The sequence below is a fragment of the Ranitomeya imitator genome, chromosome 3 (genome assembly GCF_032444005.1).
Source record: "Ranitomeya imitator isolate aRanImi1 chromosome 3, aRanImi1.pri, whole genome shotgun sequence".
Classification (NCBI taxonomy): domain Eukaryota; kingdom Metazoa; phylum Chordata; class Amphibia; order Anura; family Dendrobatidae; genus Ranitomeya; species Ranitomeya imitator.
The window spans coordinates 352004118-352148296 of record NC_091284.1 but is presented as its reverse complement, the minus strand read 5'-3'; the positions used below and the strand labels follow the sequence as shown (position 1 = coordinate 352148296).

Here is a 144179-nt window from a genome sequence, read left to right as displayed (position 1 = left end):
GCACTGGGCAGCATATCTGCAGGTTAACAGTTATTTCTGGTGACAGGTTTCCTTTAATATCTGAAATGAGCAGGCAGAACTAATCATGATGTTTTGCTTGTATTTCTTTTTTACAGTTGTACTCCTTTTGTAACTCAAAGGGTTTTTTCCATGACCATTTTGTCACTACACAGCTGTCGAGTGATCTGGGACCAGGACTCCTTTCTTGGCCCTAACACTAGGGGGTGACCTAGCTTGCCCTGTTCCCCGGGAAACTTTACATGAAGATGCCGGGGCCTCTGCCCGTACCCTATCTCATAAGTTAGCCCTTCGTCTGTTCCCTTGCCTCACCCAGGGAAGAGGGGGTGCTACTGTGTACCTCAGTACACCCACCCGACAAACGGGGCAACTGAAAACTTCACACACAAAATATTCACTCACATATAACAGGAATCCACCAGGGTGTGCAGGAAGGGGAAGAAAGCAAAATAGGGAAGGATAAGGGATTATCAAGTGTACAAACCAAGCAACAGTCGCTTATAACTCCTCCAGCTCTCCTCATACCAACTCCTTTCCCTCTGTTAGCCATGCAGCAAGTGCTAACTCTGAGGAGGAGGACTAGGTAATAGAGCCCAGATTTTATAGGGAAAAGCAGTGGCTAACCGAGCACAGCTGAATACTGGGATTTCCAACATGGCTGATGAACCCCTGTTCTGCTGGAAGAAACGCGTTTAATACCCTGGAGAAGTGCTACGTCTCAGCGGCAGAGCATGAGCCTCCAGTTGCTTATTATTTAACCATGTGGTAAAGAATAAATGTATGATGGGTGGTGATTCAATTGGGAGGACATCCTACCAATCACATCAGAAGACAGTGGACCACTTTGTAAATGGAGCAACACTGCATGCAAAACTACCACTATTCTCGGTTTATAGAATTGCTGGAGATTACAGAGCTTATCTCTCACTTGCATATATACGTGAAAGGGTATGGTCCCTCTGGAATGAGTAGCTCTGACATCTATTACATGGTTGCCTACTTATATTGGGTTCAGTCTGCCACTTTTAATGCGTGGACAGCTGCAACTCATTGACATTTTATTCAAGTAAATGAGAGATAAGCAATATGTGGCTGCTGCAAAAGCAGATCTCATCTGAACGTGGGGTGTCAGGTGTCAGACCCCCAATAATTTAATATTGATAGGTGACGTAGGTCCTAAGTCATCAGTATGCAAGTCCAATACAACCCTCTTAAGGTTGTTCTTAACTTGTGTTGAGTATTATACAAGACAACCAGGTGTTCAGGCACGCAGAGTTAATATTTTAGCAGTTAAATTATTCAGAACTGTATTCATCTTAAATAGGAGACATAGAACAGGTAGCACTCACTAACAATGGCTGCCGAGAAGAGAGGACACACATCAAGGCCAGCACAATATATTTTAGCTGAGAACAGGAACAAGGGCGAAAGTCCAAGTCTAATTGTGCTCCCTTACCAGCATACAACTGCTATGCCTTGTTTAACCAGCCTGGAACAACGCTTACCTAATCATCAAAGAAAACCTTCATGTCATAATAGTGACAATTACAGGTCAGCAATGAAGGGAAATTATTCATGTGCTTTCTTTATTATATTGGTACATTTTTATTTACCGTATCTTTTCATTAACATTCTCTTTCACTAATATTTTCTACTTCTACTAGTTTGCAGATGTTGTAAGGTTTGGTGCATTGCTGTAAAGTATCATAGTACTGTACTACAAAACTGGAAAAAGGCATTTAGAGATAACATTTTAATTGTCCAAAATGCAAGGCAACGTGGTTACATGGTTATTCTGGTTTTAGCAAATAAATGTTATTTTCCAATATACACTAAATGAACTTCATAACTTAGAAAACCTCCACTGGTTGTCGATTAGTAGTAGCCTTCAATGTATTTGTCAGTAGACAACATATGTTGCAATCATGGGATGGACTGCTTAAAGTATTTGGATCAGGACTATGCCTCGTAACAAATTGAGCTGTGGATCTATAGGGACTTTTGTGTTCGTATGTACAGGGTTTCTGCAAGTAGATTTGCTGTGCACATAAAAGTATCTTAACTTTCATTAGAATTTTATAAAGCTCAAAATACATAAAATTAACCAAACATTGTCTTTCATTATTATTTCAAAAGGACATGGCGTGCAGTTCAAAAGTAAAAGATTTCTCATAATATAAACCATTTTCCATGAAGAACTCCATTGTACAAAATATAGTTCTAGGTATCTATGTGACAAAGTCTACAATACCTATAAAATTGGTGCCGGTGCATATAATTAATACAATGTTAAACTTTATATATACTTAACATTTTCATTTTTCTTTCTATGGTCATGCTTTAGGTGTAATTCAGGAGTTTTGAATTTGGATAGAAGGACTCATATGCAACGTTCTTCATTGACAGAATTGCGCAGAAATACACCTTCATCTGTAAATAGTCGTAATGTTTCAAGTGCATCTAGAGGACTTGTTACTTACTTGCAGCTGTGCAGGCCAATTATTCCTAGAGAAAGAGCAAATTCATCTGGACTCAGGTCACATAACCAATATATTCACAGTTCTAGTGTTCATGATACCTTAAAGCACATTAACTTAAACCCAAGTCTGGCTGTATATGGTGTCCCACTTGGTCAAGTACAACCATGTTCACAAAATGTTCCACAGGGAGTGGAGAAAGTACAAATCCATGTCTATCTTCCATATGAGCAGCATCAGTCTGCAGAAGAGGTCAGCTCCAAGTTGAACTCACTGAGCCTTGAAGAGTGCAAAAACCCAGAAGATGACAAGATGGCTACTATGCAAAATTTGGCATAGAATACAATGGCATAGGATTAGTATAAGAAACCAGGAATGTTGGTACTATGATTTAGTGAATGAGAGGTTACACATTTTGATTGTAACGTTTTCAATAAAAATAAGGATGGGAAATTTATCAAACAAAATTTGCACATTACCATTTTGTGCCCAATATTTTATGCAAATATAATTGCATGACTACTGGTCAATATATCAAAAAAAGTTTATGGTTTTAGTTTATTTATCTGAAGGGTGTATTCCCATAAATGCATTGAACTCACATTCTTTTTGATGGGGTACTGATGCTCAAAACTGCCAGTGGAAAGATGGTTTGAAATCCAGCACTGAAAGACCAGCTGCTGGGGGAAAATGAACTTTAATCCTCGGTTTTTCAGTCACAAAGGCTCGGCTTCAATCAAAGTTCTTAGTGAGCAGCGGCTGTAACAATGCCCTGGGAGTGACTGACAGTTGTCAGAGTAGTGCATCACTGAAACCTTTCTGGCCACGCCACTATGACTGAAAGCTCGAGGCTGCAGTGAGGAATAAAGTCAATTTCCTCATGGCAGCTGGGTGTTTTTTTTGTACGATAGGAACCCTTTAATGAATCCTTCATATTGATTATTAATAGCAAATTCAGCTAATGGAAGATGTTCCAACCAGACTGGCCATCAGACATATAACACTGAAGATATGTGCATCTGATTAATATGTTCTCTCTGACCATTGGTCTCTTGGTGGTAGGCATAAGAAAAATACAACTCAATATTGATCTTTACAGAATGTCCTCCAATTATATATATATATATATATATATAATATTTTCTGGAATACTATTTAAAGTCACAATTGCCCTAATTCGTCAATTATGTTTTTTTAAGTCACTGTCCTTTTTTATCTTGTGCGATTTGTGGTCATTTGTATGGCCCCAAATTCATCAAAATGGCGTGCACGATTCAAGAATTTGGTGCAAAATAAAAAAATATTTTTTTATGGTGGGGTAGTGTCAGGGGCTAAATCTTGCGATCTATGACTCTACTATAAGATCTAGAGAGACAGAAGACACAAGCTAGAATAGGTTCAGATCCTCAGAATGAGTTGGACTGAAACTTTTTATGTCGGCTTTTACGTTTTAGTACCAGATCTAAATGTTACAACAAAATCAAATCTAGAAGAGAACAAAGGTTGCCTATTTTGCCTAAGATTGCGTCTTTTAGCAAATTCTAAATAAGTAAGATTTTTGGGATCTGTAAAAAAATTTGATCTGTGAGTTTATATTGGGCACCTTTGAGAAAGTGACGTCATTCCTCAAAGGCACACTTAATTGCCAAAAATTCTCGCTTCCAATGTATTAATTTACTTTGGAAGGTGAAAACTTGTGAAAAGAATGCGGATGGCTGAAATTTAGTGAGAGAAGTGAGAGATGGGTAACTTGTGAGAGCACTGCTCCAACCTCAGAAGTGTTGACCTAAACAATAAAGACCAGGCACAATTAATACAAGACCAGACAAAAAAAACATTCTCTTAATTCAGGGAAGGCACAGATTGCCTTGTGCTTTCCATTAGCAAATCTGCCCCTTTCTTGGCAAAGTCGAGTTCTTTGGCAATCTTTGAAACCGTTTTAATACAGTTTGCAAACCAAGAAAACACTGCAAGGCCAAGTTGGACTGCAGTCACTCCTTAATAGCTTTGACGGGTCCATTCAAAAACCTTTAGTGGACCAGATATACTTCACAAAGGTTACTTAGTGAACTAGGAAACCCATTCATGTTTAGTAAATATAGAATTGGTTTGAGTATTTGCAGTACAAAACATACATGTCAGATCTGTGACACAATATCAGGTGAATAACCAAGCTGTCATCTTGATAGACCACAACCAGAGGCGTAGCTGGGGGTTTGGTTCAGGGCGGGGTAAAACATCTTAGTGGGCCCCAAACCATGTAACCCTGATTACAAATATAGTGGTGCAGGGGAACTCTAAGGCCGCCGTCACACATGCGAGTTTTACGGACGTAAGAGCGCAGAATCTACGTCCGTAAAACTCGCAAAAAATACGGCACAATTATTCTCTATGCCCCTGCTCCTATTTGCCGTATTTTACTGATCAGTATTATACGGCTTTCTACGGCCGTACAAAATCGCAGCATGCTGCGTTTGTCACCGTACTGCGCAAGAAATACGCCAATGAAAGTCTATGGAAGCGTGAAAAATACGGATTACACACGGACAAGCAGTGTGACTTGCGAGAAATACGCAGCGCTGTTAGAGAGAAAAGCCGGTAATTCAGTGCGGTGTACAGTAAAATCACACTGACAGCTTACAGTAGAATAGGTAGAATAAATGTGTACACATAGAATAGGTATATATATATATATATATATATATATATATATGTCAGTGAGACACATATATGTATATATATTAATATTTATTCCAGCGCTATACAGCTTGAAAGCCGGTAATTCAATTACCGGCTTTTTCCTTCTCCTTCCTAAAACCCGACATGATTTGAGACATGGTTTACATACAGTAAACCATGTCTTCTCTCCATTTTTTTTGCAGATTCCACACTACTAATGTCAGTAGTGTGTATCTGCAAAATTTGGCCGTTCTAGCTCTTAAAATAAAGGGTTAAATGGCGGAAAAAATTGGCGTGGGCTCCCGCGCAATTTTCTCCGCCAGAGTAGTAAAGCCAGTGACTGAGGGCAGATATTAATAGCCTGGAGAGGGTCCACGGTTATTGGCCCCCCCCCTGGCTAAAAATATCTGCCCCCAGCCACCCCAGAAAAGGCACATCTGGAAGATGCGCCTATTCTGGCACTTGGCCACTCTCTTCCCATTCCCGTGTAGCGGTGGGATATGGGGTAATGAAGGGTTAATGCCACCTTGCTATTGTAAGGCGACATTAAGCCTAATTAATAATGGAGAGGCGTCAATTATGACACCTATCCATTATTAATCCAATACTAGTAAAGGGTTAAATAAAACACAAACACATTTTTTAAAATTATTTTAATGAAATAAAAACAATGGGTGTTGCAGTATTTTATTCAACGCCCAATCCAGTCACTGAAGACCCTCGTTCTGTGAGTAAAAAAACATAATAAACCAACAATATACTTACCCTCCGCAGATCTGTAACGTCCAACGATGTAAATCCTTCTGAAGGGGTTAAAACATTTTGCAGCAAGGAGCTGTGCTAATGCAGGCTGCTCCTCGCTGCAAAACCCCAGGGAATGAGGCTAAAAATAGATCAATGATCTATATTTAGCTTCATTTGCGGTGAGACGCCCTCTGCTGGCTGTTCATAGATCGTGGGAAATTACCTAGAAAGCTCCCTGGCTTTATATATATATATATATATATATATATATATATATATATTTTCTTTTCTTTTTGGGACACATGGATCACTTCTATAGCGGTATGTTGGTTTTGCTAGCCTGCGAGAAAACCACGCAGTACGGATGCCATACGGATTACATACGGAGGATGCCATGCGCAAAAAACGCTGACACACCCTGCCTACGGAGGAGCTACGGACCACTTTTTTCGGGACTTTTCAGCGTATTACGGCCGTAATATACGGACCGTATTGTTTTACGCTGTGTGTGACGCCGGCCTAATAGTGGATGTAGGAGAGCCTCAGCAGATTACAGAGCTGTTACTAAAAGAAATATCTCTATACAAACACCAAAATTAATATTGCTGCCATATGGTGACATTTAGTGTATATACAGTGCAGACCAAAAGTTTGGAAACACCTCATTTAAAGATTTTTCTGTATTTTCATGACTATGAAAATTGTACATTCACACTGAAGGCATAAAAACTATGAATTAACACATGTGGAATTATATACTTAACAAAAAAGTGTGAAACAACTGAAATTATGTCTTACATTCTAGGTTCTTCAAAGTAGCCACCTTTAGCTTTGATGACTGATTTGCACACTCTTGGCATTCTCTTGATGAGCTTCAAGAGGTAGTCACCGGGAATGGTTTTCACGTCACAGGTGTGTCCTGTCAGGTTTAATGAGTGGGATTTCTTGCCTTATAAATGGGGTTGGGACCATAAGTTCTGTTGTGCAGAAGTCTGGTGGATACACAGCTGATAGTCCTACTGAATAGACTTAGAATTTGTATTATGACAAGAAAAAAGCAGCTAAGTAAAGAAAAACGAGTGGCCATCATTACTTTAAGAAATGAAGGTCAGTCAGTCTGAAAAATTGGGAAAAGTTTGAAAGTGTCCACAAGTGCAGTGGCAAAAACCATCAAGCGCTACAAAGAAACTGGCTCACATGAGGACCGCCCCAGGAAATAAAGACCAAGAGTCACCTCTGCTTCTGAGGATAAGTTTATCTGAGTCACCAGCCTCAGAAATCGCAGGTTAACAGCAGCTCAGATTAGAGACCAGGTCAATGCCACACAGAGTTCTAGCAGCAGACACATCTCTACAACAACTGTTAAGAGGAGACTTTGTGCAGCAGGCCTTCATGGTAAAATAGCTGCTAGGAAACCACTGCTAAGGACAGGCAACAAGCAGAAGAGACTTGTTTGGGCTAAAGAACACAAGGAACGGACATTAGACCAGTAGAAATCTGTGCTTTGGTCTGTTGAGTCCAAATTTGAGATCTTTAGTTCCAACCACCGTGTCTTTGTGCGAAGCAGAAAAGGTGAACGGATGGACTCTACATGCCTGGTTCCCACCGTGAAGCATGGAGGAGAAGGTGTGATGGTGTGGGGGTGCTTTGCTGGTGACACTGTTATGGATTTATTTAAAATTGAAGGCATACTGAACCAGCATGGCTACCACAGCATCTTGCAGCGGCATTCTATTCCATCCGGTTTGCGTTTAGTTGCACCATCATTTATTTTTCAACAGGACAATGACCCCAAACACACCCCCAGGCTGTGTAAGGGCTATTTGACCAAGAAGGAGAGTAATGGGGTGCTACGCCAGATGACCTGGCCTCCACAGTCACAGACCTGAACCCAATCGAGATGGTGTGGGGTGAGCTGGACCACAGAGTGAAGGCAAAAGGGCCAACAAGTGCTAAGCATCTCTGGGAACTCCTTCAAGATTGTTGGAAGACCATTCCCGGTGACTACCTCTTGAAGCTCATCAAGAGTGTGCAAAGCAGTCATCAAAGCAAAAGGTGGCTACTTTGGCCGGGTCAAGTGTGGAAGCGCTAGCAGGTGCAAAACGGGTGTCGTCAAGTTTCCGCCCACTCCCGCCCTCACTTCCCCGGCCAACATGCTTTTTTATTGCCAATAAAGAGCGGAATTTCTACTAAAGACAGGTGAGTGCTATCTGCTTTTTTTCTGGAAGGTATATATATATATATATATATATATATATATATATATATATATATATATATATATATATATACCCCAGTCCTGCAGAACAAATAAGAGATCACAGTACAGTTACTGATAGTGACTTACAGGTGACGATCTTTCTGATGGAGTCTTTCACTTTTCCCATCTTTTCCATCTGGCCCAGACCGACATGGCAACTTCTTCCAGCCAGTACTCGGCTGCAGTGATTACAACAATGATACATCTGACTTCTCAGATTTGAGGCACCGTACTCATCTATTCCCAACCTGCACAAACTCCTTATCCTGCTGATCCATCAATGCACCAAATAGCCTGTACAGCATAATGTAACCCACACAGTATAATGCACTCCATAGCCAATACAGTATAATGCAGCCAATAGCCAATACAGTATTATGCACCCAATAGCCCATTCAATATAATGCACTACATAGCCCATGCCGTATAATGCACCCCATAGTCAGTACAGAATAATGCACCAAATAGCCCGTACAGCATAATGTAGCCCATACAGTATAATGCACCCCATACCCCATTCAATATATTGCATTCCATAGCCCATACAGTATGATGCAGCCCATAGCCAATACAGTATTATGCACCCAATAGCCCATTCAATATAATGCACTACATAGCCCATGCCGTATAATGCACCCCATAGTCAGTACAGAATAATGCACCAAATAGCCCGTACAGCATAATGTAGCCCATACAGTATAATGCACCCCATACCCCATTCAATATAATGCAATACATAGCCCATACAGTATAATGCACCTCATAGCCAATACAGTATAATGCACCCCATAGTCAGTACAGAATAATGCATCAAATAGCCCTTACAGCATAATGTTGCCCAATACAGTATAATGCACCCCATAGCCCATACAGTATAATGCACTCCATAGCCCATACAGTATAATGCACCTCATAACTCATACGGAATAAGGCAGCCCATAACTCATACAGTATAATGCACCCCATAGCCCATTCAATATAATGCATTCCATAGCCCATACAGTATAATGCACCTCACAGCCCATGTAGTATAATGGACCCCATAGTTCTCAATACAGTTTTATGGCCACCACAATGTTCTTAAAAAATAATAAAATACAATACTACCTCTCCTCCTTGTTCTTCCACTGCTCCGGTCTCCGCGGCTTGTCTTCTGAAGCATCACACATCTCAGCGTAGAGAACGCCATGTAGTGACATCATCATACTGAGACAAAAGTGCAGAACCTGGGAGACAAAAGAGCGCGAATAGGGTCTTAGCTGGTAACAACGTTAAAATACAGGAAAAAAGGGGATCTGCTTACCTGACGTAGTTGCACCTAAGCAACATGCAAATCACATAAATCAGCTGCTGCAAGACACGAGTCCGAAAGGTCTTAGGTAAAAAACAAATCCGGGTGAAGTGTCACTTGAAGCGCTGCTGATGAGAACTGACAACCAGATTGTTCACTTGAGAACATTATTTTAACAGGTTTATGAAGTCAACGCGCTTCGAGGTCAATGCAGGACCTCTTCATCAGGACAGAAACCGAACAGCAACGTGTCAGAAATTATTTTCTTAAGTGCAGTCTTTATATTAAAAAAAAAAAAAACCCCGACAAACAGGGCACATGATAATGTCAAAGTTCGCCACACAATAATCCCATTAAAAACAGCAGAAAAACCATTTATAATCATCTAAGATGTTTAAATACATAAAAACATGAGAATAATTTGCAGGTATGAAGGAAAACAAAAGGAACAAACCAAACATTGACAAATCAAAAAACAGTTCATCCAATCATACAGTGTTCATATGCCTGAGAAAAACCTTGGATTAGGATCCAAACTAGTATACACTTGGTCTCTAGAATGACCGGGTTGTAAGCCACTGGAGTTGTTCCTATATATAGATATTTAATAAATGAAAAAAAAGATAGAAAAACCTCTATTGATGTTATCATAAAACTCGCCAATTACAGCAGAGAAGGAACGCAAACATCAAGAGGAGGGGTTCCTCAACAATCTTGAAACGCCCCTATTGGATTGATAATTAACAGCTCAAGTACTAAGTGCCCACAAATAATGAAAGACAGTTTATATCACCAAATATAAATGAAATAATATGATTTTATATAACAACTATATGGCAATATATAGTCACTAGCTATTCAACCCGTTCTACTCCCGGGTGGCGAGCATTTTTATTGGTACATTTCCTGCGCCATTTTTTTTAAGACACTGTGTCTGCAAATTCGCATATACAGTGTCTTCAATGAAACGGCATCGAATAGCACGGTATTGTACAATGTACAAATATATGAGAGGACAATTAAAGAGTTCTTTCTAATGACCTATTTACACCTAGGCCTGAAACGGGTAAAAGGGGGCATCCTGTACGTCTAAAGCACACATGCCAAACTCTGGTCTGTGGCCCAAATCTGACCTCCAGGGTGATTATATTTGTCCAGCGACATTGCCACACTCCACCCCCTTCATTTGCACTTTCAACAGTATCGACATCCTGGATGAAAGAAATTATTGAAAAGGGAGCTGGCACTCCCTTTGAAATTATTCTCCCTCTTCATCTAACATCTCAGTGCAGCAGTCACGATGTGCCGAGCAGTGCAAAGCGCTCACTGCCGAGACCAGAGCAGCAGGAGAATGAGGAGAGGTGAGTATTTATTTTTTTAACATAGGGCCCATTATACCGTATGGAGGACTGTGTGGGGCTTATTATTCTGTATGGAGGACTACAGTCATGGCCAAAAGTATTGACACCCCTGCAATTCTGCAATCCCATTTATTTGTGCATCCAGTTCAAAAATTATTTAAACGTTTTCGGTCGCAGCCCCCGGGACTACTCCACATAGCGCGACGGATCGGACGTCTATGAGCGCCAAATGCAGCGGCGGATACATGCCCTCCTTCTCCCTTCAGGATCCATGAGACGTTCCAGGTGCGCTTTCCATCCCGGGTTGCCTAGGCTCATATACCCCATTGTCCTATGCTTCCAGTTTTGTTAAAGATATTTCTGATGAAGGTCTTGTGATTCGACCGAAAACGTTTAAATAATCTTTGAACTGGATGCACAAATAAATGGGATGTTCACTTTTTCATCTGAAAGAAACCATTTGAGTGCCAAGTGATTTATTACTATTGGATTGACGGGCTGGAAGCCTGACTTGGGCACCACACAGGATCCTTGAGTGCCGTGTGTTTTGTCTTTATCTTTGTTTGGATGTTAGTCGAGGTTCTTTATCCAACATCCGCACAATCTTGCGTTGAAATCTCTTGTCAATTTTTCTTTTCCGTCCACATCTAGGGAGCTTAGCCACAATGTTATGGGTTTTAAACTTCTTGATGTCACTGCGCACAGTAGACACAGGAACATTCAGGTCTTTGGAGATGGACTTGTAGCCTTGAGATTGCTCATGCTTCCTCACAATTTGGTTTCTCAAGTCCTCAGACAGTTCTTTGGTCTTCTTTCTTTTCTCCATGCTCAATGTGGTACACACAAGGACACAGGACAGCGGTTGAGTCAACTTTAATCCATGTCATCTGGCTGCAAGTGTGATTTAGTTATTGCCAACACCTGTAAGGTGCCACAGGTAAGTTACAGGTGCTGTTCATTACACAAATTAGAGAAGCATCACATGATTTTTCGAACAGTGCCAATACTTTTGTCCACCCCCTTTTTTATGTTTGGGGTGGAATTATATCTAATTTGGCTTTAGGACAATTCTTTTTGTGTTTTTTTCATTTAAGACAAATTAAATGAAGATAATAATACCAAATAATTTGTGTTTGCAATCATTTTCAGGAAGAAAATGAGTATTATCTGAAAGAAAGACAGGGATCGTCAAACGGTGTGCTGCCTACCTGGCGCTCGAGTCCGACACATCACTGATCGGGTGGACAGATTATTGGGAGGGGCTGGTGAGGACCCAGCGGTCATGGTGCACATTGGCACTAATGACAAAGTTAGAGGTAGGTGGAAGGTCCTTAAAGATGATTTCAGGGAATTAGGCTGCAAGCTGAAAGCAAGGACCTCCAACGTGGTATTTTCCGAAATACTGCCGGTACCACGTGCCACGCCAGAGAGGCAACGGGAGATTAGGGAGGTTAATAAGTGGCTCAAGAATTGGTGTAGGAAAGAGGGGTTTGGGTTCCTGCAGAACTGGGCCGACTTCTCAGTTGGCTACAGGCTCTACGCTAGGGACGGGCTGCACCTCAATGGGGAGGGTGCAGCTGTGCTGGGGGAGAGAATGGCTAGAAGGTTGGAGGAGTGTTTAAACTAGGAATTGGGGGGGAGGGTATTCATTTTATAGGAGGGGAAGATAGTGCAGACAGAGACCTGGGCACAAATAAGGAAGTTGGGGGTGGCGGTGGCATGGGGGGTGGGGTCAGAACAGTTAATAATTTAAGAAATAGAAGTACAGAGAGGAACATAAAGTGCATGTATACTAATGCCAGAAGCCTCGCCAACAAAATGGACGAATTAGAACTAATGTTGTTGGAGCATAATTATGACATGGTGGGGATATCTGAAACGTGGCTGGATGAGAGCCATGACTGGGCTGTTAACTTGCAGGGCTATAGCCTGTTCAGAAATGACCGTACAAATAAGCGAGGGGGAGGGGTGTGTCTATATGTAAAATCATCCTTAAAACCCATCCTGCGCGATAATATAGGTGAATTTAATGAAAATGTAGAATCCCTGTGGGTGGAGATAAGGGGAGGGGGAAAAAATAATAAATTACTGATAGGGGTTTGTTATAAATCTCCAAAAGTAATGGAAGCAATGGAGAATATCCTCGTAAAGCAAATAGATGAAGCTGCGACTCAAGGAGAAGTCATTATTATGGGGGACTTCAACTACCCTGAAATAGATTGGGGAACAGAAACCTGCAGTTCCAGCAAAGGTAATCGGTTTTTGACAATTATGAGAGACAATTACCTTTCACAACTGGTTCAGGACCCAACAAGAAGGGGGGCACTGCTAGACCTAATATTAACCAACAGGCCAGACCGCATATCAAATATAAGGGTTGGGGATCACTTGGGAAATAGCGATCACAAAATAATAAGTTTTCATGTATCCTTTAAAAAGATGTGTAGTAGAGGGGTTACAAGGACACTAAACTTCAGGAGGGCAAATTTCCAACGGATGAGAGAGGATCTTGGTGCAATTAACTGGGACGATATCCTGAGACACAAAAATACACAAAGAAAATGGGAGACGTTTATTAGCATCCTGGATAGGACCTGTGCACAGTATATACCGTATGGGAATAAACATACTAGAAATAGGAGGAAACCAATATGGCTAAATAGAGCTGTAAGGGGCGCAATAAGTGACAAAAAGAAAGCATTTAGAGAATTAAAGGAAGTAGGTAGTGATGAGGCATTAAATAAATACAAAAAATTAAATAAATTCTGTAAAAAGCAAATCAAGGCAGCAAAGATTGAGACAGAGAGACTCATTGCCAGAGAGAGTAAAAATAATCCTAAAATATTCTTTAACTACATAAATAGTAAGAAACTAAAAAATAATAGTGTTGGCCCCCTTAAAAATAGTCTGGGTGAGATGGTGGATGAGGATGAGGAAAAAGCCAATATGCTAAATGACTTTTTTTCATCAGTATTTACACAAGAAAATCCCATGGCAGACAAAATGTCTAGTGATAAAAATTCCCAATTAAATGTCACCTGCTTAACCCAGCAGGAAGTGCGGCGGCGTCTAAAAATCACTAAAATTGACAAATCTCCGGGCCCGGATGGGATACACCCTCGAGTACTGCAGGAATTAAGTACAGTCATTGATAGACCATTATTTTTAATCTTTAAAGACTCCATAATAACAGGGTCTGTGCCGCAGGACTGGCGTATAGCAAATGTGGTGCCAATATTCAAAAAGGGAACAAAAACTTAACTCGGAAATTATAGGCCAGTAAGCTTAACCTCTACTGTGGGTAAAATCCTGGAGGGCATTCTAAGGGACGCTATACTGGAGTATCTGAAGAGGAATAACCTCATGACCCAGTATCAGCACGGGTTTACTAGGGACCGTTCATGTCAGACTAATTTGATCAGTTTCTATGAAGAGGTAAGTTCCGGATTGGACCAAGGGAACCCAGTGGATGTAGTGTATATGGACTTTTCAAAAGCTTTTGATACGGTGCCACACAAAAGGTTGATACATAAAATGAGAATAATGGGGATAGGGGAAAATATGTGCAAGTGGGTTGAGAGCTGGCTCAGGGATAGGAAACAAAGGGTGGTTATTAATGGAGCACACTCGGACTGGGTAGCGGTTAGCAGTGGGGTACCACAGGGGTCAGTATTGGGCCCTCTACTTTTTAACATATTTATTAATGACCTTGTAGGGGGCATTCAGAGTAGAATTTCAATATTTGCAGATGACACTAAACTCTGCAGGGTAATCAATACAGAGGAGGACAATTTTATATTACAGGATGATTTATGTAAACTAGAAGCTTGGGCTGATAAATGGCAAATGAGCTTTAATGGGGATAAATGTAAGGTCATGCACTTGGGTAGAAGTAATAAGATGTATAATTATGTGCTTAATTCTAAAACTCTGGGCAAAACCGTCAATGAAAAAGACCTGGGTGTATGGGTGGATGACAAACTCATATTCAGTGGCCAGTGTCAGGCAGCTGCTACAAAGGCAAATAAAATAATGGGATGCATTAAAAGAGGCATAGATGCTCATGAGGAGAACATAATTTTACCTCTATACAAGTCACTAGTTCGACCACACTTAGAATACTGTGCACAGTTCTGGTCTCCGGTGTTTAAGAAAGACATAGCTGAACTGGAGCGGGTGCAGAGAAGAGCGACCAAGGTTATTAGAGGACTGGGGGGTCTTCAATACCAAGATAGGTTATTACACTTGGGGCTATTTAGTTTGGAAAAACGAAGACTAAGGGGTGATCTTATTTTAATGTATAAATATATGAGGGGACAGTACCAAGACCTTTCTGATGATCTTTTTAATCATAGACCTGAAACAGGGACAAGGGGGCATCCTCTGCGGTTGGAGGAAAAAAGGTTTAAGCATAATAACAGACGCGGATTCTTTACTGTAAGAGCAGTGAGACTATGGAACTCTCTGCCGTATGATGTTGTAATGAGTGATTCATTACTTAAATTTAAGAGGGGACTGGATACCTTTCTGGAAAAGTATAATGTTACAGGGTATATACACTAGATTCCTTGATAGGGCGTTGATCCAGGGAACCAGTCTGATTGCCGTATGTGGAGTCGGGAAGGAATTTTTTTTCCCCAATGTGGAGCTTACTCTTTGCCACATGGGTTTTTTTTGCCTTCCTCTGGATCAACATGTTAGGGCATGTTAGGTTAGGCTATGGGTTGAACTAGATGGACATATAGTCTTCCTTCAACCTTAATAACTATGTAAGAATTGCAGGGGTGTCAATACTTTTGGCCATGACTGTATGTGGGGCCTATTATACTGCATGGAGGACTATGTGGGGGCCTTTATACTGTATGGAGATCACAGTTGGGTCATCACACTGTGTTTGGTCATCATACTTTGCTGGGGTGTACAGTAGGGCCATCATTATGGAGAGTATTGTGGAAGAATTAATTCACTGTGGTGGTATCATACTATGTTTGGGAGGCATTTTTGTTGGCATCATACATTATGTGTTTTTATTAATTCAAGGATTTTTATACTTTGTTATTAATATTATTATTTAAATTAGGCCATTGGGTCATATGCTATTTACTGCTCTTATATAACATATTATATTATTCCAGTATGCCCCATTTGTGACTAAGTGTTTATTTTATTCTAATATCTATTATTTAACCACTTTGTGACAGAGCCAATTTTGATCTTAAAGGGAACCTGTCAACAGGATTGTACAGATAGTGTCAGGTTGGCGCCGTTATACTGATTAAAATTATATCTTGGTTGATGAAATCCGTCTTGTGGTTGTTGTATAATCTTTACTTTCAGTTTTGAGTCAATGATATGCTTGCACCCTGGGGCGGGCCAGTGGGGGGGGGGGGGTGTCTTTATGTGGTGCTCTGCTTAGCTGTTCATCTGTATGGCTTCTGACACGTCACTGATCCCTCAGTGACCTGCCCCCTATTTTACCTAATGGATATTATATATACATTTTTAAAAATCACCTTCTGCAGGCAGACGCCGATAGCCTAATTGCATCTATAATGTGTATTTAATTCTTTTAATTGACGGTGTACATAAATACATGACAAAAAAAAAATCAGTCTCAAAATGGCGCTGGTCGCGCCTGTGCAGCAGCAACTCTCAGCGATCTGATAGCTGCTACTGCACGGGCGTCGGTGGTGTCATTTTGATAGAGAAAAAGAAAATTGCCTCCTCCAAGATGGCGCTGCTGGCGTCTGTGCAGTAGCAGCTATCAGATCGTCGGCAGGCCTGTAATTAATTACTTTCAGTCAATTACCTGTCTTACTACCTTTACATTTTTATAACATTTGTGGCATACCAAGCAGATATTTGTGCCACCAGAGATCCCCAATAGTTGCTATTGCGCAGGCACGGCCGGCACCATTTTGAGACTGATTTTTTTTTAAGTCAGTGAGGGAATAGTAACCTGTCAGAAGCCATACAGAATAGCTAAGCAGAGCACCACATGAAGACCCCCACAGGCCGACCCAGAGAACGAGCATATCATTAACTCAACTACAAGACGGATTTCATCAACCAAGGTTTCATTTTAATCAGTATATTGGCGTCTACCTGACACTGTCTGTAGGTTACTCTGCACATTCCTGCTGACAGGTTCCCTCTAATGACCAGGCCAAATTTTTGAAATTTCATGCTGAAGTCTGCTAGCGCTGTTTGTGCACGAAACGCGTCCAGCGACTACATGGTAGCTTCCATCCAAATGATGTAATTTTTCGCTTGTCAGCAGTTTTCCAAATTTTAATATGTTCAAATAAATTTTTGATACTTTTTATTCCAGGAGCTGGATTTTTCTTTCCATGTGCACAAGTTTCAATGTCAGACAGAGATGTTTTTTCCTTGCTCGGACATTATATGTGGACTACAGACGAATGTTTCTACTGGCTGAGCTGAAAAGTTTTTCTTCACGGGAACTGACACAATGTAGAAGGAAAAAATGGACATTTAAAATAAAAACTTAAATTTTTCCCACAAAAATATTCTTTTAGCACTAATTTTTTTTCACAAGGGTAACGAGAAATTACACGTTAAAATTTGTAGTGCAATTTCTCCTGAGTACACCAATATTCCATATGTGGGGAATACTACTTTTGAGGCACAGTGCAAAGCTCAGAAGGGAAAAAGAACCATATTGTAGTTCAGATTTTGCTGGAATGGTTTGATGGTGCCATGTCACACTGGAAGAGCTCCTGAGGTGCCAGGACAGCAGAATCCCCCCATAAGTGATCTCATTTTACAAACTACACCTGTTTTACCCACATATTTTACATTTTCACATGGGGAAATGGGCAAAAATGGGGAAAAAATTGTCACACAATTTCTGCTTGAACATGGAAATACCCCATATGTGGCTGTACTGTACAGCACTGCTTAGCCACACGGTGAGACTTGGGAGGGACGGAGCAATATTTGCCTCCTGGAGTGCAGATTTTCCGAGAATACTTTGCAGACTTCATATATAGAACCCATAAGTGTTAGAAGAGCACAATATCCCCCTCACTTGACCCCATTCGGGAAACTATACCCCTTTGGTAATTTATCCACAAATGTAGTGATGATTTTGACTCCAGAAACAAGCAGCAGTGGATGTTGCTAAATAAAAGGTCAAAGAGCCCCGCATATGCGCTCTGCAGTACTTTGCTCTGCCCTCAACAGGTCAGAGAAGTATTTCCGCGCAGGAGCGCGATGCCAAGAAGACTGTGCGGATAACACAGGGACATGTCATCCACATTGAGCAAGAAGGATGACTGCAATCTTAAGAAGATGGGAGATGCCAGACCAAGAAGAGCAACACCCCTCTGACTGGACAGCCCCTCAGGGGAGTGTAATAAAAGTTATTTTTCTTCCCAGGTCCTGCAGGGAGGTCGCTTACAAGCGCCTGCTCAGAGCAGGCGCCTGTAAGCCTGGAGCAGTGCACGTCAGATCGCTGATCTGACACAGTGCTCTGCAAAGCGTCAGATCAGCGATCTGTCACTATATAGTGATGTCCCCCCCTGGGACAATGTGATAATGTAAAAAAAAAATATTTAGATGTGTAAAAAAATAATAAAAATAATAATTCCTAAATAAAGAAAAAATATATATTATTCCCATAAATGCATTTTTTTATCTAAAAATAAACCATAAAAGTACACATATTTAGTATCGTCGCATCCGTAATGACCAGACCTATAAAACTGCCCACTAGTTAACCCCTTCAGTGAACACCGTAAAAACAAAACCGAGGCAAAAAACAACGCTTTATTATCATACCGCTGAACAAAAAGTGAAATAACACGCGATCAAAAAGACGGATATAAATAACCATGGTACCGCTGAAAACGTCATCTTGTCCCACAAAAAAACGAGCAGCCATACAGCATCATCAGCAAAAAAATAAAAAAGTTATAGTCCTCAGAATAAAGCGATGCAAAAATAATAATTTTTTCTATAAAATAGTTTTTATCGTATAAAAGCGCCAAAACATAAAAAAATTAAAATGAGGTATCGCTGTAATCGTACTGACACAAAGAATAAAACTGCTTTATCAATTTTACCAAAAATAGAATGATATAAACGGCCTCCACAAAAGAAATTCATGAATAGCTGGTTTTTTTGTCATTCTGCCTCACAAAAATCGGAATAAAAAGTGATCAAAAAAGGTCACATGCCCGAAAATGATACCAATAAAAATGTCAGCTCGTCCCGCAAAAAACAAGACCTCACATGACTCTGTATACCAAAATATGGAAAAATTATAGCTCTCAAAATGTGGAGACGCAAAAACTATTTTTTGCAATAAAAAGCGCCTTTAAGTGTCTGACAGCTGCCAATCATAAAAATCCGCTAAAAAAAACACTATAAAAGTAAATCAAACCACCCTTCATGACTCCCTTAGTTAGGGAAAAATAATAAAATAAAAAAAATGTATTTATTTCCATTTTTTTCATTAGGGTTAGGGCTAGGCTTAGGGTTGGGACCAGGGTTAGGGCTAGGGTTAGGGCTAGGCTTAGGGTTAGGGCTAGGATTAGGGCTAGGGTTATGGCTAGGGCTAGCTTTAGGGTTGGGGTTAGGGTTGGGGCTAGGGTTAGGGCTACAGTTAGGGTTGGGGCTAAAGTTAGGGTTAGGGCTGGAGCTAAAGTTAGGGTTAGGGTTGCGGCTAAAGTTAGGGTTATGGTTGGGGCTAAAGTTAGGGTTAGGGCTACAGTTAGGGTTGGGCTAAAGTTAGGGTTGGGGCTAAAGTTAGGGTTGGGGCTAAAGTTAGTCTTAGGGTTGGGGCTAAAGTCAGAGTTGGCAATGAAAAAGAAAAAATAATCTCCAGCATGGATCTTCTAAAAAGTCAATTTATTGAAAACACTTTAAAATGCAAACATTTGCAAAGAAAAGATGGGGGTCCCAGGTGGTCAACGCCGACGCGTTTCGACCATCAGGTCTTAGTCATGGCATGATAATGGAACCACATATTAACAAAGTCAGAGTTGGGGCTAAAGTCAGGGCTAGGGCTACATTTAGGGTTGGGGCTAAAGTTAGGGTTAGGGTTTGGATTACATTTACAGTCGGGATTAGGGTTAAGGGTTTGTCAGGGTTAGGGGTGTGGTTAGGGTTATGGTTGTGGATTAGGGTTAGGGGTGTGTAGGAGTTAGGGGTGTGGTTAGGGTTGGGATTAGGGTAAGAGGTGTGTTGGGGTTAGGGGTGTGGTTGGGGTTAGGGGTGTGGTTGGAATTAGGGATAGGGGTGTGTTTGGGTTAAGGTTTCAGTTACAATTGGGGGTTTCCACTGTTTAGGCACATCAGGGCTCTCCAAATGCGACATGGCGTCCGAACTCAATTTCAGCCAATTATGCGTTGAAAAAGTAAAACAGTGCTCCGTCCCTTCCTAGCTCTTCCGTGCACCCAAACAGGGGTTTACCCCAACATATGGGGTATCAGCGTACTCAGCACAAATTGGACAACAACTCTTAACCCCTTCCCGACCCATGACGCCACGTAGGCGTCATGAAAGTCGGTGCCAATCCGACCCATGACGCCTATGTGGGTTAACTCCCATTTCACCCGATCTGCAGGGACAGGGGGAGTGGTAGTTTAGCCCAGGGGGGGTGGCTTCACCCCCCCGTGGCTACGATCGCTCTGATTGGCTGTTGAAAGTGAAACTGCCAATCAGAGCGATTTGTAATATTTCACCTAAAAAACTGGTGAAATATTACAATCCAGCCATGGCCGATGCTGCAATATCATCGGCCATGGCTGGAAACACTTATGTGCCCCCACCCCACCCCCCCGATCGCCCCCCCAGCCCCCCGATCTGTGGCCCGCTCCCCTCCGTCCTGTGCTCCGCTCCCCCGTCCTGCTGTCCGCTCCCCCCGTGCTCCAATCCAACCCCCCCGCACTCTGATCCCCCACCCCGCACAGCGATCTACCCCCCCGTGCTCCGATCCACCCCCCCGCACAGCGATCCCCCACCCCGTGCTCCAATCCACCCCCCCGTGTTCCGATCCACCCCACCATGCTCCGATCCACCCCCCCATGCTCCGATCCACCCCCCGTGCTCCGACGCCCCCCCGTGCCCTGATCTCCCCCCCCTTATACTTACCTGGCCTCTCGGGGTCCGTCCGTCTTCTTTCCTGGGTGCCGCCATCTTCCAAAATGGCGGGCGCATGTGCAGTGCGCCCGCCGAATCTGCCGGCCGGCAGATTCGTTCCAAAGTGAGTTTTGATCACTGAGATATAACCTATCTCAGTGATCAAAATAAAAAAAATAGTAAATGACATCCCCCCCCCCTTTGTCACCCCCATAGGTAGGGACAATAAAAAAAATAAAGAATTTTTTTTTTCCACTAAGGTTGGGGTAAGATAGAACTAGGGTTAGATTTAGGGGTAGGGTTAGGGTTCGGGATGTGCACACGTATTCTGGTCCTCTGCAGATTTTTCCGCAGAGGATTTGATAAATCCGCAGTGCTAAACCGCTGTGGATTTACCGCAGTTTTTCTGTGCATTTCACTGCGGTTTTACAAATGCGATTTTCTATTGGAGCAGTTGTAAAACCGCTGCGGAATCCGCAGAAAGAAGTGACATGCTGCGGAATGTAAACCGCTGCGTTTCCGTGCAGTTTTTCCGCAGCATGTCTACAGCGATTTTTGTTTCCCATACGTTTACATTGAACTGTAAACTCATGGGAAACTGCTGCGGATCCGCAGCGTTTTCCGCAGCGTGTGCACATACCTTTAGAATTAGGCTATGTGCACACGGTGCGGATTTGGCTGCGGATCCGCAGCAGAGTTCCATCAGGTTTACAGTACCATGTAAACATATGGAAAACCAAATCCGCTGTGCCCATGGTGCGGAAAATACCACGCGGAAACGCTGCGTTGTATTTTCCGCAGCATGTCAATTCTTTGTGCGGATTCCACAGCGTTTTACACCTGTTCCTCAATAGGAATCCACAGGTGAAATCCGCACAAAAAACACTGGCAATCCGCGGTAAATCCGCAGGTAAAGCGCAGTGCCTTTTACCCGCGGATTTTTCAAAAATGGTGCGGAAAAATCTCACACGAATCCGCAACGTGGGCACATAGCCTTAGGGTTAGGGTTGGAATTAGGGTTGTGGATAGGGTTAGGGGTGTGTTGGGGTTAGGGTTGTGGTTAGGGGTGTGTTGGGGTTAGGGTTGTGGTTAGGAGTGTGTTGGGGTTAGGGTTGTGATTAGGGTTACGGCTACAGTTGGGATAAGGGTTAGGGGTGTGTTGGAGTTAGAATTGAGGGGTTTCCACTGTTTAGGCACATCAGGAGGTCTCCAAACGCAACATGGCGCCACCATTGATTCCAGCCAATCTTGTATTCAAAAAGTCAAATGGTGCTCCCTCACTTCCGAGCCCCGACGTGTGCCCAAACAGTGGTTTACCCCCACATATGGGGTACCAGCGTACTCAGGACAAACTGCGCAACAATTACTGGGGTCTAATTTCTCCTGTTACCCTTGAGAAAATAAAAAATTGCTTGCTAAAACATCATTTTTGAGGAAAGAAAATTTTTTTTTTATTTTCACGGCTCTGCGTTGTAAACGTCTGTGAAGCACTTGGGGGTTCAAAGTGCTCACCACATATCGAGATAAGTTCCTTGGGGGGTCTAGTTTCCAAAATGGGGTCACTTGTGGGGGGTTTCTACTGTTTAGGCACACCAGGGGCTCTGCAAACGCAACATGACGTCCGCAGACCATTCCTTCAAAGTCTGCATTTCAAAAGTCACTACTTCCCTTCTGAGCCCCGACGTGTGCCCAAACAGTGGTTTACCCCCACACATGAGGTATCAGTGTACTCAGGAGAAACTGGACAACAACTTTTGGGGTCAAATTTCTCCTGTAACCCTTGGGAAAATAAAAAATTCTGGGCTAAAAATTATTTTTGAGGAAAGAAAACGTATTTATTATTTTCACGGCTCTGCGTTATAAACTTCTGTAAAGCACTTGGGGGTTGAAAGTGCTCACCACATATCTAGATAAGTTCTTTGGGGGTCTAGTTTCTAAAATGGGGTCACTTGTGGGGGGTTTCTACTGTTTAGGCACACCAGGGGCTCTGCAAACGCAACGTGACGCCCGCCGACCATTCCATCAAAGTCTGCATTTCAAAAGTCACTACTTCCTTTCTGAGCCCCGACGTGTGCCCAAACAGTGGTTTACCCCCACACATGGGGTATCAGCTTACTCAGGAGAAACTGGACAACAACTTTTGTGGTCCAATTTCTCCTGTAACCCTTGGGAAAATAAAAAATTCTGGGCTAAAATATTATTTTTGAGGAAAGAAAACGTATTTATTATTTTCACGGCTCTGCGTTATAAACTTCTGTGAAGCACTTGGGGGTTGAAAGTGCTCACCACATATCTAGATAATTTCATTTCGGGGTCTAGTTTCCGAAATGGGGTCACTTGTGGAGGGTTTCTACTGTTTAGTCACATCAGGGGCTCTGCAAACGCAACGTGACGCCCGTAGAGCATTCCATCAAAGTCTGTATTTCAAAACGTCACTACTTCACTTCCGAGCCCCGGCAAGTGCCCAAATAGTAGTTTACCCCCACATATGGGGTATCACCGTACTCAGGAGAAACTGGACAACAAATATTGGGGTCAAATTTCTCCTGTTACCCTTGGGAAAATTAAAAAATTCTGGGCTAAAAAATTATTTTTGAGGAAAGAAAACGTATTTATTATTTTCACTGCTCTGTGTTATGAACTTCTGTGAAGCACTTGGGGGTTCAAAGTGCTCACCTCACATCTAGATAAGTTCCTTTCAGGGTCTAGTTTCCAAAATGGGGTCACTTGTGGGGGGTTTCTACTGTTTAGCCACATCAGGGGCTCTGCAAACGTAACGTGACGCCCGCAGAGCATTCCATCAAAGTCTGCATTTCAAAACGTCACTACTTCACTTCCGAGCCCCAGCATGTGCCTAAACAGTGGTTTACCCCCACATATGGGGTATCAGCGTACTCAGGAGAAACTGGACAACAACTTTTGGGGTCAAATTTCTCCTGTTACCCTTGGGAAAATAAAAAATTGCGGGCTAAAAAATCATTTTTGAGAAAATAAATTTTTTATTTTATTTTCATGGCTCTGCGTTATAAACTTCTGTGAAGCACTTGAGGGTTCAAAGTGCTCACCACACATCTAGATTAGTTCCTTTGGGGGTCTAGTTTCCAAAATGGGGTCATTTGTGGGGGATCTCCAATGTTTAGGCACACAGGGGCTCTCCAAACGCGACATGGTGTACGCTAATGATTGGAGCTAATTTTCCATTTAAAAAGCCAAATGGCGTGCCTTCCCTTCTGAGCCCTGCCGTGCACCCAAACAGTGGTTTACCCCCACATATGGGGTATCTGCGTACTCAGGACAAACTGGACAATAACATTTGTGGTCCAATTTCTCCTATTACCATTGGCAAAATAGGAAATTCCAGGCTAAAAAATCATTTTTGAGAAAAGAAAAATTATTTTTTATTTTCATGGCTCTGCATTATAAACTTCTGTGAAGCACATGGGGGTTTAAAGTGCTCAGTATGCATCTAGATAAGTTCCTTGGGGGGTCTAGTTTCCAAAATGGGGTCACTTGTGGGGGAGCTCAAATGCATAGGTACACAGGGGCTCTCCAAACGCGACATGGTGTCCGCTAACAATTGGAGCTAATTTTCCATTCAAAAAGTCAAAAGGCGCGCCTTCCCTTCTGAGCCCTGCCGTGTGCCCAAACAGTGGTTTACCCCCACATATGAGGTATCGGCGTACTCGGGAGAAATTGCCCAACCAATTTTAGGATCCATTTTATCCTATTGCCCATGTGAAAATGAAAAAATTGAGGCGAAAATAATTTTTTTGTGAAAAAAAAGTACTTTTTCATTTTTACGGATCAATTTGTGAAGCACCTGAGGGTTTAAAGTGCTCACTAGGCATCTAGATAAGTTCCTTGGGGGGTCCAGTTTCCAAAATGGGGTCACTTGTGGGGGAGCTCCAATGTTTAGGCACACAGGGTCTCTCCAAACGCGACATGGTGTCCGCTAACGATGGAGATAATTTTTCATTCAAAAAGTCAAATGGCGCTCCTTCCCTTCCGAGCCTTACCATGTGCCCAAACAGTGGTTTACCCCCACATGTGAGGTATCGGTGTACTCAGGAGAAATTGCCCAACAAATTTTAGGATCCATTTTATCCTGTTGTCCATGTGAAAATGAAAAAATTGAGGCTAAAAATTTTTTTTTGTGAAAAAAAAGTACTTTTTCATTTTTACGGATCAATTTGTGAAGCACCTGGGGGTTTAAAGGGCTCACTATGCATCTAGATAAGTTCCTTGGGGCGTCTAGTTTCCAAAATGGGGTCACTTGTGGGGGAGCTCCAATTTTTAGGCACACGGGGGCTCTCCAAACGTGACATGGTGTCCGCTAAAGAGTGCAGCCAATTTTTCATTGAAAAAGTCAAATGGCGCTCCTTCCCTTCCAAGCCCTGCCGTGCACCCAAACAGTGGTTTACCCCCACATATGAGGTATCAGCGTACTCAGGACAAATTGCACAACAACTTTCGTTGTTCAGTTTCTCCTTTTACCATTGGGAAAATAAAAAAATTGTTGCTGAAAAATCATTTTTGTGACTAAAAAGTTAAATGTTCATTTTTTCCTTCCATGTTGCTTCTGCTGCTGTGAAGTACCTGAAGGGTTAATAAACTTCTTGAATGTGGTTTTGTGCACCTTGAGGGGTGCAGTTTTTAGAATGGTGTCACTTTTGGGTATTTTCAGCCATATAGACCCCTCAAACTGACTTCAAATGTGAGGTGGTCCCTAAAAAAAATGGTTTTGTAAATTTCGTTGTAAAAATGAGAAATCGCTGGTCAAATTTTAACCCTTATAACTTCCTAGCAAAAAAAAATTTTGTTTCCAAAATTGTGCTGATGTAAAGTAGACGTGTGGGAAATGTTATTTATTAACTATTTTGTGTCACATAGCTCTCTGGTTTAACAGAATAAAAATTCAAAATGTGAAAATTGCAAAATTTTCAAAATTTTCACCAAATTTCCGTTTTTATCACAAATAAACACAGAATTTATTGACCTAAATTTACCACTAACATGAAGCCCAATATGTCACGAAAAAGCAATCTCAGAACCGCTAGGATCCATTGAAGCGTTCCTGAGTTATTACCTCATAAAGGGACACTGGTCAGAATTGCAAAAAACGGCAAGGTCTTTTAGGTCAAAATAGGCTGGGTCATGAAGGGGTTAAGGTCCAATTTCTTCTGTTACCCTTGGGAAAATAAAAATTTTGGGGGCTAAAAAAACATTTTTGTGGGAAAAAATTATTTTTTTATTTTCACGGCTCTGCATTATAAACTGTAGTAAAACACTTGGGGGTTCAAAGTTCTCACAACACATCTAGATAAGTTCCTTGGGGGTCTAGTTTCCAATATGGGGTCACTTGTGGGGGGTTTCTACTGTTTAGGTACATCAGGGGCTCTGCAAATGCAACGTGATGCCTGCAGACCAATCCATCTACTGTAAGTCTGCATTCCAAATGGTGCTCCATCTCTTTCGAGCTCTGCCATGCATGGTGGATCCCCCCACAAATGGGGTATCGGCGTACTCGGGACAAATTGCACAACAAATTTTGGGGTCCAATTTCTTCTCTTACCCTTGGGAAAATAAAAAATTGGAGGCGAAAAAAATCATTTTTGTGAAAAAATGATTTTTTTATTTTTACGGCTCTGCATTATAAACTTCTGTAAAGCACTTGGTGGGTGCTCACCACACATCTTGATAAGTTCCTTAGGGGATCTACTTTCCAAAATGGTGTCACTTGTGGGGGTTTCAATGTTTAGGCACATCAGTGGCTCTCCAAACGCAACATGGCGTCCCATCTCAATTCCTGTCAATTTTGCATTGAAGAGTCAAATGGCGCTCCTTCCCTTCTGAGCTCTGCCATGTGCCCAAACAGTGGTTTACCCCCACACATCAGTTATCGGCGTACTCAGGACAAATTGTACAACAACTTTTGGGGGCCATGAACTCATCATCTTTCCTCCATCTCATAGATCTTTCTTACCTGACCTATCTATTGCGATTAACGACATTACGCTTTCTCTCGTACCGGAAGTCTCCTGCCTCGGAGTAACCCTCGACTCTGCCCTGTCCTTCAAACCGCACATCCAAGCTCTTTCAACCTCATGTCGCCTCCAACTCAAAAATATCTCCAGAATCTGTACTTTTCCCAACCATCAATCTACTACTGCTTGTGCATGCCCTCATCATCTCACGCCTTGACTATTGCAACATCCTTTTCTGTGGCCTCCCTGCTAACACCCTTGCACCTCTCCAGTCCATCCTTAGTTCTGGTGCCCGACTAATTCCTCTCCTCGCTACTCCTCCGCTTTCCCCCTCTGCAAATCTCTTCACTGGCTCCCATTCCCTCAGCGTATCCAGTTCAAATTACTAATACTAACCTACAAAGCCATCCATAACTTGTCTCCTCCATATATCTCTGAACTAATCTCCCGATATCTTCCCTCACGTAATCTCCGGTCCTCCCACGACCTCCTTCTCTCCTCCACACTTATTCGCTCCTCACCCAACTGCCTCCAAGACTTCTCCCGAATATCCCTCATCCTCTGGAATTCTGTTCCCCAACATGTCCGACTATCAACCACATTCGGATCCTTCAGACAGAACCTGAAAACCCACCTCTTCAGGAAAGCTTACAGCCTGCACTGACCCCACTGCCTCCTAACCACTACCAGAGCTACCGCCTCACCAATACCGGAGCTGCTGCAACCCTCAACCTATTGTCTCCTTCCCCACCATCCTGTAGAATGTAAGCCCACAAGGGGTCCTTTCCCCTCTGTATCAGTCTGTAATTGTTAGTTTGCTTACTGTAAGTGATATCTGTAATTTGTATGTAACCCCTTCTCATGTACAGCACCATGGAATCAATGATGATATATAAATAAATAATAATAATAATACTCACCTACCTGGGTGCCCTCAGTGCTGGCACTGCATCTTGTTCAGGCTGCCGGTGGCCCGGCGCCAGCCTGCAGCTCTTCCTCTGCTCAGCGGTCACGTGGTACAGTGTTGTGAATTCCGCTCTTGGGCTCCCTCCAGTGGTTGTAAGTGGCACTTTTGTGAGTTCTGCTCTTGGGCTCCCTCTTGTGGTTTCAAGTGGTATGGCTGCTCCTTGGAGTTAGCTGTCTTCAGCTGCTTCCACTGATCGTCTTTTCTGCTCGACTATTTATGCCTGGTTCTGTCCTTTAGCCAGTGCCACTTGTAAATGTTCCTGGTTGGATTCACATCTCTTTGGAGTTCCCTGTTTTCCTGACCAGTTCTGCAAAGCTAAGTTTTTGCTTGCTCTTTTCTGTTCACAGTTTGTGGACTTATCTGTTCTTTGCTTCTATGTTTGTCCAGCGTTATCGGTATGAATTAATTCTGTCTTGCTGGAAGCTCTGGGAAGCAGATTTACCCTCCACACCTTTAGTCAGGTGTGGAGATTTTTAGTAAACTCTGCGTGGATTTTTGTAGTGTTTTATACTGACCGCACAGTATTCCATCCTGTCCTATCTATCAAGCTAGACTGGCCTCCTGTGCTCATCCTGGTTTCATTCTGTGTATGTCTTTTCCCTCTCCACTCACAGTCATTATTTGTGGGGGGCTAATCTATCCTTTGGGGATTTTCTCTGAGGCAAGATAGTTTTCCTGCTTCTATCTTTAGGGGTAGTTAGCTCTTAGGCTGTGACGAGATGCCTAGGGAGAGTTAGGAGCATTCCACGGCTACTTCTAGTGTTGTGTTGAGCTTAGGGACTGCGGTCAGTACAGTTACCACTTCCTTCAGAGCTCGTTCCATGTTGCTCCTAAACCACCGTATCATAATAGGGTCCCTCGCATCGTTGATACTGGTTCTAAAGCTTTAATTGACTTGAACATTAATGTGATTGATACTTTGCACTACCTCATTAAAAGAGACTTGAATTTTGTTGGAACCCTTAAAGAGAATGTTTAATCATTGCACTTTGATAGAGTATATTAAAGAGTTAATATAGTTAATAGCCGATAGTGAGTAACGATCTGCACTTAAAGGAGAAAGCCGAAAAGTAACCGTTTTGCACTTAACAGATAGTATAGCCGTAGTGGGTAATGGCATTTCACAATAGTTAATTATTATACTGTTCTGCTAAATTGTTAGCGTGGGCCTACAATGTAAATATGTTTTGTAATGCAACGTTCAAGCATCCACACCTCCCATAAAGGGAAGCTCCAGTTTACATTAATTTGTTTTATTGCATTTCAAAAATCTGTATGTCTTTTGCTAACCTGTAACTGTTGTTTTTCTTTTCCCAATCCGGGAGTAGTACTGGATTTAACGGGGGGAGTGTGGCGCCCCAGGGTCCTGGTCGTCGCAGTGGTATTGCTTTCCTCTCGGGGAGAGTGATGCTACGTTTGGAGGCAGGGAAGGATAACTGCATCCAGGTATCACAAACATGCAACACATTCATACTCCAGGCCACCAGGGGGAGCTTCTGCTCCTATTTATTAAGTCACTCCCCATATATATATAACTGGTAGTCTGTAGGCAAAGTTAGTCAGTTCCTGACAGAGCTCTAGACAGGAGTTCAGTCAGTTCCAGACCAGAGTCTGAGGAGGACAGAGGGTCAAAGGAGCTGTGCCATGAATACAAATTTTATTCAATCCTTTAAAGACCTTTCTCCTTTTATTTGAGTGCTCAGGGCCACGGACCGGGTCGCAGCCACCGTGACATCCTCTTTAAGTGCGACCGGACGCGGTACCGAGTATCCCCACTGCCCTGGCGGGCGACTCACATGCATACAGGAACTGAACGGGGGAGGCATGTGCGGCGCCCCAGGGTCCTGGTCGTCGCAGTGGTATTGCTTTCCTCTCGGGGAGAGAGACGCTACGTTTTGAGGCAAGGAAGGATAACTGCATCCAGGTATCACAAACATGCAACACATTCATACTCCAGGCCACCAGGGGGAGCTTCTGCTCCTATTAATTAGGTCACTCCCCATATATATATAACTGGTAGTCTGTAGGCAAAGTTAGTCAGTTTCTGGCGGAGCTCTAGACAGGAGTTCAGTCAGTTCCAGACCAGAGTCTGAGGAGGACAGAGGGTCAAAGGAGCTGTGCATGCCCTCAGAGCTGCAGCTCCCAGAAAGAGACATCGAAAGGCAGAACTGTATTGCAGCGAGTGTGAAGGAAGTCGAAGCAAAGGAGAGGATACCAGAAGGGGACCAGCCCCACTTAAGCTGTCTCCTTCTGAGGCGCAAAATCCCGGTAGCCGGAACACCGAGGGAGTAAGGACCTCTACGCCTTATTTCAGAGACCGGCAGGACAGCTAATTGCAGGTTACCTGTCCGCACTTACACCCAGGAGGCACGGTGACACCTACAGAGCCGGGTTATCTAAGAGACCCTATAAACAGGCTCAAGTCACCAGTCATACGGGTATTGTCCTATCCTATATGGGGGACAGAGAGAGCGAAACATCGCATCTGTGAGACCCTTATGTGAAGCCATAGGCAGTAAGGGACTACACCACCGCAGTGCAAAGGAAGGCTACTGATTTCCACTCTGGACTTGCCTCCAAACCGTCCGGACTCTGCCTGCCCTGTGATCTTGTGCCCTGGACTGTGGATGCTGAAGTCATCAGTAAAGGTAAAGAGACTGCAACCCTGTGTCCTCATTCTTCACTGCACCATTCATCATTCACCATCTACACACCGGGAAGCCCTGGGGATACACTTCACCTGTGGGAAGGTATACCATCTAGCTGCCATAACATCACCCCAGCGGACCCCTTAAAGCAGCGTCGGTCACCCTGACCGAATAGCACAGGTGGCGTCACGAACATTCCCCTTAAAGACCTTTCCCTTTTACACGAACGTCCCAGCGAGACGGACCGGGTCAGCCACCGTGACATCCCCTTGTGAACCGAAGGACCCGGTACCAAGCACCCCACTGCCCTTGGGGGGCAATCCACATGCATATAGGGACTGAATGGGGGAGGAATGCATACAGGAACTGAACGGGGGAGGTATGCATACAGGGACTGAACTTCGGGGAAGCATGCAGACAGGGGCAGGGATGGGGAGGCATTCATTCCAGGACAGGGAAGAGGGAGGCATGCATACAGGGACAGTACGGGGGAGGCATTCATATCAGGACAGGGAAGGAGGCATGCATACAATGACAGGGACAGGGGAGGCATGCAGACAGGGATGGAGAGCAGTAGCGTAGCTACTGGGGGGGCAGAGTGTTGTGAATTCCGCTCTTGGGCTCCCTCCTGTGGTTGTAAGTGGCACTTTTGTGAGTTCTGCTCTTGGGCTCCCTCTTGTGGTTTCAAGTGGTATGGCTGCTCCTTGGATTTGGCTGTCTGCAGCTGCTTCTACTGATTGTCTTTTCTGCTCGGCTATTTATGCCTGGCTTTTTCCTTCAGCCAGTGCCACTTGTAAATGGTTCCTGGTTGGATTCACATCTCTTTGGATTTCCCTGTTATCCTGACCAGTTCAGCAAAGCTAAGTTCTTGCTTGCTCTTTTCTGTCCACAGATTGTGGACTTGTCCGTTCTGTGCTTTCTATGTTTGTCCAGCTTATCAGTATGAATTATCTCTGTGTTGCTGGAAGCTCTGGGAAGCAGATTTACCCTCCACACCTTTAGTCAGGTGTGGAGATTTTTGAAATCTCTGCGTGGATTTTTGTAGTGTTTTATACTGACCGCACAGTATTCCATCCTGTCCTATCTATCTAGCTAGACTTGCCTCCTGTGCTCATCCTGGTTTCATTCTGTGTATGTCTTTTCCCTCTCCACTCACAGTCATTATTTGTGGGGGGCTAATCTATCCTTTGGGGATTTTTTCTGAGGCAAGATAGTTTTCCTGCTTCTATCATTAGGGGTAGTTAGCTCTTAGGCTGTGACGAGATGCCTAGGGAGAGTTAGGAGCATTCCACGGCTACTTCTAGTGTTGTGTAGAGCTTAGGGACTGCGGTCAGTACAGATACCACTTCCTTCAGAGCTCGTTCCATGTTACTCCTAAACCACCAGATCATAACAGTACAAGTGGCCATAAATGAATTAGATGCATCTCAAAAAGAAGGAAAAAATTCTGAGCCATTTTTTTTTTTTGTGCTCTCTTTCTTTTTCCTCTTGACCTTTGGGTGGTGCAGGATTTGTGCTCTGGCATGGATGTTCAGGGTTTGTTTTCTCGTGTGGATCAACTTGCTGCAAGAGTACAGAGTATCCAAGATTATGTTGTCCAGACTCCGGCTTTGGAGCCTAAAATTCCTACTCCTGATTTGTTTTTTGGAGACAGATCCAAGTTTTTGAACTTTAAAAATAACTGCAAATTGTTTTTTGCTTTGAAACCCCGTTCTTCTGGCGATCCCATTCAGCAAGTAAAAATCATCATATCCTTGCTGCGTGGTGACCCTCAGGACTGGGCATTCTCCCTTGAATCAGGGGATCCGGCATTGCTGAATGTAGATGCATTTTTTCAAGCACTCGGATTATTGTATGACGAACCTAATTCTGTGGATCATGCAGAAAAAACCCTGTTGGCCTTGTGCCAAGGTCAGGAAGCGGCAGAATTATACTGCCAGAAATTTAGGAAATGGTCTGTGCTTACTAAATGGAATGAGGATGCTCTGGCTGCTATTTTCAGAAAGGGTCTTTCTGAAGCCCTTAAAGATGTTATGGTGGGCTTCCCTACGCCTACTGGTTTGAGCGAATCTATGTCTCTAGCCATTCAGATTGATCGGCTTTTGCACGAGCGCAAAGCTGTGCACCATATGGCAGTGTCCTCTGAGCAGAGTCCTGAATCTATGCAATGTGATAGGATTTTGACTAAAACAGGACGGCAGGAATTCAGACGTCAGATAGGCTGTGTTTTTACTGTGGTGATTCTGCTCATGTTATTTCTGATTGCCCTAAACGTACTAGGAGGGTCGCTAGGTCTGTTACCATTAGTACTGTACAGCCTAAATTTCTTTTATCTGTGACCTTGATTTGCTCATTGTCGTCCTTTTCTGTCATGGCATTTGTGGATTCAGGCGCTGCCCTGAACCTAATGGACTTAGAATTCGCCAGGCGCTGTGGTTTTTCCTTGCAGCCTTTACAGAGCCCTATTCCTTTGAGGGGCATTGATGCTACTCCATTGGCCAAGGATAAACCTCAGTACTGGACGCAGATGACCATGTACATGGCTCCTGCACATCAGGAAAATTGCCGTTTTCTGGTGTTGCATAACCTGCATGATGTTGTTGTACTGGGTTTTCCATGGTTACAGGAACATAATCTGGTGCTGGATTGGAAAACTATATCTGTGACTAGTTGGGGTTGTCAAGGGGTACATAGTGACGTTCCTTTGATGTCAATTTCCTCTTCCCCCTCTTCTGAGGTCCCTGAGTTTTTGTCGGATTTCCAGGATGTATTTGATGAGCCCAAGTCCAGTTCCCTTCCTCCACATAGGGACTGTGATTGTGCTATTAACTTGATTCCAGGTTGTAAGTTCCCTAAAGGCCGACTTTTCAATCTGTCTGTGCCAGAGCATGCCGCCATGCGGAGCTATGTTAAGGAATCTTTGGAGAAAGGGCATATTCGGCCGTCTTCGTCACCATTGGGAGCGGGTTTCTTTTTTGTTGCTAAGAAGGATGGCTCCTTGAGACCCTGTATAGATTATCGTCTTCTTAATAAGATCACGGTCAAATTCCAATACCCCTTGCCTTTGCTTACTGATTTGTTTGCTCAGATTAAGGGGGCTAGTTGGTTTACTAAGATTGACCTCCGAGGGGCATATAATCTTGTTCGTATTAAACAGGGTGACGAATGGAAAACTGCATTTAATACGCCCGAAGGCCATTTTGAATACCTTGTGATGCCATTTGGGCTCTCTAATGCTCCATCTGTGTTCCAGTCCTTCATGCATGATATTTTCCGCAACTATCTTGATAAATTCATGGTTGTATATTTGGATGATATTTTGATTTTTTCCGATGATTGGGAGTCTCATGTGAAGCAGGTCAGGATGGTGTTCTAGATCCTTCGTGATAATGCCTTGTTTGTGCAGGGGTCTAAGTGCCTATTCGGAGTTCAGGAGTTCTCTTTTTTGGGTTTTATTTTTTTCTCCCTCGTCTATAGAAATGGATCCTGTTAAAGTCCAAGCTATTCATGACTGGATTCAACCCACATCTGTGAAGGGCCTTCAAAAATTTTTGGGCTTTGCTAATTTCTATCGTCGTTTCATTGCCAACTTTTCCAGTGTGGTTAAGCCACTTACTGATTTGACGAAGAAAGGCGCTGATGTGACGAATTGGTCCTCTGCGGCTGTTGAGGCCTTTCAGGAGCTTAAACGCCGATTTACTTCTGCCCCTGTGTTGCGTCAGCCGGATGTTTCTCTTCCTTTTCAGGTGGAGGTCGACGCTTCTGAGATTGGGGCAGGGGCCGTTTTGTCTCAGAGGGAGTCTGATGGTTCTTTGATGAAACCATGTGCTTTTTTTTCCAGAAAGTTTTCGCCTGCGGAACGCAATTATGATGTCGGCAATCGGGAGTTGTTGGCTATGAAGTGGGCGTTTGAGGAGTGGCGACATTGGCTTGAGGGAGCTAAGCACCGCGTTGTGGTCCTGACTGATCATAAGAATCTGATTTACCTCGAGTCGGCCAAGCGGCTGAATCCTAGACAGGCTCGATGGTCTCTGTTTTTCTCCCGTTTTGATTTTGTGGTCTCGTATCTTCCATGATCTAAGAATGTTAAGGCTGATGCCCTCTCTAGGAGTTTTTCGCCTGATTCTCCTGGAGTCCTTGAGCCGGTTGGCATTCTTAAGGAAGGGGTGATTCTTTCTGCCATCTCCCCTGATTTGCGGCGGGTGCTTCAGGAATTTCAGGCTGATAGGCCTGACCGCTGTCCTGTGGGGAAGCTGTTTGTTCCTGATGGATGGACAAGTAAGGTGATTTCTGAGGTTCATTGTTCAGTGTTGGCTGGTCATCCTGGGATTTTTGGTACCAGAGATTTGGTTGCTAGGTCCTTTTGGTGGCCTTACTTGTCGTGCGATGTCCGTGCTTTTGTGCAGTCCTGTGGGACTTGCGCCCGAGCCAAGCCTTGTTGTTCCCGCGCTAGTGGGTTGCTTTTGCCTTTGCCGGTCCCTGAGAGGCCCTGGACGCATATTTCCATGGATTTTATTTCGGATCTTCCTGTTTCCCAGAAGATGTCTGTTATCTGGGTTGTTTGTGACCGGTTCTCTAAAATGGTCCATCTGGTACCTTTGCCTAAGTTGCCTTCCTCCTCAGATCTGGTTCCATTGTTTTTTCAGCATGTGGTTCGTTTGCATGGCATTCCGGAGAATATTGTGTCTGACAGAGGTTCTCAGTTTGTCTCTAGGTTTTGGCGGGCCTTTTGTGCTAGGATGGGCATTGATTTGTCTTTTTCTTCGGCGTTTCATCCTCAGACTAATGGCCAAACTGAGCGAACTAATCAGACCTTGGAGACCTATTTGAGATGCTTTGTGTCTGCTGATCAGGATGATTGGGTGTCTTTCTTGCCGTTGGCCGAGTTTGCCCTTAATAATCGGGCTAGTTCGGCTACTTTGGTTTAACCTTTTTTTTGTAATTTTGGTTTTCATCCTCGTTTTTCTTCTGGGCAGGTTGAGCCTTCTGATTGTCCTGGTGTTGATTCTGTGGTGGACAGGCTGCCGCAGATTTGGACTCATGTGGTGGACAATTTGACGTTGTCTCAGGAAAGGGCTCAACGTTTTGCTAACCGCCGTCGGTGTGTTGGCCCCCGGCTTCGTGTGGGGGATTTGGTTTGGTTGTCTTCTCGTCATGTTCCTATGAAGGTTTCTTCCCCTAAGTTTAAGCCTCTGTTTATTGGTCCTTATAAAATTTCTGAAATTATTAATCCGGTGTCTTTTCGTTTGGCTCTTCCAGCCTCTTTTGCCATTCATAATGTTTTCCATAGATCTTTGTTGCGGAGATATGTGGTGCTCGTTGTTCCCTCGGTTGACCCTCCTGCCCCGGTGTTGGTTGAGGGAGAGTTGGAATATGAGTTTGAGAAGATTTTGGATTCTCGTTTTTCGAGGCGGAAAGGAGGATAATTCTTGGGTTGTTGCCTCCGATGTCCATGCCACCGATTTGGTTCGTGCTTTTCACTTGGCTCGTCCTGATCGGCCTGGGGGCTCTGGTGAGGGTTCGGTGACCCCTCCTCAAGGGGGGGGTACTGTTGTGAATTCCGCTCTTGGGCTCCCTCCGGTGGTTGTAAGTGGCACTTTTGCGAGTTCTGCTCTTGGGCTCCCTCTTGTGGTTTCAAGTGGTATGGCTGCTCCTTGGATTTAGCTGTCTGCAGCTGCTTCTACTGATTGTCTTTTCTGCTCGGCTATTTATGCCTGGCTCTTTCCTTCAGCCAGTGCCACATGTAAATGGTTCCTGGTTGGATTCACATCTCTTTGGATTTCCCTGTTATCCTGACCAGTTCAGCAAAGCTAAGTTCTTGCTTGCTCTTTTCTGTCCACAGATTGTGGACTTGTCCGTTCTGTGCTTTCTATGTTTGTCCAGCTTATCAGTATGAATTATCTCTGTGTTGCTGGAAGCTCTGGGAAGCAGATTTACCCTCCACACCTTTAGTCTGGTGTGGAGATTTTTGTAATCTCTGCTTGGATTTTTGTAGTGTTTTATACTGACCGCACAGTATTCCATCCTGTCCTATCTATCTAGCTAGACTGGCCTCCTGTGCTCATCCTGGTTTCATTCTGTGTATGTCTTTCCCCTCTCCACTCACAGTCATTATTTGTGGGGGGCTAATCTATCCTTTTGGGATTTTCTCTGAGGCAAGATAGTTTTCCTGCTTCTTTCTTTAGGAGTAGTTAGCTCTTAGACTGTGACGAGATGCCTAGGGAGAGTTAGGAGCATTCCACGGCTACTTCTAGTGTTGTGTTGAGCTTAGGGACTGCCGTCAGTACAGATACCACTTCCTTCAGAGCTCGTTCCATGTTACTCCTAAACCACCAGATCATAACAGCAGAGGGGGTAAGAGGGGGCCATTGCCCTCGGCCACATCACCTGAAGGGGCCCACTGGGAGATCCACTGCCGCATCGGAGGTGTCAGGGAGAGAGCAGCACAATGCCGACTCCCCTGTCTGATAGACTCTGCACAGTGGCAGGCTGCAAGAGCCTCCGTCCCTGCAGTGTGCGATGTGATCTCACCCAAGGAATCTCTTCATGGCTGGGCTGTCCGCGCGATGTGATCTCACCCAAGGAATCTCTTCCTGGCTGGGCTGGCCGCAGCTATGGTTACTTTCTAGCTGTGCCCGCTTGGATTGGCTGAGGCACGCTGGGTCCTAGTGCCATCCTTGCATCTATCTAGACACTTCCTGGTCCCCCTCACTTCCTGAAAACTTCATCAGTCAGTAAGTGGGGATGGAATTTATTAGATTAATTCGATTTATGCATATCATGGTCACTGTGGGGTGAATTTGAGAGGATTGTGGTATTGTGGGGGCTGAAGTGGGGAGGGGGACAGGGCACCATACCTCCCAACTTTTGAGGAAGGGAAAGAGGGACAACAAAGTTAGCGGCGTGCGCAGCGCGCCATGGCAAATTTTAGGCCACACCTCTGACCACACCCATTTCACAACTAGTCACGCCCCAACTACACCCATTTAGCACTTCTGATCTCAATGTTTCGTAAACAATAATTATAAAAAAAAAATATGGCCACACAGTGCTCCATACTGTATAATGGCCACACATGATGCTCCATACTGTATAATGGCCCCACATGATGCTCCATACTGTATAATAACCCCAAATGATGATGCTTACAGTGTACTGGCCCCACGTGATGCTCCATACTGTATAATGGCCACACATGATGCTCCATACTGTATAATGCCCCCAAATGATGCTGCATACAGTGCACTGTCCCCACGTGATGCTCCATACTGTATAATGGCCACACATGACGCTCCATACTGTATAATGGCCCCAAATGATGCTGCGTACAGTGTACTGGCCCCACGTGATGCTCCATACAGTATAATGGGCCCACATGATGTTGCATACTGTATAATGGCCACACATGATGCTCCATACTGTATAATAGCCCCAAATGATGCGGCGTACAGTGTACTGGCCCCACGTGATGCTCCATACAGTATAAAGGGCTCACATGATGCTGCATACTGTATAATGGCCACACATGATGCTCCATACTGTATAATGGCCCCAAATGATGCTGCGTACAATGTACTGGCCCCACGTGATGCTCCATACTGTATAATGTCCACACATGAATCTCCATACTGTATAATGGCCACATTATGCTCCATACTGTATAATAGCCCCACATGATGCTTTGTACTGTATAATGGCCACACATGATGCTGCATACTGTATAATGGCCACACATGATGCTCCATACTGTATAATGGCCACACATGATGCTCCTTACTGTATAATGGCTCCACATGATGGAGCACATAATGCTCCATACTGTATAATGGCCACATTATGCTCCATACTGTATAATGACCCCACATGATGCTGCGTACAGTATACTTGCCCCACGTGATGGTTCATACAGTATAATGGCCCACATGATGCTTTGTACAGTATAATGGCCCCACATGATGCTGGGTACAGTATAATGGCCACACATGGTTACCCCCACCCCCATCATTGCCTGCTCCATCACTACACACACACACCTTTCAACGCGCACCCTCGCAGCAGCCGGCAGCTTCCACTCCCACGGCGTTGAATGGTGTCATCCCGCTGCGCCGCTGACTGCTCATGTCGCTGCAGCTGTGATACGCCACTGATAAAGACCTCTCCGTGTCTCTTGTGCCAGTCAGTGTCAGAGCGAGGAGCAATATCTGCTCCGTACACCTCGTACACACGCGACTCTGCTCCGTACACCTCGTACACACGCGACTCTGCTCCGTACACCTCGTAAACACGCGACTCCGCTCCGTACACACGCGACTCTGCTCCGTACACCTCGTACACACGCGACTCCGCTCCGTACACCTCGTACACACGCGACTCCGCTCCGTACACCTCGTACACACGCGACTCCGCTCCGTACACCTCGTACACACGCGACTCCGCTCCGTACACCTTGTACACACGCAACTCCGCTCCGTACACCTCGTACACACGCGACTCCGCTCCGTACACCTCGTACACACTGTTAAAAATGGTTATTTCGCACATTTATTTAATCAGGACTATTCACCAGGTGCTTACTCTTAAAGAAAAAATGGTATTCTCATAAAAAGTATAGTGGTTCATTGAATTGTCCATAGGAAAACCACATTGCAGCAATAACATAAAAGTAGATGAAATAGTTACGAACAGATTGTCCATGTGTAAATATCAGCGCTTGTCTTGTTACTCATCTTTCCCAAGGTCCTGAATGGTAAAACCGTCTGTCTGTGTGAAGTCTGAAATCATCATGGCATGGAGGAGGATCATGGCATGGCTAACAGCTGTTGTTCCTTGTGACTTGTCTCATATCCATGGAGAATGATGTGAAGGCAGGAGGTGGCAACCCCCACGTGACAAAAAGCCCCCCCACCCTCCTAAGAGACGTTTAATATATGCTTCCTACAGACCACGTGTCCTCTGTATGTGGTGTTAACTTATACTCTGAGCTACATACACAGAAATAGCTTTGCGAAGTGTTGCAAGAAGGTTTGCTGTGTCTGCCAGCGTAGTGTCCAGAAGCTGGAGGCGCTACCAGGAGACAGGCCAGTACACCAGGAGATGTGGAGGGGGCCGTAGGAGGGCAACAACCCAGCAGCAGGACCGCTACCTCAGCCTTTGTGCAAGGAGGCACAGGAGGACCACTGCCAGAGCTAAAATGACCTCGAGCAGGCCACAAATGTGCATGTGTCTGCACAAACAGTTAGAAACCGACTCCATGAGGATGGTCTGAGGGCCCGTCGTCCACAGATGGGGGTTGTGCTCACAGCCCAACACCGTGCAGGACGCTTTGCATTTTCCACAGAACACCAGGATTGGCAAATTCACCACTGGCGCCCTGTGCTCTTCACAGATGAAAGCAGGTTCACACTGAGCACATGTGACAGACATGACAGGGTCTGGAGACGCTATGGAGAGCGATCTGCTGCTTGCAACATCCTTAAGCATGACCGGTTTGGCAGTGGGTCAGTAATGCTGTGGGGTGGCATTTCTTTGAAAGGCCGCACAGCCCTCCATGTGCTCGCCAGAGGTAGCCTGACTGCCATTAGGTACCGAGATAAGATCCTCAGACCCCTTGTGAGACCATATGCTGGTGCGGTTGGCCCTGGGTTCCTCCTAATGCAGGACAATGCTGTGTTAGCAGTTCCTGCAAGATGAAGGCATTGAAGCTATGGACTGACCCGCCCCTTCCCCAGACCTGAATCCAACTGAACACATCTGAGACATCATGCCTCGCATCATCCATCAACATCACGTTGCACCACAGACTGTCCAGGAGTTGGCGGATGCTTTAGTCCAGGTCTGGGAGGAGATCCCTCAGGAGACCATCTGCTGCCTCATCAGGAGCATGCCCAGGCGTTGTAGGGAGGTCATACAGGCACGTAGAGGCCGCACACACACAATAGAACATTATTTCCTTGTCTTGAGGCATTTCCACTGAAGTTGGATCAGCCTGTAATTTGATTTTTCACTTTGATTTTGAGTATCATTCCAAATCCAGACCTCCGTGGGCTATTAATTTTGATTTACATTGATCATTTTTATGTTTTCTTGTTCTCAACACATTCCACTATGTAATGAATAAAGATTTGCAATTGGAATATTTAATTCAGTGATATCTAGGATGTGGGATTTTAGTGTTCCCTTTATTTTTTTGAGCAGTGTATATTCTATTCCAACCTGTCACTCTGATTTTACTGTATGCGGAACATGAATTGCCGGCTTTTCGTGGGACACCGCTGCGTAAAAATCGGACAGCACACGCATGGTCCGAGTGCTGTGCGAGCTTTTTTTCTGTCGCACCCATAGACTTGCATTGGCGATTTTACACGCACGCCGAATACGGCTGAGAAAATAAACGCAGATGTGAGCTGCCCCATAAATTAACACTGGAACGTTTTCTCACATAGGCCATATTCTACGGTACTGTGACTCCGGCTCAATAGAAACACATACATCAATTCTGAATTTTTACCCACTCCTGGTTTTGGCTTACAAATACAGAGGAAGAATACTTGCCAAATACTGATAGTGGGCCACAGTCTAAAACTAGCACACTAATTATGCTGTTAAAAATAATAAAAATATGCTAAAAATGTTTTTTTCCATCATATTGATACACAAAAATTGGAATAAAAAGCTATCAAAAAGTTTTATGTAATTTTTAAAAAAATATTATATAAATGACAACATGTATATGAGAATAAAAAATAGTGGCACTCACGGCTCCTGTGATATCCAATGTCTTTATTCAGAAAAACATGTTTAATTGAAAACTGTCTGCAGAGAGGGAAGGGTACGCAGAACGTAGGTGGAGCTGAAGGAAGAGGTGCGCAGTGGGCGGAGCTTAACGGAGGAAGAAGGCTTTCGTCCACAGCCCTGAGGAACGCTTGTGTGAAACCAGCATTAGTCACTATCTACTATATAATTGTCTAAGGGTCACTTCCGTCTTTCTGTCCTTCTGTCTGTCACGGATATTCATTGGTCGCGGCCTCTGTCATGGAACCCAAGTCGTTGATTGGTCTCGCCAGCTGCCTGTCATGGCTGCCGCGACCAATCAGCAACGTCCACAGTCCGATTAGTCCCTCCCCTGCAGTCAGCGCCCGACGCCCGCTCCATACTCCCCGCTCACACAGGGTTAATGCCAGTGGTAACGGACTGCGTTATGCCGTGGGTAACTCACTCCGTTACCACCGCTATTAACCCTGTGTGACCAAGTTTTTACTATTGATGCTGCCTATGCAGCTTCAATAGTAAAAACATCTAATGTTAAAGATGATTAAAAAAATCATTATATACTCACCTTTCGTGACCCTCCGGCAGGTTCCGGTGCCAAGGATTGTATGGGAGAAGGACCTGCCATGATGTCACGGTCATGTGACCGCGACGTCATCACAGGCCCTGCACGCCTGCGCGAGAAGGACCTGCTATGACGTCACGGTCATGTGACAGCGATGTCATGGCAGGTCCTTCTCGCGCAGGGCCTGTGATGACATCGCGGTCGCATGACCGTGACATCATGGCAGGTCCTTCTCGCGCAGGGCCTGTGATGATGTCGCGGTCATGTGACCGCACCGTCATCATAGGTCCTGCGCGAGAAGGACCTGCCATGACATCACGGTCATGTGACCGAACTACAAGGGGCCCTCGGAAGGTGAGTATATGTTTATTTTTTAACCTGTGGCACACGTGGCTGGGCAATATACTATGTAGCTGGGCAATATACTACATCACTGGGCAATATACTACGTGCCTGGGCAATATACTACGTGACTGGGCATTATACTACGTGGCTGGGCAATATACTACGTGACTGGGCAATATACTACGTGGCTGGGCAATATACTACGTGCCTGGGCAATATACGTCACTGGGCAATATACTACGTGGCTGGGCAATATACTACGTGCCTGGGCAATATACGTCACTGGGCAATATACTACGTGGCTGGGCAATATACTACGTGGCTGGGCAATATACTACGTGGGCTGTGCAATATACTACGTGGCTGGGCAATATACTACGTGGCTGGGCAATATACTACGTGACTGGGCAATATACTACGTGGCTGGGCAATATACTACGTGACTGGGCAATATACTACGTGACTGGGCAATATACTACGTGGCTGGGCAATATACTGCGTGGCTGGGCAATATACTACGTGCCTGGGCAATATACTACGTGGCTGGGCAATATACTACGTGGCTGGGCAATATACTACGTGCCTGGGCAATATACTACGTGACTGGGCAATATACTACGTGGCTGGGCAATATACTACGTGACTGGGCAATATACTACGTGACTGGGCAATATACTACGTGGCTGGGCAATATACTACGTGGCTGGGCAATATACTACGTGACTGGGCAATATACTACGTGACTGGGCAATATACTACGTGGCTGGGCAATATACTACGTGGCTGGGCAATATACTACGTGGCTGGGCAATATACTATGTGACTGGGCAATATACTGCGTGGCTGGGCAATATACTACGTGGCTGGGCAATATACTACGTGCCTGGGCAATATACTACGTGACTGGGAAATATACTACGTGCCTGGGCAATATACTACGTGACTGGGCAATATACTACGTGGCTGGGCAATATACTACGTGGCTGGGCAATATACTACGTGGGCTGTGCAATATACTACGTGGCTGGGCAATATACTACGTGGCTGGGCAATATACTACGTGACTGGGCAATATACTACGTGACTGGGCAATATACTACGTGGGCTGTGCAATATACTACGTGGCTGGGCAATATACGACGTGGGCTGTGCAATATACTACATGGCTGGGCAATATACTACGTGGCTGGGCAATATACTACGTGGGCTGTGCAATATACTACGTGGCTGGGCAATATACTACGTGGCTGGGCAATATACTACGTGACTGGGCAATATACTACGTGGCTGGGCAATATACTACGTGGGCTGTGCAATATACTACGTGGCTGGGCAATATACGACGTGGGCATGCATATTCTAGAATACCCGATGTGTTAGAATTGGCCACCATCTAGTGTCTTACATAATTTGGCAGGACTGGTATCTACCACTATGTCACCATGTGGCGGTATTATCAATGTTCGTCTTTGTATAGATTTTTTTTTAGTAACAGCGTGATCATCTCCTGAGGTTCATCCACTATTGGGTGCTCCACCATAAATGTAATCAGGGTTACTTGGTTAGTGGCCCACTCAGTTTGTACCCGCCCGTCTGCTGCCAGTGACGAGATCAGATTTGACCGCAGAATAAAAGCAGCAAAACGACCAATGTGTGAACAAAGCCGGTTCTAGACAAATGAACCGATGAGGCAGACGAGAATAAAATCCGGCAAACCCAAGAAAACTGCTTGGGCACAATATGCCAGGCACGCCTTGGTGGCAAGGGAAGCAGCGTGCTCTGAGGTAAGTACGGCCCAAATCTCTCGCTGAAGTTCAGTCAGAACCCGGAGCAATGTGCGTGTCTAGCGCATCTCTACAACTGGCGTGATAGGAAATTCGCGCCATTTTTAATAGCCTTGTGGTTTATGTATCCCCCAGCAAAGATGTCGGTGAGGTAACCGCATACTGTACAGTGTATACAGTCACTACAGGCCCTGAGTCTGCTCAGCCGCCCCCGCCTGCAGACACGGCGGAGTGGGCGCGTATCTCATTCCCACCCCGAAGACACAAGGGTGGAGAGTGCAACCAACGTCCCGCCAATGGAGAGCGGGGAGGCTCGGGTGGGAGAGGCGCCAGGGCTCGGACAACGCCTCCTCCGGTGCATCGCTCCCCTGATCAGGCGGAGGCCAGGACGCAGCAGCAGCCATGGCCATTGTTTTCACTGCCATTAGGGTCCTGTTGGGGCTCTTCTTTGCCATTGCCGGAGTAGTTAAACTAACAGATCAAGTGTCAGCTGAGGTGTACCAGCACATGGTAAGTGCCAGTCCTGAGCTATGCCCAGGGCATGCAGCGCGTGCCCCTCCTGCACCTACACGGCCAGTACAGCAGTAGCCTCAAGTGTTGGCACCTGCTGAACATCGGAGAGGGAGCCAGTGTGTGTGTGGCAAGAACGGGCGCCTGATCCTGGCTGGAGAGTCAGGCAGGGCGTGAGCGGGTGGGACTTTACCTTGGGGTGCAATAGCCCAGAACTACCTAGCCCAGCACTGCACTGCACAGCCCAGCCCTGCACTGCACTGCCCAGCACTACACTGCCCAGCACTACACTGCCCAGCACTGCACAGCCCAGCACTGCACTGCACAGCCCAGCACTACACTGCCCAGCACTGCACAGCCCAGCACTGCACTGCACTGCCCAGCACTACACTGCCCAGCACTACACTGCCCAGCACTGCACAGCCCAGCACTGCACTGCACTGCCCAGCACTACACTGCACAGCCCAGCACTACACTGCCCAGCACTGCACAGCCCAGCACTACGCTGCCCAGCACTACGCTGCCCAGCACTACGCTGCCCAGCACTACGCAGCCCAGCACTACGCAGCCCAGCACTGCCTAGCACTACACAGCCCAGCACTACACAGCCCAGCACTACACAGCCCAGCACTACACAGCCCAGCACTACACAGCCCAGCACTACACAGCCCAGCACTACACAGCCCAGCACTACACAGCCCAGCACTACACAGCCCAGCACTACACAGCCCAGCACTACACAGCCCAGCACTACACAGCCCAGCACTACACAGCCCAGAACTGCCCAGCACTACACTGCCCAGCACTACACTGCCCAGCACTACACTGCCCAGCACTAGCTCTCCCAGCACTAGCTCTCCCAGCACTAGCTCTCCCAGCACTAGCTCTCCCAGCACTAGCTCTCCCAGCACTAGCTCTCCCAGCACTAGCTCTCCCAGCACTAGCTCTCCCAGCACTAGCTCTCCCAGCACTAGCTCTCCCAGCACTAGCTCTCCCAGCACTAGCTCTCCCAGCACTAGCTCTCCCAGCACTAGCTCTCCCAGCACTACACTGCCCAGCACTAGCTCTCCCAGCACTAGCTCTCCCAGCACTACACTGCCCAGCACTAGCTCTCCCAGCACTAGCTCTCCCAGCACTAGCTCTCCCAGCACTAGCTCTCCCAGCACTAGCTCTCCCAGCACTAGCTCTCCCAGCACTAGCTCTCCCAGCACTAGCTCGCCCAGCACTAGCTCTCCCAGCACTAGCTCTCCCAGCACTAGCTCTCCCAGCACTAGCTCTCCCAGCACTAGCTCTCCCAGCACTAGCAACTGTGCGCATATTGCCGGAGCTTCGGTGGATCCGAGGGGTGAGTATATTACTATTTTTTATTTTAATTATTTTTTTTAACAGGGATGTGGTGCCCACACTGCTGTATACTACGTGGGCTGTGTTAGATACCGCGTGGCTGCTATATACTACATAGGCAGTGTTATATACTATGTGGGCTGTGTGATATACTGCGTGGGCTGTGCTATATATTACGAGGCCACTGTTATATACTGCGTGGGCAGTGGTTTATACTACGTGGCTGCTATATACTGCGTGGGCTGTGCTATATATTACGTGGTCAGTGTTATATACTGCGTGGGCTGTGTTATATACTATGTCGCCTGTGTTATATACTGCGTGGCTGCTATACTACGTGGGCTGTGTTATATAGTATGTGGCTGTGTTATATACTGCGTGGCCACTGTTATATATTGCGTGGCCTGTATTAACGCATCAGGTATTCTACAGTATGTATGTTTATAGCCGCCACATAGTATATAGCACAGGCCACGTAGTATTTGTCTGCTATATACTACATAGCTCCTTTATACTATGTGGCCTGTGCTATATACTATGTGGCTGCTATATACATACCGTATATACTCGAGTATAAGCCGAGATTTTCAGCCCACTTTTTTGGGCTGAAAGTTACCCCCTCGGCTTATACTCGAGTCATACCCAGGGGTCGGCAGGGGAGGGGGAGCGGGGGCTGTCTAGTTATACTCACCTACTCCTGGCGCGGTCCCTGCACGTCCCTGCTTCTTCCAGCGCTGCAGCTTCTTCCTGTAGTGAGCGGTCACATGGTACCGCTCATTACAGTAATAAATATGTGGCTCCACCCCCCCATAGAGATGGAGCCGCATATTCATTACTGTAATGAGCGGTAACTGTGATCGCTCACTACAGGAAGAAAATGCGGCGCCGGGGAACAGACGTGCAGCGACGGCGCCAGGAGCAGGTAAGTATGACGGGGGCAGTACGCGATACTCACCTGCTCCTCGTTCCACCGTCGGCGCCGCTGTGTCTTCCGCAGTGACGCTCAGGTCAGAGGGCGCGGTGACGTGATTAGTGCGCGCCGCCCTCTTCCTGAACGTTGGCGCAGAGGATGGGAAGACACAGCGGCGGTCAGCGGTGGAACGGGAAAGGTGAGTATAGCAAGTGCTGGGGGCCTGAGAGGTGAGTATGTAATTTTTTTATTTTTTTAATCGCAGCAACAGCATATGGGGCAAATATCTGTATGGAGCATCTTATGTGGCCATGTGCAGCATGATATGGGGGCAAATATCTGTATGGGGCATCTTATGGGGCCATGTGCAGCATTATATGGGGCAAATATCTGTATGGGGCATCTTATGGGGCCATAATCCACATTTGTGGAGCATTATACGGGGCAAATATCTGTATGGAGCATCTTATGTGGCCATGTGCAGCATTATATGGGGGCAAATGTCTGTATGGGGCATCTTATGGGGCCATAATCCACATTTGTGGAGCATTATACGGGGCAAATATCTGTATGGAGCATCTTATGTGGCCATGTGCAGCATTATATGGGGGCAAATGTCTGTATGGGGCATCTTATGGGGCCATAATCCACATTTGTGGAGCATTATACGGGGCAAGTGTCTGTATGGAGCATCTTATGGGGTCATAATCAACATTTGTGCAGCATTATATGGGGCATATTTTATTATGGAGCCCATTATAAACTGTATGGAGCATTATATGGGGCTCCTGATTCAATATGGATATTCAAAAACACTTAACCTACCGATGTCTCAATTAATTTTACTTTTATTGGTATCTATTTTTATCTTTTGAAATTTACCAGTAGCTGCTGCATTTTCCACCCTAGGCTTATACTCGAGTCATTAAGTTTTCCCAGTTATTTGTGGCAAAATTAGGTGGGTCGGCTTATACTCGGGTCGGCTTATACTCTAGTATATACGGTACATAAATACATATTCTAGAATACCCGATACGTTAGAATCGGGCCACCATCTAGTTTGCTATATCCTTGTCACTTAGCACTTTATCTCAATTTCATGAATTACACTAACTGCTGGTATCGGTTTATTGTTACATTCTTGTCACTTGGCACTTTATTTCTGCACTAGATGGTGGCCCAATTCTAACGCATCGGGTATTCTAGAATATGCATGTCCACGTAGTATATTGCCCAGCCACGTAATATATTGCCCAGCCACGTAGTATATTGCCCAGCACAGAGCCATGTAGTATAGAGAAAAAAATAAACATATACTCACCTATAGCCCGTTGAAGTCCTGCTATACTTACCATCCGCCGCTTTTCTCGCTCCTCGCCACGCTCCAGGGATCGCTCCATTGCAAGCGGCAGCTTGCGGTTCCAGGGCTGGTGTGAGCAGGACCTATGATGACGTCGTGGTCACATGACCGTGACGTCACGGCAGGTCCTTGTCGCACACCAGCCCTGGGACAGGACCGGAAGCTGCCGCTTGCAATGGAGCGGTCCGGGGAGCATCGCGAGGAACGGGAAAGGCGGCGGAGGGTGAGTATAGCAGGTTTTTTAAAATTATTTTTAACATGACATATTTTTACTATTGATGCCGCTTAGGCAGCATCAATAGTAAATAGTTGGGGACACACAGGGTTAATAGCGGTAACTGAGTGCGTTACACCGCGGTCCGTTACCGCTGCCATTAACCCTGTGTGATCGGTGAGTGGAGGGGATTACGGAGCGGGCGCCGGGCAGTGAGTGCAGGGGAGTAGGGGAGGACTAATCGGACTGTGGCCGTCGCTGATTGGTCGCGGCAGCCATGACAGGCAGCTGCCGAGACCAATCAGCGAATGAATAACCGTGACAGGACAGACAGACAGACGGAAGTGACCCTTAGACAATTATGTATATAGCTTATTTATGTCTGTATTATACAGCTTAAAGCACTATTTGTAGGGCATTATGCTACTAACGTGTGGTATAGATTCTATACTGAGTATTACAGATTTTTTGAGCATTTATATGTGACAGCATGTCACTAACTTAATTATCATTCAGTATTGTGCAGTATTATTGCCCTTTATAGATTCAGGGCAGCCTTGTATCTTTGTTTCTTGGCTTGGGTGAACTACCTTACTAATTAATGTGAATTATCTATTATTATTTCACCTAGCCTCGGAGCTATGCACTAGGTTGTATTAATGTTCTACATGTTTCCGATAATTTGATAGGGCTGAATAACTTTTATGATTGCATACAAATTCTGAATTGGTACTATCTATTGTCTGGAGTGCAATGCACTGTGTTAGCAGCTGTTTTGTATTGTATTTCTTGTATTGTACGTAGATGTTTAATAAAAAGACATTTTTAATCCTTTATTATGGCATTTACTTCCGTTGTGTTTGTAGGAGTAGTATAATTGGACGTGCCTTTCATTAGGCTAAAATATTTCTTGGTTGAACCTCAAATAAGGTGGAAGCGATCCAAAGATGGCCACAGCCCTTCTCAAAAAAGCAGGTCAGGGCATTTCTAGATATTTCGGGCTACTATCAAAGAATTGTCCCTAACGTTTCCCTGATCTTCTGAAAGGGAAGACGTCGGCTATGGCTAAGTGGTCCCTGGAAGCTGAGGCGGCCTCTCAGGAACTGAAACTGGTCCTTTGTAAAACAGCCAGTTTTGGTGGCGCCCAACTTTTCCAAAGAGTTTGTGTTTCAGACGGATGTATCGGATGTCGGGCTGGGAGCAGTTTTGTCCCAGGAGATTAACCGAGAGGAACACCCTGTAATATACTTCAGTTGGAAGCTGTCCATGTGATGTGAGAACTACTCCATAGTGGAAAAATAATGTGTGGGCGTTGGTCACTCTGAGGTATTACCTGAATAGGTAGAAGGTTCAAATTAGTGTCAGACCATGCCTCGCTAAGGTGGATGCGAGAGAAGGGGAAACAATGCCCGAGTAACTGGGTGGTTCCTAGCCCTTCAAGGCTTTAGTTTTCAGGTGGAGCATAGGTCTGGGAAACAACATGAGAATGCAGATACCCTATCAAGAATCCATTGTATGTTGGCAGAAGGTGCCAAGCCACCTGGCTTTGGGTAGAGGGGGGAGGTATGTAAAGTGGCATCTGGACAGGTCGTGGATGGGGAGGTGTGTGTCCTCAGGTGCCAAGCCTAGGTGATGTAGGACCCGGAGAAGCAGGCGCCAGCACATACTGCTGAGAGTTGTTTTAATGAGCCCGGATTATGGGTCTGGGTTATACGAGCAGCTGTAAGTGTTGGGTGGGATCGGCTGCTCACTTTCAGTCCAGGTCTTGGGAGGTCTGATTTAAGGCAGCTGGGGCTGTCTCACTGTGTCTGTGTATTTTGCAAGGTGAGGAAGCCTTGCATGCGCTGCTCAGACCCTGCTGGAGTCTGAGAGGAAAAGACTCACATTTAAACGGCTGAGCCTTTGTGTTATTTAGACTTATTTTCTACTTTGTTCTGTGATACCTTTTGTTTAGCCAGAAGAAGCTGTTTTACTTTGTCACCCTGACGGTTTAGGAATTTCTTTTAATAAGTCACACGTTGTTGGAAACAACGAACCTAGTCCCGGGTCAACCAGCGTCTACTGCAGAGCCATTCTTTCACAGCTCACAATATGTTTTTGTGGTGGAAGGAAACCCACAAAAACACGTGGAAAGCATGCAAACTCCTTGCAGATATACTTGGTGGGATTTGAATCCAGGATCCCAATACTGCAACCACTGATCCACCATGCTGAGCCATCAAACTGATGTGCATTTATTATTAAAGGGTTGTTTCATAACAATAATTGCAGAGCTTTTGTGTGAAAGTACAGGTACTTTTTTTTTTTTCTTTTAAAGGGATAGTCTAAACATAGACATTTGCAGGGTCGTACTGGCCCACCGGAGAACCGGAGGATTCTCCGTTGGGCCCAGGCACTGACACCTGCTGGCAGGTACGGACTGGGGCTGAAATTCAGCCCTGGCATTTGAAACCAAACAGGCTCATGTTGTCCCCGTTCCCTAGAACCAGATGGAATATATTACTAATATTATCCTGGATGGAGGAAAGAAAGATTTACTACAAGACCAATATGGGGTAAGTGACGGAGTCAGTGACCTTGTGCTTTGTCACAACTGTTAACAGTATGGGTGTCCTGAGAACATCGATTCTGTTAACAATGTAGCAGACAAGGCAGCCCACAACCAGACAGGCCCTTCTGGCATTTGCCAGAATTGCCCAATGGCCAGTCCGGCCCTGCCTGCTGGCATACAGGCCAGCAGCCATTGATATGAGGCCCCTGAGTCAAGGGGGCCCGCCCTGTGCCAGTGGAGCAGCAATGGGTGACAAGAAGCCATGCCTGTCCTTGTTGCTAAAGAGAAATGGATATTCACGCTTCTCCACGCCCCCATATACATTATATTCTATGACGGGGGCTACCCCAACCCCTGCTACATAATTAAGACGTGTACTACCTTATATTATACCCTGATATTAGAATGTTTTACCACACAATTGGTGGTCTTGTATTTATTTCTATGTAGCTACATAGTGGACCCCAAAAAACAAAATACCTTAGGACAGTATATCTTTATATAAATACCGGTGACTGCAGGCCTACCTATCCCAGCCACCATAGGCATTAGCCATGGAACCACTCCCCACAGGATTTTTAACAAAAAGAGAAACTGGTGTCCGGTCGGTCTGCACGTGGTGCTGCATCTGAGTCTTTGCTTCATTACAGCTGATGTCCTGTTTTTATGGTATTATATACTTTTTTACAGTGCCATATATGTAATCATTTATATAAATAAACTTTTTGGATCTTATCATTTTCTGGTGGATTTTGTCACTCCAGTTTCTCTTTTTGATAAAAAAATAGTGGACCCCAAGAATGATTTTCTCTGGTGGGCCCAAGGTGCTCCAGTCCGACGCTGGACATTTGTGATAAATATCTAATAGATGCGTGGCCTGTATCTATTCTCAGATTCCCCCCCATCCCGCCTACTGGTAGGCTGCAGTAAAAGGAGAGGTAGTCGCACATGTGCTAGCTCTCTCCATTCACCTTTGCGGGAGTTAAAAAACAAACTGCGAAGTAAATGTAACCACATCCTTTATCAGTGGTTGGCATCAGTTGGAATGGGGGATCAGGAGCCCCTTTTTCGGAAGATAGGTGTCAGACCCAAAACTATTAGACATTAACCCCTTCACGACTTGCACTGTACTAGTACTGCGCATGCGGTGTCTCCCCCTTTTGATGTGGTCTCCGGCACGGATCCCACATATTTTCTTGCACATGTCAGCTGTTTTGAACAGCTGACATGTGCCTGGAATAGCCGTGGGTTCAATTGTGATCCACCCTCGACTATTAACCCATCAATTGCTGACTGGCATTTAACTTCCGCTTCCGGCCATCAGGCGGGTCGTGGGTCACCGGTTCGTTTGGGATGACAACCAGAGGTCTCCTGGAGACTTCTATGGTTGTCACTGCTGGCTTGCTGTGGGCGCTGCCCCATGGTCAGTGCTCATAGCAAGTGAGTAATTCTACTACATAGAAGGGATCTGGTTGTGGCAGCTTCTAGTCTCCCATGGAGACTACTGAAGCATGCCAAAAGTAAAAAAAAAAAAAGTTTTTAACCCCTTTCTGACCTCGGACGGGATAGCTGTTTTGTACAGCTGACATGTGCGCGCAATGAGCGCGAGCGGAATCGCAATCCGCTCGCACCCATTAACTAGTTAAATTCCACCGTCAAGCGATGACAGCGGAATTTACAGTTAGGGCCAGAAATATTTGGACAGTGACACAAGTTTTGTTATTTTAGCTGTTTACAAAAACATGTTCAGAAATACAATTATATATATAATATGGGCTGAAAGTGCACACTCCCAGCTGCAATATGATAGTTTCCACATCCAAATCGGAGAAAGGGTTTAGGAATCATAGCTCTGTAATGCATAGCGTCCTCTTTTTCAAGGGACCAAAAGTAATTGGACAATGGACTCTAAGGGCTGCAATTAACTCTGAAGGCGTCTCCCTCGTTAACCTGTAATCAATGAAGTAGTTAAAAGGTCAGGGGTGGATTCCAGGTGTGTGGTTTTGCATTTGGAAGCTGTTGCTGTGAGCAGACAACATGCGGTCAAAGGAACTCTCAATTGAGGTGAAGCAGAACATCCTGAGGCTGAAAAAAAAGAAAAAATCCATCAGAGAGATAGCAGACATGCTTGGAGTAGCAAAATCAACAGTTGGGTACATTCTGACTGGTGAGCTTGGGAACTCAAAAAGGCCTGGGCGTCCACGGATGACAACAGTGGTGGATGATCGCCGCATACTTAATTTGGTGAAGAAGAACCCGTTCACAACATCAACTGAAGTCCAGAACACTCTCAGTGAAGTAGGTGTATCTGTCTCTAAGTCAACAGTAAAGAGAAGACTCCATGACAGTAAATACAAAGGGTTCACATCTAGATGCAAACCATTCATCAATACCAAAAATAGACAGGCCAGAGTTAAATTTGCAGAAAAACACCTCAGAAGCCAGCTCAGTTCTGGAAAAGTATTCTATGGACAGATGAGACAAAGATCAACCTGTACCAGAATGATGGGAAGAAAAAGTTTGGAGAAGAAAGGGAACGGCACATGATCCAAGGCACACCACATCCTCTGTAAAACATGGTGGAGGCAACGTGATGGCATGGGCATGCATGGCTTTCAATGGCACTGGGTCACTTGTGTTTATTGATGACATAAGAGCAGACAAGAGTAGCCGGATGAATTCTGAAGTGTACCGGGATATACTTTCAGCCCAGATTCAGCCAAATGCTGCAAAGTTGATTGGACGGCGCTTCATAGTACAGATGGACAATGACCCCAAGCATACAGCCAAAGCTACCCAGGAGTTCATGAGTGCCAAAAAGTGGAACATTCTGCAATGGCCAAGTCAATCTCCAGATCTAAACCCAATTGAGCATGCATTTCACTTGCTCAAATCCAGATTTAAGACGGAAAGACCCACAAACAAGCAAGACCTGAAGGCTGCGGCTGTAAAGGCCTGGCAAAGCATTAAGAAGGAGGAAACCCAGCGTTTGGTGATGTCCATGGGTTCCAGACTTAAGGCAGTGATTGCCTCCAAAGGATTTGCAACAAAATATTGAAAATAAACATAACCCAAACAAAATATTTTTATTTGTCCAATTACTTTTGACCTCCTAAAATGTGGAGTGTTTGTAAAGAAATGTGTACAATTCCTACATTTTCTATCAGATATTTTTGTTCAACCTTTCAAATTAAACATTACAATCTGCACTTGAATTCTGTTGTAGAGGTTTCATTTCAAATCCAATGTGGTGGCATGCAGAGCCCAACTCGCGAAAATTGTGTCACTGTCCAAATATTTCTGGCCCTAACTGTAACTAGCATGGCCGGATGTGCTCGGACCGCTGACCCCCGATCATGTGTGTGCATTGCCATAACAACCAGAGGTCTCCTTGAGACCTCTATGGTTGTTGATGGCCGATTGCTTTGATCGCCACCCTGTGGTCGGCGTTCAAAGTACACCTGCCTTTCTGCTACATAGAGGTGATCTGTACTTCACCTCTATGTAGCAGAGCCGATCGTGTAGTGCATGCTTCTAGCCTCCTATGGAGGCTATTGATGCATGCCCCCCCCCAAAAAAAAAGTGTTTAAAAATATTAAAAAAATAAATATATAAAAGTTCAAATCACCCCCCTTTCGCCCCAATCAAAATAAAACAATAAAAAAAAATCCAAAATACACATATTTGGTATCGCCGCGTTCAGAATCGCCCGATCTATCAATAAAAACAAAGGATTAACCTGATCGCTAAATGGCGTAGCGAAAAAAAAATCAAAACGCCAAAAAAACGTATCTGCACCAAAATGGTATCATTAAAAACGTCAGCTCGGCACGCAAAAAATAAGCCCTCACCCGACCCCAGATCACGAAAATTGGAGACGCTACGGGTATCAGAAAATCGCACGATTTTTTTTTTTTTTTCGCAAACGTTGGAATTTTTTTTCACCACTTAGCAAAATGGCACGTCGGTTTTAGCATTTGGTGAACCTAGCAAAAAAGCCAAACAAAAAACAAGTGTGATATTGCACTTTTTTTGCAATTTCATCACACTTGGAATTTTTTTCCCGTTTTCTGTTACACGGCATGGTAAAACCAATGATGTCGTTCAAAAGTACATCTCGTTCCGCAAAAAATAAACCCTCACATTGCCATATTGACGGAAAAATAAAAAAGTTATGGCTCTGGGAAGGAGGGGAGCGAAAAACGGAAAAAGCTCCGGGGGTGAAGGGGTTAATGGCCGAGCCAATTTTTACAATTCTGACCACTGTCACTTTATGAGGTTATAACTCTATAACGCTTTAACGGATCCCAGTGATTCTGAGATTGTTTTTGTGACATATTGTACTTCATGTTAGTGGTAACATTTCTTTGATATTACTTGCGATTATTTATGAAAAAAATGGAAATATGGCGCAAATTTTTAAAATTTACAAATTTTCAAACTTTGTATTTTTATGCACTTAAATCATGTCTACTTTACATCAGCACAAATTTGGAAACACAATTTTTTTTGTTAGGGAGTTATAAGGGTTAAAAGTTGACCAGCAATTTCTCATTTTTACAACACTTTTTTTTTTAGGGACCACATGTTAGGGGTCGAGTTCCTGCCTCTGCACAGGGGGAATCTCAGGCCATCTCCGCTGCGGTCTCCCATTCTTCTCCTGCCACAATGGAGCCTGCTCAGCGGAGACGTCGATCCCAGCGTCTCGCTCAGTCTGACTCTGTGCTAAGAGTTACTGCTGCGTTTCCTGCTTCTGCCATTGAAGTCAGTGCTGGGCAGCGGCGAGCGGACGCTTCTGGGGCTAAGTCCTGCTTTTCACATTCTGAGCATGCCCAGAGTAAGATCTCTCAGTGGCGATCGAGGGTCACATGATCAGATACTGCAGCTAAGGTCCTTGTAGGTGCTAGGACTAAATCCTGCTTTGCACTCTGAGCATGCCCAGGGCGAGATCTCTCACTGGAGATCTAGGGTCACATGCTCAGGTGCTGCAGCACTCCATTGGTCCTTCTTTGATAGGTCCTAAATGTGCTGTAACTATTTAAGGCTCGCATGGCCGCACGGCCATGCGCTAGTATCAAGTCATATGTGCTTTGCGCCAGTGTGGTTATGCATAAGTGTGTTCAGGGACCCGGCTGAAATAAGCCCCTAGAATACCGGCACCTCCGGTGAGATTGCATGTTGAATAACCACAGACTGCTATCAGCTAGGCAGTAAGCTTGTGCTCCTGTGAGGCTAACAGGGCACAGTGCTTTCCTCTCGCGGCTGCTCTGTGAGGTAACAGAGCTAGTCTATACCGCCAAACAGTGCCACCATTCACTAGCAGCAGGTTCTTCCTACACGGTGGACCCCGGGCTGCGAACGCACCATCTATATATATAATTGTCTAAGGGTTTTTCCGTCTGTCTGTCTTTCTGTCTGTCTGTCCTGGAAATCCCGCCTCTCTGATTGGTCGAGGCATGGCGGCCTCGACCAATCAGCAACGGGCACAGCGACGATGATGTCATAAAGGACGTAGACATCTCACGTTTCTGATTCAGCGACGGGCACAGTATCGACGTAGATGTCATAATGGTTGCCATGGCGACGATGATGTCATAAAGGTTGCCTCGACCAATCAGCGACGGGCACAGTCTGCCGCAAATTCTGGAATCATCATTGTCCATATACTACGGGGACATGCATATTCTAGAATACCCGATGCGTTCGAATCGGGCTACAATCTAGTTTATAATAAATATCTATTTCTACTCGGTGCGTTCCGCTAGCCCTAACATAATACTAGCGCCAGGGTCTGGCTAGTAAATGGCGGACGATCAGCGTCTACAGCGGTACATCCAGCAGCTGGAGGGTAGGTTGGCGGCTCTAGAGCGTGCAACCTCAGCTGTGGACGTTACTGCTGTCGCTGTTCAGGCTGCAGGTGTAGCTGCAGCCAGTTTGTCCACTGCCACCCCTGCTCCGACTTTATCCCGTCTCCTGCTTCCAGACAAGTTTGCTGGTGACAGTAAGCTATGTCGGGGATTCGTGAGCCAGTGCTCCATACATCTCGAGCTGCTGGCTGCACGTTTTCCTACGGAACGGGCGAAAGTGGGATTCATTTTGTCTCTTTTGTCGGGCAGGGCGTTGGAGTGGGCAACGCCGCTTTGGGAACGTAATGATTGTGTGGTGCAGAGTGCTCCTATCTTCCTGGATGCTCTGAGGCAGGTCTTTTTGGGACCCCGTGTCACCCACGATACCGCGCTCCAATTGTTGGCAATTACTCAGGGTTCGTCCATGGTCAGCCAGTTCGCCATCCAATTCCGGACTCTAGCTTCTGAGCTGGAATGGCCGGATAAAGTCCTTATTCCGGTGTTCTGGAAAGGACTGGCAGATCATGTTAAGGACGCCTTGGCCACTAGGGAGATTCCCGCCACACTGGAGGAGCTCATTACTATATGTACCCGCATCGATCTCCGTTTTAACGAGCGGAGGTTGGAGCGGACCCAGTGTAGGCAGAGGTTTCGGCTGGCTCCCACCTTTGCCAAACCTCTAGAATCTCCTGTTATGGCGTCTGACTTCCATGAGGCCATGGAGGTTTCTCGAGCGGGACCTAGGTCTCAGACCGCTCGAGTACCTGTGGTGTGTAAAAATTGCCAGCAACTTGGACATTATGCTAATAGATGTCCACGGCGGTCGGGAAACGATCGCGTCTAGTGACCATTGGAGGAGGTTCACTGGACACAGGGGCATTTTCCTCCAAATTGTCCTTTTAAAGGGACAATCCTGTTAGGCACATCCACTCATACAGTAGAGCTTTGTGTGGATTCAGGAGCAGAGGGAAATTTTATGTCTTCTGCTTTTGCTCTGCGCCACGCAATACCTCTGGTTATGCTTGCCAAACCAGTAACTGTTAGAGTGGTGAATGGGTCGACACTCCCGTTACAGATCACACATCAGACTGTCCCTTTCACGTTAGTCATGTTCCCATCCCACCAGGAGATTATTTCCCTTCTTGTCCTTCCCGAGGGAATGGATGAGATTCTGCTGGGAATACCCTGGCTCCGTTTCCACTCCCCACATATTGAGTGGACCTCTGGGAGGTTTTTGGGTTGGAGTGAATCCTGTAAGGGCAGATGTGTGAAAGAGTGCGTTCAGGTTTCCACCACTGAGATACCCGCAGATATCTCTACTCTCCCCAAATACTATTGGTCCTATGCAGACGTCTACTCCAAAAAGGCCGCGGAGACCCTTCCGCCTCACCGTCCCTATGACTGTCCTATAGATCTCTTGCCTGGAGCAGAACCTCCTCGGGGACGTGTCTATCCCCTCTCTCTCCCAGAGACGGAGGCTATGTCCCAATACATCCAGGAGAATTTGGCAAGAGGGTTTATTAGGAAGTCCGTGTCACCAGCAGGGGCAGGGTTCTTCTTCGTACAGAAGAAGAATGGAGAATTACGTCCTTGCATAGATTACAGGGGTCTTAACGCCATCACCGTTAAAAATAAGTACCCGCTGCCCCTGATTTCTGAGCTTTTTGATAGGCTACGGGTAGCTAAGGTATTTACCAAATTAGACCTGCGGGGAGCTTATAACCTGATTCGCATCCGTGAGGGGGACGAATGGAAGACGGCGTTTAACACCAGAGATGGGCACTATGAGTATCTGGTGATGCCCTTCGGGCTCTGTAATGCCCCAGCCGTTTTCCAAGACTTTGTCAATGACATCTTCCGGGATATGCTTTCCACCTCGGTCGTAGTCTATCTGGATGATATTCTCATCTTCTCTCCAGATATTGACTCCCACCGGAGAGATGTTGGCAGAGTCTTCGAACTCTTACGGGCAAACTCTCTTTACGCAAAGTTGGAGAAGTGTGTGTTTGAGCAGGAGTCTTTACCTTTCCTGGGCTATATCATCTCCGCCCAGGGATTGGCTATGGATCCTGCCAAACTACAGGCAGTGATGGACTGGCAAGAACCCCATTCACTTAAAGCGGTGCAGCGCTTTATGGGGTTCATTAATTATTACCGCCAGTTCATTCCCCACTTCTCAACTTTGGTAGCTCCCTTGGTAGCCCTCACCAAGAAGGGAGCAAATCCCAAAGTGTGGTCTGAAGAGGTCTCCAGGGCCTTTTCTTCTACTAAGTCTCATTTTGCTAGCGCTCCCATCCTGCATCGTCCCGATGTCGATAAGCCATTTATAATGGAGGTGGATGCCTCTTCCGTTGGTGCTGGAGCAGTCCTTTTCCAAAAGGATGCTCAAGGTCGGAAGCATCCGTGCTTCTTCTTCTCCAAGACCTTCACACCAGCGGAGAGGAATTATTCCATCGGGGACAGGGAGTTGCTAGCGATGAAATTGGCTTTCTCAGAGTGGAGACATCTCTTGGAGGGGGCTCGTTTTCCCTTTCAAGTTTTCACAGACCACAAAAATTTGCTATATTTGCAAACAGCCCAGCGGCTAAATTCTCGCCAGGCCAGATGGTCCTTATTCTTCTCCCGATTCCACTTCACCCTCCATTATCTCGCTGGGGAGAAGAACATTCGAGCTGATGCCCTTTCTCGCTCTGTTGTGTCATCTGAGGAGGAGGAAGGAGAGCCTCGGCTTAATGTTCCTTCTGAGAGCTTGAGAACTGTGGCTCCGGTGTCGCTTGAGTCTGTGCCTCCGGGCAAGACTTTTGTGCCCATAAATTTGCGACCGGAGGTTCTCTCTTGGGCTCATTCCTCCAGGGTGGGTGGACACTTTGGGACAAAAAGGACATCTAAGCTGCTGGTGAGGACGTACTGGTGGCCGCATATGCTCCGAGATGTCAGAGATTATGTTCTGGCGTGTGTCTCATGCGCCAAAAATAAGTCTCCTCGACAACGGCCGTCTGGGTTACTCTATTCCTTGCCGGTGGCAGACAGGCCCTGGGAGATGGTCGGGATGGACTTTGTGGTGGGTTTGCCCAAGTCTCGCGGCTGTACCGTCATTTGGGTAATTACCGATCATTTCTCGAAAATGGTGCATTTGGTGCCGCTCCCACGGTTACCTTCTGCACGGGCCTTGGCAGCGTTGTTCATAAGACACATCTTCCGCCTACACGGCATGCCAGACAAAATTGTCAGTGACCGCGGTCCCCAGTTTGCGTCTCGGTTCTGGAGAGAGCTTTGTCGTTTTCTCAGCATTGAGTTAAATCTCTCTTCCGCATATCATCCCGAGACGAATGGGTTGGTAGAGAGGGCCAATCAGACTCTGGTCGCTTATCTACGGCATTTTGTTTCTGCCAGGCAGGATGACTGGGCATCTTTATTACCATGGGCAGAGTTTGCCCTTAATAATGCTGTAGCCGACTCCACCGGTCAGACTCCTTTCCTCCTTAATTACGGCCAGCATCCGCGGGTTCCTGTGCCTATATGCCCGTGTCCTCTGCTGACTCCAGGGTGGCAGACTGGGCAGTGGAGGCACGGGACATTTGGGACCGCACTCAGGATGCCATTTGGGCCTCGATGGAGAGAATGAGGTCCTCCGCCGATGCACATCGGCGCCCTGCCCCGACCTTTGCTCCTGGCGATTTAGTGTGGCTCTCCGCCCGTAACATCAGGCTGCGTGTAGAGTCCACTAAGTTTGCACCTCGCTACTTGGGTCCCTTCAAGGTCCTCGAACAGGTTAATCCTGTGGTCTACCGTCTGGCCCTTCCTCCACGCCTTGGTATCACCGACACCTTTCATGTGTCCCTCCTTAAGCCCGTATACATGTCCCGGTTTTCTGAGTCATCTGCCGAGACATCGGGTTCGTCTACGGACGATTTCGAGGTGAACGCTATTTTGGGGTGCAAGGTGGTACGTGGTAAAAAAATTTATTTGGTGGACTGGAGGGGTTACGGTCCTGAGGATAGGTCCTGGGAGCCTGCTGAGCACATTCGGGCTCCTCAGCTTATTGCTGCCTTCGAACGTAGCGAGGCCCAAGGAGGGGGGGCCCTAGGAGGGGGGGAATGTTAGGGGTCGAGTTCCTGCCTCTGCACAGGGGGAATCTCGGGCCATCTCTGCTGCGGTCTCCCATTCTTCTCCTGCCACAATGGAGCCTGCTCAGCGGAGACGTCGATCCCAGTGTCTCGCTCAGTCTGACTCTGTGCTAAGAGTTACTGCTGCGTTTCCTGCTTCTGCCATTGAAGTCAGTGCTGGGCAGCGGCGAGCGGACGCTTCTGGGGCTAAGTCCTGCTTTTCACATTCTGAGCATGCCCAGAGTAAGATCTCTCAGTGGAGATCGAGGGTCACATGATCAGATACTGCAGCTAAGGTCCTTGTAGGTGCTAGGACTAAATCCTGCTTTGCACTCTGAGCATGCCCAGGGCGAGATCTCTCACTGGAGATCTAGGGTCACATGCTCAGGTGCTGCAGCACTCCATTGGTCCTTCTTTGATAGGTCCTAAACGTGCTGTAACTATTTAAGGCTCGCATGGCCGCACGGCCATGCGCTAATATCAAGTCATATGTGCTTTGCGCCAGTGTGGTTATGCATAAGTGTGTTCAGGGACCCGGCTGAAATAAGCCCCTAGAATACCGGCTTCTCCGGTGAGGAGATTGCATGTTGAATAACCACAGACTGCTATCAGCTAGGCAGTAAGCTTGTGCTCCTGTGAGGCTAACAGGGCACAGTGCTTTCCTCTCGCGGCTGCTCTGTGAGGTAACAGAGCTAGTCTATACCGCCAAACAGTGCCACCATTCACTAGCAGCAGGTTCTTCCTGCACGGTGGACCCCGGGCTGCGAACGCACCATTTATAATAAATATCTATTTCTACTCGGTGCGTTCCGCTAGCCCTAACACCACATCACGTTTGAAGTCATTTTGAGGGGTCTATATGATCTATAATATAACGCTGGGAGCGTCACTCTGTCCGAAGCCTTTATAGACTGCGCAAGCGTCGGCGCAGTCTGGCCCCCACAGAGTGACGCTCCCAGGAGATCGCGGTATGCGTAAACACTGAACGCATACCGCGATCTCCACCGGAGAGTCAGGGACCGCCAGGAGGGTAAGTATATTCACCTTTCCCCGTTCCAGCGCTGCATGCGGCTCCGTCTCCCGCCTCCTCTGCTGTGACAGTTCAGAGGGCGCGATGACGCGCTTAATGCGCACCGGCGCCGCCCTCTGACTTACCAGTCACAGGCAGAGGAGCCGGAGTGTGTCTTCAAGAAAATGGCGCCGGAAAGCGCGGACTGCGCAGGCGCCGATTCCTGCTGCCGGAATCAGCGACTGCGCAGTCCGCGCTTTCCGGCGCCATTTTCTTGAAGACACACTCCGGCTCCACTGCAGGTGTGTCTTCAAGAAAATGGCGCCGGAAAGCGCGGACTGCGCAGGCGCCGATTCCTTCTGCCGGAATCGGCGCCTGCGCAGTCCGCGCTTTCCGGCGCCATTTTCTTGAAGACACACCTGCAGTGGAGCCGGACGATAGGTGAGTATGGTATTTTTTTTTTATTTTTTTTTTTTTATATGGCAGCAGCATACGGGGGCATATAATACAATGGTGGCGCAGGATGGGAGCAGCACATGACAGAACGGGCGCAGGATGGCAGCAGCACATGACAGAACGGGCCCAGGATGGCAGTAGCACATGACAGAACGGGCGCAGGATGGCAGCAGCACATGACAGAACGGGCGCAGGATGGCAGCAGCACATGACAGAACGGGCGCAGGATGGGAGCAGCACATGACAGAACAGGGGAGCAGGATGGCAGCAGCACATGACAGAACGGGCGCAGGATGGCAGCAGCACATGACAGAACGGGGGCGCAGGATGGGAGCAGCACATGACAGAACGGGGGCGCAGGATGGGAGCAGCACATGACAGAACGGGGGCGCAGGATGGGAGCAGCACATGACAGGATGGGGGCGCAGGATGGAGCAGCACATGACAGGATGGGGACGCAGGATGGAGCAGCACATGTCAGGATGGGGATGCAGGATGGAGCAGCACATGACAGGATGGGGGCGCAGGATGGGTGCAGCACATGACAGGATGGGGACGCAGGATGGAGCAGCACATGACAGGATGGGGACGCAGGATGGAGCAGCACATACCAGGATGGAGACCATATACCAATATAAATGCCACCCGGGCGTAGAACGGGTTCAATAGCTAGTAGAAAATAACCAAGTGTGACACCATTCTAAAAACAGCACCCCTCAAGGTTCTCAAAACCACATTCAAGAAGCTTATTAACCCTTTACGTGCTTCACTGGAACTGAAACAATGTGGAAGGAAAAAATGAACATTTAACTTTTTTTGGCAAACATTTTACTTCAGAACAATTTTTTTTTATTTTCACAAGTGTAAAAACAGAAATTAAACCATGAATTTTGTTGTGCAATTTCTCCTGAATACGGCGATACCACATATGTGGGGGTAAACCACTGTTTGGGCGCACCGCAGAGCTTGGAAGAGAAGGAGTGCCGTTTGACTTTTTCAATGCAGAATTGGCTGGAATTGAGATCGGACGCCATGTCACGTTTAGAGAGCCCCTGATGTGCCTAAACAGTGGAAACCCCCCCACAGTGAAGTGACACCATTTTGGAAACTAGACACCTTAAAGGGACTCTGTCACTTGAATTTGGCGGGCTCTGTTAATGGTCAGATGGGCGGTGTTTTCTGTTCTTTCATGCACCCCTTCCTTTCCCGCTGGCCGCAATATTGTCTTGAATTTGATTAGGTTTCCTCCATAGTACACGCGTGCTCAGTTCAATCTGCGGGCAAAGCCGAAAAGCATTAGTGCACATGTGCCGGCGCACTATGTCCCGGAAGTATTTCGCTGTGCGCCGGCACATGCGCATTAATGCTTTTCGGCTTTGCCCGCAGTTGGGCAAAGCATACTGCGACGCGCAAGGCGAGATTGCATTGCGCACGCGTGTACTATGGAGGAAACCTAATCAAATTCAAGACAATATTTCCAGTGGGAAAGGAAGGGGTGCATGAAAGAACAGAAAACACCGCTCATCTGACCATTAACAGAGCCTGCCAAATTCAGGTGACAGTCCCTTTAAGGAACTTATCTAGATGTGTGGTGAGCACTTTAAACCCCCAGGTGCTTCACAGAAGTTTATAACGTAGAGCCGTGAAAATAAAAAATCACATTTTTTTTCTACAAAAATGATCTTTTTGCCCCCAAATTTTTATTTTCACAAGGGTAACAGGAGAAATTAGACCACAAAAGTTGTTGTGCAATTTCTCCTGAGTACGTCAATACCCTATATGTGGGAGTAAACCACTGTTTGGGCGCCCCGCAGAGCTTGGAAGAGAAGGAGCGCCGTTGTACTTTTTCAATGTAGAATTAGCTGGAATTGAGATCGGACGCCATGTCGCGTTTGGAGAGCCCCTGATGTGCCTAAACAGTAGAAACCCCCCACAAGTGACCCCATTTTGGAAACTAGACCCCCCAAGGAACTTATCTAGATGTGTGGTGAGAACTTAGAATGCCCAAGTGCTTCACAGAAGTTTATAATGCAGTCGTGAAAATAAAAAATATTTTTTTTTTCCACAACAAAGATATTGTAGCCCCCAAGTTTTTATTTTCACAAGGGTAACAGGAGAAATTGGACCCCAAAAGTTGTTGTCCAATTTATCCCGAGTACGCTGATGCCCCATATGTGGGGGTAAACCACTGTTTGGGTGCACGGCAGAGCTCGGAAGGGAAGGAGCGGCGTTTTGGAATGCAGACTTTGATAGAATGGTCTGTGGGCGTTATGTTGCGTTTGCAGAACCCCTGATGTACCTGAACAGTAGTAACCCCCCACAAGTGCCCCATTTTGGAAACTAGACCCCCCAAGGAACTTATCTAGATGTGTGGTGAGAACGGCAGAGCTCAGAAGGGAGGGAGCACCATTTGACTTTTTGAGCGCAGAATTGGCTGTCGTGTTTGGAGACCCCCCTGATGTACCTAAACAGTGGAAACCCCCCCATTCTAACTCCAACCCTAATCCCAACCCGATCCATAATCCTAATCACAACCCTAACGATAATCACAACCCTAACCCCAAAACAACCCTAATGTCAACCCTAACCGCAAACCTAACCCTAATCCCAATACACCCCTAATCCCAAGCGTAACCCTAATGCCAACCCTAACCCTAATACCAACCCTAATCCAAACCCTAATCCCAACTCTAACCCTACCTTTAGCCGCAACTTTAGCCCCAACCCTAACCCTAGCCCTAAGGCTACTTTCATACTTGCGTCGTGTGGCATCCGTCGTTTTGGACAAAAAACGGATCCTGCAAATGTGCCCACAGGATGCGTTTTTTTGCCCATAGACTTGTATTGCCGACGGATCGCGACGGATGGCCACATGTCGCATCCGTCGTGCACTGGATCAGTTGTGTTTTGGCGAACCGTCGGCAGAAAAAAAGTTCAATGTAACATTTTTTTGTACGTCGCGTCCGCCATTTCCGACCGTGCATGCGTGGCCGTAACTCCGTCCCCAGGACATAGACTGGGCAGCGGATGCGTTGAAAAACTGCATCCGCTGCCCACGTTGTGCACAATTTTCACAACGTGCGTCGGTACGTCGGGCCGACGCATTGCGACGGCCCTGTACCGACGCAAGTGTGAAAGAAGCCTAACCCTATATTTAGCCCCAACCCTAACCCTATATTTAGCCCCAACCCTAACCCTATATTTAGCCCCAACCCTAACCTTAGCCCCAACTACTCCACCTGCTGGCCGGCAGAATATGGCGGGCGCACTGCGCATGCGCCCACCATTTTCTTTCCAGATGAAGAAGCTGGCGGCCAGGAGAAGAAGCAGGAGGACCCAGGGACACCGGTAAGTATAGCAGGGTCCCCGAATCCCCCTATTTCTCTGTCCTCTGATGTGCGATCACATCAGGGGACAGAGAATGAAAGATCAGTTAATTACCGGCGATCGCAAAACAGGGATCGGTAAAAACTGACCCCAATCATGTTCTTTGGGGTCTCGGCTACCCCCGGCAGCCGAGACCCCAAAGGCTTTCCGGGTGGCGGGCGCACTGCGCATGCGCCCGCCATTTTGTGGCCGGATCAAGATGGCGGCGCCCATAGGGAGCCACGAGGAGCACTGGGGGAGACAGGTGAGTATCGGGGGACCCCATTTCTCTGTCCTCTGATGTGCGATCACATCGAACGACAGAGAAATTAAATGGGAAATCACGTTTTTGTTTTTTTTTGTGACCGCCTGTAAACGGTTAATTACCGGCGATCGCAACCTGGGGTCGGTAAAACACCCCCCTTCCCCGAATCATGTTCTCTGGGGTCTCGGCTACCCCCAGCAACCGAGACCCCCAGAGAAAATTTTTCCACAACACCATTAATTAATGGTGCTGTGGTTTAAGTACCCTTAACTGCCGCTGTTCAAAGGCGTATCGGCGGTCGTTAAGGGGTTAATCTACACAATCCTGTACTCCAGCAGTAAGACCAGTATATGAGATCTCCAGTTGTGGATCACTGATGAACCTTTCCCTGTTATGTGCTTAGATTTTGTAACCTTAGCTTGGCCAGACTTGTCCACTGTGCTAAACACATATTTTTTTTTTCTTTTTTTGGCAGTAGAAGCTGTTGTGTTATGTTACAGGCATTTCCTATATTCAGAATTGTATTAGCCACATGTTAACTCATGTAGGGAGTTATCCTGTCATTACAATCCTCAGCCTCATGCACATGAATGTATTTGGGATACACATAACACAGATTATGAATTTGGTGTTGCTGCATTTCAGCATGTACGTGCATACCACAGTTTTAAAAACCAGTAGTAAGTGTCGAGTCGAACATGGGTGTCTGGGGCCCACAGGAGGAATTGACACTAGAGGCCTGTTATGTCCCATGAATGAGACATGTTACAGAGTGTCCTGTACATTTTACATGCTGTATTGCAGTCTCTCATATTGTTTATTGTTGCTATGTGTTCCTGTGTTTTGCAAAGCTGAAATCCTCCCTTTCCTTGAAGTTTACCCCTTCTGTCTCCCTCTGCTGGGTGTCATGTCACTTTCTTCTTCTCCCTGTGTCTGTCTCCATCTTGGCTTCATTAGAGGCTCTTGTGCTTTCAGCTTGTCTGAAGAAAGTCTTTTTTACCTGCTGCTGTTTGTATGCATTCAGCAAGAATTTTTAACCCCGAACTGACTTGTGACGCCACGTAGGCGTCATGAGTCGGTGCCAATCCGACCTGTGACGCCTATGTGGCATCATGGCAGGATCGCGTTCCTGCAGATCGGGTGAAAGGGTTAACTAAAATTTCACACGACCTGCAGGGACAGAGAGAGTTGTACTTCAGCCCAGGGGGGTGGCTTTGTCCCCACGTGGCTACGATCGCTCTGATTGGCTGTTTCACTTTCAACAGCCAATCAATCAGAGCAATTTGTAATATTTCACCTATGAAACTTGGTGAAATATTACAATCCAGCCATTGCCGATGCTGCAATATCATCGGCCATGGCTGGTGTTGTGAATTCTGTGGCTGAATTCACTCCTGTGGTCACAAGTGGTACTGCAGCTTCTGAGCTTCCTCCCTCAGGTGTTCTGGTGAGCTCGTTAACTGCTTCATTACTTAACTCCGCTTGATGCTGCTATCCTTGCTCCTTGTCAATGTTTCAGTGTTGGATCTGAGCTTCTCCTGATTGTTCCTGTGACCTGCTGCTCTGTATAGCTAAGTGCTTTTTGCTTTTTTGTTGCCTTTTTTCTGTCCAGCTTGTCTTTTGTTTTGCTGGAAGCTCTGAGACGCAAAGGGTGTACCGCCGTGCCGTTAGTTCGGCACGGTGGGTTTTTTTTTTGCCCCCTTTGCGTGGTTTTGCTTTAGGGTTTTTTGTAGACTGCAAAGTTCGCTTTACTGTCCTCGCTCTGTCCTAGAATATCGGGCCCCACTTTGCTGAATCTATTTCATCCCTACGTTTTGTCTTTTCATCTTACTCACAGTCATTATATGTGGGGGGCTGCCTTTTCCTTTGGGGAATTTCTCTGGGGCAAGTCAGGCCTATTTTTCTATGTTCAGGCTAGCTAGTTTCTTAGGCTGTGCCGAGTTGCCTAGGTAGTTGTTAGGCGCAATCCACAGCCGCTTTTAGTTGTGTTTAGGATAGGATCAGGTGTGCAGTCTACAGAGTTTCCACGTCTCAGAGCTCGTTCTTGTATTTTTGGGTATTTGTCAGATCTCTGTGTGCGCTCTGATCGCTAAGCACACTGTGTTTCTGGATTGCCTTCATAACACCTGTCATTAGCAAACATAACAGGCTGGAGACCGCGGTCTACCCCCTCCACCGACTGACAGCGGCGATCTGCCGCCAGTCAGTCTTTCCTCCCCTCTGTCCGATCCCACCCCGCCCATACTTACCGAGTCTCGGTGTCCCTCCCGGTGTCCGTCTGTTTTTAGCGATGGGCGCCGCCATCTTCCAAAATGGCAGGCGAATGCGCAGTGCGCCCGCCGAATCGGCCGGCAGATTCATTCCAGGTACATTTTGATCATAGTAATAGAACCTATCACAGTAATCAAAATAAAAAAATAGTAAAAAAAAGACCCCCCTTATCATAGGGAGGGAAAATAATGAAATAAAGAAATTATATTTATTTTTATTTTTCCACTAGAATTAGGGTTGGGGTTAGAATTAGGGTTAGGGTTAGAATTAGGCTATGTGCACACGGTGTGGATTGGCCGCTGCGGATTTGTAGCAATTTTCCATCACGTTTACAGTACCATGTAATATTAGGTGTAGACGTAGGCACTACTAGAGGGGTGGTGCTCGAGTAGGGGCCCAGGCCGTATTAAATATAATGATAAACTCGGCACACACCAATTTACTTGCAGTGTACAAAGGGGGGGGGGGGGGTGTTTATTAAATGAAGTAAAGTACATACAGACGTTTCGGTCTAATCAATAGACCTTCCTCAATGTACTGAAACAAAATACAAAAATTATAGATAAAGTATATACAAAATTGACGGGTCACATAAAAATATAAAGTTTTTACAGTGTTTTACAATTGGAATTGCCAAGGTCTAGGCAGGGTAGAAAACATAAAAATATTACAGCAACAAGGAATAAGGCCATGAGGATTAACAGCAGATTGGCCCAGATGAATATAACAGTACTGCATGTATACATGATATTTATAAAAAAGAAGAAAGAAATGGAACCGCACCTACCCTCACTTAGTTAAGTACTAGGGTGCCCCAATGTATGTAGTGGACCAACGGTCTTAAAAAAAGAGGGGGGGGGGGGGAAGATGTAGTATGTGTCCCCTATATAGTATAAACATGCCACCATGGGAAAATAGAAGATAACATACCCTGTGACGGAGGAATGGCTCCTAAGAGTAGAAGAGGAGCAGACCGCTGTAATGACAGAGAGCGGTAAAGTAAGTGGCAGTTAGGTATCAAGGGGTGCCGGCAGGCTAGCGAGCATGTGCCGAGGTACACTTACCGCAGTGGGAGGAGGCCAGTGCGCGCACAGCGGTGGGACAAGCGGTGGATTCTGCGTCCACGCTGTGCACGCACTGGCTTCCTCCCACTGCGGTAAGTGTACCTCGGCACATGCTCGCTAGCCTGCCGGCACCCCTTGATACCTAACTGCCACTTACTTTACCGCTCTCTGTCATTACAGCGGTCTGCTCCTCTTCTACTCTTAGGAGCCATTCCTCCGTCACAGGGTATGTTATCTTCTATTTTCCCATGGTGGCATGTTTATACTATATAGGGGACACATACTACATCTTCCCCCCCTCCTCTTTTTTTAAGACCGTTGGTCCACTACATACATTGGGGCACCCTAGTACTTAACTAAGTGAGGGTAGGTGCGGTTCCATTTCTTTCTTCTTTTTTTACCAATATCATGTATACATGCGGTACTGTTATATTCATCTGGGCCAATCTGCTGCTAATCCTCATGGCCTTATTCCTTGTTGCTGTAATATTTTTATGTTTTCTACCCTGCCTAGACCTTGGCAATTCAATTAAAAATATAACGTTTTTACAATGTTTTACATGTGACCCATCAATTTTGTATATACTTTATCTATAATTTTTGTATTTTGTTTCAGTACATTGAGGAAGGTCTATTGATTAGACCGAAACGTCTGTATGTATTTTACCTCATTTAATAAACACCCCCCCTTTGTACACTGCAAGCAAATTGGTGTGTGCTGAGTTTATCATTATAAAGTACCATGTAAACCTATGGAAAACCAAATCTGCTGTGCCCATGGTGCGGAAAATACAGCGCGGAAATGTGGCGTTGTATTTTCCACAGGATGTCAATTCTTTATGCGGATTCCGCAGCGTTTTACACCTGTTTCTCAATAGGAATCCGCAGGTGAAATCCACACTAAAAACAATGGAAATCCGCGGTGAATCTGCAAGTAAAACGCAGTGCGTTTTTTACCTGCCGATTTTTCAAAAGCGGTGCGGAAAAATCTGCACACGAATCCGCAACGTGGGCACATAGCCTTAGAGTTATGGTTGGAAGTAGGGTTAAGGTTAGGGGTGTGTTGGGGTAAGGGTTAGGCTTTTGGTTAGGGTTATGGTTAGGGTTGGGATTAGGGTTGTGGTTAGGGTTGGAATTAGGGTTACGGGTGTGTTGGGGTTAAGGTTGTGGTTAGGGGTGTGTTGGGGTTCAGGTTGTGATTTTTGGTTATGGTTAGAGTTGGGATTAGGATTAGGGGTGTGTTGGGGTTAGTGTTGGAGTTAGAATTGAGGGGTTTCCACTGTTTAGGCACTTCAGGGGGTCTCCAATTGTGACTTGGTGCCACCATTGATTCCAGCCAATTTTGCATTCAAAAAGTCAAATGGTGCTCCCTCCCTTCCGAGCTCCGACGTGCGCCCAAATAGTGGTTTACCCAAACATGTGGGGCATAAGCGTACTCAGGAAAAATTGTACAACAACTTTGGGGGTCTAATTTCTCCTGTTACCCTTGGAAAAATAAAAAAATGGGGGCTGAAAAAATTATTTTTGTGGGAAAAAAATGATTTTTTATTTTCACGGCTTAGCGTTATAAAATTTTGTTAAGCACTTGGGGGTTCAAAGTGCTCACCACACATTAAATATGTTCCTTGGGGGCTCTAGTTTCTAAAATGGGTCAATTGTGGGGGGTTTCTACTGTTTAGGCACATCAGGGGCTCTGCAAACGTAACATGACGCCCGCAGACCAATCCATCAAAGTCTGCATTCCAAAATGTCACTACTTCCCTTCCGAGCTTTGCCATGCACCCAAACAGTGGTTTACCCCCACATATGGGCTAATCGGCGTACTCAGGACAAACTGCACAAGAACTTTTGGGGTCCAATTTCCCGTTACTCTTATGAAAATAAAAAATTGTGGGCTAAAAAATAATTTTTGAGGAAAAAAAACGATTTTTTTATTTTCATGGCTTTGCGTTATAAACTTCTGTGAAGCACTTGGGGGTTTAAAGTGGTCACCGCACATCTAGATAAGTTCCTTGGGGGGTCTAGTTTCCAAAATGGTGTCACTTGTGTGGGGAGCTCCAATGTTTAGGCACACAGGGGCTCTCCAAACACGACATGGTGTCCGCTAACGATTGGAGCAAATTTTTCATTCAAAAAGTCAAATGGCGCTCCTTCCCTTCCGAACCCTGCCGTGCGCCCAAACAGTGGTTTACCCCCACATGTGTGGTATCGGTGTACTCAGGAGAAATTGCCCAACAAATTTTAAGATCTATTTTTATCCTGTAGCCCATGTGAAAGTGAAATAATTGAGGCTAAACAATTTTGTGGAGGAAAAAAAAATAATTTTTTTTTTCATTTTTACGGATCAATTTGTGAAGCACCTGGGGGTTCAAAGTGCTCTCTATGCATCTAGATAAGTTCCTTGGGGGGGGGGGGTCTAGTTTCCAAAACAGGGTCACTTTTGGGGGTGGCTCCAATCTTTAGGCACACAGGGGCTCTCCAAACTCGACATGGTGTCTGCTAAAAATTGGAGCCAATTTTTCATTCAAAAAGTCAAATGGCGCTCCTTCCCTTACGAGCCCTGTCGTGCGCCCAGTGATTCCCCCCCCCTTCCCCACATATGGGGTATCGGCGTACTCAGGACAAATTGTACAACAACTTTCGGGGTCCAGTTTCTCCTTTTACCCTTGGGAAAATAAAAAAAAAATTGATGCTAAAAGTTCATTTTTGTGACTAAAAAGTTAAATGTTCATTTTTTTCCATCCGTGTTGGTTCTGCTGCTGTTTAACACCTGAAGGGTTAATAAACTTCTTGATTGTGGTTTTGAGCACCTTGAGGGGTGCAGTTTTTAGAATGGTGTCACTTTGGGGTATTTTCAGCCATATAGACCCCTCAAACTGACTTCAAATGTGAGGTGGTCCCTAAAAAAATGGTTTTGTAAATTTTGTTGTAAAAATGAGAAATCGCTGGTCAAATTTTAACCCTTATAACTTCATAGCAAAAAAATTTTTTTTCCAAAATTGTGCTGATGTAAAGTATACATGTGGGTAATGTCATTTATTAACTATTTTGTGTCACATAACTCTCTGGTTTAACAGAATAAAAATTCTAAATTTGAAAATTGCTTAATTGTCAACATTTTCGCCAAATTTCTGTTTTTTTCACAAATAAACGCAAAAATTATCGACCAATATTCACCACTAACACTAAGCTCAATATGTCATGAAAAAACAGTCTCAGAACCGCTAGGATCCGTTGAAGCGTTCTTGAGTTATTAACTCATAAATGGATCCTGGTCAGAATTGCCAAAAATTGCCAGGTTAGTTAAGGGAGGGTGCCGTGATTTTAGTTTTTGTATTAATAATTATTGATTATATAATCAATTATTTTTAATACAAAAGTAAATGTACTACTTTCATACTTTTTTATTTCTTCATTTTTACTTTTACCACTGGAGGCCGCCATTTTCATTAGTGGGGGTGTGTGTGTCTGGGAACGACACTTGCACACCTCACTTATGGCAGCCATGGACATAGGAGCCAACGGTCGGACCCAACCGCATCTCTTTCATTGAGGCTGCTTCTCCTGCCTCTCAGCTGTGACTTGGGCACGCCCACTGAGCTGCTACGTCACAGCTGTGAGAGGAGATCGCGGCCATTTTGTTTATTTTCCTCTGTCATCGCACACACAGCTCAGTGTGTGCGATCATAGCTGGAGCTGCCAGGGAGAAGCTGCTGCTGGGAAGAGAGGTTCGGGGTCAGTATCTGCAGCCAGGAGCTGTGATTGCAGCCTGTACTTAGTATTACAGCACAGGCTGCAATCACTACTCACTGCCGACCTGTTCTGAGCAGGGAGATCGTCACACTGCTCTGCCCTGAACAGGATGCAGCACTTCCTGGGAGAGGACTGAAGGTAAGTACAGGGTTTTTATTTTCTTATGCATCTACCACTGCTACCAGCCCCTATGTACCACTGCTACCAGCCCCTATGTACCACTGCTACCAGCCCCTATGTACCACTGCTACCAGCCCCTATGTACCACTGCTACCTGCCCCTATATACCACTGCTACCTGCCCCTATATACCACTGCTGCCTGCCCCTATATACCACTGCTGCCTGCCCCTATATACCACTGCTGCCTGCCCCTATATACCACTGCTGCCTGCCCCTATATACCACTGCTGCCTGCCCCTATATACCACTGCTGCCTGCCCCTATATACCACTGCTGCCTGCCCCTATATACCACTGCTGCCTGCCCCTATATACCACTGCTGCCTGCCTCTATATACCATCTACCACTGCTACCTCTGTCCTGTGTAGCTAATCTAGTCCTGTGTAGCTAATCCTGTCCTGTGTACAGTATCACACAAGATAGGATTAGATACACGGCGCAGCACAGTATCACACAGGACAGGATTAGATACACGGCTCAGCAGTCAGTATCTAATCCTCTCCTATGCACTCCTCTCCCCCCTGCGTGTCTTTCCCCATTGTGGTTTATTATTTTTGTTGTGGGAGATGAGGGAGTCGAGGATTATGCGTTCGGTATGGTTTAAAAAAGATTAATAAAGGACTTTATTCTGGCCGAGTATTTACAATACATGTGAGATCTATGTGGCGGCATTATGGGTGATCTATATGGCGGTATTATGTGAGAAGCATATGGTGGTATGTGAGAACACTGGCGGTATTATGTGTGATCTATATGGCGGTATGTGAGAACATTGGCAGTATTATGTGTGATCTATATGGCGGTATGTGAGAACACTGGCAGTATTATGTGTGATCTATATGGCGGTATGTGAGAACACTGGCGGTATTATGTGTGATCTATATGGCGGTATGTGAGAACACTGGCGGTATTATGTGTGATCTATATGGCGGTATGTGAGAATACTGGCGGTATTATGTGTGATCTATATGGCGGTATGTGAGAACACTGGCGGTATTATGTGATCTATATGGTGGTATTATGTGAGAACTGTATGACAGTATTGTGTGATCTATTTGATAGTATTGTGTGTGATCTATATGGCGGTATTATGTGAGAAGCATATGGCGGTATGTGAACACTGGCGGTATTGTGTGATCTATATGGCGGTATGTGAGAACACTGGCGGTATTATGTGTGATCTTTATGGCGGTATGTGAGAACACTGGCGGTATTATGTGTGATCTATATGGCGGTATGTGAGAATACTGGCGGTATTATGTGATCTATATGGTGGTATTATGTGAGAACTGTATGACAGTATTGTGTGATCTATTTGATAGTATTGTGTGTGATCTATATGGCGGTATTATGTGAGAAGCATATGGCGGTATGTGAACACTGACGGTATTGTGTGATCTATATGGCGGTATGTGAGAACACTGGCGGTATTATGTGTGATCTTTATGGCGGTATGTGAGAACACTGGCGGTATTATGTGTGATCTATATGGTGGTATTATGTGAGAACTGTATGACAGTATTGTGTGATCTATTTGATAGTATTGTGTGTGATCTATATGGCGGTATTATGTGAGAACACTATGGCAGTATTATCTTCAGAAAGCGGACCCATTCTATGGTGGTTCTGGCTGAGCACCTGCACACGGGTCTGGGGTAATAGAGGGGACAGCATGACCTCCAGTTAGGTGTAGTCAGGGGAAGGCTGGTGAGGTAGCTGAAGAGAGGGGTCTCATTTTTATCGTTACTATATGGCTACATTTCCTTCCCAGCGTCACCCCAGACTGCGCCTGTCGCCTCGCTTTCACACATTGCCAGGACAGGATGGGGAAGACAGGATCTGAGGAGGGGAATGGGGTCTGTATGCAAAGTCTGGATCAGAACAGGCCATCAATCCGCAGAAATGTTTCCTGGATTTCTGTGGAGCAGACGGTCCATCCATGTGTATAAAAGACAGCGCTCTATGTACAATCCCTGGCTGCTCCGCGCACCAAACAGGGGGCCCCTATAGACCAGCACACTGCTCTCCTGAAATACTCTGTGCTGCTGTCACCCTGCTCCCTCCACCACATATCTCCCAGAATCCTTGCTGCCTGCCATCCTCGGTGACTGTCTACTTGTCAGTATAAGGCTGCCGTCACACTATCAGTATTTGGTCAGTATTTTACCTCAGTATTTGTAAGCCAAAACCAGGAGTGGGTGATAAATGCAGAAGTGGTGACATGTTTCTATTATACTTTTCCTCTAATTGTTCCTCTCCTGGTTTTGGCTTACAAATACTGATGTAAAATACTGACCATACTCTGCATTCACCAACAAAATGGCTGCTCACTGGGTTCCTGAATATCATCCTCTCTAATCCCTTAGCAAATACCCAAAAGGGGAGGAGAGGAGACATCACACACGTCAGCAGACTCCGCCCATAATTACTGCAGTGCTGTAATGTGAGCTATCTGTACACTAGGTTTTTCTGAAATTTCAGCAGCTCCTCCCTCTAGTGTTTAAAAGTGGAAATTCCAAAACTTTTCAAATTATTTTTCATATTTTACTAAATTATAAACAAATGATAATATTTTTTAAGAAAATGTAATCATTAATTCTTTACATTTTTACAATTTCTGAAAAAAATTTTTTTTGATGGCACCTTCCCTTTAAGGTCAAAATATGACAATAAACTTGGCACACACCAATGCGTAAATGCAGTGAAGAAGAGGGGTTTATTAATGAGGTAGAGTACATACAGTAGTAGACGTTTCGGTCTAATAACTAGACCTTCATCAATGTACTACCCTCACTCTATTGATCAATAGGGTACCCCGGGTTAGTGAATGGACAGGGAGTCCCTGTTGCTGTGAATGGCTCCTAAGGGTTAAAAGGGAGCAGACCACGAAGTGAAGGTGGGCTGGTGTATGCGGACCATGGGCGCAGTATCCACCGCATTCCACACTGGAAAAGCGGTGGATACTGCGTCCATGGTCTGCATACACCAGCCCACCTTCACTTCGCGGTCTGCTCCCTTTTAACCCTTAGGAGCCATTCACAGCAACAGGGACTCCCTGTCCATTCACTGACCCGGGGTACCCTATACCCTCTAGTGATTAGACCGAAACGTCTACTACTGTATGTACTCTACCTCATTAATAAACCCCTCTTCTTCACTGCATTTAGGAATTGGTGTGTGCCAAGTTTGTCATATGCATTACAGCTTGGGCCCCTACTTGAGCACCACCCCTTCTTAGTAGTGCCTACGTCTAAGTCTTATTAAAGGGAACCTGTCACCCCGTTTTTTGAGATTGAGCTATAAATACTGTTAAATAGGGCCTGCGCTGTGTGTTCCTATAGTGTATGTAGTGTACCCCGATTCCCTATGTATGCTGAGAAATAACTTACCAAAGTCGCCGTTTTCGCCTGTCAATCAGGCTGGTCAGGTCGGGAGGGCGTGGTGACATCGCTGGTTCTTCCTCAGCTTTACGTTGGTGGCGTAGTGGCGTAGTGGTGAAGACACAGCGCGCGATCTGCGCTGTCATCCCTTTCGTCGGTGGGGGCGGCCATCTTCCTGGGGTCGCGCGTGCGCAGATCGAGTGCTCTGCTGCACGGGGCTTCAGGAAAATGGCCGCGGGATGCCGCGCGTGCGCATTAGAGATCGCGGCGGCCATTTTCCCAAAGCCGAGTTTGCATCTCGGCTTTGGGAAAATGGCCGCCGCGATCTCTAATGCGCACGCGCGGCATCCCGCGGCCATTTTCCTGAAGCCCCGTGCAGCAGAGCACTCGATCTGCGCACGCGCGGCCCCAGGAAGATGGCCGCCCCCACCGATGCAAGGGATTACAGCGCAGATCGCGCGCTGCTTGTTCACCACTACGCCACTACGCCACCAACGTAAAGCTGAGGAAGAACCAGCGATGTCACCACGCCCTCCCGACCTGACCAGCCTGATTGACAGGCGAAAACGGCGACTTTGGTAAGTTATTTCTCAGCATACATGGGGAATCGGGGTACACTACATACACTATAGGAACACACAGCGCAGGCCCTATTTAACAGTATTTATAGCTCAATCTCAAAAAACGGGGTGACAGGTTCCCTTTAAGGTCAAAATAGGCTGGGTCATGAAGAGGTTAAAGAAATCAAAGTCTCTTCTGGATTCTTCATAGCTTAACTCAGCTGTAGGCACCCATGTTATCTGCGACCGTCGCCAATTGTAAGTAAGGTGAAGAGATCCAGCATCTCACAGAGCCATATTTGCAGTCACAGGCCCCGGGGACAGAATAGTAAAAAAGACTGACCAGATTTATCTGTAAAGCCACCCACAGCTTCTATGAAGCTACAGAACTTCCTGCAGAGCATCCGCTCTCAGCATATAAGAGACTATACAGCTCCCCTTCTCCCTGTGAATCAGGATGGCTGAAGGAATGACTACACGGTCTTTGCCAGACCCATTGTTAGAGGAAGAGTGCATAGAACTTGATCCACCATCTAGTGAGAAGGCTAGACGTCCCACAAAGCGCACATGGAAAGTAACGGAGAATCTACAATCCAGTAAATGTGATCTCTGTGCTATAGCAGAGCTATGGCAAAAAGTGCTGAGTCACATAGACAGCCTGTCTCAGCCTGCTTCTCTCGAACGACCACCAGAGGGAACCCTTGCACAACTGTTCAGATTATCAACTGTATGCAGAAACAGCAGATCAGTACATCTTCGTGTTAGAGACTTAACCCGTCAGTTCCCTGCAAAGAGCTGCAAGCTTTCCAACAACTTAACTCTGAGAGAGAAAGCATGGTGCGCGATATAAAAGCCAAGACAGAGGCAAGATTCGCCCTAATAGCTGAGATGTCGTCTTGTATTTCCGGCTCAGCCAGACAGTCAAAGCGATCATCTAAGTCACGCTCTTCAAAATCCTCAACCCTCAGCGAACAGCTCGTAAGAGCACATGCAGAAGCTGATGCCTCTAAAATACAAGCTGCCTTCGCTCAAAAGAAAACAGATGGAAATAGATTCAGCCGAAGCAGTGCGCAGAAATGCGGAAAAAAAGGCAGAAATAGAGGCCCTAGAGAAGGGAAAAAAAGGCAGAAATAGAGGCCCTAGAGAAGGAATGCAAACACGCCGCAGCCATGGCAAGGTTGGAGGTCCTGGAACAAGCCATCAGTGGGGGCCAAAGAGACAGTGTCAGTTTAAGTGATTTTGATACTAAAGACCCTCTTAAGCGTACTAGAGACTATGTACAAAGCCAATACAGTGCTCCCCCTGTTCCTGCAATCCTTCCTGACCGCACAGATGCTCCCCTGAGACAACAGGACACAGAGTGTTTACCCGCATCCTGCACCCAAGGTCAGTACAATATGCTGCCAACCCTGCCTCCTGACCCTCCTCTGTGCACCGGAATGTACCGGAAACCTGCACCTCACCAAACCTTATACACAAAAACATACGTGCAGGACAATTTGCAGGCAAGTCACCACACTTCGGTAAGTCACACAATTCCAGTCCCATGTGTGGCAGAAACTAAGCTCATTAAGCCAGTTAATGGACTGAACGCCTACGCTGTCCCATATGTTCCTGCATTCCCAGGTCAATGCTACCTAGCCAGCAACGGTCCTTCCAAAATTGAAGAATGCCGTTATGACTGGCTTTTCAAGGTACATGATTCGGCGTGATCTAACTAAGACCGGTCTTACAAAGTTTGACGATAAACCTGAGAACTACAGGGGTTGCAAGTGTACCTTTAAAACCACAATCAGTGACCTCTGCATCACCGCCGCTGAAGAGCTAGACTTGCTAATCATGTGGCTTGGGCCACAATCCACTGATCGGGTCAAGAGACTTAAATCCGTCCACATTAGTAATCCTATTGCGGGTCTCACCGCTGCATGGAAGAGGCTACAAAGAATCTATGGCAGTCCTTAGGCCATAGAAAAGGCCCTGTTCAAGCGACTAGAGGATTTTCCAAAGGTATCTAGTAAGGAGAGTGCAAGGTTCCAAGAGCTCAGCGACCTTCTGTTAGAGCTTCAGCTGGCCAAAGCAGACCCATACCTGCCTGGCCTCAGCTACTTGGACACTGCTCATGTAGTTTCCGAGTTGCCGTCCAATATCCAAAATAAGTGGGCCATGCTTGGATCAAAATGCAAAAGGGAAAACCAAGTCTCCTTCCCTTCATTTTCCTACTTCTGCGAGTTCATCGAAAATATTGCAGAGTGTAAGACTGATCCAAGTTTTTCCTATGAAAAACACAGTGACCCTGTTTCATCTCCTAAACATGAGTCCACGTCTTAAGTACAGAAACTGCCAAGCTCCAATGTCCTCAAGAAGACTCATGTTCTTCCCACACCTACAGTAACACAAGATAAGAGCAACAGGGGTGAGAAGGTTGAGAATCCTAATCGTATGTGTCCCATTCACAAGAAACCTCACCCCTTAAAGAAGTGCATCGGCTTCAGAAAGAAACCACTCCAGGAGCGCAAAGAGCTTCTGAAGAACTTTGGGATATGTTACAGGTGCTGCGCTTCTACTGAACACTTTGCTAAGTACTGTAAAATATCTATTAAGTGTTTGGAGTGCGACAGTGAGGAGCATGTGCAAGCGCTCCATCCATCCCAATCTAACATTGCACAGCTTACACCTTCCCCCACCACAAGGCAAGACGGGAGGATGCTGTTCAATCAGTGAGTTCTATCACAATATCTTCTTCATGCACAGAAGTCTGCGGAGAAGGCCTCTGGGACAAGTCATGTGCGAAGATATGCCTGGTGAATGTGTATCCCAAGGGTCGATCAGAGAAATCCGCAAGGGTGTATGTTATCCTGGACGATCAGTGCAACCGGTCACTTGCAAGGTCAGAACTCTTTGATATGTTTGACTTAAAGGGAAACTCTCACCCCTACACCCTGGGCACCTGCAGCTGTGTTACGGAGGTCTCTGGGAGAAGAGCCAATGGACTCATGGTGTCTTCTCTTGAAAACAATGTGGAGATACCCTTACCCATTCTGGTCGAATGCAACCAGATACCATCCAACAGAGAGGAAATCCCAACTCCAGAGGCTGCACTCCATTGCCCTCATCTAAGGACTTTGGCAGGCAAGATACCAGCTCTCGACAACCGTGCAAACATTCTGATCTTGCTTGGCAGAGACATTCTGCGACTACACAAGGTGGTACGTCAGCAAATCAACGGGCCACACGACTGTCCATTTGCTCAACGCTTTGACCTAGGCTGGGTTATCATAGGCGATGTCTGTATAGGAAAGATGAAGAGACCCATGAGGATTTCCTCATTTAAGACTCACGTCCTACCAAATGGTCGCAGCACTTACTTTCAACCATGCCCACATCATTACTGGGTGAAAGAAGATAACAAGTGGAAGAAAGAAACCTGACGACACAAACATATTCCCGTCCCGCTATGATGACCTTGAGTCAACAGTGTTCAACTCTACAAAAGAAGACATCCAGCTAGCACCTACAAAGGAGGACAAAGAGTTCATAAAGATTATGGAAAAGAAATTTGTCCAAGACGATTCAAATAGCTGGGTAGCACCTTTACCTTTTCGTTCTCCTAGAACAAGGCTACCTGATAATCTGCAACAAGCAATGGCTAGGTTTTCATTCCTAAAACGCACCTTAAAGAGAAGGCCAGAGATGGAGAAACATTTTGTTGACTTCATGCAGAATATCTTCGACAGAGGTCACGCAGAACCCGCACCCACGCTAAAAGAAGGTGAAGAATGCTGGTATCTCCCATGCATTGGTGTCTACCATCCTTGCAAACCCGACCAAATTAGAGTGGTGTTGGATTCCAGTGCTCAGTATGAAGGCATCTCCCTAAATAGCCTGCTCCTCACTGGGCCTAATCTAAACAGCCTAATAGGAGTACTGATTTGCTTCAGACAAGAACCTGTCGCAGTAATGACCGACATTCAACAAATGTTTCATTGTTTTATCATTGGAGAAGACAGCAGAAACTACCTCAGATTCCTATTGCACAAAGACAACGACGTCCGCCACAAGGTCATAGACTGCAGATGAAGGTTGTGGTGATGTGTTTGTATGTATGTATGTATGTGTGTGTATATAATGTATGTCATGGCCAAAAGTATTGACACCCCTGCAATTCTGTCAGATAATACTCATTTTCTTCCTGAAAATGATTGCAAACACAAATTATTTGGTATTATCTTCATTTAATTTGTCTTAAATGAAAAATCACAAAAAGAATTGTCCTAAAGCCAAATTGGATATAATTCCACATTCCACACCAAACATAAAAAAGGGGGTGGACAAAAGTATTGACACTGTTCGAAAAATCAAGTGATGCTTCTCTAATTTGTGTAATGAACAGCACCTGTAACTTGTGGCACCTAACAGGTGTTGGCAATAACTAAATCACACTTGCAGCCAGTTGACATGGATTAAAGCTGACTCAACCGCTCTCCTGTGTCCTTGTGTGTACCACATTGAGCATGGAGAAAAGAAAGAAGACCAAAGAACTGTCTGAGGACTTGAGAAACCAAATTGTGAGGAAGCATCAGCAATCTCAAGGCTACAAGTCCATCTCCAAAGACCCGATTGTTCCTGTGTCTACCGTGCGCAGTGTCATCAAGAAGTTTAAAGCCCATGGCACTGTGGCTAACCTCCCTAGATGTGGACGGAAAAGAAAAATTGACAAGAGATTTCAACGCAAGATTGTGCGGATGTTGGATAAAGAACCTCGATTAACATCCAAACAAGTTCAAGCTGCCCTGCAGTCTTGAGGGTACAACAGTGTCAACCCGTACTATCCGTCGGCGTCTGAATGAAAAGGGACTGTATGGTAGGAGACCAAGGAAGACCCCACTTCTTACCCCGTGACATAAAAAAGCCAGGCTGGAGTTTGCCAAAACTTACCTGAAAAAGCCTAAAACATTTTGGAAGAATGTTCTCTGTTCAGATGAGACAAAAGTAGAGCTTTTTGGGCAAAGGCATCAACATAGAGTTTACAGGAGAAAAAAAAGAGGCATTCAAAGAAAAGAACACTGTCCCTACAGTCAAACATGGCGGAGGTTCCCTGATGTTTTGGGGTTGCTTTGCTGCCTCTGGCACTGGACTGCTTGACCGTGTGCATGGCATTATGAAGTCTGAAGACTACCAACAAATTTTGCAGCATAATGTAGGGCCCAGTGTGAGAAAGCTGGGTCTCCCTCAGAGGTCATGGGTCTTCCTGCAGGACAATGACCCAAAACACACTTCAAAAGCACTAGAAAATGGTTTGAGAGAAAGCACTGGAGACTTCTAAGGTGGCCAGCAATGAGTCCAGACCTGAATCCCATAGAACACCTGTGGAGAGATCTAAAAATGGCAGTTTGGAGAAGGCACCCTTTAATATCAGGGACCTGGAGCAGTTTGCCAAAGAAGAATAGTCTAAAATTCCAGCAGAGCATTGTAAGAAACTCATTGATGGTTACCGGAAGCGGTTGGTCGCAGTTATTTTGGCGAAAGGTTGTGCAACCAAGTATTAGGCTGAGGGTGCCAATACTTTTGTCTGGCCCATTTTTGGAGTTTGGTGTGAAATGATCAATTTTTTGCTTCATTCTCTTTTGTGTTTTTTTTTTCATTTAAGACAAATTAAATGAAGATAATAATACCAAATAATTTGTGTTTGCAATCATTTTCAGGATGAAAATGAGTATTATCTGACAGAATTGCAGGGGTGTCAATACTTTTGATATATATACACTAGATGGTGGCCCGATTCCAACGCATTGGGTATTCTAGAATATGCATGTCCACGTAGTATATTGCACAGCCCACGTAGTATATTGCCCAGCTACGTAATATATTGCCCAGCCACGTATGTAACAGGTTAAAAAATAAACATATACTCACCTTCCGAGGGCCCCTTGTAGTTCTGTCGCCTGTGTGCGGTGCACGCGGCAGCTTCTGGTCCCAGGGTTGGTATGAGCGCAGGACCTGTGATGACGTCGCGGTCACATGACCGTGACGTCATGGCAGGTCCTTCTCGCATAGCATCCTTAGCACCGGAACCTGCCACTTGTACTGCCGAGAACAGGGCGTGACGTCGGAGGGTGAGAATAACGTTTTTTTTTTTTTTTTTCATTATTATTTGTAACATTAGATCTTTTTATTATTGATGCTGCATACGCAGCATCAATAGTAAAAAGTTGGTCACACAGGGTTAATAGCTTCGTAACCGGAGTGCGTTACACCGCGCTCCGGTAACGCTGGCATTAACCCTGTGTGAAGGCTGACTGGAGGGGAGTATGGAGTGGGCACTGACTGCGGGGAAGAAAGATCAGCCATATTGCCGCCGGACTGTGGCCGTCGCTGATTGGTCGTGGCAATGGTCGTGGGCATTTTGCCACGACCAATCAGCGACTTGGATTCCATGACAGAGGCCTCGACCAATGAATATCCGTGACAGACAGACGGAAGTGACCCTTAGACAATTATATAGTGTATGTATATGTGTGTGTGTATATGTATGTGTGTATAATAAAAATATATATATATATATATATATATATATATATATATATATATATACATACACATACACATACACACATACACACATACACACACACACACACACACACACACACACACACACACACACACACACACACACACACACACATCTATATACATAATTGTCTAAGGGGTACTTCCGTCTGTCTGTCCTTCTGCCACGGATATTCATTGGTCCTGGCCTCTGTCTACCTTGGAAATCCAAGTCGCTGATTGGTCGCCGCAAAACAGCCACGACCAATCAGCGACGGGCACAGTCCGGAAGAAAATGGCCGCTCCATACTCCCCGCAGTCAGTGGCCGGCGCCCGTTCTCTGCAGTCACTGTCGCCAGCACTCCGCTCCCCGCACTGTGTCCCCGGCGCTCCGCTCCCCGCACTGTGTCCCTGGCACTCCGCTCCCCGCACGCTCCATACTCCCCTCCGGTCACCGCTAACACGGGGTTAATGCCGGCGGTAACGCATTCCGTTACCACCGCTATTAACCCTGTGTCCCCAACCTTTTACTATTGATGCTGCCTATGCGGCATCAATAGTAAAAATGTCATGTTAAAAATAATAATAAAAAACAAAGCAAAAACCTGCTATACTCACCCTCCGCCGCCTTTATCGCTCCTCTCCACGCTCCCAGGACCGCTTCATTGCAAGCGGCAGGTTCCGCTCCCGTCCCAGGGCTGGTGTGGGACAAGGACCTGCCGTGACGTCACGGTCGGTCATGTGACCGTGACGTCATCATAGGTCCTGCTCACACCAGCGCTTCTTACTCAGAAGGTTGGAGCTGCTGCAATCCCTCCAGAGAAGATTGTGGATGGGGACATTTACAGACGTCAGTGGAAGCAGGTACAATGTCTTTTGGCACCGCTGGAAAACTGAATACCTGCACTTGCTCCAAGCCGTCACAAATAGCAGACTGCAAAACCTAATCTCCAAGAGGGAGACCTCGTCCTCCTTAAAGATAAAGAAGCTCATCGCAATGACTGGCCACTGGGTCTTATCACCAAGGTTATACCAAGCAATGATGGGAAGATCCGTAAGGTAGAAGTCAAGGTTACGAAAGGTGGTTCAACTCGTATTTTCTTCCGTCTAGTCACTGAGCCTGTGTTACTTTTACCAAAGGAGGAACTCGCATGAAAGTAATTGTTTATGGACACAGCTCACTGTGAGGACTACCACTATATATTCCTCCTGCTGTGTTGGAACATTCGAACATTTGAACTTTCTGCAGTGGATTGTTGGGTTGGTGGAAGTGTTTGCATGTTGCGGCTTCCCCAATCTGAAGATGGGTTTACATTTGGACTCGGACTATCCCGCTGTTGAGGACTTCATGCCTCCAGCTGAAGATTGGACCATGCCAATTGGACTACAATTGTTGTTGTTGTTGTTACTTGCATGCTTGTTTTCCTTTTGTTTTTCAGGTCTACAGTGACATACCCAGAGGACATCAAAAGAATTATGAAATCTAAAGATTTCAGACGGGGAGTGTTATGTCCCATGAATGAGACATTTTACAGAGTGTCCTGTACATTTTACATGCTGTATTGCAGTCTCTCATACTATTTATTGTTGCTATGTGTTCATGTGTTTTGCATAGCTGAAATCCTCCCTTTCCATGAAGTTTGTCCCTTCTGTCTCCCTCTGCTGGGTGTCATGTCACTTCCTTCTTCTCCCTGTGTCTGTTTCCATCTTGGCTTCATTAGAGGCACATGTGTTTTCAGCTTGTCTGAAGAAAGTCTTTTTTACTTGCTGCTGTTTGTATGCATTCAACAAGAATTCTTAAATCAAAGTCTCTTCTGTATTCTTCACAACATGTGTGCCTGCAGCTGAGTTAAGCTATCTGCAACTGTCACCAATTGTAAGTAGGGTGAAGAGATCCAGCATCTCACAGAGCCATATTTGCAGCCACAGGCCCTGGGGGAAGAGGGCCCATACTACAACTTTATGAAAATACATGTTAGCCACTATTCACTTTTATAATGGAGCATTGACTGTAAAATCCAGATGGCTCCAGCACATCTCCTGAGCGCACACCATAACTGTGATGTACAGTTACTTTAGTTTGCATTAAAGGGGTTGTTTAGTGATGGCTTATTGATTGTTGGAATTCAACCATCGGAAATCGCACCAATCAGAAGAAAGGGAAACTTTTATCCCTGACAGGGCACTTTTATCCCCAGTTTTAAATGGAGTGGCAGTTCGAATGTCTTATCACCATTGCATTCATACTCATTGGGGCTTTCAAAAAAAAGCCAAATGCAACGCTCTGCAGCCATTTAGTTAATGACGACTGGATCAGTGGTCGAACATGCCTCTCCATTCTCATGGGGATAAAAGTTCCACATTCTGCCGATTGGTGCGGGTTCCCAGCAACCCTTACCAATCAATACCTTATCACTTATTCTTTGGTCAGGTTCACAAGTTCAGTATTTGGTCAGTAACATAAATCAATATTTGTAATCTAAATTCCGGAGTGGAAAAATCAAAGGAAAAGTGTATTAGAAACACATCACCACTTCTGCATTTATTGTCCAATTCTGGTTTTGGCTTATATTGATGTAAAATAGTGAACATGGCTGTAGGATAGGTGATTACTTGTTTTCTCCTGAGAACTCCTGTAAGTGTATCTTTTCTGATGTGTAATAGTCACCATTAGGTTAAGGTTAAACTTCTAAGTGTTTAATCTCTAGTGGAAATAAAGAATGTTCTCCTAATTGATATGAGAGAACAAGTAACCTCCATATGCAACACAATCCACTATACCAAAACCAATAATATCACATACAAGGGACAAATATCACCACACCGTGACCAGACCACATATTACCACCAAATAGTGACCAAATTATACTACATACAAAGGACAAATATCACCACACCATGACCGGGCTACATACTGATACCACATAGTGACCGAATAATAATAGAATAATAATTGTGATTAAAAACCACAATACTAATACAACTAATGGTACCACTGGTGACATCATACACAGAAGGTGTCTATATGCTGTATAGTGTAAGTGTACATGTAATACACTGACATCTGTAGTTGAAGTCATTCAACTTCATTTTTCTTTGACCGGCGCAGACTGCCATCACTTCTTCCAGCCAGTATTCGTTTCTGCTGGAAATAACAAAATCATTAGCTGATCACTTCGACAGCATGTGCCGAACTTTTTTCCTTACTTTTACACTGTGCCAGATAAAGGAAAAAAGCAACAGTGCTGCCCAGCACAGTAACAGGACCTCCCTTTTGTTCCCCTTATAGAAAACCATACCCTTAAAAGTAAAATATATTACAGCAGTAATAATGTCTTCTAATTGGCCTCTACAGTAATTGTGTCCCCACTTGTTACCATAATCCTATGACTAAGGGCGTATTAGTAGAAATGAGTCAGACTCTGAAATTTCTTTTAACCATGTTTTAGTCGTGTTAATAAAAGTCTAATTTTACCTGGATGGTTGTGCCAGAAACTTCCATCTCGTAATCCAATAATGTATGTTTCTCATTCTGGCCCTCATACAGTAGTTGTCACCCATCCTGGTGCCTTCCTGTAATAATGTCCGTGGGTCCTGGCCTCCTTTATTTAATAATATTAACTATTATAGTGCAGTAAGCTGGTGGACTTCTACATCGGTGGCAAGACATTTTGCCTGAATGTCTGAGGACACAGATTCAGTTGAAGCCAGCACGGTTAATCCTGCAGTGCCCCACCGGGCCGCTCTGTCTCTGCGTGCGTATATGACAGTCTGCATGACAAATCGCAACATTCTTCATTGCATTAGTTATCTTATTTAGAAGCATTGTATTATTTAGTACTTGTAGAAGAAATTTTGCATAAGAGCCTAAGGCCTCTTTCACACTTCCGTCTTTTTTCCGTCACTATCCGTCGTTTTGTGAAAAAACGGATCCAGCAAATGGTGCTGCTGGATCCGTTTTTTTGTCATAGACTTGTATTAGTGACGGAATGTGACAGATGGCCTCACGTTTCATCCGTCGTGCGCTGGATCCGACGTAAAATTGCTGTCTGTCCGGGCGGAGAAAACGTAGAGGGGAACGTTTTCTCTGCACGTCGTAAAATTGCTCAGCGACGGATCCTGCGCTGCCTGTCGTTGGCTATAATGAAAGCCTATAGGCGCAGGATCTGTCGCTGACTGTGAAAAGCAGGAATCCAGCGATGGATACCATCTTTTCAAACTGAGCATGCGCAGAATAATTTCCCGTCAGGGAAATTCTCTCTTGCTCTCTCTTTTTACTAATGATGCTGCCTATGCAGCATCAATAGCAAAAAGATATAATGTTTAAAAAAAATCGTGAGACCGCTATGTCATCACAGGTCAATGTCTTGCTATGCATCACTGGGAACCTGTGTTGCCGGCAGCATCACGAGCTTCGGGAAGGCTGCAGGGGCTGGTCAGGACGCCGGAAGGTAAGAATATCACGATTTTTAAATTTTTTTATTTTTATCACCACTGCGAAGACGCATGCACAACATGTGCACATAGCCTTCTAAGATGCACTGGAACCATCAGAAAAACGGCTTCAGTGCATCAGTTTTTTACAATCCGCACAGGATCGGTCTTTTCAACATTTTGACGGATCCTGTGCAGATTTTAAAAACGTAAGTGTGAAAGAGGCTTTAGCCCTACTTGAACTGAGTGGCCTTGAAATGTTGTGCTGAGGGGAACTCCTTGTTAACCACCAAAAGAAAAACATTGCAATTTGTCTTCATATAATCAGTGAGCTCGGCAAATTGTATTGTCTGTGTGGACCGTGCCACTGGGCACACTGATTATCTGCAGCAGTGTCTACATGACTTTAGCACTGCAGACAACAGACATCGGGAGCAGCGGTGTGGATTCAGCAGTGGACCCAGGGAGGGAGCGGAAAATTCAATATTTTGGTTTTATTTTTTTACATCATGCTGTGCCTGGGGACATAATATTCAGGGAATAGAAAGCACATTAACCCCTTTCTGACATTAGATGTACTATTCCACTAGTTAACCCTTTCAGTGAACACTGTAAAAAAAAAAAAAAAAAAGGCAAAAAACGACGCTTTATCATACCGCCAAACAAAAAGTGGAATAATACGCGATCAAAAAGACGAATATAAATAACCATGGTACCGCTGAAAACGTCATCTTGTCCCTCCATATGAAAAAATAAAAAAGTTAATAGTCCTCAGAATAAATGATGCAAAAATAATTATTTTTTATATAAAATAGTTTTATCGTATAAAAGCGCCAAAACATAAAAAAATTAAAATGAGGTATCGCTGTAATCGTACTGACCCGAAGAATAAAACTGCTTTATCAATTTTACCAAAAATAAAATGATATAAACGCCCCCCCACAAAAGAAATTCATGAACAGCGGGTTTTTGGTCATTCTGCCTCACAAAAATCGGAATAAAAAGCGATCAAAAAAGGTCACATGCCCGAAAATGTTACCAATAAAAATGTCAACTCGTCCCACAAAAAACAAGACCTCACATGACTCTGTGGACTAAAATATGGAAAAATTATAGCTCTCAAAATGTGGAGACGCAAAAACTATTTTTTGCAATAAAAAGCGCCTTTAAGTGTGTGACAGCTGCCAATCATAAAAATCTGCTAAAAAAAACCCCGCTTAGAAGTAAATTGAACCCCCCCTTCATCACCCCCTTAGTTAGGGAAAAATAATAACATTTGAAAAAAATGTATTTATTTCCGATTAGGGTTAGGGTTGGCTAAAGTTAGGGTTGGGGCTAAAGTTGGGGTTGGGGCTAAAGTTAGGGTTAGGGCTACAGTTAGGGTTCGAGTTGGGGCTAAGGTTAGGGTTGGGGCTAAAGTTAGAGTTTGGATTACATTTACGGTTGGGATTAGGGTTGGGATTAGGGTTAGGGGTGTGGTTAGGGTTATGGTTGGGATTAGAGTTAGGAGTGTGTTTGGGTTAGGGTTTCAGTTAGAATTGGGGGGTTTCCACTATTTAGGCGCATCAGGGCTCTCCAAACGTGACATGGCGTCTGATCTCAATTCCAGACAATTTTGCATTGAAAAGTCAAATGACACTCCTTCCCTTCCGAGCTCTGCCATGCGCCCAAACAGTGGTTTACCCCCACATATGGGGTATCAGCGTACTCGGGACAAATTTTACAACAACATTTAGGGTCCAATTTCTTCTGTTAACCTTGGGAAAATAAAAAGTTGGTGGTGAAAATATCATTTTTGTGAAAAAATATGATTTTTTATTTTTACGGCTCTACATTATAAACGTCTGTGAAGCACTTGGTGGGTCAAAGTGCTCACCACACATCTAGATAAGTTCCTTAGGGGGTCTACTTTCCAAAATGGTGTCACTTGTGGGGGGTTTCAATTTTTAGGCACATCAGGAGCTCTCCAAATGCGACATGGCGTCCCATCTCAATTCCAGTCAATTTTGCATTGAAAAATCAAATGTCGCTCCTTCCCTTCCGAGCTCTGCCATGCGCCCAAACAGTGGTTTACCCCCACATATGGGGTATCAGCGTACTCAGGACAAATTGCACAACAACTTTTGGGGTCCAATTTCTCCTTTTACCCTTGGTAAAATAAAATAAATTGGAGCTGAATTAAATTTTTTGTGAGAAAAAGTTAAATGTTCTTTTTTTTTTTAAACATTCCAAGAATTCCTGTGAAACACCTGAAGGGTTAATAAACTTCTTGAATGTGGTTTTGAGCACTTTGAGATGTGCAGTTTTTAGAATGGTGTCACACCTGGGTATTTTCTATCATATAGACCCCTCAAAGTGACTTAAAATGTGATGTGGTCCCTAAAAAAAAAAAGGTGTTGTAAAAATGAGAAATTGCTGGTCAACTTTTAACCCTTATTACTCCCTAACAAAAAACATATTGGTTCCAAAATTGTGCTGATGTAAAGTAGACATGTGGGAAATGTTACTTAAGTATTTTGTGTGACATATGTCTGTGATTTAAGGGCATAAAAATTCAAAGTTGGAAAGTTTTCACCAAATTTCCGTTTTTTTTTTTCCAGAAATAAACGCAGGTATTAAAGAAATTTTACCACTATCATGAAGTACAATATGTCAAGAGAAAACAATGTCAGGATCCGTTGAAGCATTCCAGAGTTATAACCTCATAAAGGGACAGTGGTCAGAATTGTAAAAATTGGCCCGGTCATTAACGTGCAAACCACCTTTGGGGGTAAAGGGGATAAATATAGCGTAGGCTGGTTTCTCTTACCCCCGTGACGGCACCACGGAGAGAGGGATCCGCCCTCAGGGACAGGAAACCTACAGGTGAAAAATGGGTATTATACCTACCGATAATTCGGTTTCCAGGAGTCCATCCTGACAGCACGCTGGGAGGACGTCCTCCTCCTCCTTGCAGGGACAGGAAACACAACACGAGAGGTTAAAAGGTCCCACTCCACCCCCTTTCCCTCAGTGATTTGAGATTTGACAAGTACCACACCAAGGATAGATATACTTTGCAAAAAGAAAATTTTTTTATTTACCAACATATACAGCATATGATAATAGAAACCATTGGGGGGGAAATAACAGTGCTGTCAGGATGGACTCCTGGAAACCGAATTATCGGTAGGTATAATACCCATTTTCCAGGACGTCCCCCTGACAGCACGCTGGAGAATACCAAAGAAACCTCCTCTAGGGTGGGACAACTGCCTGGAGAACTTTTCTCCCAAAAGACGTTTGATGGGCTGCTAACACATCCAATTTATAATGCCTGCAGAAAGTATCTACTCTGGCCCATGTTGCTGCTTTACAAATCTGATCTAGGGATGCCCCTGCCCGTTCGGCCCATGAAGCCGAAACCGCTCTAGTAGAATGTGCTTTAATCCCTACTGGACAATCTACCCCTTCTGATAAGTAGGCTTTTGAGATTATAGACGTGATCCATCTCGCTATTGAAGTTTTGGAAGCTTTTTTACCTCTATTTTTACCCCCGAACAAAATGAACAGATTAGAATCCTTTCTCCAAGAACTAGTGGCTTCTAGATAGTCTAAGACCGCCTGTCTGACATGTAGGGAGTGTAACGCCTGTTCTTTCTCATTGGAAGGGTTGTCACAAAAAGAGGGTAAGATTATCTCCTGATCTCGATTTTTTTTTTTTTTTTTTTTTGCAGACGCTATCTTGGGAATAAAGGTTGGATCTAATTTTAGTATTATATGGTCTTCTCGGACCTGAAGGTAAGGGTCTTTAACTGAAAGAGCCTGAATCTCGCCTATGCGTTTAGCTGTTGTAATTGCTACTAAAAAGGCCGTTTTCCAGGTACGTAGAGAAATAGGCATGCCTTCTCTAAGAGTATAGGGATCTTTACATAGGGCCCTGAGAACTAAATTTAAATCCCAAGAAGGAACTAGTTGTCTCAAGGTGGGACGTAGTCTCTGGGTGGCCTTCACAAATCTAATTATCCACGGGTGGGAGACCAATGGATAATCCAAGAAGGTACTAAGAGCCGAAATCTGAACCTTAAGAGTACTTGGACTAAGCCCCATGTCAAAACCAGATTGTAGAAAATTCAAAACTCTAGGAACATCCAAGGCTCCCGACATCCCGACCGACCTGCCACTTTCTGTACAAAACTTCTTCCAAATCTTGTAGTAGATGGCTATAGTCACAGGTTTCCTGCTAGCCTGGATGGTTGAAATTACTTTATCAGACAGACCTTTGGCTTTTAACATGTCCCTCTCAGGATCCATGCCGATAGATGTAATCTCTCCGGGAGTTGATGTAATACCGGCCCCTGATGGATGATGTCCTTCCATAACGGGAGTCTGATAGGATCTTCCAACGTCATGGTTCCCAACAGTGGAAACCAACTTCTTCTCGGCCAGTATGGCACAATTGTTATTACTGTTGCTCGATCCTCTTGAATTTTTCTGAGCACAACTGGGATAAGTGCTATTGGAGGAAAAGCATAAGACAGAGGTTCGTTCCGCGTCTGACTCAGAGCGTCGACCGCTTCCGGAAAGTCTGAGGGGTTGAGGGAATAAAATCTGGGAACCTTTGAATTTTTTCTTGTGGCGAACAAGTCTATCCCGGGAGTTCCCCAACGATGGCATAGAATTTGAAAGATTCCTTGATTCAGTTCCCACTCTGTTGGAGAAACATTTCTTCTGCTCAGGTAATCGGCTAGAATATTTTGAGATCCCTCTAGATGTACCGCTGTTATTGACAGGATCGTGTTTTCTGACCAGGTAAAAATTCTTCGTGCTAGATCTGGAAGAGGCTTGTGTCTGGAACCTCCCTGATGTCTCAAAAAAGATACTGCTGTTACGTTGTCCGATAGTATCTTTACGTGTCTGTTTCTTAAACGGAGACGATTTCTTCTGAGAGCTTCCCAGACTGCATACAATTCTCTGTAGTTTGAAGACATCCGACTGATCTCTTCTGGCCACTCCCCTTGGAAAAAACTTCCTTCCAAGTGAGCTCCCCATCCCCACTGACTTGCGTCCGTGGTGACTACCACACAAGGAGTAGCAATCCAAGGAACACCCACTCTTAGGTTGTGGTCTTGAGTGCACCATAGTAACGACTTTCTTACGCTTATTGATACTCGTATCCTTCTGTCCAGGGATGAGCGACGACGATCCCATACCTTGAGAACTTGTTTCTGTAGTAGCCTTGAGTGTGCCTGAGCCCACCTGACACAAGGGATGCAAGCTGTCATCTTCCCCAAAATCTTAATGGCTGACCTTATTGTAACCGGACCTTTTAGGAATTCTAACATCATCTTCTTTATCGAGATCCGCTTGTCTTCTGGCAAAAAGGATTGTCTGTTTGTAGAGTCCAGGAGTACTCCAAGAAATATTTTTCGGGATTCTGGTTTTAGATGTGACTTTTCCCGGTTTACCACCCATCCTAGGTGTTCCAGTACCGATACGACCCGATCTCTGTGTCTTAGTAGTATGTCTTCCGTTCTTGCCACTACGAGAAAATCGTCTAAGTATGGAACTATAGTTATGCCTTGGTTTCTTAGGTAAGCCACCACCTCTGCTACCAACTTCGTGAAAATCCTTGGAGCCGATGCTAGACCAAAGGGAAGACATTGAAACTGGAAGTGGCAGGTTTGGTCCGGGAATCTCACCGAGAACCTCAGCAGATCCTGAGATGAGGGATGTATTGGAACCTGATAATACGCACTGTTCAGGTCGAGAGTGCACATCATCGAGTCTTTGTTTATCAGATGAACAGTTGACCTTATGGACTCCATCCTGAATCTCTTGTACTTTACATACAAATTTAGAGGTTTTAAGTTTATTATCGTACGGGATTCTCCTGACACTTTTGGGATTGAAAACAGAGACGAATAGTGACCTGAGCCTATTTCGGAAGAGGGAACCCGAATTATGACCTGGGAGTTGAATAGCTTTTGAAGGTCTGAGTACATAGGAGAATTTGTGGCTACCACCGTTGGAGCAATACATCTCTGTGGTACGCGGGAACTTAGTTCTAATTTGTAACCCTCTGCAATTATAGATAGTACATAACTGTTGTCTGAAATCAGACTCCAAGGTTCTAGAAAAAGACTTAATCTCCCGCCTATCCTTATGGCGTCATTGTCTTCTCGATCTATAACTTGAACCAAAAAGGGAACTTCTTCCCTTCCTGTTCTGAGAAAAGGAACCTCTGAAGGACCCTCTGCTAGGTCTCCATTGATCTCTATACTCAGGCTGCCTGCGGGGGGGAGGGGGAGGAGGGAAAGGTCTCTTCCGAAAGGGCAGAAACTTCTTAGGTTTATCCTCAGGGAATCCTTTTTTATCTGAAGCAGATTCCAAAATGTCATCCAGAGCCTGGCCAAATATTCTGGAACCCGTAAAAGGAATGGCACATAACTTATTTTTTGATGCGTTATCCCCCGACCAAGATCTAAGCCAAATGGCCCTACGGGTCGCATTTGACAAAGAACTATTTCTGGCTGCAAATCTAACTGACTCAGCTGAAGTGTCTGCCATGAAAGCCGTGGCTGACTTTATGATAGGCAAGGAGGCAATTATATCTGCCCGCGGAGTTTTGTTAATTAAATGTTCTTCTAATTGTTCCATCCATAGAAACATGGATCTTGCTACTGACGTAGCTGCGATGTTAGTCTTTATCAGAGCTGCTGAGGTTTCCCAAGCTCGACGTAACAGGATATCTGCCTTGCGATCCATAGCATCCTTGAGACTCGAAGAATCCTCAAAGGGGATGGATGTCTTCTTTGTAACCTTAGCTATGGGCACATCTACTTTCGGAATCTCTTCCCAAATCTTGATTTCTTCAGGGTTAAATGGTAGACTGTTTTTAAATTCACGTGACATCACCAGTCTTCGCTCCGCATCCTTCCACTCTTGAGCAATCATCAGACGAATGTGTTCGCTCACCGGAAATACAGTCTGTTCCTGATGTGTGAGACCTCCAAACATCTGGTCTTGTCGCGATCTCAGTCGTGGCTCTTCCTTTATCTGCATAGTATCTCTTACAGCTTGAACCAGCTGCTCTAATTTCCAATTCTTCTTCTGAAGAGCCGTACAGGTCCCTCTGGTCTGGATCACTTCTGAGTCTCTTACGGGCCGGGCCCGGACTGGACGGACCGCCCTGAGACATAGACGCCAAAGAATTCTGGACCTCTTCCCGGATTAGGCTTCTCATTTCTGATAATAACGAAGGTTGTTCTTCTCTGACTATTTTAGAGATACAAGAGCTACAGAGAGCTTTATTGTACGCCTCTGGGAGCTTCATACTACATACGGGGCACCTCTTAGATTTTGAAGATGCCTTTCCAGTCTTCTTTGACAGAGGAAGGGAAGTCTGGGTAGTCTCCTTATCCTAAATATAAGCATAGGCACTGCTCAGTGTACTGCAGATGAGTATGTTACTTTGTGCTCTGCGCACTTACCCCCGCTTCCTCACTTCTGACCTCCATATCTTCTGTTGAGAGATACACAGAGTAAGTGTGTAATCTCTATCAATCAAATAAAGGATATAGCAGCTTCTGCTGCACTCACCCTTTGTCTCCGGCATCCGAAAACAGTTCAATATGCTGGCCGGCTCGGACTATCCGCTATACCGTGTCTCGCCGCCACCTCTGGACAATCAAGGCTTGCGCCTTCTCCTCTTTCCCATAGAGGAATGCAGGGCGCCCCATTGCAGTACCTCCGGTCTTACATACATGCTTCCGCGTTCCACCTGGTGGAACGCACGCCGAATGCGTACCTCCCCCCGGATGTGACGTCACCTTACCTTACGACGCCCCCGGAAGTACTGCCTGCGTCCTACTCCCGCGTTCCACCTCGTGGAACGCAACCATCAACGAACCTCTCTGACATGCGGCGCCTCTTGCTGGTCTGGCGCCCGAGCCGAGAGCCTCCCACCGGGAGGAAGCGGCTCTTACCCAGTAGCTCGTCCGCTCAACTGGTCTCTGGACAGAGGGACTCCCCACCGGGAAGTTTCTGCCTTGGGCCATCCTCGCGGGGAAAAGATATTGGCACAGCCGCACGATCCCCCGGGCCCTCCGGACTTGGTAAGCTTCACGCTGCGCTGCTCTGCTCTCGTGTGTCCCTCCATGCAGGGACAGGAAAAACACTGAAGGAAAGGGGGTGGAGTGGGACCTTTTAACCTCTCGTGTTGTGTTTCCTGTCCCTGCAAGGAGGAGGACGACGTCCTCCCAGCGTGCTGTCAGGGGGACGTCCTGGAAAAGGAGGTACCTCTCTCCCACATCAGTTCGGTTTCCTGTCCCTGACGGGGGAACCTGCAGCTTACCTGACGTCATGGGATGCCGAGGGTCCATCTGGCCGGATTCAGGCAGAGGGGGGGCCCTGCCTCGGACGGGGTGGATTCTTCCTCCCCGAAGGCCACGATCCGTGGTCGGCAGGCCCTGTGCGTGAGCAGGGGGAGAGGCAGTGAAGCAGCGTCCAGTCTGCCTCTCCCTCACTAACCTACATATGGCCGGCAATAGGTGGCGGCGGCCGCCTGGCGACATGCTGCCGGTCCGTGGCCCAGGAGGTGGTGGCGGCGGTCACCTATAGGAAGTGCCTGCAAGCTTTGGAGGCAGCGGCGGCTGCTCCGGCGTCTCCGACGCTCCCTCCTGGGCGCCGAAAGGTGATGCGAGCGGCCGCAATGGTTTCTTGGAAATCCGAAGTGCGCAGGCGCGGGGGGTCATTTCCGGGGCGGGGCAAGGCATCTCTGGGTAAAACTGATGCCCTCCTGGAAATATAAGGCGGGCCCACCAAATACCGATGCTCATTTATTTTCACCATGAGTGAAAAGGAGCAGCTGGCAGAAGAAATTCTGCAGTCCCCTCCAAACAAACGCCAGCAGCAACAGCGCCATCACCAGTAGCGGTGACAGCAGCAGGACGCCTCTTCCCAGCGTTGCAGCAGAGGCTCCAATGGATACGGGAGAACAACAGCGGTTCAAATCGAGGATGCAACTCCTAGGCCAGAACCGGTATCTCCCTCACATTAGGAGGGTAAGTGACCTTCATATTCTAAATGGGGTTTATTATGTTTTCTTAGGGGAAGAAATGTGTAGCAAAAATGAGACACAGAGTATGTCCAATCTGCTCTGTAGATCTACCCGCATAGAGAATACTATATGTGAAGTTAATCAAAACCCAAGTGGAAGATGCGTTAAAAAAACTTTAACCTTTTCCCGCCACGGCCCTTTTTCGTTTTTCACTCCCCTCCTTCCCAGAGCCATAACTTTTTTATTTTTTCCGTCAATATGGTCATGTGAGGGCTTATTTTTTGTGAGAGGAGTTGTACTTTTGAACGACCCCATTGGTTTAACCATGTCTTGTACTAGAAAACGGGAAAAAAATTCAAAGTGCGGTGAAATTGCAAAAAAGTGCAATCCCACACTTGTTTTTTTATTGGCTTTTTTGCAAGCTTTACTAAATGCTAAAACTGACCTGCCATTATGATTCTCCAGGTCATTACGAGTTCATAGACACCTAACATGTCTAGGTTATTTTTTTATCTAAGTGGTGGAAAAAAAATTGAAAACTTTGCTAAAAAAAAAAAAAAGAAAGCGCCATTTTCCGATACCCATAACGTCTCCATTTTTCGTGATCTGGGGTCTGGTGAGGGCTTATTTTTTTCGTGCCGAGCTGACATTTTTAATGATTCCACTTTTATGCAGATACGTTCTTTTGATCGCCCGTTATTGCATTTTAATGCAATGTCGCGGCGACAAAAAAAACCAAACGTAATTCTGGCATTTCTAATTTTTTTCTCGCTACGCCGTTTAGCGATCAGGTTAATTCTTTTTTTATTGATTGATCGGGCGATTCTGAACGCGGCGATACCAAATATGTGTAGGTTTGATTTTTTTTTTTTGTTTGTTTGTTTTATTTTGGATGGGGCGAAAGGGGTGATTTAAACTTTTATATATTTTTTATTTTTTTCATATTTTTAAAACATTTTTTAACTTGTGCCATGATTCAATAGCCTCCATGGGAGGCTAGAAGCTGGCACAACTCAATCGGCTCAGCTACGTAGCAGCGATCATCGTATCGCTGCTATGTAGCTGAAATTCAGGCTTGCTATGAGCGCCGACCACAGGGGGGCGCTCACAGCAAGCCGGCATCAGTAACCATTTGGTTACCACGCTGATGCATCGCCGACTCCTGATCATGTGACGGGAGTCGGCGATGCGCTCATTTCTGGCCGGAAGCACAGGTTAATAGCGGCGGGTGAATCGCGATTTCACCCGCCGCTATTGCGCGCACATGTCAGCTGTACAAAACAGCTGACATGTCGCGACTTTGATGTGCGCTCACCGCCGGAGCCCACATCAAAGCAGGGGACGCGACATGCCCCGTACTAGTACCTGTAGTGTGCCCAGGGGGGAATGTCCTTTTCCCCCCCGACACAAACGCCACCCAGCCATCACTCATTTCCACCAGACGCCACTTCCTCTGTATTCATTTACGTCCCCGGCGCCTGCGCTGTAAGTTCCCATCATGTGAGGTGAGTCGAAGGGCAGCGCAAACTGCGCATGCCTGGGTAAAAAAATTACAGCGCAGGCGCCGGGGACTTAGCTGAACGCTGAGGAGGCGGCGCAAGGAACAAGTGACTGATGGCTGGGAGGCATTTGTGTCCGGGAGGAAAAAGACATGCCCCCCTGGGCACAATACAGCGGTGGAAGGGACCCCAAATAAAAGAGCCACCTTGAAAGAATGCAGCATTAGTTCCACACAAGGTGGCTCTTTTAGTTAAAAACGCCAGGGGGGGGGGGGGGGGTGTGACAGGTTCCCTTTAAAGATAGTTACGCAGGACGAATGCCGACGTAAGCGGATCTGATTGGAAGAGGTGCAGCAGTGGGCGGGGCTTAATGGAGGAACTACGCAGCCAACTGCAGCTCTGCCCCAACGCGAATGTGAAACCAGCCTTGGGTAGAGGTAGAGTTTACTTATCATTGAAATTGCAACACCAGTAGGGAAAAGTTATGGAATTATGGAAATCTCAGGGTCAATAGACATGTCACTGATATGCAAATGATGATAAAATGGAAACAGAACTTTCAAAACATCTCGATTTTCAAAACATCTCGATTTATTCAGCATCAAATATGAGCACCACAAAAAAGCATTCCAAGGCAGGTAAGGTCTTGTATGTTTATCAATTAGGTTATTAATGGTTATCCCAAGAACATACTCCCATGTTAAATGCGCTTGGTATGCAAATCATCAAGATCCTCTGCTGGAAAATCTCTTTGAGGCCGGCGTCACACTAGCGAGTTTTACGGACGTATGAGCGCATAAAATACGTCCGTAAAACACGCATTACACACGGCCCAATTATTCTCTATTCCCCAGCTCCTATCTGCCGTATTTTACTGATCCGTATTATACGGCTTTCTACGGCCGTAGAAAATCGCAGCATGCTGCGTTTGTCACCATATTGCGCAAAAAAAATCGCCAATGAAAGTCTGTGGAAGCCAGAAAAATACGGATTACACACGGACCAGCAGTGTGACTTGCGAGAAATACGCAGCGGTGTTAGAGAGAAAAGCCGGCAATTCAGTGCGGTGTACAGTAAAATCACACTGACCGCTTACAATAGAATAGGTAGAATAAATGTGGACACATAGAATTGGTATCAGTGAGACACATATATGTATATATATTAATATTTCATACAGCGCTAGATATTATTTTAATAGCTAGAGCACCCAGATTTTGCACATACACACTACTAACATTAGTAGTGTGGAATATGCAAAACAATGGGGATATGACATGGTTTACTGTATGTAACCATGTCTCATATCATGTCGGGTTTTGGAAGGAGATGGCAAAAGCCGGCAATTGAATTACCGGCTTTTAAGCTATCTCGCGCTGGATGAAATGATATATATATATATATATATATATATATATATCTCTCTCTAGCTATTGAACCCGTTCTACGCCCGGGTGGCGAGCATTTATATTGGTATATGGTCTCCATCCTGTCATGTGCTGCTCCATCCTGCGTCCCCATCCTGTCATGTGCTGCTTCATCCTGCGTCCCCATCCTGTCATGTGTTGCTCCCATCCTGCGCCCCCGTTCTGTCATGTGCTGCTCCCATCCTGCGCCTCCATTCTGTCATTTGCCGCTCCCATCCTGTCATGTGCTGCTCCCATCCTGCGCCCCCGTTCTGTCATGTGCTGCTCCCATCCTGCGCCCCCGTTCTGTCATATGCTGCTCCCATCCTGCGCCCCCGTTCTGTCATGTGCTGCTCCCATCCTGCGCCCCCGTTCTGTCATGTGCTGCTCCCATCCTGCACCTCCGTTCTGTCATGTGCTGCTCCCATCCTGCACCCCCGTTCTGTCATGTGCTGCTCCCATCCTGCACCCCCGTTCTGTCATGTGCTGCTCCCATCCTGCGCCCCCGTTCTGTCATGTGCTGCTCCCATCCTGCGCCCCCGTTCTGTCATGTGCTGCTCCCATCCTGCACCCCCGTTCTGTCATGTGCTGCTTCCATCCTGCGCCCCCGTTCTGTCATGTGCTGCTCCCATCCTGCGGCACCGTTCTTTAATTTGCTGCTCCCATTCATATGCCCCATACGGTGCTCCATAAGATGCTCCATAGTATATGCCCTGTATCAGGTGGCGTAAGTAACAAATAGCTGGGGCATGAAGTGCCACAGCCTCATGCCACAGCAATTTGTTACTTGCGCCACCTGATTCCTTTCCGCCTCCATTTTCTTGGTCCTCCTGCTGGCGGAATCGGTGCCTGCGCTTTCCAGCGCACTAATGGTGGCACCTGCGCACTACAGTGTGTCTTCAAGAAAATGGCGCCGGAAAGCGCGGACTGCACAGGCGCCGATTCCGCCAGCAGGAGGACCAAGAAAATGGCGGCGGAAATGAATCAGGTGGCGTAAATAAAAAATTGCTGTGGCATGAAGTGTCACAGCTTCATGCCACAGCAATTTGTTACTTACTTGTTACTTACCATTTTCTTCGTCCTCCTGCTGCCGGAAGACACACCTGCAGTGCGCAGGTGCCGCCATTTTCTTTGTCTTGTGTCTTCAAGAAAATGGCGCCGGAAAGCGCGGACTGCGCAGGCACCGATTTCGGCAGCAGGAATCGGCGCCTGCGCAGTCCGCGCTTTCCGGCGCAATTTTCTTGAAGACACACTGCAGTGCGCAGGTGCCACCATTATCTTTGTCCTGCTGCCGGAATCGGCACCTGCGCACTGCAGTGTGTCTTCAAGAAATTGGCGCTGGAAAATGTGGACTGCGCAGGCGCCGAATCCTGCTGCCGGGATCGGTGCCTGAGCAGTCCGCGCTTTCCGGCGCCATTTTTTTGAAGACACACTCCGGCTCCTCTGCCTGTGACTGGTCAGTCAGAGGGTGGCGCCGGCGCACATTAAGCGCGTCATCGCGCCCTCTGAACTGTGAACGTCACAGCAGAGGACCTGGGAGACGGAGCCGCACGCAGCGCTGGAACAGGGGACAGGTGAATATACTTACCCTCCTGGCGGTCCCTGACTCTCCGGTGGAGATCGCGGTGTGCGTTCAGTGTTTACGCATACCGCGATCTCCTGGGAGCGTCACACTGTGGGGGCCAGACTGCGCCGGCGCTTGCGCTCGCGCAGTCTATAAAGGCTTCGGACAGTGACGCTCCCAGCGTTATATATATATATATATATATATATATATATATATATATATATATATATAACAGTACATATGTTTTTATTATTTTTTGAGCACATGGATCCCTTGTATATCCATATGTCGGTTTTGCAAGCCTGTGAGAGAATCTCGCAGCACGGATGCCATACGGATTACATACGGAGGATGTCATGCGCAAAATATGCTGACACACCCTGCCTACGGAGGAGATACGGACCACTATTTTGGGGACTTTTCTGCGTATTACGGCCGTATATTACGGACCGTATTTTTATACGCTGAGTGTGACGCCGGCCTGAAAGTGTTGACCAATGGCGTCCAGATGTTCTCGATGAGAGACAAGTCTGGAGACGCTGCAAGCCATGGTAGCACATATAGACCATGCAGGCTGTTTACATTGGTATGAGCAACATTCAGCCTGGTGTTATCGAGTTGAAAAACTGCTCCTGGGGCACTTTTGAGGCTAAGTGCACATGCTGCGGATTCCATTGCGGAATTTTCCACAGCAGAGTTGCAAAATCTGCAGTGAAAAACCGCTGCGGTTTTTACTGCGGATTTACCGCGGTTTCTTTTGCAGTTTCCTCTGCGGGTTTTCACCTGCAGATTTCTATTGGAGCAGGGGCAAACCCGCAGCGGAATCCGCAGAAAGAATTGACATGCTGCGGAAAATAAACCGCTGCGTTGCCGCCCGTTTTTTTCCGCCGCATGTGCACTGCGGATTTCATTTCCCATTGCTTTACATGGTACTGTAAATGCATGGGAAACTGCTGCGGATCCGCAGCAAAATCTGCAGCGTGTGCACATACCCTGAAGAAATGGCCAACTGACTGGTTCCATGACCAAATCAATGTAAGGCTACATTCACATGGCAGTATTTTGGTCAATATTTCACATTACTTGTAAGCAAAAACCAGGAGTGGTTCAAAAATTCAGAAGTGTTGTCATGTTTCTATTATATTTTCTATGATTGTTCCTCTCCTGGATTTGGCTTATAAATAATTATCAAAATACAGCCTTGTTATCATAGCCGAACGCTGAGCTGCTCGTGTACCTGGAATGGAGACCGGATAGGGTTGGCTACTGGATGTTAACCCCTCAGGCTATGTGCACACGTAAGAAAAGAGGTGCAGAATTTTCTGCACAAAATCCGCATCTCCTGGCAGAATCCGCAGCTGCGGATTTGCCGTGTTTTTTATGCAGTTTTAGTGTGGAATTGATGCGGATTTTGTGCGATTTTTCTGCAGTTTTTACCACTGCGGATTTCTATTAATGGAGGGGTGCAGAAACGCTGCAGAAGTGCACAAAAGAAGTGACATGCTCTTCTTTGAAATCCGCAGCGTTTCTACGCGGATTTTTCTGCACCATGTGCACAGCTTTTTTTTTCACACTGATTTACATTGTACTGTAAATCACAGTGCAGATCTGCAGCGTTTATGCGCGAAAAAAAACGCTGCAGATCTGCACTAAATCTGCACCGTGTGCACACAGCCTCAAGCCCCAAGGGTGGTTTGCACGTTAATGACCGGGCCAATTTTTACAATTCTGACCACTGTCCCTTTATGAGGTTATAACTCTGGAACGCTTTAACGGATCCTGATGATTCTGACATTGTTTTTTCGTGACATATTGTACTTCATGATAGTGGTAAAATTTCTTCGATAAGACTTGCGTTTATTTGTGAAAAAAATGGAAATTTGGCGAAAATTTTGCAATTTTCCAACTTTGAATTTTTATGCCCATAGATCACAGAGATATGTCACACAAAATACTTTATAAGTAACATTTCCCACATCTCTATTTTACATCAGCACAATTTTGGAACCAACATTTTTTTTTTGTTAGGGAATTATAAGGGTTAAAAGTTGACCAGCAATTTCTCATTTTTACAACACCATTTTTTTTTTTTTAGGGACCGCATCTCATTTGAGGTCATTTTGAGGTTTCTATATGATAGAAAATACCCAAGTGTGACACCATTCTAAAAACTGCACCCCTCAAGGTGCTCAAAACCACATTCAAGAAGCTTATTAACCCTTCAGGTGTTTCACAGGAATTTTTGGAATGTTTTAAATAAAAATTAACATTTAACTTTTTTTCACAAAAAATTTACTTCAGCTCCAATTTGTTTTATTTTACCAAGGGTAAAAGGAGAAAATGGACACCAAATGTTGTACAATTTGTCCTGAGTACGCCGATACCCCATATGTGGGGGTAAACCACTGTTTGGGCGCATGGCAGAGCTCGGAAGGGAAGGAGCGCTATTTGACTTTTCATTGCAAAATTGACTGTAATTGAGATGGGACGCCATGTTGCGTTTGGAGAGCCCCTGATGTGTCTAAACATTGAAACCCCCCACAAGTAACACCATTTTGGAAAGTAGACCCCCTAAGGAACTTATCTAGATGTGTGGTGAGCACTTTGACCCATTAAGTGATTCACAGAAGTTTATAATGCAGAGCCGTAAAAATAAAAAATATTTTTTCACAAAAATGATTTTTCGCCCCCATTTTTTTATTTTCCCAAGGGTAAGAGAAGAAATTGAACCCCAAAAGTTGTTGTGCAATTTGTCCCGAGTACGCTGATACCCCATATGTGGGAGTAAACCACTGTTTGGGCGCATGGGAGAGCTCGGAAGGGAAGGAGCACTGTTTGACTTTTCAATGCAAAATTGAGATCAGACGCCATGTTGCGTTTGGAGAGCCCCTGATGTGCCTAAACAGTGGAATCCCCCAATTCTAACTGAAACCCTATCCCTAATCCTATCCCTAATGGGAAAATGGAAATAAATACATTTTTTTTTTTATTATTTTTTCCTAACTAAGGGGGTGATGAAGGGGGGTTTGATTTACTATTTATAGCGTTTTTTTAAGCGGATTTTTATGATTGACAGCCATCACAGAATAAAAGATGCTTAATATTGCAAAAAATAGTTTTTGCGTCTCCACATTTTGAGAGCTATAATTTTTCCATATTCTGGTCCAGTGTGTCATGTCAAGTCTTGTTTTTTGCGGGACGAGTTGACGTTTTTATTGGTAACATTTTCGGGCGCGTGACATTTTTTGATCGCTTTTTATTCCGATTTATGTGAGGCAGAATGACCAAAAACCAGCTATTCATGGATTTTTTTTTTGGGGTGGGGGGGTGGGGTGGGGGAGGCGTTTATACCGTTCCACGTTCGGTAAAATGGATAAAGCATTTTTATTCTTCGGGTCAGTACGATAACAGCGATACCTCATTTATATCATTTTTTTATGTTTTGGCGCTTTTATATGATAAAAACTATTATAGAAGAAATTATTTTTGCATCACTTTATTCTGAGGACTGTAACTTTTTTTTATTTTTTTGCTGATGACGCTGTATGGCGGCTCCTTTTTTGCGGGACAAGATGACATTTTCAGCGGCACCATGGTTATTTATATCCGTCTTTTTGATCGCATGTTATTCCACTTTTTGTTCGGCTGTATGATAATCAAGCGCTGTTCTTTGCCTCGTTTTTTTTTTTTTTTTTAACCGCGTACCGAGGGTCTCAGGGAAGCACGCAGGGAGCCCCTTCCCTGCGCGATGCTTCCCTGTACCACCGGAATGCTGCGATCATGTTTGATCGCAGTGTTCCGGGGGTTAATGTGCCAGGGGCAGTCTGTGACCGCTCCTGGCACATAGAGCCGGTTGTCAGCTGCGATAGCCAGCTGACATCGGCCGCGATCGGTCGCCCTCCCCCCGTGAGGGTGGTCGATCGCATATGACGTACTATCCCGTCACTGGGAATTAAGTCCCAGGTCACCTTGACTGGATAGTACGTCATATGGGATTATGGGCTTAAGCCACCCATGGCCATAATTCCAGATTATCTTGTGTCCTCTTCATGTTGTTGCCTATGTTGTCGTGTCAGATTTGAAGAATGGCAAATGTTGATCTATTGTGTACTGCAAGTGAAATTGGCCACCACACACCATGCCTGGAGGTGTCAACCATTGTGTTGTCAAACCACAAAAAGTATTGGCAAGACATTGGGCTACAAACCAGACATCCAGTACAGCTGTGCATTGATCTCACTCCTCTGTTGAAAGGCTATAATGGTGCAAAGCAAGATGGCAATGGAAGTCACCACTTGGATATTGGTAGTCAAAGATTGGTCTGGACATTGCCGCATGGATAATGTCATAAAGATTCCTTCATGAGGGTATGTGAAAGTGTCTCAGGAACCATTTTTCAACATGAGCATACGTTCCTTGTGCAACTGAGCAGCCTGAGTGACCTAAACGTGCTACCACCGATCATAATGGAGAGGTCATTGGTCTTCAGTTGCACAGGGAACTGGCAGCTGGGAATCTTGCGGATTTACCTGTAAAAGTGCATTCAGAACATTTCTCAGACAGCCATTAAAGGGAATCTGTCAGCAGGGTTTTACTATGTAATCTGAGAACACCATGAAGTAGGGGCTGAGGCACTGATTTCAGGCAGGTCACTTACCAGGCTGTGTGCTGTTGTTTCAATACAATCAGTGTTTTATCAACAGTAGATTATCACTGGCAGAATAGCTGCCCATGTGTCTCCTGGTCCAACCCCCGCCCCTAGCGTTGTTTAGCAGTGGCTATACAATGTACATAGAAAGCTGCTAATCAGTAGTGCGTCTGCAGTTAGCTCTCTGAGCATTGCTACATGTACAGCAGAGAAAACAGATAATTTACTGGAAGCAGCAGTTGTGATATTATACATCGCTAGAATAAGGGTCGTTTTCTCTACATTAAGCTGCTCTCAGATGAGGTAGCAAAAACCTGGTGACAGATTCCCTTTAATAACTTAATTGCTTGTATTGCAAGGTGTGTAAGTTCATGGATTTCTGCACATGGCTCTCGTATTTTGCATTGAATAACTGGAGGCGTTTAGACTCATTCCCCCCCCATTTTCATTAGCATGTCTATCAAATGAATCGTCATCAGGGGGTAGTGATGATGTCACTCGTTGATCGATCATTGTCCTCTGATAATGATTAGTTTGAGGGTGGTGCTAGAAACTGTGGAGCAGCGCTGGTATCTTTCGCTTACTATGTCTCTTACTGACGCTGTCTTGATTCCCTTTTAGAAGATGCGGTGGTGGGGATAGAATTAGGGTATGCTTCCACGTTCAGGGTTGCATCAGGATTTTATGCAGGTAAAATCCTGACCAAATCTGCACCTGAGGTCACTGGCAGGTCACCTGCGTTGTCCTTGCGTTTTTTCTGCATTGCAAGGACATGCTGCGTTCTTAAAAGACGCGCCGCATGTCCGTTTTCGTGGGTATGCCGCATGCGTCTTTTACTGCATAGTGGAGACGGGATTTCATGAAATCCCCTCCGCTATGCTGTAACATCTGGACGCTGCGTGTTTGACGCTTCGGCTCTACGCAGCGTCAAACACGCAGCGTTTCCTGAACGTGGAAACAAACCCTAAGGCTATGTGCACACGTTCAGGATTTCTTGCAGAAAATTCCTGAGAAAAACCTGAAATTTTCTGCAAGAAATCTGCATGCATTTTTTGCGCGTTTTTGATGCGTTTTTTTCCTGACATTTCCCAATGCATTTTATAGTGGGAAATCCGCAAAAAAACCCCGCAAAATTAATGAACATGCTGCGTTTTTTTTACCGCGATGCGTTTTTTTTTTGCGGTTAAAAAAAAGCATCATGTGCACAAAACATGCAGAATTCATTCTAAATGATGGGATGCTTATTGTATGCTGTTTTTTTTTGCGGTTTTATAGCGTTTTTATCGCGAAAAAAAAAACGCAAAAAATCAGCAACGTGTGCACACAGCCTATCACATGCATCCAGGACATGTTCAGAGGACGGTAATGCCAGAAACTGTACTAACAGCAGTGCTGCCTCCAGATGGCGTCCTGTTCTAGGAGGGAAATGGGCACTGCGCGGAGTGACTGCAGCCCCAACCTCCTGTGACGTCCGATTTATAAAATGTCTCAAGACGTGAAATTAAAAAACACATTTCGGGATTAGCTAGATAAAGTAAATTGTGCTGTGTTTTGAAACAAAGCTAATAAAAAAAAAAAAAGTGGTTAGGGTGTTGGATAGATATTTAGAAAATATAATTTAAGTGCCAGACCACCCCTTTAAAGTGAAAAACCAATAGGGGCTGGCTATCTTGCAGCACTGGGGCTGTGGGGTGTGTACACATGAGCTTGTCAGATAATTACTGTATTTGTAGGTGTATTTTTTTTATACTGTAGATCCTCCCCAGTGAAACATTTACACACCGTTTCTATGTTCACTCCTTGTTAATGGATTGGCTATTTATTAGTTTCTGGGCTCCTTTCTGACCTGCCAAGAAAACCTGGCTTCCTTTGAGAGTGCATGTAAATCTTATATACACAAAGTTCAGTGACTTAGATGAAAAAAACCTTTCCTGCCTTCCACTTCAAAATCTTATGTAGGTACATAACAGCTAATCACCTGCTGCATCATTACCCCCTGTGAATTTACCAAATTCTTCCCAATTTATATGTGCTGAGCACTCCGAAGGATGGCTGTGCTGCTTTTTTTTTTTTAATAACATTGGGATTCATTCCCAATCGTATTCGACCATATCATCTTTGTTAGTGGGTCATCTATAGCTATGTAGTCTCCCTAGGTCTTATGCACAGCTGTTGGCTTGCAGCTCCCCCTGGTGGCCACAAGTTATAATTGGTGTGTAAAACAATTTTTTTATTCAATATTTCTCCTTGAACCTGAGATTTAATGTGTAACTAGTGTGTTTAAGGTTAATTAGAAAATGACCCACATTTTTGTTTAAACACATTTTGGGTATGTTTCAGATTGACCACTGTGTCATAATATACACTTCGTTTTCTGTAACGATCACTATTCCGTAGTCATTTCATTCTTGTCACAGGCATATTTATAATAACTTCCTATATATAAATAAATAAACCAAGATAACACCATTCACAATGGCCACAACTCGTCTTCTCCCCCTCCCTATATGAGGTTTGTACATATCACAAAGCATGCTTAAAACACTAGACCATAAAAGTCAAAGAACATCTTTTGACTTATTTCCTTTGTCCATATGGCTGCTGTATAGCATATTTCTAAATTTTGTTAAATGGAATCTGTCAGCAGGTAGTTGCTATGTAGCCTGAGAGCAGCATGATGAAGGGGCTGAGTGCCTGATTCCGGCTATGTGTCACTTGCTGGTCTGCCCACTGTTATTTTGATGTTTTCTCTGCTGCAAATATAGCCGTGCTTGGTTGCTTAGCCCTGCATAATCCCACCCACACCACTGATTGACAGCCTTCTGTGTACGCCGTAGATTGATATAAAGCTATTAATTGGTGGTGGAACGTGATTATGCAGAGCAGTTAACTAGGAGGCATGAGACACCTAGTGCTTTATTGATAATTTACTGCTGATAAAACATTGACTTGTAAGTGACATCACTGAAATCAGGCTCTCAGCCCCCTACATCTACAGCGCTCAGATTGCTTAGCAAACACCTGCTGACAGATTCCCTTTAACTGCCCAGGCAAGATGGCTGACCCATAATCATGTATGGAAAATTGTAACATTGTATTCTTATACTATCACAAACACAAAATCATATTACAAATAAAAGATCATCATAATATGAATATTTGACTTTTCTTAGTTTTGTCTTTAGTTTAAGATACCGTACATTTCTTTTTAGAACAAATGCACCCTAACAACTTGACACATTAATTCTAAGACTTATCTGGTGTGTTCTGACAAGGAGAACATTAAAGGGGCCGCTGTTCCAGCAATGTTGGTGCCTGCAGCCAGTCTGCGGCAGTTTCCCTCTCACTTTGTTGGATGTAACCTACTGTACATGTAGAGGAAGTTAGGTTATGTTTCCACGGTCCGGAATGGCAGTGCTTTTGACGCAGTGGACACCCGCCCTGTCCAAAGAGCTGCCGGCTTTTGTACGCGTGGTGATTCCGCATGTGCTCAATGAAGACGAAGCGTCTCAGCAAGATAAATAGACATGCTGCAGTCTATAAAGAAGCGCCGCATGTGCGTATACAGAGATCTGCCACCTGCGTCTTTGTACGCTTAGTGGATACGGGATTTCATAAAATCCTCTCCACTATGCTGTAACATCCGGAGGCTGCGGATTGGACGCTGCGACTGTACACAGCACCCAAACTGCAGCAAATATGCCACGTGGAAACATACCCAAAGAGAGCAGCGGCTCGTTCTCACTACTTCCGTATATCGGTTTTGTCCGAAGGAAGTGAGAGGGAAGTTATGACTAACTCACCCAAGCCCGGGAGAGGTGGTGACATTTCTGGAATGATTCCTGCACCTGAGGCGAGAATAGGTGTTATTATTTTACACGTCGGAACTATTGTTAGTTAGAAGAGGTTGTCAGAGTAGTAGTCTGAGTAATTCTGGCGTACATAGCTCTTAAAGTTGTAATTTTTTAGTGTATCGCAAGTTTTTTTTTTCTTTTTTGTTTTTCTGCAATGTAAAGTGTATGCTTTACGTTCCCAATTAGTTTTTCAGTGGTGAAGAACAAAATTCCTGGCTGCAATAAATCTAGTTGAGATCTGCAATTACCTCTGCATTGCCGTTGACATTTGAATGACATGTACACTATAAATTCATGGATAGACTGCTTTCTAAGAGCAGCTCTTATATGGTCTGTCTCCTTTAGGCTAGGTTCACACTTGCGTTGTGCAGTCCGTTCAACAAATCCGTTAAACGGACTGCATTAACTCAAGTGCCGACTTTGGCACTGCGCTAGCGCAGATAGAGCATCTGCTAGCTCCATCTGCGCTAGCAGTGCACTAGCAGTGACTGACCCGGAAACGCTGCAGCCCGCGTCTCGGGTCCGTCACTCAATGACGGCACATCGCTAGCGCACGGCCATTGTGGGCGTGTGCGCTAGCAATGCGTCCGCCATTGAAAGTAATGGCGGCGTTAACGGACTACATTACACCACGTTATGCCGCTGTGTAACATAGTCCGTTAAAGGGAACCTGTCACCCCGTATTTTAAAGATGAGATAAAAATGGCATTAACAAGGGCCAGAGCTGAGCTTTACAGTACTGTCTTCTGTGTGTTTATATTCCGCACCTATCTTGCCGAAATACCTTTTGAAAGTCGGCGTTTGGTGCTGTCACTCAGTCAGGTCTGGTCAGATGGGCGTTGATAAGTTGCGGTTCCTCCCCCCTGCTCCTCGGCGTGTATGACTTAAATGCGCTCTGTGAATCACACAGATCGCGCACTTTTTTCGCAGTTGCGCATTAAATGAGCCTCTTGCGCCTGCGCATTATGCTGTGCCCAACTGTGGGCATAGCGTACGTTACATCACTGCGCAGGCGCTTGTCGGCACTTTTACCTGTGTGCCCCGGAAGTGGTTATATGCGCATTTAATGTATAGCTGGATGCCGGTAAAACTTACGATCGCAGGTGGGGCTGAGAAACTGTTACCGGCATCCAGCTATACAGTATGCGCATATGACCACTTCCGGGGCACACAGGTAAAAGTGCCGACACGCGCATGCGCAGTAATGTCCATTATGATATGCCCACAGTTGGGAAAACCATAATACGCAGGCGTCAAATTATACGTTAGTGCGCAGGCGCTAAGCACAACGCTGACGGCGGGAATAACATTCGCAGGGAAACGCAAGAGGTGGGGGAGGAACCGCAACTTATCAACGCCCATCTGACCAGACCTGACTGAGTGACAGCACCAAACGCCGACTTTCAAAAGGTATTTCGGCAACATAGGTGCGGAATATAAACACACAGAAGACAGTACTGTAAAGCTCAGCTCTGGCCCTTGTTAATGCCATTTTTATCTCATCTTTAAAATACGGGGTGACAGGTTCCCTTTAAACGGGTTCACACAACGCAGTGTGAACCCAGCCTTAGGCTGGGCCAAATCCGCAACGTGTGCATATACCCTTAGGAATTACAGAGGAATGGTGGAGGGTTCCATCAGTGACCTCTGTATGTATGTGCACTGGTTATGTCCTAACAAGCACCAACACTATGTATTGAACAGCTGACATGTGGTCGGAATAGCCGTGGGTGGAATTGCAATCCACCCACCCATTTTGTCATCTTATTACCAAAATGGTCTTAAATTGTCATCTCTTTCTCCTTCTGGAGATTCTGTGTATGGGGGTACCTCCTCCCTGAAGAGGCCGTATCTATTTTAATTTTTCTATGACACTATACAAAAGTGTAATTTATTTTACTTCTTTTTTTTATATACAGAAGTCTCAGTTTGTTCAGTTTGCTGATGTGTTCCCAATCAAAGACTTTGGTTTCAAGCCTGATCCGTACCAATACTTGCAGGCAGTGGGATGGATAGAACTGGTGGCTGGAATACTGCTGGTTTTTGGTCCTCGGATTCTTCAAGAGATTAGCAACCTTGTGCTTTGTATTATTATGATTGGTAAGGCTGATTTATTTTTACGGACCAGTTAAAAGTTGTTTTTTCTTTAACCCTTTACTAAAATCCAAAGTCCCTTTTGCAGTTCACTCTTCTATAATGTTGGTATATGGATATATTAAATATAAATTATTTTATAGCACATATGTATTAATAATGATTAAACAGAAACCTGAAATCTTCATATAGGGAACATTGCAAATAAAAACAATTGTAGAAGTGCGTTTTTTGTTTTTTTTTGCAATTTTGCTGCTCTCAAATTTTTCCCCTGCTTTCCAGTACATTACATTATAAAATGAATGGTGTCATTCAAAAGTGCGAACTTGTCTTGTCAAAAAACAAACCCTCATATGCCTAAGTCAATGGAAAAATAGATAAGTTATAGCTTGGAAGAAGGAGAGTAAAAAATAGAAAAAATAGTCATAACGGGAAGGAGTTAATGAAGCAGATGGAGTCACTTTGCTTTGTCTAACCTCGTTTTAAAATATGTCTACCTCTTTGAGGCGAACACAAAAGTGAAGTCAGCCACACTTGTGGTTATCTCATAAAGAGACTCCATCTTCTTCAATAAAGGGGTTGTCCTGTCCAAATTGATAAGTCTTTAGTGAGATTAGTGTGTGATTGCAGACTTACAAAGCGCCCAGCACACGCACTGTTCGCTGCGGGGATTCACCGGTTTCTTGGCGGAGATCGGTGGGTATGCATGAGTTCTACATGCTCGCGGCCAGTGTGAGCGGCCTCGCTCCATACACTTTTTTGGTGGTTCTCCTGATGCAGATGACTGGTGTGGTGGTGGTTCTCCTGATACAGGGGATGACTGGTGATGGTAGTGGTGGTGGTTCTCCTGGTACAGGAGATGACTGGTGGTGGTGGTTCTACTGATACAGGAGATGACTGGTGGTGGTAGTGGTGGTGGTTTTCCTGGTACAGGTGATGGTAGTGGTGTTGGTTCTCCTGATACAGAAGATGACTGGTTGGTGGTGGTTCTCCTGATATAGAAGATGAATGGTGGTGGTGGTTCTCCTAATATAAAAGATGACTGGTGGTGGTGGTTCTGCTGATATAGAAGATGACTGGTGGTGGTGGTTCTGCTGATATAGAAGATGACTCGTGGTTATCCTGATACAGGAGATGACTGGTGGTGGTGGTTCTCCTGATACAGGAGATGACTGGTGGTGGCGGTTCTCCTGATACAGGAGATGACAGGTTCTCTGCAGTATGTGTGGCATCCACATTTTTTATATTCTTTTTTTTTTTTCAACATTACATGTTTCTTGAATTATTCAATTAACAAGCAGGTACATTGCAGTGATTAAAAAGAAATCCAACATTTAGATGGGTGGAGTACAAGGTGAGGGGCTAACGTTACTGATGGCAAGGAGTAAAGGGTAAAGAAGGGGGGAAATGAGCCGGGGGGGGGGGGGAGGGGGATAGTTGCGACTAAATTTAATATATTGAATTAGGATGAGTCTGGGAAGTCAGGAGCATGTAAACAAAGTGAAGGTGTGGCAAAGGGAGTGTGGTTGGCGTATTCTGCCCAGGGAAGCCAATTTTTTTCAATTGTACGGACTTTGTCCATAAGTATGGCAAATTATTTTTCATTGATCATATACCAAGAAAGACGTCTCTTGACTTCTGACAAATCTAGACGTGATTCTTTCCAGGCCAATGCTATAGTTTGCTTGGTCGCTAGGAATATTAAATGGGATGAGAATTTGAGTGTGTTTAGGGATGGTAGGGTATGTTAAGTAAGGCTTCCCAACAATTTTTTTTTAAAGGTTAGTGTTTGTTATTGGGAGAGTAAGGTGATATTCCCTAGTCCAAAATCTGCGCACCACAGGGCACAACCACAAAATATGGTATATATCCCCATCAGAATCACAACCTCTAAACCCGTTGGGAGAGTAGCCAGAAACTGTCTTGGCAACTCTAGCTAGGGTTAGGTACCTTCTAGTTAACACCTTATAGTTTGTCTCAAGCATTAAGGTATTTGATGTTCGTCCTTCGTTTTCGAAGATGACCATGACTTCAGGGTTAGAAGAGAATTAATAGTTATGGGTCCGGAGGTGGCTGATGAGTCCAATCCGGGCCCTGAAGGTTCGCCCACATACTTGACATACGAAAGCAGATGTGGTCAGTACACCAGATTCTGCTTGTGCCTTGCGTACAGCACGCTTTCTTTTTGCGTCACAGATTTTCCTATCTTCAGCTGCACATGCTCCTGAGGTGATCCTGCCCCGCCAACCTGGACGATCCAGGGCAAGCTCTTCCCATTCATTGATGTTGACTTCCAGGTTTTTGAGAGACACCTTAAGGCAGTCTTTATAGCGCTTCTTCTGCCCCCCAACTGCTCGCTTTCCTTGGCACAGTTCTCCGTGCAGCAGTTGTTTCGGTAATCGGCTGTCCGGCATTCGGACCACATGTTCAGCCCACCTGGCTTGGACTTTCAGCAGGAGAGTGTAAACGCTGCAGAGCCCAGTTTGTTCCAGAATTGCCGTGTCTGGGACATTCTCTTGCCACCTGATGTGGAGGAGTCTGCGGAGGCAACTCATGTGGAAATGATTAAGCTGTTTAGCATGCCGGCTGTACACTGTCCAGGTCTCGCTAGCATAGAGAAGTGTGGTGAGGACCACCGCGCAGTAGACCTTCAGCTTGGTGGTAAGGCTGAGTCCCCTTCGTTCCCAGACGTTCTTACGCAGTCTCCCGAAGGCGGCACTGGCTTTGGCGATTCTGTTGTTAACCTCAGCGTCTATGGTTACTTCACGGGAAAGTGTGCTGCCTAAGTAGGTGAAGTTATCGACTGCTTTGAGGTTTTGCTCCTTCACCGTGATACGTGGCTCCTTGTACAGTTTTCCTGGAGCCGGTTGATGCATAACTTCGGTTTTTCTAATGTTGATCTCGAGACCAAAACTGTCGCAGGCTTGCGAAAAACTGTCCATTTCATGCTGCATCTGCTGTTCCGTGCTAGCGTTAAGTGCACAGTCATCAGAAAATAGTAATTCACGGATAACAGTCTCATGCACTTTCGTAACCGCCTTCAGGCGTTTTGGGTTGAATAGCTTGCCATCAGTCCTGTACCTAACCTGGATTCCATCTTCACAGTTGTTAAAGGCATCACTTAACATTGCAGAGAACAGCATACTGAACAGGGTTGGAGCAAGCACACAGCCTTGTTTTACGCCATTTGTTACTGGCAAAGCCTCAGATACGTCTCCATCGTTCAGAACCTTCACCATCATGCCATCATGTAACTGCCGGATGACTGAGATGAACTTGCTCGGGCAGCCAAATTTTGCTATGATCTTCCACAGGCCATCTCTACTGACTGTGTCAAAAGCCTTGGTCAAATCAACAAAAGTTACATAAAGGTCACGGTGTTGCTCCTGGCACTTTTCCTGAAGTTGACGTGCTGAAAAGACCATATCTACTGTTCCACGTTTAGCACGGAAACCACACTGGCTTTCGGGTAATAGTCCTTGCTCAAGGTGATGTAAAAGGCGGTTGAGCAAGACACGAGCCAATATCTTGCCTGCAGTGGACAGAAGGGAGATGCCTCGATGGTTGTCACAAGATTGGCGATTACCTTTCCTCTTGTATATGTGGATTATGCTGGCATCTTTCATCTGTTGTGGAACCTGTTCCTTTGTCCACATATATTGGAATAGTTTGGTCACCGTTTGCATCAGAACAGGGCCGCCAGATTTATATACCTCAGCAGGTATAGCATCATTTCCGGGTGCTTTTCCACAAGAAAGTTGTTTTACTGCTTTCCTGACTTCATCTCCACTTGGAAGAACATCAAGCTCCTTGTTGATTTCCACCTGGGGCAGGCGAGCAATAGCCTCATCATTGATATTGGCAGGGCGATTAAGAATATTATTAAAATGCTCAGCCCACCGTTCCAGAATTTGTTTCCTTTCTGTCAGCAGCTTAGTTCCATCTGCGTTAAGCAGAGATGAAGAGCTTGATGACTGGGGTCCATATACAGCTTTGAGCGCATCGTAGAAGCGTTTCTGGTCATGGGTATCTGCATAGCCCTGAATTTCGTCGGCCTTCTTGCTAAACCAGATATCCTGCATCTCGCGTAGCTTGATTTGTACCTTTCTTTTTATGTTGGTAAAGGCACCTTTCTTAGCTAACGATGTGGGGTCATTTTGGTACACCTTATACCGCTGATGTTTCTCTTCTAGGAGTGTCTTTATTTCCTCATTGTTTTCATCGAACCAGTCTTGATTATTTCTGGTTGCTGATCCAAGATGCTCCAGAGCAGTATTCTAAACAGCATCTCTCAGAATTGTCCACTGTTCCTCAACGCCAATCTCCTCTGCCTGTAGTATATTTAACAGTCTGCCATCAAGGTCATTGGCAAATTCCCTTGCAATTCTTTTATTTTGCAGCTTATAGATATTCAGCCTCTTTGTCGTTTTCTGCCCTTGGGGTCTCCTCGCAGGCAGGATGCGGAGAATGCACTTAGATACAATGAGGCGATGGTCAGTCCAGCAGTCTGCACCACACACGGCCTTCGTCACTCTAAAGTCCATCTCATCCCTTTTCCTGGCAATGATGTAATCAATGAGATGCCAATGCCTCGAGCGTGGGTGCATCCATGATGTCTTCTTGCGGGTGGGTAAGCGGAATAAAGTGTTGGTGATGACAAGGTCATGTGTGGCACACATCTTGAGGAGCAGCAGGCCATTACTGTTACACTTGCCAGTGCCGTGTCTCCCAATGACCCCTTCCCAGTTTTGATGGTCTGTTCCCACTCTGGCATTAAAATCTCCAAGTATAATGAGCTTGTCTGCCTGTGGGATTGCTGAAATAAGTGTGTCAAGTTCATCATAGAACTTATCTTTAATGTCATCCGGATTAGTCATCGTGGGAGCATAGGCACTGATCAGAGTCGCGCGTTTCTTGTTTGTAAGTGGGAGCTGAAATGTCATCAGACGGTCGTTGATGCCCTCCGGAAGCCAGGTAAGTTTACGAGCAAGATGAGTTTTGATAGCAAATCCCACGCCTGCTTCTCGTTTTTCAGTGCTGCCTCGACCACTCCAGAAGAATGTATATCCACCACCATGCTCTGTCAATTGACCCTTGTCTGCCAGGCGTGTTTCGCTGAGAGCTGCAATATCAACCTTGTAACGAGTCAGCTCCCGAGCAACCAATGCCGTTCTTCTCTCTGGTCTGTCTGCCTTGGTATTATCCAGCAGAGTTCTCACATTCCATGTGCCAAGGTTGAGTACCATCATTTTCTTTTTCTTTATTGTGTGTCGACCGCTGTATGGGAAACCCGCCAGCTGCGGTAGGCTGGCCAGGTGAAATGAAGCAGACTATGTTTGAGGCACCTTTTCTAGCCCCTTCCTCGATTGAGGTGAGCAGAGTGATCCTGAACAGGACTGCTCAGACACCCAGGAGGCTGCCGAACTCCACTGCTGCTTCAGTCCAGTAGAGAACGACCATATGGCCTGGGCCGCCTGTGTGCAGGTTCGTGACTACAGCTTCCAGTGACTCCACACCTGCTGCTTTGCCACTCTCCCATCGCCACAGGACTTTTTGTTACGCAGTGGTGGAAGTCATGACTTGCGCTTGACTTGGATTAAAGTGAGGAGGAGTTGCGCAGTCGTCAACCTCATTCTCTCGCCCGTACCTATCGAGCCCCAGTGGCAAGAGCTAAGCGAGACAACTGGAGATAGGTCAGGGTGCAGTGGATGGCCAGCAGTGTCCTATATGTGCCTCGCTGCGCCCTCTCAGCGCTCCACAACATTGTGCTGGAAATCGCTTGTCTGTCCGTTGAACCTTGGTTTCTTCCGCACAGTCTGCCATATCCAGTCTTCACATGCAAGGGTAGGCAAACCCTTGAAAATCACTGTAGGTTGCAAAGAACCCAGCAGCTACCCTCACCTGGTTTGGCCCGCCTGCCGAGGCGGTGTTTCGGGGTGTACCCGCTGCCGCATGCTAGCAGCTACTTGGAGGTACAGGTGAGAGTTGAGCATCAGATTAGGACCAAAGATGGAAGAGCTGTCCAAAGAGGACACGGCAAGCACTCCACCAGAGGTGCTACCTATATCTAGATACCCCATATACCCCATTAAGGTATTTAGAATTCTGTTGAAGAGGACCAAATCTGAGACCATTCTGGGTCAGTAAGGGTAGAGCTGATATCAGACTCCCAGCAAGAGGTATAAGTTAAATTACACCTGTGTGAGGTGTAGTTGATATGTGAGTAGAGGAGTGAGATGGTACTTGTGGATTCTGGCGGCACCTTTGTTCAGAAGGAGTAAACGTGTAAGACAGGGTGGGGTTTCTCAGCCGTGTGGTAATAAAGTTCTTCAGATGTAAATGGCGGAATATTTCTCTAGGAGGGAGTTTGTACTTTTCTTGGAGGGCTGGGAATGGAATAATGCCATCAACATTAAATAGGTGGTGGACTTTCGTAATCCCTGCGGTGACCCAAAGACGAAAACTCCCAGAGAGACTAATTTCCTGGAGGGGGGGGGGAGGGAACTGTGAATTGCCCCATAGTGGGGCGAGAGGCAGGAAGTGGTAAATTATGTTCAATTAATATTTTAGGGAATCCCATATTTTGGGTGAATGTGATAGAATTGGATTTATAATTTGTTTGCATTGTGCTGGGAGGATCCATAATAAAGTGTCAAGGGTCATTGGGTGACACTCGGGCTTATAGGGAAAGCCATTGTGGGGGTTCTTAATGAGCGCGGTATAGAGTTAACTGGGCTGCCTGGTAATATTTGGAAAGATTAGGACTCCCAGACCTCCTTTTAGGCGGTGTCTGTAAAGAGTTGCTCTATTAACTCTGGGCAGACCACCGCTCCCAACGAAAGTGTTAGACGTTGTGATAATTTGAGGTAGCGTGATGGAACAGGGATAGGAAATACACAGAATAAATAGAGTATTCTGGGGAGAAAAGTAATCTTAATTGCCCGTATCTGACCCAGCCAAGAGAGATGCAGCTTCTCCCAATTCTGAAGTTGTACACAAAGTTTGCAAAGCATTTTTATTACTATTATTATTATTATACATGTATATAGCACCATTTATTCCATGGCGCTTTACATGTGAAAAGGGGCAAATATAGACGAGCACAATAAACATGAGCAATACAAGGCACACACAAGTACAGGAGAGAGGACCCTGCCCGCGAGGGCTCACTGTCTACAGGGGATGGGTAAGGATACACTAGGAGAGGATAGAGCTGATCATACGGCGGTTCAGCAGACTAAGGATCACTGCAGATTGTAGGCTTGTTGGAAGAGGTGGGTCTTCAGGCTCTTTTTGAAGGTTTCCGTGGTAGGCAAGAGTCTGATTTGTTGGGGTAGAGAGTTGCAGAGTATAGGGGAAGCACTGGAGAAGTCTTGTATGCGGTTGTGGGAAGAAGAGATAAGAAGGGAGTAGAGAAGGAGATCTTGAGAGGATCGAAGGTTGTGTGTGGGTAAGTAGCGGGAGACCATGTCGCAGATGTATGGAGGAGACAGGTTGTGGATGACTTTGTATGTCATAGTAAGGGTTTTTGTAGATTGTAAGCTCTCACGAGCAGGATCGTCTTATTTTGCTTTATGGTATTGTTAATGTTGTTACCTATGACTGTTGTGTTTGAAACTGTAAATCGCTGCGGAGTATGTTGGTGCTACATAAATAAAGATTATTATTATTAAGGGTTTTGAACTGGAGCCTCTGGACAATAGGAAGCCAGAGAAGGGCTTGGCAGAGAGGAGAGGCTGGGAAATAATGGGGAGACAGGTGGATTAGTCGGGCAGCAGAGTGTAGGATTGATTGTAGTGGTGTCAGAGTGCTGTAGGGGAGGCCAGAGAGTAGGAAGTTGCAGTAATCAATGCGGGAGATAAGGGAATGCACTAGTGTTTTTGTGGTTTCATGGTCAAGGAATGCACGGATCCGGGAAATTTTATTGATTTTGAGTCAGCAGGAGGAGGCAAGGGCTTGGATATGAGGCTTGAAAGAGAGGGCAGAGTCGAGGATCACCCCGAGACACCGAGCATGCGGGACTGGGGAACGTGAGCAGACATTTTGATGGATAGGTTTGGTGGAGGGGTAGAGTGAGAAGAGGGAAAGATTATGAATTCTGTTGTCCATGTTCAGTTTTAGAAAGCGAGCAGAAAAGAAAGCTGAAATAGCAGACAGACATTGTGGGATTTTGGTGAGTAAGGAAGTGAGGACGGGTCCAGATAGGTAGATCTGTGTGTCATCGGCGTAGAGATGATACTGCAAACCATGGGATTCTTTGAGCTGTCCCAGGCCGAAGGTGTAGATGGAGAAGAGCAGGGGCCCTAGGACTGAGCTTTTGGGAACACCGACAGACAAGGGGCGAGGTGAGGAGGTGGTGTAGGAGAGGGAGATACTGAATGTCCGGTCTGTTAGATATGACGAGATCCAGGATAGGGCCAAGTCTGTGATGCCAAGAGATGAGTGAATCTGGAGCAGGAGGGAGTGGTCCAGTGTCAAAGGCAGAAGACAGGTCCAGGAGAAGGAGGACCGAGCAGTGCCGCTTGCTCTTGGCGATTAGTAGGTCATTGATGACTTTAGTTAGAGCCGTTTCAGTTGAGTGATGCGATCAGAAGCCAGATTGTAACCGGTCAAAGAGGGAGCTGGAGGAGAGGTAGGAGGACCGTTCAAGATGGACATGCTGTTCCAGTAGTTTTGAGGCATAAGGGAGAAGAGATATTGGGCGATGGACATAGGATGGGTCGAGGGCTTTTTGAGAATGGGTGTGATCGAGGCATTCTTGAAGGATGAGGGGAAGACACCAGTTGTGAGTGAGGTTGAAGAGGTGTGTTAGGGTTGGGATGAAGACACTGGCGAGGTTAGGGATGAGGTGGGACGGGAGCGGGTCAAGCGTGCAAGTGGTAAGATGTGATCTTGACAGGAGGGTGGAGAGCTGATCTTCTGTCATGGTAGAGAAGTTAGTTTTGGAGGATCAGGGTTGCGCAGCTAAGAGGGGCATTGTGGGATGCAGGCCAAAGCTTTCTCTGATTGTATCGATCTTCTGCTTAAAGATGCAAAGCCTTCAGCAGAAATGAGAGGAGAGGGAGGTGGTGCTGGGGGACAGAGTAGAGAATTGAAAGTGTTGAAAAGCTGTTTAGGGTTGTGAGACAGGGAGGATATGAGAGATGAGAAGTAAGTTTGTTTTGCGGCAGTGAGTGTGGACTTGTGGCTGGCGAGTGACTGCTTGTATGGGATAAAGTGCTTGGCAGAGTGGGATCTCTTCCATCTCCGCTCAGCAATCCCGTCTCAGGTTTTTGGTCAGGCTGGTCAGCCAGGGCTGCCTGTTGATTGTACGAGTTTTGCTGTGTGTGAGGGGGTGGCCGAAGTGCTGCTGTTATTGTGGTGGTGTATAAAGTGGCAGTACCATCTGTGTAAGGAAGTCATGTCTGTAAGAGAGAAAAGGGACTCAGATAGTGTATATTGAGGTGTTTGAGATTTCTGTGAGAGTGGGTGAGTTTGTGGAGTGGGGGGTTGCACACGAGGACAGGGAAGAAAATGTCAGTAGGTTGTGGTCAGACAGGGGGAGGGGTGAGTTAGTGAGATTAGTAAGGGAACAGAGGCGGGTGAAGATAAGGTCCAGCTTGTGGCCATCTTTGTGAGTGGTCGCAGAGGACCCCTGAATGAGGCCAAAGGAGGGGCAGTCAGTGGTAAAAGTTTAGAGGCAGCTGAGGTTTAAGTGTCAATGAGGATATTGAAGTCACCCATGATGATAGTGGGGATGTCAGCAGAAAGGAAATGAAGTAGCCAGGTGGTAAAGTGGTCGAGATAGGTGGAGATGGCTAGTTCTGGGGGGCGATAGATGACAGCCAGCTGGAGGTTGGAGGGGGAGTAAATGCGGATGGAGTGCATCTCAAATGAGGGAAGAGTAGCAGAAGGCGGTAGCAGAATTGGGGCAAAGGAGCAGGTATCAGACAGGAGCAAGCCAACTCCTCCACCACGTTTGTTGCTGGGGCGAGGGGTGTGAGAGAGATGGAATCCGCCATAGAAAAGTGCAGCTGGGGAGGCTGAGTCAGAGAGGGGTGAGCCAGATTTCAGTGATGCCAAGGAAGGAGAATTTGTTGGTGATACAGAGGTCATGGATATACGACAGTTTGTTGCAGACAGAGCATGCGTTCCATAGTGCTCCAGGTAGGGGGACAGGAGGAGTGGGGGCTGGATGAATGGGTATGAGGTTATCATCATTGCAAAAAGCTTGTAGAGGATCGTGGCAGAGTATTAGAAATGAGTGTGGGGATGTGTTGAGGAGGGCCATGATTTGGGGATATGTCGCCAGCAATGAGTAGCAGATAGAGCGTTAGAAGGTGGGAGCTGGATAGGACATGATGTGGCCGTGTGTGTCTGGAGAAAAAGGATTGTATGTGGAGGAACAGTTGTGAGGAGAAGGTAAGATGGCTGGGGAGTATGGAGGGAGAAAGGAGTACCGTATATACTGGAGTATAAGCCGAGACCCCTAATTTTGCCACAAAATGGGAAAACTTATTGACTCGAGTATAAGCCTAGGGTGGAAAATGCTGCAGCTACCGGTAAATGTCAAAAATAAAAATAGGTACCAATAAAAGTAAAATTAGTTGAGACATCAGTAGGTTGTGTTTTTGAATATCCATTTTGAATCAGGAGCCCCATATAATGCTCCATACAGTTCATAATGGGCCCCATAAGATGCTCCATACAAAATACGCCCCATATAATGCTCCATAAAGTTTATGATGGACCCCATAAGATGCTCCATATTAAAATATGCCCCATATAATGCTGCACAAAGGTTAATAATGACCCCATAAGATGCTCCATAGAAAATGTGCCCCATATAATGTTGCATAAAGGTTAATTATTGCCCCATAAGATGCTCCATAGACATTTGCCCCATACAATGCTGCATAAAGGTTAATAAGGGCCCCATAACATGCTCCATACAGACATTTACCCCATATAATGCTGCATAAAGGTTAATAAGGGCCCCATAAGATGCTTCATACAGACATTTGCCCCATACAATGCTGCGCAAATGCTGATTATGGCGCCATAAGATGCTCTATAGAAACATTTGCCCCATATGCTGTTGCTGCAATTTAAAAAAAAAAAAAAAAAATTCACATACTCCCCTCTCGTCGCTCAGGCACCCTGCACTTGCAACATTCACCTGTCCCCGTTCTACCGCCGGGCACCGCTGTGTCTTCCACGTCCTCTGCAGTGATTGTTGAGGCAGAGGGCGCGCACTATACACGTCATCACGCCCTCTGACCTGAACATCACAGCCAGAGGACACTGAAGACGGAGCGGCGCCCGGCGGTGGAACGGGGACACATGAATATTGCGCAGTGCTCACCCTCCCCATTATACTCACCTGCTCCCGGCGCGGTCCCTGCTTCTTTCTTAGAGATGGTCTTCGGGCGCTGACAGCTTCTTCCAGCGTTGAGTGGTCACTGGTACCGCTCATTACAGTAATGAATATATGGCTTCACCCCTATGCGTCCATATTCATTACTGTAATGAGCGGTACCATGTGACCGCTCAACACAGGAAGAAGCTGTCAGCGCCCAGAGACTATTGGAGATGCAGGGACCGCGCCAGGAGCTGGTATGTGACAGCCGTCGCTCCCCCTTCCCCGCCAACAATGACTCGGGTATAAGCCGAGAGGGGCACTTTCAGCGTAAAAAAATGGGCTGAAAATCTCAGCTTATACTCGAGTATATATGGTAGTTCTTTACTAGGTGGAGGCATTGAAGGAGATTGTAAGAAGGAAAGTAGTATAGGGGTGAAAGTGAATAGAAACAGAAACATTGCAGTGGTTTTCTATTCCATTACCTTACAGTCAATTCCAGTCCAATTCAAGTCTAATTCAAAGTATTGTAATTAGAAATCTGTCATTTGAAAAATACATGGATCAGACTGAAGTCTGGATCAGACTCCTGGGTCTAAATATATCCTCAGCTAAGGGCAATCAGGTGTGAATGAGAAGGTGGGTATGGAGAGGCCAGATGTTGAGAGTTAGGGCTTGTTTCCATTTGCGAGAAACACGTCCGTGTCTCGCATGTGAAAACCAAGCTCTGGCGCCGGCACTTGGGAGCGGAGCGTGCGGCCGCATAGCAACACATGGAGCTGCACACTCTGCTCCCAAGTGCCGGCACCAGAGCTTGGTTTTCCCATGCGAGACACGGACGTGTTTCTCGCAAATGGAAACAAGCCCTTAAGCAAAGGTCATAAAGAGAGGGAGGGGTTGGAGTGACCACTCAAAGATATGTCAGGATCACATATTGAGAGACATGAAACAGATCATGGAAACAAGATGATAGGTAAGAAAGCATACCAGAAAAAGATTATATCCAGAGGAGCCGTGGAAAGATGGGTACATTCAGAGCATACCCCATATCATGTCATGTTCAGGTCACCCTGCTGCTCCCCTACTCTGCTCACTCTCTCTTCTCTGCTGGATGTGTGTGTGCAGTGCTGCTGTCACTTGTAGCTCTCCTCCTGCATCACAAAGACCCCCGAAGCAGCCAGAAGGTTAGTTGGCAGTAAAAAGGGACTCTAAGTTAGCTGTTAAGTTTACACCTTGATATTCAAGGTGATTGGTGGTCCATTGAAAGGGAAAATCTAGTTTGAGCTGCGGGATTATGGTGGCAGGAAGAGATATGTTCATGGCGTGTGATTTAGAATGGTTTATCTGCATGGCGGATATGTGTGGCATCTGCTTTTTTCACGGATACCAAATGTACCCATTATAACCTACTAGAAATAGGCCCGATGCTATCGCATCGGGAGTGCGGTGAAATTGGTCACCGCTATTCACAATGCGTTGTTAGCGCGCATGCGTGGGTAGAGCACACAGTTGTGGCTGTTACTATGCATGTGTGGGAATAGCGGTGACGTGAATGTCACTTGCGCAGGCGCAGTTCTTGGCCACGAACTACGCCTGCGCAAGTGACACTGCCACGGTGCCTTATGGGATTCGGGGACAGTGGCTGGAAGTCCCAACTGGCTACTATATATGTATATGGTGATCTTCATGTGTCTGTGATTTTTTTTTTTTCCACAGACCATGTGATCCACACTGAGACATGTCGATTTTTTTCCAGCAGCACTTATCACAAGGGCCATTAAAAGTCTACGGGTCCGCTAAAAACATGTACAGCACATGGATGGCATCCATGTGCTGTCCGTGGGCGGAACATATTTAACATTGCAAAGTGTAGGAGAAGCTTTGTAATTTCATTTTTTTCTTTATCCATAACAGATGACACACTGATAGAAAACACTGATACCAGTACCCTTTTTATAATACCGGTTTTATACAGATGTGTTAAGGGGGCCTTAGAACCAGTTAGTTATTAGTAGTCCGTAATAGTCCTTGTTCCATTAAATTGGATATCGGAATCCAAAGTGCCTTACAAAAATGTGAAATTATAGTGCAAGGGTTGTTAGTTGTTTTAGAGCTAGCTAATATGTATACTATAATATTGTTCATCTGAAAACATTACTTATTGATATCTCTTATGCAACAACGCACTAGCATTGAAAGATGGTGCAAAATGAATTTGTGTATATATATACATACACACACACACACACACACACACACACACACACACACACACACACGAAATATTGTTTGCTCCCTTCCTGATTTCCTATTCTTTTGCATGTTTGTCACACTTTTAAATGTTTCAGATCACCACACAAATTAAAATATTAGACAAATATAACACAAGCAGTTTTTAACTGAAGGTCTTTATTGTTAAAAGAAAAAGAAATCCAAACCTACAGGGCCCTGTGTGAAAAAGTAATATATAGATATATAATGTATATGTATCTGTATATTTGTTTAGTATGTGAGTTCTGATAATTGCAGTTTTTGTTTTCTTTTAGGTGCAATTTATACGCTGATAGTTCTGAAGGAACCAATTGCCATGTGTGCTCCAGCCACTGTTTGTTTAGGGCTTCTCTTGCTGCTTAATATTCGTGGCCATGGCAAAAAATCCAAATCGAAGCCTGAGTGAGAAGAACTAAGTGTCACATTGATCAGCGTTGGACCAATCGCCTTCCAAAACCTAAATCTGTGTTGCTTTGTGGGAACTTTTAGAAAGTGAAGACTTGTAACTGTCTACACCAGAGGTGTCAAACTGCAATCCTCAAGGGCTGCAAACAGGTCGTTTTCAGGATTTCCTTGTACTGCACAGGTGACAATTTAATCACCTACACACATAATGATTGTGCAAAGCTAAGGAAATCTTGAAAACACGCATGGTTTGCGGCCCTCGAGGAATGCAGTTTGACACCCCTGGTCTACACTGACTGTTTTTATTCAGCTGTTCGGTTTAATATCAAGCTATTCTGTGATTAAAACAAATATTTCTCAGGTTTTACTTTTATGTATAAGAAAGGCTCTGTCATACCCTGTAGTGCCCATGGCAGTGACTAGCTATCTGGCTAGAAAGAATAATCTTTTTTCATTATTAAATATAATTTTCGAATATATATTTCTTTTATTATTAGAGTATTTGGGGGGCAAAAGGAAAACCGTTCCGAAAAAAAGTTTTTCTTTGGAATTCAGTTGATTCGTCATTTTAGCCAGTTAAAACTGTACGTTAGTACACTGCTTCATAGAAAATAATTCAATTTAGATGTATGACATTTGCCCAAATTGCAACCTTTTGGAGCACTCCCAGCTCAAGACAGGCCTCGGCTTTATTCTGAAGATGGAAACCCTGATGTAACTAAGTAAAAAAGCAAAAGTGCATTTAAATAACACAGAGTTTTTAGTAATACTGTTTTTTGATAAAAAAATAGCACAAAAGCCATCCCACCTCGTCACGGTAACTCTGATCGGGACCGTCCTACACTGTCTAATATTAAAACCTTACATTGTGTCAATGTTGACCTCAGTGTGAATAAGGGCAGACGAAAGGACTGGGCCCAACCAGTGAAACACTAGACTGGGGAAGATGCAGCACTCGCCAGAATCTTGCTGAAGATAGTGTCCTTTATTCGCTTAAAGCGGTGTGAGACATTATGCGGAGAGGCGGCAGGAAAGAGGATTAGGTGCGGGGGAGAGGAGAAGGACTACGGCCGTTTCACGCAAATGCGCTTCCACGGGTGCAGGACCCGTGGAAGCGCATTTGTGTGAAACTGCCGTAGTCCTTCTCCTCTCCCCCGCACCTAATCCTCTTTCCTGCCGCCTCTCCGCATAATGTCTCACACCGCTTTAAGCGAATAAAGGACACTATCTTCAGCAAGATTCTGGTGAGTGCTGCATCTTTTGTTATTTAACAAGTTGGAAAGTCTGTCTGCTTTATATGCTAAGCACCACCCGGCATCTGCAAATACATAGACTGGTGGCTTGAAGTTTATGCTGAGACTCCTCCTATACTGTTACTGCCTGTGAAGATTAACACACCGAGTGCCGCTCAGTTCCTTTTCTGCGGGTCAGTGAACTAGACTGGGGAAGCCTTATATAGTCTCTAGCTCAGAAACAGGGAGGCCACACCCCGGCTTACACAGTATGCAACAATACAAAGAAAAAAAAAAAAATTGAGCTTAAATTGAGTTGGTACACATGCAGAGGTTAAACGCATGTTCACAATGGCCACAAAACATTGAAACCTACAAGAGAAAAAAGTAAACGAAAACCCTGATGTAACTAAGTAAAAAAGCAAAAGTGCATTTAAATAACACAAAAGTTTTTAGTAATACTGTTTTTTGATCAAAAAATAGCACAAAAGCCATCCCACCTCGTCACGGTAACTCTGATCGGCACAGTCCTACAAAAAATCAATCAAAAACAGTATTACTAAAAACTGTGTTATTTAAATGCACTTTTGCTTTTTTACTTAGTAGGTTTCAATGTTTTGTGGCCAATGTGAACATGCGTTTAACCTCTGCATGTGTACCAACTCAATGTAAGCTGAATTTTGTTTGTTTTTTTTGTTTTTTTATTCTGAAGATGGTAAAAGGTGTCCTCATGGCATCATAACAGTAATGGCTATCTATATCTACTGTATTCATAATAATGTATTTATCTACTATGGCCTAAAGATGACACTTAAAGGAAATCTAATCTATCATGCAGCCCATTGAGAGGGAAGAGACCCAGTATAATGTGTGTCTATTCGCTTACATCTTTAGGTTTTAATATGTCTATAAATCTGATGAATTTCATAGAGAAAACTAGAATGGCACTAGGTTACACCTGCAGTTTTCTGTGGCTGCAGCAGCAAAAGTTCCCTGTACACTATCAGGTGGTATCTTGCACTGGCTTTGTGGTGCTCAACATTGATTAGCAGTCCAAGAGCAACATATACAAAGAAAGAAGAACATGTGGCACTCACCAGCTTGTGCTGCAATAAACAAAAAGTCTATTGCGCCATAGCCTGGACTGAGAACATCATAATAACAGCTGCAGGTATATGCGAGAGTGCAAGGTGACCGAGGACGATGGCCGTTTCGCGCGGACTGCGCTTCAACGGGTCAAAGATATCAAAAAAATTCTAACTAAACACAATATTGATCAGAGTTTAAGTTCTTTCATAATTGGAGGGGCTTGAATTTGTGTTGTCGCATAATGCGTTTAAATTTCTAGACAAGTGGTACCTCCAACGGACTGGTACCGCAATGGGTACGCCCGTAGCTTGTGTTTTTGCAAATCTGTTTCTTGCAGTATTTGAAGATCAATACATTAATAATATCTCGAACCCATATCTCAAACATATCCGATATTTCTTAAGATTTATAGATGATGTATTCATTGTATGGGATGGCTCAAAGAAAGAATTCGAGGAGTTTGTGGGATATCTAAATCATACCAACAAAGAGAACATGCAATTCACTTCACACTTTGGAGGTGAGAGTATTGAGTTTCTAGATGTAAAAGTGGATATCATTGAGGGTACAATTACCACTAGAGTTTATAGGAAACCCACAGCTACAAACAACATGCTGCAATATGATATTGTGCACCCATCCCATACGAAACAGAAACTCCCATATAGTCAGATGATAAGGTACTGTAAAATCACATTCAACCACATTCAATATAAAGCACAAGTAAATGATCTGAAATCACGCTTTATTGAAAGAGGTTACCCAAGATCTTTATTGCAGCAAGCTGAAAAACGTGTAGAGAAATTCACACAAATGGATGTTTTAAAAGGGCAAAAAATTACACACAATAAAAGACACATACAAAAAAACAAAGGTGAACAAAAATTTAGTTTCTGCTTCAAGCACAGTCCAATGGACAAAACAATTCATACTATCATAAGAAAAAAACTGGCACACTTGCAGGCTGACAAAGACTTATCGAAAATAAACATGCTCAGTCCACAGTTCGCATATAAGCACACAAAAAATTTAGCCGATGTGTTGGTGCATAATCGCACCTTACCTGAGGAAAGAAACTGGCTGCAAGCTATAACTTCTCAAGGCAATTATAAGTGTGGAAACTGCAACTTCTGCCAATTTCATGCCACTGAAAATACTTTACAAATTGGTCCCATAAGACACAAAGTCAATGACTTTATTTCCTGCAAAAGTAAATATGTAGTGTACATACTATTCTGTCCCTGTTTGTTTTATTATATAGGGAAAAACCATCCGTCCCATGTCGACCAGATTCAGAGAACATTTTAACTCTATAACTACTTGAAAAGGATCTTTGAGATTAATTAAACATATGCAAGAGGTTCATAATGCTAATCCTAGACTATTGCGATTTGCTGGTTTAGAAATTGTGAAATACCCGCCACAAGGAGGAAATCATAATAAAATTCTTTTACAGCATGAAGGGAAATGGATTATGCGAACTAATGCTCAGGGCCCAATAGGGTTGAATGATAAATTAGATATGTCAGTCTTCTTATAAAAATTCTCTGTGTTAAAAAATTGCCCGGTTTGCATTATGTGATTAAGTGTTTTTAACAATGTTGTAACTCTGTGCATATTTGTAAAAAATGTCTTGTCATGTTTTTAAGGAAAAGAGAAAAAAAAACCCAAAACACTGTTTTCTATGCACACATGATGATCGCTATACCTTAAAAGGGAAGTGACATCATGGTTAATCACGCACCTGGACCCATTGAAGCGCAGTCCGCGCGAAACGGCCGTCATCCTTGGTCACCTTGCACCCTCGCATATACCTGCAGCTGTTATTATGAGGTCTATAAATCTACACATTCAGCTAGCAAACATCTTTATGGAAGTGATAGTGTCAGGACCGCCCTTAAACAGAATGGTGCCCTTTGCAAATCGGCCCTTTGGAGCCCGACCCCATTGTTTGTTTTCCATATGAAGCTGTGCCTTGCTTCACCTTTGATTTTTGTGGGACCTGAGAACAACATTGGGGTGACAGGTGTTAGATCCAAAAATCAATATAATATTAATGACTTATTCAAAGGATAAGTAAGCGCAACAATAGCTAAGTACTGGTTGAACCCTTTTAAAGGCATTGGCGACTTTCAGAAAACCTCTGTTCTGGGTGCAATTTGTTATATTATTATTAGAGAGGTGTGCGAACCCAAACAGAAATATTCAGTGTTCGTAACTGATAGTGACTGTTGAGCCTGAACGCGGACTTAGGCTGTGTGCACACAATGCAGATGCAGAATTTTCTGCATAAAATCTGCACTAAATCTGCATCTCCTGGCAGAATCCGCAGGTGCGTTTTTAATACGTTTTTTTTTATGCATTTTTTGTGCAGATTTTACCAATGGATTTCTATAATGGAGGGGTGCAGAAACGCTGCAGAACTGCACAAAAGAAGTGACATGCACTTCTTTGAAATCTGCAGCGTTTCTGCGCAGATTTTTCTGCACCATGTGCACAGCTTTTTTTTTTTTCACATTGATTTACATTGTACTGTAAATCACAGTGCAGTTCTGCAGCGTTTCTGCTGCAGAAAAATCTGCTGCAGTTCTGCACTAAATCTGCATCGTGTGCACATACCCTAAATGCTGAAATCCAGTGCAGTGTTCGGGTAAGTCCATGGTAGTGCGGTAGAAGTGAGATACGTATATATATCTCATTCCTCTTGCGCCACCACGGACTTACTCGAACACAGCATCGGACTTCAGCATTTAGGCTGTTTTCACATTGGCGTTTCTGTGCGCAGCGTAGGCCTGCATACTTTCCTTAAGATCCGCATAGATCTACATGCGTTTTGCGTAAATATATTTAACATTGTGTATGCAGGGACATGCGTTGTATGCGGATGCGTCCCCATGCGTCGTTTTGATGTGCCCACTGAACACAACGGATGCGGATCTTAGGCCTCTTTCACACTTCCTTCTTTTAGCTCCCGTCATAATCCGTCGATTTTTGTAAAAACAGGATCCTGCAAATTTTTCTGCAGGATGCTGTTTTTTCCCATAGACTTGTATTAGCGACGGATTGTGACGGATGGCCATCCATTTCATCCGTCGTTCACTGGATCCGTCGGAAAATAACTGTCCGTCGGGCGAAGAAAACGTTCAGAGGAACATTTTTTTCCTGCACGTCGGAAAATCGCTCAGCGACGGGTCCTGCGCTGCCCGTCGGCAGCTATAACGGAAGCCTATGGGCTCAGGATTCGTCGCTGACCGTCAAAAACAGGAATCCAGTGACGTATCCCATTTTTCTCTCTCTCATTTTCTACATTCAAAATAAGGCAGCGCCTAATTCAACGCATCCGTCAAAAAACTGGATGCATTACAGCCGTTTCACACTATTTTAAAGACATCCATCCATACTTCCCAGTGACGCATTCTGACGGCCACCAGCCGACGGAAGTGTGAAAGAAGCCTAGGAAAGAAGTATGCAGGCCTACGCTGCGCACAGAAATGCTAATGTGAAACCAGCCTAAGTCCATGTTCGGCATTCAGACTCAAACTTTATAAAAAGTTCATGTCAGTTGCCAGAACCCGAACTTCCACCCATCTGTCTATCCCTAATTATTAATTTAATGGAAAAAAAAATATCTTTACTCACCATCCCCGTGTCCTGCGCTGTTATTGACTGCAGCATTGATGCCACGTTGAAATTGCGGCAGCAAATCAGTGGCTCTAAGAGGTATATGTTTACACCAGTGTTTCCTAAACTCCTATCCTCACGGACCCCACAGCTCATGTTCTCAGGATTTCCTTAGTATTGCACAGGTGGTGGAAGTTTCATCAAGCCCTCAGGAATTCTCTCACCTGTGCAACACTATGGAAATCCTGAAAACATGACCTGTGGGGTCCGTGAGAACTGGAGTTTGGGAAACACTGGTTTACACAAAAGAGCAGTTGAGCCAAGTGGTTAGGCTGCTGCACTGGGGATATGATGACGGTGCTGAAGTAGTGGAAACTTGGTGCTGGACCAGGGGAACTGTAAGCTGAACTGGGTTTCAATATTAATTTTCAAGTACAATAACACTTGCTGAGACATTGTGATTAATAAGCTTTCCTTGCATGATACTGCTTACTGATCGGTGGTAACAAGTCCTATAGTGTGGTACTGTCTGCGGAAACCCTGCCTCGAAGCCTAGATTTGTTCTCTCCTATGTGTAACATGCATTGATCATTAAAATATCCATGACCATTATCACCAAGATTTTTGTAGACCATGAATGTGAAATAATTAGACCTAACTCACACATCTGTTTTTCATATACTTATTCTCTCCGTGTTCTTCACGGGTAGGACCCATTTTAGTCTATGGAATTGTACTCTGTATGTAATGCTATAAGACTCTCAACATGCTGGACTCTTCTCTGCACTTTCATCATCTTTTGAGATAGCCTGGAGGCCTCCATAAACATTTGAGACTGGTGGGTTCCGTTGACTGTATTTTAATGCGTATGGGATTCTTTGGTATGAAAGAAGATGGCCCCTTCATAATAGTGGCGTATATATTGCAGAGAACAGAATTTGTGGGATACAAAAAAAAATAACTACATAGTCATCCGCTGCATATGTTAAATGTGTGTATACGTATCCCTTACCTGCGTATAAGCCATGGAATATAGATTTAGCATAGGAGCACTCAACGCTGGAATACATTTGATGCTAGTGGCAGCATCAGGATGTTCTTTATGGGTGGAGTTAGCGCGCTCTGTGCTCCGGTTTATGTGATGTACTCAGCAGTCATCACAGTGTCTCCTATGTGGTGTGTATACAGCATCTCCTATGTGATGTAGAAAGCAAAGTGTGTCTCCTGTATGATGTATACAACAAAACTCCCACTGCTTGATTTCTATATCATTTTGTGAACAGTGATGGATCCCCTCACCCTGAGGAGACAAACATTGAAATATTCATGTGTTCTGAACAACTTACTGCTATGAACTATTCTTTTGAAAACTTCTTGCAAAAAGTTGACTGTAATCTAGACTGACCGACACAAAAATGTAAAACCAGGTGCAAAAAGCAACATCATCTATACCACTTAACATTACACAGCTCACCAAAGAGAAGCAGTTCCAGCCCGATACTAGCAAAATTTTCGGGCCTCCTTGAGACTTTGCCCCAGCTCCGCCTCTACCCCTCGAACCTTCCACCGTCCCATTGCCCACTCTTGGAAAAACTCCACTTCTGCACCATGTCCTCACCAATTTATTTTATTCAGTTATATAGCACCATTAATTCCACAGCACCTTACAGACATTATCAGAACTGTCCCCATTGGGGCTCACAATCTAGATTCCCTATCAGTATGCCTTTGGAGTTTGGGAGGAAACCAGAATACCCAGAGGAATCCATGCAAACACGGTGAGAACATACAAACACCTTGCAAATGTCCTTGGTGGGATTTGAAGCCAGGACCCAGCCCTGCAAGGCTGCACTGCTAACCACTGAGCCACCAATCATGCATTAACAGCTCCCATCAAACACCATATCGCATACATAGCCAGCAGCTTTTGTTTTGGCCAAAATATTTTTTTAAGCCTGGCACCATGACAAGGTAGACTCTTTTGGAAGGGCCCAAATCTACTCAAACCTATTTAAAAATTCTTAAAATTGCCAATACTCCTTGAAAAAAGGCTCAGTGTGAGCCGAAATGTCGCACAGAGATGTGGGTTGAATAAACGTCACATTTTTTCACCTTGAAAAGGACTTGGAGTGCTGCCTTCTCTTGCTTATTTTTTTCAATACTCCTTTTAGGTATATTTTCCTGTATGGGAATATGTCACATTCATTTTGTTAAAAATGACCAATAATACCACATACAAGGGATAAATACCGCCACATGATGACCACACCACATATTACCACCATATAGTGATTGAACAATGCCACATACAAGAAACAAATACCGACACACCAAGACCAGATTACATATTACCACCAGATAGTGACCGAATACTACAATATTGATCATTAATAAAAAAAAAACAAAAAAACGCAATACTAATATTACTAGTGCCATTATACACAGGAGCTCTGTATATAGTATACAGTGTAAGTGTACAGGTAATACAATGACTCACCAGTGACATGCACAGGAGCTCTTTATATAGTGTATCCATAATACAGTGATGATATACAAAGAAGCTCTGTATATAGTGTCAGTGTACAGGTAATACAGTGATCACCAGTGACATTGCATACAAAAGCACTGTACATAGTATACAGTGTCAGTGTACAGGTAATACTGATTCACCAGTGATGTCTCCAGTTGAAGTCCTTCACCTTCCCTTTTCTTCATCCAGACCGCCACCACTTCTTCCAGCCAGGACTTGTCTCTGAAGAAAATAACAGTTATCTAGAGCACATTCCATTTTTTTCACCAACTTCTACACTATGTAGCTGAATACTGATGTGCACAAACCATTAATATATAATTAGTTATTATGCAACCCACCCTTTCAAATATAAATTGTAATCTCCCACTGTGCCACCACTAATTACAGTAAAGACACTTTTACCACCCAATAAATATATAAATTAGCACCTCTACTCTTTCCCCAAATTCATTACCAGTCACACTCCTGCATGTACAACACCCCCTGTACCTCCCACTCCCCTGAATCATATTTACATGTCCCCCCTCTATTATACCATGTCCTCTACCACCCCTACCCTCAACACAGCATTTGCTCTTCCCTCAATACATCATTTAATCTTCCCCAATTCATCATTTGTCGTCTACCACCCCCAATTTATCATAATTTACTGCCCCATACCCCAGTCTCAATACATAATCATTTACTCCCTCCCTCCACCATTAATTCATCATTCTAGTTGCTCCCCCCTCACTCGATTCATTATCATTTGCTGTCCCCCACCTTCAATTAATCATTTGCTTTCCTCACCCCACCTTGCAATTCATCATTTGCTGTCCCCCAACTCCCACCTTCAATTCATTATTTACTGTCCCCCACCCCCTCTTTTAATTCATTATTTGCTCTCTCCACCCCCAATTCATCATTTGCCCTCCGCTACCCTCAATACACCCTCATTCACTGTCCCCCATCCCCCACCCTCAATTCATCATCATTTGCTCCTCCCATTTAATTCATTTTTAAAAATACCTCTCATACGATCCCCTGCACTAGCAAGTGGCACATGTACAGGTGCATCTCACAAAATTAGAATATCATGAAAAACTTAATTTTTTCCAGTTCTTCAATACAAAAAGTGAAATTCATAGATAGATACAAATAGAATGATGTATTTCAAGTGTTTATTTCTGTTACGCTGGTACCCCATATGTGGGGGGAACCACTGTTTCGGCACACGTCGGGACTCGGAAGGGAAGTAGTGACATTTTGGAATGCAGACTTTGATGGAATGGTCTGCGGGCTTCATGTCGCATTTGGAGAGCCCCTGATGTGCCTAAACAGTGGAAACCCCCCAATTCTAACTCCAACCCTAACCCCAACACACCCCTAATCCCAACCCTAACCACAAACCTAACCCTAACACCCCTAATCCCAACCCTACCCCTAATCCCAACCCTAACTTTAGCCCCAACCCTAACCATAATTTTAGCCTCATCCCTAACCCTAATTTTAGCCCCAACCCTAACTTTAGCCCAACTCACATTAGCCCAACTCTAACCCTAATGGCAAAACTGGGGTGGGAGGGGGTGATCACCGGGGCAGGGGGCGATCTGCGTGGCAGAGGGTGATCACCGGGATGGGGCTTGTCTGAGACTAGTGGTGGACTCCGCGTCTGCAGCACTACAGCAGGGCTGCGCCCATACCTGAGTATTCTAACCAGTGCCTTCCCTTAAAGGGCAACTAGCACTATAGTCTGTTAAACAGAGCTAACACTTCACCAGCAATCACTTTACGTAACTGATGAAGGTCATGTGTTTATGACCAAAACGTTTGCTGTTACTGCACCTCTGCTTGGAATAATAAAAGTGCCAGGTTTTTCTTATATGTTTTTGTGTATAATCATGATTGGATTGTCAATAAAATAAAATCATTTTATATATATTTTTATTCTTTTTAATACTTCTTTTGGGTATATAATATCCCACAGAGGCATGGAGTTGGAATGATGCTCAAAATCAAAGTGGAAAATTAAGTTACAGGCTGATCCAACTTCAGTGGAAATGCCTCAAGACAAGGAAATGATGCTATGTAGCGTGTGTGGCCTCCACGTGCCTGTATGACTTCCCTACAACGCCTGGGCATGCTCCTGATGAGGCGGAGGATGGTCTCCCAGACCTGGACTAAAACATCTGCCAACTCCTGGACAGTCTGCGCTGCAACGTGACGGTGGATGGTGCGAGACATGATGTTCCAGATGTGTTCAATCGGATTCAAGTCTGGGGAACGGGTGGGCCAGTCCATAGCTTCAATGCTTTCATTTTGCAGGAACTGCTGACACACTCCAGCCACATGAGGTCTGGCATTGTCCTGCATTAGGAGGAACCCAGGGCCAACCGCACCAGCATATGGTCTCACCATCCCGCCCCCTCACGAAGCTCATGGTTCACCGCCCCCTGACGAAGCCGACGCGAAACTCGCATTGGGGCTATGGTGTGGACCCCTCTTTTTTGATGCTGCAATATAGGTAAGGAATCTTGGGCTGGGGGGTGATGATTTTTTGTGGAACACTTGATTCTGGATCCATGAGAGGGATCCATATAATATATATACTGATCACCCAGTCCTATGAATTCTGGTAATGATATGCACTATTGCACTTTATTAATGAATGCAAGCGGTATCAATTAGGGCTCCCACCACTTTTCAGTGTTTTTTCCAGTTTCCCTTGCTGTTAAAGCTAATAATTTATTGTCTTTGTGATGTAATTCTGACCATCTTTTGTATGTGATTAATTGTGGAATAAAATTGGTACTCTTTCTAATTTGTACTTGAACTTCATTTTTTTCTGATAATTCTGGTCTCACAAGGGGTCTGAGGATCTCATCTCTGTACCTAAAGGCAGTCAGGCTACCTCTGGCAAGCACATGGAGGGCTGTGCAGCTCTCCAAAGAAATGCCACCCCACCCCATTACTGACCCACTGCCAATCCAGTCATGCTGAAGGATGTTGCAGGCAGCAGATCTCTCTCCACGGTGTCTCCAGACTCTGTCACGTCTGTCACATGTGCTCAGTGTGAATATGCTTTCATCTGTGAAGAGCACATGGTGCCAGTGGCGAATTTGCCAATCCTGTTGTTCTGTGGCAAATGCCAAGCGTCCTGCACGGTGTTGGGCTGAGAGCACAACCCCCACCTGTGGACGTCGGGCACTCAGCAATCCTCATGAGTCGATTTCTAACTGTGCAGACAAATGCACATTGTGGCCTGCTGGATGTCATTTTGCAAGGCTCTGGCAGTGCTCCTCCTTTTCCTCCTTGCACAAAGGCTGAGGTAGCGGTCCTGCTGCTGGGTTGTTGCCCTCCTACATCCCCCTCCACATCTCCTGGTGTACTGGCCTGTCTCCTGGTAGCGCCTCCAGCCTCTGCACACTATGCTGACAGACACAGCAAACCTTGCCACAGCTTGCCTTGATGTGCCATGCTGGATGAGTTGCACTACCTGAGCCACTTGTGTGGGTTGTAGAGTCCGTCTCATGCTACCATGAGTGTGAAAGCACAACCAACATTCAAAAGTGACCAAAACATCATCCACAAAGCATTGGTACTGAGATGTGGTCTGTGGTCCCCACCTGCAGAACCACTCCTTTATTGAATGTGTCTTGATAATTGCCAATAATTTCCATCTGTTGTCTATTCCATTTGCACAACAGCATGTGAAATTGATTGTCAAACAGTGTTGCTTCCTAAGTGGACAGTTTTATTTCACAGAAGTTTGTTTTACTTGGAGTTCTATTCTGTTGTTTAAATGTTCCCTTTATTTTTTTGAGCAGTGTATTTCTGTGAAGTACAACAACAGCCCTTCTTAGGCCGGCTGTTGTGGATTCTGTTTTTGGGCTCCCTCTGGTGGTTACAGATGGTACTGGGTGACTTGTGTTTTCTGCGGTCTCTGGTGTCCACCTGTTCTATCAGGATATGGGAGTTTCCTATTTAACCTGGCTTTCTTGTCATTTCCTCGCCGGCTATCAATGTAATCAGTGTGTCTTGTTACCTCTGCTTCCCGCTTCTGTAAATCTTCAGGACAAGCTAAGTTTTTGATTTTCCTGTTCCACGTTTTGCTTAATTTTTGTCTTAGTCCAGCTTGCAGATATGTGATTCCTTTTTGCTGGTTGCTCTAGTGGGCTGATATTACTCCTCATGTTCCATGAGTTGGCACATGAGTCCAAGTAATTTCAGGATGGTTTTTTGTAGGGTTTTTTGCTGACCGCGCAGTTCACTTTTGTATCCTCTGCTATCTAGCTTTAGCGGGCCTCATGTTGCTGAATCTGTTTTCATAACTACGTATGTGCTTTCCTCTCATTTCACCGTCATTACATGTGGGGGGCTGCTATTTCTGTGGGGTGTTTCTCTGGAGGCAAGAGAGGTCTATGTTTCTTCTAATAGGGGAAATTAGTTCTTAGGCTGGTGCGAGACGTCTAGGAATCATCGTAGGCACGTTCCCCGGCTACAGCTAGTTGTGTGTTTAGGTTCAGGATCGCGGTCAGCTCAGTTTCCATCACCCTAGAGCTTGTTTTGTTTTTTGTGCTTGTCCTTTTGTGATTCCCTGCCTTTGGGATCATGACAGCCGGCGTCACACTCAGCGTATGGAAATACGGTCTGTATTTTACGGCCATAATACGCCGAAAAATTCCAGAAATGGTGATCCGTATGTAATCTGTTGCCAAGGTGTGGTCGCGTATTTTGCGCATGTAATATTGCGTATGTAATCCGTATGACATCCGTAATGCGTATTTCTTTATCGCCTCTCATTGGGGGACACAGGAACCATGGGGTGTATGCTGCTGCCACTAGGAGGCTGACACTATGCAAATAAAAAAGTTAGCTCCTCCTCTGCAGTGTACACCCCACCGACTGGCATTATACTCTTCAGTTTAGCTTAGTGTCAGTAGGAGGTGGACACGAGTCTTTCATTAGACCCTTATCTACCTCAATGTGCGTCGTTCCTTTTCAGGTTTTTCCGGAAGGGATACAGGGTGAACAGTCACACCTGTACTCCCACAATACGGACTATGAGTACGGCGTGTACTGCCACCCCGTATCCTCATAGATCCCTCTCCAGGACCAAGAGCCTAGCACACCAGCGTGCTCAGAAGTCCGGTCCTGGCTCCGTCCCTCACCCACTCGCCCACCAGAGCCTGTCGGTCGGAGGAGACGAGGACGTCCATCACAGCTCCTATGGACGTCTGATACCTTCCCAAGGTTAGTAGCAGACGACGTGGGATTTTGCTAGGTGAGTATCCTAAAGGGGTTCCCAGGTTTCAGCGCAGGGTCATCGCTGCATTTGCAGCACTTTCCCCGTTCCCTGCGCGGTGGTCCTGTCTGACGCGGCGTTTTTTTTCTGCCAGCCGCACTACCTTTCCTCCTCAGACAGCACCTTGCCCCACCGCGTTCCTCCAGCGGTCGCCGCATTTCCTTCAGGCCCCGGCTTCTCCCGGGGCCTGCTTGCGGCACACTCCGGCCGGCCTGGTTTCAAAATCCATATCCAAATGGGCCAAACAGCTCCGTCAGGGCATTCTGGTCGGGGTTCCTTCCGGACAGCTGGCGGAACTTGCCAACCAGATTCCTCACGCGGGTGTATATCTGTTCTCCGCCTCCCTGGATGCCGCGTCTTGTGCGGCTCAGGTGTCCAGCAACGTGGTTGCCATCCGCCGGACCGTTTGGCTTAAGGCCTGGCAGGCGGATTTGTCCTTTAAAAAGTCCCTTACCAGCCTGCCTTTTCAGGAGTCTCGTCCTTTTGGTTCCAAGCTGGACCAAATCATTAAGGACGCTACTGGGGGCACAAGCTCCCTTCTTCCCCAGGCCAAGCCACGTCGCCCCCTCCTAGACGTCAATTTTCGTCGCTTCGCGGCATCAAACTCCCTCTCCCAGCAGCAACAGAGGCCACAGGCACGTCAAGAGAAGAAGGCGGTATCCTTTAGGCCCACTCCTTCCTGGCGTCCTCACTACTCCCAGGGTAGGTCCTCCAGGTCCAGGACTGGAAGAACCACCTCGGCCTGACAACCCACCTCCCCGGCTGGGCGGCCGTCTTCTCTTCAGGGACGTCTGGATCTCCTCAGTAGAGGACGCATGGGTCAGGGAAGTTGTATCCTCGGGATACAAGATAGAGTTCATTTCACGACCCCGGGATCGTTTTTTCGAATCCCGACCTCCAAGAGATCCCGCTCTAGTTCCGGGTTTCTTTGCAGCCATCGCTTCTCTTCTCAAAGCCGGGGTAATTGTTCCCGTCCCAGAAAAAGAGCGGTTCACAGGTTTCTATTCCAACCTTTTTGTGGTACCGAAAAAAGACGGCAGGGTGCATCCCATTCTGGACCTCAAATTGCAGAACAGGAGAGTTCGTCTGAAGCACTTCAGGATGGAATCCCTTCGTTCAGTAATTGCTTCCATGGAGGCTCTGGAATTTCTGTGTTCCATAGATATTCAGGACGCCTACCTCCACGTTCCGATATTCCCGGGACATCACCGATACCTGCGCTTTGCAGTGCTTCAGGAACATTTTCAGTTCGTCGCCCTGCCGTTCGGTCTTGCAACCGCCCCAAGAGTTTTCATGAAGATCATGGCGGCGCTGATGGCCATTTTGAGGGTCAGAGGCCTGGTTCTGTTTCCATACCTCAACGACATCCTCATCAAGGCTCCGTCCTTTTCTCAGGCCCACGAAAGCCTGTCCATCGTTCTCGACACCCTAGCCCGTTTCGGGTGTCTGGTCAACCGGAAGAAGTCCTGCCTTATTCCTTCTCAGCGCTTCATCTTTCTGGGCATGCTCTTCGACACTCGTCAGACGAAGGTCTTTCTTCCCGAAGGCAAGAGATCCATCCTTTGTCGGGACATACGCGTGCTCCAGGGCCCTCGTCTCCCTCCTTCCGATCGGCCATGAAGGTTTTGGGGAGGATGGTAGCAACATTGGAAGCGATTCCCTTCGCCCAATTTCACTTGCGACCTCTTCAGCAATCCATCCTGTCTCAGTGGAACAGGTCTGTCTTCTCCCTGGGCCGCCCGATCCGACTCTTCTCCCCGGGTCAAATGGTCTCTCAACTGGTGGCTCACGTCACCTCTCGTCTCCCAGGGCAGGTCCTTCCTTCCAGTTCTCTGGCAGGTGGTGACGACGGACGCCAGCCTGCTCGGCTGGGGTGCGGTGTTTCGCCACCTGACTGTACAGGGCCGCTGGTCGGCGCAGGAGGCAACCTTGCTGATCAATGTCCTCGAGATCCGGGCCATTTTTCTGTCCCTTTGTCACTGGGAAAGGATTCTCAGGGGTCTTCCAATCCGAATCCAGACGGACAATGCCACGGCGGTGGCATATGTCAACCATCAAGGGGGGACTCGGAGCTCCTTGGCCGAGGTATCCAAGATCCTTCTCTAGGCAGAGGCAACGGTTCCGGTGATATCCGCGGTGAATATCCCCGGCGTGGACAATTGGGCTGCCGACTTCCTCAGCCGCCAGGGCCTCGCGGCAGAGGAATGGTCCTTGCATCCGGAGGTCTTCCATCAGATTTGTCTTCGATGGGGGACTCTGGACGTGGATCTCACGGCGTCTCGATTGGACAGGAAGGTTCCGCAATTCATCTCCAGGTCTCGCGATCCTCTCGCAGTGGGCGTCGACGCTCTGGCCATTCCTTGGTCACAGTTCGTGCTGCCCTACCTGTTCCCACCCCTTCCATTACTTCCCGAACTGTTGAAGAAAGGGGGGCGATTTAAACTTTTATATATTTTTTATTTTTTTAACATTTTTTTCAACTTTTTTTTTTTTACTTTTGCCATGCTTCAATAGCCTCCATGGGAGGCTAGAAGCTGGCACAGCACGATCGCCTCTGCTACATAGCAGCGATCTGCTGTTCGCTGCTATGTAGTAGAAAATCAGATGTGCTGTGAGCGCCGACCACAGGGTGTCTCAAGGACAAAGTGCAAATACAGCACAAAATAACCAAACACATGGTTTTGTGTAACAAACAAAAATAAACAAACTTTGGCTTACAGATTCCTGTAAGTTGGCGGTGGTGATGGCGGCAGCTCAGGGTCCTGTTCAGGGGGACTTTGTTGGGCCAATTGTCCTTCACCCTGTGAGGATGCTGTGGGTTGCTGAGCCAAATACTGGCATTGTTCATATTGGCCAGTTGGGTATTGGCCATAAGGTATTTGTCTCTGGCCCTCATGCTGATGGACATATTGGCTGGACTCATACCCACCCCCAAAATGGCCACGTTGTCCAAACCCTGGTTGGGACCAGCCTACATCACTGGGTCTGGAAAAGTGGCCATATTGGGAAGGTGGGTTGTAGACTGCAACATTTGGTATGGTGCTGGCCTTTATTCATTTTGGGTTGGGAAGGGTTGAGTTGTAGGCATACGTGGAGGAGGTGCTTCAAATCCTGATTGACCATGCACCTGTTGAGTTATTTGAAGGCGCAAGAGGTTATTTTGTGAAAGCTGCCTTCTCTCAAGAAATTCAAACACCTCATAGGGGTTATTTGGAGGGGAGCTTAAATCAATCAGGATTTGAATACACCCTCTCACACGTAGCCTCACCTCACGGGAAGGGGATTAAGGTACCGGGCAAGGCTGCGAGCAAAGGCATCCTCTCCATCATCCGTGGCTGCCCTGGCTAAATAGTTGAGGACCCCAGCGTCAACATCCCTCCTAGTGGCTTGCAGCTCTCTCCTTCTGTGGCCTCTGCGTAAAGCCCCAGCTGCCTGTAGGGAGGACACCAATGGGAGAGTATGGCTGCTGCTGTACCCCTGCTCTTCCTGGCTTACAGGATCAGGAGGTGCTGCTGATGTTGATGGTGCTGCATCTTGTAAACTTGGTGCAGTCTGTTGAGATGCAGAAGCCGATGTTCCAGGAAGGATGGAGGATGTTGAAGACACAGATGGGACCGCCACCTCTTCGTCAACAGCAACTGGATGTATCACAACCTCCGAGTCTGACCCGGTCTCCCTCTCAGTGAGGTTGGATTGAGTTATGTAATTAAAAAAAGAAAAATAATACAGCAAATAAATATTTTTGCAATTTTCTAACATAAGTTCATTATACATGTGTGACCTTGACTCTCGGTAATTACCAACACGCAACCTCAGATCCTCACAAGATCTCCTTCTGTACTCCCCTCTTATCTCCTATTCCCACAATCGTATACAAGATTTATCTGGTGTATCATACCTACTGTGGAAACCACTACGTCAACATATCAGACTCTGGACTACCATTGAAAGCTTCAAAAAGAGCATGAAGACCCACCTCTTCCGACAAGCATATAACCTGCAGTAACCACCGACCGACCAAACCACTGCATGAACAGCTCTACCCTTGCCTACTGTATTCTCACTCATCCCTTGTAGCTTGTGAGGCTTTGCGGGCAGGGTCCTCTCTCCTCCTGTACCATTATTTTTTTTTTGTATAATATTTTTTAGAATATGTTTACCCCTCCTTACAT

The 144179-nt window shown here is 45.5% G+C and overlaps 1 protein-coding gene across 1 annotated transcript; it reads left to right on the top strand.

Annotated features, from left to right (window-relative positions):
- Positions 1-44335: 44335 nt before the first annotated feature.
- TMEM35B (transmembrane protein 35B) lies at positions 44336-126727 on the top strand. Its single transcript, XM_069756816.1, has 3 exons — positions 44336-44507; positions 112060-112240; positions 126119-126727. Exons 1-3 carry the CDS (start codon positions 44400-44402, stop codon positions 126247-126249), a joined length of 420 nt encoding a protein of 139 aa, XP_069612917.1. The 5' UTR covers positions 44336-44399; the 3' UTR covers positions 126250-126727.
- The last annotated feature ends 17452 nt before the right edge of the window (positions 126728-144179 follow it).

Bases quoted from the DNA above. Each gene is read 5' to 3' on its own strand.
- TMEM35B (XM_069756816.1), top strand. From the start codon at position 44,400: ATGGCCATTGTTTTCACTGCCATTAGGGTCCTGTTGGGGCTCTTCTTT. The intron at 44,508-112,059 runs GTAAGTGCCAGT...TTTTATATACAG, and splicing joins CTGAGGTGTACCAGCACATG to AAGTCTCAGTTTGTTCAGTT. The intron at 112,241-126,118 runs GTAAGGCTGATT...GTTTTCTTTTAG, and splicing joins GCTTTGTATTATTATGATTG to GTGCAATTTATACGCTGATA.